The 144,179-nt window shown below is 33.8% G+C and overlaps 8 protein-coding genes across 8 annotated transcripts; 3 read left to right on the forward strand and 5 right to left on the reverse strand.

Moving 5' to 3' along the window:
- Nucleotides 1-3,591: 3,591 nt before the first annotated feature.
- Nucleotides 3,592-52,354, forward strand: LOC133197666 (polyamine-transporting ATPase 13A3-like). The gene is made up of 31 exons (XM_061333795.1): nt 3,592-3,686; nt 4,719-4,886; nt 5,165-5,232; nt 6,181-6,265; nt 7,769-7,825; nt 11,332-11,417; nt 11,726-11,800; nt 12,245-12,314; nt 12,634-12,768; nt 14,370-14,433; nt 14,563-14,694; nt 15,243-15,419; nt 15,793-15,938; nt 16,136-16,336; nt 16,538-16,599; nt 16,819-16,969; nt 17,304-17,384; nt 17,658-17,690; nt 18,775-18,931; nt 19,015-19,135; nt 19,273-19,397; nt 19,575-19,744; nt 20,602-20,715; nt 21,115-21,194; nt 21,336-21,488; nt 23,550-23,646; nt 47,469-47,541; nt 47,809-47,959; nt 48,297-48,442; nt 48,546-48,718; nt 48,940-52,354. Exons 1-31 carry the CDS (start codon nt 3,639-3,641, stop codon nt 49,384-49,386), a joined length of 3,846 nt encoding a protein of 1,281 aa, XP_061189779.1. The 5' UTR covers nt 3,592-3,638; the 3' UTR covers nt 49,387-52,354.
- A 3,721-nt stretch (nt 52,355-56,075) lies between these two features.
- On the reverse strand, nt 56,076-61,609 carry LOC133197667 (eukaryotic translation initiation factor 5A-1-like). The gene is given in 7 exon segments (XM_061333796.1): nt 56,076-56,568; nt 57,471-57,533; nt 57,770-57,904; nt 59,022-59,126; nt 60,083-60,263; nt 61,547-61,578; nt 61,580-61,609. Coding segments are annotated over 6 exon segments (540 nt in total). The 5' UTR covers nt 61,604-61,609; the 3' UTR covers nt 56,076-56,568.
- A 12,644-nt stretch (nt 61,610-74,253) lies between these two features.
- LOC133197668 (Y-box factor homolog) lies at nt 74,254-80,320 on the forward strand. The gene is made up of 8 exons (XM_061333797.1): nt 74,254-74,414; nt 74,726-74,789; nt 75,222-75,255; nt 75,431-75,520; nt 75,612-75,746; nt 76,616-76,855; nt 78,093-78,203; nt 79,649-80,320. Exons 1-8 carry the CDS (start codon nt 74,357-74,359, stop codon nt 79,739-79,741), a joined length of 825 nt encoding a protein of 274 aa, XP_061189781.1. The 5' UTR covers nt 74,254-74,356; the 3' UTR covers nt 79,742-80,320.
- Nucleotides 80,321-84,447: 4,127 nt separating this feature from the next.
- Nucleotides 84,448-89,904, reverse strand: LOC133196684 (uncharacterized). Its single transcript, XM_061332542.1, has 6 exons — nt 89,844-89,904; nt 89,655-89,758; nt 88,422-88,564; nt 87,970-88,109; nt 86,347-86,413; nt 84,448-85,164 (listed from the first exon to the last, which is right to left on the reverse strand). Exons 2-6 carry the CDS (start codon nt 89,726-89,728, stop codon nt 85,034-85,036), a joined length of 555 nt encoding a protein of 184 aa, XP_061188526.1. The 5' UTR covers nt 89,729-89,758; nt 89,844-89,904; the 3' UTR covers nt 84,448-85,033.
- An 8,805-nt stretch (nt 89,905-98,709) lies between these two features.
- LOC133197013 (uncharacterized) lies at nt 98,710-101,515 on the forward strand. Its single transcript, XM_061332854.1, has 6 exons — nt 98,710-98,801; nt 98,960-99,057; nt 99,291-99,430; nt 100,807-100,919; nt 101,004-101,164; nt 101,316-101,515. Exons 1-6 carry the CDS (start codon nt 98,710-98,712, stop codon nt 101,513-101,515), a joined length of 804 nt encoding a protein of 267 aa, XP_061188838.1.
- A 7,995-nt stretch (nt 101,516-109,510) lies between these two features.
- LOC133197015 (3-galactosyl-N-acetylglucosaminide 4-alpha-L-fucosyltransferase FUT3-like) lies at nt 109,511-110,539 on the reverse strand. Its single transcript, XM_061332855.1, has one exon. The coding sequence runs from the start codon at nt 110,537-110,539 to the stop codon at nt 109,511-109,513; it is 1,029 nt and encodes a 342-aa protein (XP_061188839.1).
- Nucleotides 110,540-110,739: 200 nt separating this feature from the next.
- Nucleotides 110,740-111,861, reverse strand: LOC133197016 (alpha-(1,3)-fucosyltransferase C-like). The gene has a single exon (XM_061332856.1). It carries the CDS (start codon nt 111,847-111,849, stop codon nt 110,740-110,742), a length of 1,110 nt encoding a protein of 369 aa, XP_061188840.1. The 5' UTR covers nt 111,850-111,861.
- Nucleotides 111,862-112,818: 957 nt separating this feature from the next.
- Nucleotides 112,819-113,832, reverse strand: LOC133196685 (glycoprotein 3-alpha-L-fucosyltransferase A-like). Its single transcript, XM_061332543.1, has one exon. It carries the CDS (start codon nt 113,824-113,826, stop codon nt 112,819-112,821), a length of 1,008 nt encoding a protein of 335 aa, XP_061188527.1. The 5' UTR covers nt 113,827-113,832.
- Nucleotides 113,833-144,179: the final 30,347 nt, after the last annotated feature.

Below are 144,179 nucleotides of genomic sequence, written 5' to 3' on the forward strand. Positions count from 1 at the left end.
ATTTGGTACCCACGACATGAGATAGCCAGCACACATTATGACATCATATTATGACGTCCTTGTTCTTTACTACGCAAGATTATAATGGATATCAACAAAAATGTTTCGGCGCAAGGGCATGCTCTATTTTATTTAACTGAAACAAGGTATATTTAGAAGCAAAATATTCCAAAGTTTGCTGGTATTGCTGCACAAATATCAACAGCTTAGCTGTATAATTTCTATTTGTAAAGTTTTAAGTTGAATAAGGGTAAAAATGTACAGTCTGGTATAAGTTTCCTCAAATTCCGATCAAATGAGAAAATGCCTAGGATTTGTGCAGTATTTTTATTAATCTATAGAATATTCTTCTTAGCATTATACAATTTTTATGTAAAAATAAATAGGATAATCCCTTGCGCCGAAGCTGTTTTGTTGATGTTTTTCATAACCTCCAGTAGGTAAGATCAGTGATGTCATAATATGACGTCATAATGTGCTCTGGCTATAGCATATCCTGCGTACTAAGTATGCATAAGAAAATAAATCAACACTTTCTCTGAATAATAAATATACCTCTTATGCGTTTTTATTAGCTCATTTGCTTAGAAACGCCTATACCTAGCCTTAACTCACATGCATTTCCATTCTGTATTGCTAATACAGAACAGCAAACTTCAAAGAAAAACAACACAATCGTGTGACAGTAGAACAATAATTTGTTTATAGCATGTAGTGACCCTTATTGATACTGCTTAAATAGTTCGATCTACTACAGATATAAAAGATAAAGACTTATAAATGACAAAGATGACTGTCCAAGAACTGGGCTACTTCAGGGTAGATCCAGGATTTGTAGTTAAGGGGGCTCTAGCTGATTAGACAGGGTCCCCGGTGGGTCCAGGACAGAATCCTGGTGGGGACCCAGGGAATGAAATCTCTGGAAGCTCATGGATTCTTGAGGTTTCATTAGTAGGGCAAACATCAAGGTGAAGTTAAATTTCTTTGTAGACATTTTTTACTATTTCTTTTCAACATGCTGATAAAACAACAAATATTTTGATGTCTGTAGAAACAAAGCCAAGGAATCAAGCCCTTAGAGAAGCTCTGACAAGGTAGAAATAAAGCCTTTAATTTTTACCCCTTTATCCAACACTTCATTTCTTTTTAAATATGAAAATATGATTTATCTTGAATTTGACAATTTTAGGGGGTTGGGGCATGCTGGGTGTGCCCACCCCCCCTCCCCTAAACGTGCCGATGGGTAGTACTGAGTTACATTTTAAAAACTGACTTTTCTGATGTATCCATTGACGAGTCAAAGAAACTCGGGACTGGATCCTTTTAACTGAACTTGGCTTATCTCTGTGCATGCACATCAATCTGTTTTAATGTTCACACTTGATAGCTTCGAATGAATGTCTGCGAAGTCACAAAACTTGATATTCAATGTATTTGTTCTTAGTTTGCTGGTCAAAGGACTGTGCATGTACCAGTAGTTGTTATTCTTTCAACTAAAACAAAAAAATGCAGATTACCTAAGGGCATTATATAGTAGAACTTTAGTATCTTGAACATTAATATCTCAAATACTATTGATATGTTAAAGTTAACAGGAAGTTCCAACCATGCACTTCTTCTTTATATACTGTACGTGTACATAAATTGGCATATTCAAAATTTAGCGCAGTCACTGGGTATGGAGTTGTTGGCGAAATCATGAATTAGCGCTTTACATGTCTGTGCCGTATATTGTATTTATAAACGATTTCTTAGGGGTATTCATGAATTAGCGCATCGTTGTCTGCACCAAAGCCGCTAAAATATGAAGCCCACTTTTTTAAGTACACATACAGTATGTAAACCTTGAAATCTGGAATTCTCAGATATCTTGAGGTTTTTCTCAGCCCCATCAAGTTTGAGATAATGAGGTTTAACAGTATGTGGTATATAGGTATATCTTGCCTCCGCAATATCCAATTTTGAAAATCTCTTAGAGATCTACACATTGCAGAAAAAAGTTGTCATGGATTGTACGTAACTGACCTCACAAACTATTTTGATTTAGAATGTTAAAGTATGCTTTCAGTTGAAATCGGAGGCTTGTAGTCTTTATTGAAAATGATGATACATGTACATATAGAAGTTAAGTAGAACTATTTATAGCTGATGAATTTTGCTCACCTCTGGTGAGCATTGTTGTTGATGGACCTTGTGCCTTTTTCCTGAAATTTTGCATGCATTTTAAATGACTGCCACAAACAGATCATATGTTCATAAATTTTTAAGAACTGAACAAATATGGGATTAGCATAAATGATATTTTGAGGAATAGTGTGAAAATACAATCAAGATCAGAAATGGAATGAACTACTAGTATAAAGTACATTTAGTGAGAATGCTGGCTAATAATTAATGCTTGGCCAGACTTGAACTAAGCATGTAACTATAGCCATTTAAATTTGCTATTATAGCTAAAGTAATGTTTCTCGTATTTATTTGTTGAAATGTTTGTAAAAATTACCATTTTTGGTAATGTAATACATACAGCCCGTATTTTTGGCATGTAGACATACATTTGGCTGAATGTGCTCACTCATGCAGTACCATACAGTAAATACATGGATCCTTAGATTCTGTCATTTGATATGGACATAGTCACGGGAAGGTAAATTAAAGTTTAAGGTGAACCAAATGTTGTGGGAATGACAAAACAAAGTAAGTTTTCACATATTAGTTAAAAAATCAGCATTTATAGTTTTGTTTTTGGTGAAAATTAGATTTAAAAGGAAGTAATGGGGTCCATTCACTGTGAAGACATTTCCTAACTAAAAGGATTCTTACTGACAGTGTTAATGGGATAATAATTATTAGAATGTACATCAATTGAGCAACTTGTATTGGTCGTCTGTAAAATTCTTATCTCTTGCTGTCAAAAAAAAAAAAAAGAAAAAATCTGTCAGATAAATTATTTCTTAAAAGCACCAATTTTTAAATATATTGGAAGTATGTAACTTTGCAATTGTGTAACTATCACTTTAAAACTCACTGAATTTATTTGCATTGGTCAAGATCATGCAGCTGCTTAAATTTAAAAGACATATCATCTCAGAATTTTACATGTCACCAAAGATGGAAACAAATTATTAATGCAAAAGTGATCTTTATATTAACATTATTTTGTTGAAGTCTCTCAGAATGTAAGGATGCTTGTTAATGGAAAGCACTACCTACAAATGTGTAATTTTGTAATTTAATTTAAATGCAGTTTATTTTTTTTTTGACTGTTATAATTCTGAGAATATTATAGTTTTATTCTTGGTGATTGAGAATGAACACTTAAACAAGACATGATGACTAAAAACCTTGAAATTGGATCATTTTTAATGTCAGTAATTAATCTTAATACCTTAAAGGCACACAATGAAGCATGTCAATATTTGATCATATTCCAAGTAGAAATCAAACACAAACAATAATGAAGGCATACTTTATGTGTTCTTTCACCCCCTCCCCCCTTCCCCCCCTTAAGTAGGGGGACATGATTTTACTGAATTAGCTTGTTATATAGATACAATTTCCATTGATTTAATGATAAACTTGACATTTTTTTATCAGAGGAGGTGAAGGTGAAAGTGGGCCTGTCAGGCCCCCCACCTATGAAAAGTGGCTACCAATATGTCAACCCAGGACAGGAGGATCAAATGGTAAATATAATATGTTCCCAATTAGATATATATTGTCAAAGTAAAAGCCATTTGTGGATGTGATCAAAAGTTTTCTTTTGACTGTATTTCAGCAAAGCAAATTTACCAGTGAGTGTCGATCTTTCCAGTCAAACTTGCCTCACCTTATATGAGAGATGTGTATTCCCTAATTGTGACTAAGTTCCCTTTAAGAGTGGCTTGATGAAGTTTTGACTTTATTTATTAATTTTAATAAATTTAAAAAAAAACGTACATGAGAAATCCTTGTTTTTGTATCACTGAACTTTACCGACTTCAAAAGGCCAGCAATGAGAAATTTAGAGTACAAATAGAAAGGAACCATAAAATAAACATTGGTAAATTGCAAATTCTCATTCAACTTTTCACCTTTTCTTTGCTTCTTTAAAAGACTCACTGAACCATTTTTTCCAAACTTTTGTATGAGCTCCTATTGAAAGAGTAAAGGGTTTTAAATGTATTTTTGTGTAAGAGTCACATCATTATAAAAAAGGTAATGTAGAATTATTGTTCATTTTTCATGAAACACTCATCAAAAAAGACAATATTAATGCTTGGAAAAGGGTTCATTGTATATGATTTTGCATGTAGATTCAAGTTTGTACATACCCTATAGGATTCATACTGTCCATCTCTCTTTCTGTGTAATAGTGTCAATGGGCCATAATTCTGTAATGGAAAAGCATTGGATTAGCTCATACTTGACACAAAGATTGCTAATATGACTTGAGGGGGTTTTATGGCCTTAATCCAACACCACAGACAAGTTCAAGGTCACTGTCAGAAAAAAAAATAATTATAACTCTGTCTTGGTCACAATTTTGAATTTGGAAAATGGAAGCTTATTAGTACATGTATACAAAACATTGTTTTTGATATGGATGTTTCCTGTGCTTGGTCTTGAACATTGTAACAGACAATAGAGTTTATACAGAAGGCTGGGGAGTATGAATTGACCAATGGAGAATTTCCCTGGCAGTTTCTGTAGTGTCATTGAGACTGATTTATTTACAGGAAATCAGTGGTTACCATCCCAGTCTGCTGAAGAAGGTGATTGTCTGGTTCTTCATCCTCATCACGGCTTGTCTTCTTCGCCTCTTCTTTTACTGGTTTCCTCATCTCTTCATCAAGTGTACCCATTCAAAGTGCTCATTAGCTGAAGCCAAAGTAGTCATACTTAGGGTAAGAAGTCTATTATACAATATATCTGTACAGGTATAGTAGAAACAATTTATATTGAACCAGGTTATAGTGACTGGTTCTAGGTTCTAGTTATAAAAAAAGGCAAATTTACTGATTCATAATGAACATAGGGGAATTCTTATCAATTGTACACAAGAACACAATTATGGTACAGACAGATGGTTAGTTGTCTAAAAGCATTATTTATGTAAAGGTAGAAGCAGACATGTATACATATAGATGTTTAAGATCAGTATAGTGCATGTTATTTCCCACAGGACCAGTATCTTCAGTGGTTTGTGTCCAGAGTCAAAGTCACCAGTAAAAATGGACAACTTCCAAACAGGTAAATCAACAATTGTTCTAAGTCATTCCTATTTACATTTAGCATTAAGCTTATTTACAAAGAATCCCACAAGGCTTCATACATCAATACATACTGATAAGGTCAAATAAAGTGTTTATAATAAACATCTTCTGACCTTGACCTTCCCAATGACTTGACCTTATTTTTCCCGAGTTTACATTTGATTCACTTTAAGAGGGATGTCTTCAGACAACTTTATATTCAGATATATCTTAGTTAGAGCATTCAAGTTAAGCATAGTTTTGTGGTCTTGCTGTTTCCTGTGACCTTGACCTCAATTCTCACAATCTGTTACTTGCACTTATTTTTCAAGTGTTCTGTGGGATTACTACAAACATTTTACCATCATACACAAATACATTGTGGTAAAAGCATTACAACTGTGCCATAGTCTTTTGACCTTGACTTGCCAGATGACATTGTTTGCTCATTACATGTACCTTATTCATTAAGTGCATTTATCTAGAAACGCATCATGAATTTAACTAAACAGATACATTCAATGAGAGAATTCTAATTATTTAGAACTTTATGAAAGTGACCTTTTCAATGACAATGATCTAATCTTTGAATTGATCTTACATTAACCATTCATATCATGTTGAGCTCAATAGTTGTGTGATCTACCAACATAATTCTTTAAAAATAAGTTTTATTAAAGGCATGTTTACGATACCCAAACAATGTGACCTAGACATATTTATGATTTAATTTCATTTACAATTGTAGCTTGGTGAGGTCTTTATTGTATCCTGTGGATTTTTTTTTCTAGACAATGAGTTACAGATGTAGCAACCATGCACTACTCAGTTCATTCTCCATACACTAAAATGCTTTTATTACATGTATTAGGTAACCTCACTTATTTTCATGTATGAGTGTCCTTAATTTGACTTTGAAGAACTTGACATTGACTGTACATTGTAGTGCTGTAAAGGAAGGTGTGACAGGAATAGCCTTCAGTAAGAATACCTACGACAGCAACACACCTCTCAGAATGGGAGACACAAAGGTAGAGTTTACAATAATAAAATACAGCACAAGAATGTAAGCTTTCTTTTTTTTACCCCCCCCCCCTCCCCCCACAATTAATGGAGAGTGAGTGTAACATCAATTTCTTGCATTAAATATTTAAATTTTTATTTGAAACATAAAAATGATTCATTTTATATTGCTCTTTTCCACTTTTCAAAAGATAAGTTTTCTAAGTTGGTTCCCTAGATATACCCTAAAAAGTCATAGATCATTATCAAACACAGAAACTGCCATATAAATTCAACATACTCTTGACTAGACTGGTACATTAACCCACAAAATCTGGTCTTTTTATGGAGTATACTGTGGAATTGTCATTGTTCTAGGGGGACCTATTTCATGGATCACCCTTACCCATGAATTTACATCCCAATGAAAGATAGTTTTGTAAGTGTATCAGCTAGTTCATTGAATCTTCTGAATAAACATTAGTTATCCACAAAATTATATGTCTAGTAATATTGTGGTTGTCCATGAACAATTTTTTTTTTACTCATGAAATTATTCAAGTGATTTCAAAGTATTAATCTGAAACTTGATCAAAACAAACCACATCATCTCAAACAACTTTGAGATATACCAGATAGAGATTTTAAAGATGAGGTTCATAATCATGATGAGATCAAAACCAAACTCCTGTTGACATATACCAAAATTCTGACATGCCAAGGTATCAGGATATCAAGTTTTAATTGTATTTGTGCCTTTAATTAATAACTTGTTTATCATATGATTGAGAATTTATATAACTTACAGATATTTTGAAAGGAAAATGAAACAAGAATCACTCTTTTTGAGATTCTTTGCATGGTTGTGCTCTGACAACAACAAATGTTTTAAAACCTGAATTTCATTAACATATTACAATGTAATGTACTTAAAAATCCCCCCTTTCCTCTCTCTCTCATAGTTAACAAACTAACTGAACATTAAATTAACAAATGCTAAATTAAGCTCTAAGCTAATTCAGAATTATAAAATTGTAATAGAACGGAAGAGCACATTCTCAAAATTCTTGTCAAATGAAAACGCTTGGATGCATGCATGCTTTTTGATTTTTGATATGTTTAAGGTAAAGAAAAAAAAAGCAGAAAGTCTAAAATCTTGTCTGATATTTATATGCATGATCCAACAAAGTCTAAAATTCTAGCACAAGGCTTAAAGTTAAAATCACTTCTTCCTCACTTAACCACACTGAAAATTAATTGCACTTCATATATATTAATTCATAAATCTGGTGAAATATCAAAGCTTACATAATGGCTTACATTTCCTAAGAAAATAAGCCCTAATTAGCTAATTAATGTGCTGAAAGTCCCAAATTTGGAAAGAAAAGTTCAGGAATGGGTCAACCTCATGGTGCTAATTGTGTAGTCATCAAACTTTTTCATCCGTTTTCTCTATGTGTGATTTATTTCATATGCATAATTCCTTTTGGTTGTGCATGAGATGTGACTTTTTATTTTTCCTTATTTCATAGAAATCCACAGATCATGAGTCAGAGGGACAACTGTCAGCGTTTGACCGAGTTTTAGAAGTAATTGATACTTTATTGTGTCGGTAGCTTTCTGCTTGTAATTTTCTTATTCAGTGCTCTGCATGATGTCTTTGAATGCATTAGTTGACTTAAACATTATCCAGAAAAATGGTTTGAAAAAGTCTAGCTGTGTGCTTATATATATATATATATATATATATATATATATATATATATATATATATATATATATATATATATATATATATATGGAGAGAGAGAGTAAACCAAATATTATTTGCATATATGTAAGACTCCAAAGTCCGATGGTGACGCCAAAGTCCGATGGTCTCGCAAAACCCCGATGGTCTGCGCCAAACCCCATTGGATTGATGGAGGTATGGACGCCAAAGTTCTGTGGTCATGCCAGAGCCCAATGGCTTGTTTCCTATGAGACGAGCTGTGATAAAATGTGATGGTCTGATACGCCAAAGTCCAATGTTAAATGAGAAACTAACAACGTTTATGACGTCATAATATTCCGACGTCAATCCTTGACGCCGTTGTCCTGCATTCAAAAGCCATCAATTTGGTATTTGTCCTGGCATACAATTTCACTGGTTTTACTCATTGCTTGCACCCACCAGAGATATATTAGGGTTAGTCCTCGCTTACCACTCGACTGATAAGGGTTAGTCCTCGCACACTATTGGACTGGTTATAGGAGAGCACCAACCTGAGAGATTTAGGATTAGTCCTCACAACTCTTCGACTGATTAGGGTTAGTCTTTCACCTGCCGAAGATAGCTAGGTTTTACTTTTGACCAATTAGGGCTAGTCTCGCACCTATCCAAGAGATTAGAGTTTGTCCTTGCATTTTAATTGTATTTATTTAAAGTCATTGGACCTTGGCATTGCATGGCATCACAATTTGGCACAGTAGTACTATGACTATTTGTTACAGTGTTAAGATATGCAAAAGGCAGTCCAAGAAATCTGCATAATTTACCCATGGATCTAACAGAAATTATAAAAATTATGAAAAAAAAAAACTGTCTCTTGAGTGAAAGAAATTGCTTATTCAATTCTCTGCCATTTTTTAACATAGTATCATAGGTTGTGACATCATCAGAGCGATTGTGGGACATGGCTAAGCAATTGTGAGAATGGAAATTGTAAACATGGATTTTAACAATTTAGAGAAATTTTGGCTGTTTTAGTCCATGTCAGAGTGGTTTATTTGCTCTCACTATTTTATAACAGGCTAGGGAGTATTTTTTATAACATTATTTGTGAAAGAAAATTGAGAGTTTTGCCACACTTCTGATATTTTTTCACAGTGTGAAAAAATATCACTTTTATATTCCATTGATAAATTTCAGTACAGTCAAACCTTGTTATCTTGAACTTGACAGGACTAAGAAAAAACTTTCAGATATTTGAGGGTTCAAGATACTTAGGATAAATTATGTCAAAAAAGAACGTTGTTGGGACTTTAAGATCACTTCGACATATCCATGGTATTCTATATATTGGAGTTCAAGATAGCAAAGTTCAACTGTATTTCGCTGTTGAAAATGTTATAATACTGATATCTTATACTAATTTACGTACACATATATAGAGGATATAATATTACTTTGTTTTCATCACTTTTCTTGCAATTGACTGCCATGATTAATCAACTATATATATAAACACCTATTTCTGGTTATGGTAAATATACATGTATGTTGATTTTGATGGGTAACCATTCAAGCAAGTGTCATGTCTATTGACAATTAAAAAGATTAGGAACTCAAGTTGGAGAAAAACCAGTAACTAAGTGGCCCAAATTATGGAACCTATATGTCTGTCTGTTATTATGTGTATCTGAATGTTAATATCCATGAAAACTTTTGTTTTGACATATCCTAAATGTATGGTTCAAGGAAATGTTTCCATATTTTTGTACAGAAGTACTTAACTACATGTATGAGAAGAGGACACAGTGACCTTTACTTTTTAGGGTCATATTCCTTTCTCTGTCTATATATGTGTCTGAATCTATATCCGTGAACACTTTGACATGATAATGCATGCCAAACAGTTCATTGTAACATTCCCAAATATTGTACAGAAGTATTTAGTATAAGAGGATTACACTTATAAATTTTGGAGTCATATCACTTTGTTTATCTGTCTTTATATATGTATATATCTGAATGTATATTGGTCATGATTTCTCAGTCTTTAATACAACTAATTCAAATTTTATACAGAAGGCATTAATCATGTGAGAAAGACCTTCATTTTGTGGTTTCTCCACCTCTTTCTCTGTCTGTCAATACTTTTGTATTGATGTGATAACTCAGATAATAGTTATAAACATATACAGTCAAATCTTGTTATCTCGAACTCTATGGAACCGAGAAAAAACTCCGAGTATTCCAGAACTTAAAGAATTGAGACTTCCAATTAATTCACTTTGACATATCCATGGTATTCGAGATATCAGTGTTTGAGATACTGAAGTTTAACTGTATCAGTGATTTTTCCATGTCATCTTCCTTATGTTGTATATTGTGTTCTAAAAATTAATAAATGAATTAAATTGTCACTTTCCTATGACAGCCCTATTAGTTGGGCCCTTTCTGACTGTGCCAATTTTTTAGCTCACCTGAGTTGAAAGCTCAAGTGAGCTTTTCTGATCACCTGTTGTCCGTCCGTCCGTCCCTCTGTCCGTCCATCCGTCTGTAAACTTTTAACATTTTCAACTTCTTCTCAAGAACCACTGGGCCAATTTTAACCAAACTTGGCACAAAGTATCCTTGGGCAAAGAGGAGTTTAAATTGTTAAAATAAAGGGCCAAGTCCCCTTACAAGGGGAGATAATCAAGAAAAGACAAAAATAGGGTGGGGTCATTAAAAAATCTTCTTCTCAAGAACCACTGGGCCAGAAAAGCTGAAACTTATGTGCAAGCATTCTGGGATAGTGTAGATTCTAAATCTTTAAAATCATGACCCCAGGGGGTAGGGCGGGCCACAATAGGGAATCCAAGTTTTACATTGAAATATGTAAGAAAAATCTTTAAAAATCTTGTTCTCAAGAACCACTGGGCCAGAAAAGCTGAAACTTATGTGGAAGCATCCTCGGATAGTGTAGATTCTACATTGTTCAAATCATGACCCCGGGGATAGGGCGGGGCCACAATAGGGAACCCAAGTTTTACATTAAAATATATAGGAAAAATCTTTAAAAATCTTCTTCTCAAGAACCACTGGGCCAGAAAATCTGAAACTTACGTGGAAGCATCCTCATGTAGTGTAGATTCTAAATTGTCAAAATCATGACTCCCGGGTGTAGGGCGGGGCCACAATAGGTATTACAAGGGGGGAAATCTGGTAAAGAACAGCATGGCCAAAGTTACTCAGGTGAGCAATGTGGCCCATGGGCCTCTTGTTAGTTAAATACAGTGACTGCAGAATTTCAAGTCCCAAACCTTACAGTGTTGTCAAGGTGATTTTTTTTTCAATAAAAAAGTATTTAATTCATTTTGCTAATTGATACAATTTGATTTGTTTTAGTTAAATCGGGGTCTGATCCGCTATTTCATCACAAAAAAAGTCAAGTACATCTGGAACAGTGATTCTCAAACATTTAAAAAATTAGAGTGAGTATTTCAAACCAGTAGGACTATTTCTAGCTTATTCATTCAACTTTAAATTGTTTTCTTAATCTACAGAAAATCATTAGAGAATTAGTGCATCATTGGTATTGTAGCTGACAACAGTAATTCAGTTTTTCTTAAAAAAAAAAAGGTTGTCAAACCAAGAGTCAAGGGCAAGTTTTCATGTAGCTTTTGAATGGGACTTTAAAAACTTAGTTACTTATAATTAAAATTGTCAAATTATACTTTAAAAAAAATTACTAGTAACATTTTCACCAGAACAAAAATCAAACTGTCTTAACCTGTTGTAGAGGTTTAGATAAAAACACAAAGTGTTCATATTTCCATGGATGCAAAGGACTGAATTATGCTCAACAACAAGAAAGGTCTGTTATTTTTAACTTTTTAGTTTTTTTATATGGTTCATAATTTTGCATATTTTAAAAAATGTGATACGCATAAAAATATGTCTCAGGGTAGTTAAAATTATCTTTTCAAGAAAATTATCGCTAATTTCGAAGTGTTAAACAAGATAAATGTATTAAATGAATTAAGTGAACATCTTGATTAAAAAAAAAAATTCATGAATATTTATTACTGAAAGTCCTTGAATATGATCCATGTCACACCAATGAAAAGCTAAATCTTCCTGGACAGTGATCCTGAAGCCTGATTGTAATCCTATTCATATCTGAAGGAATTCTGTGTTGCTCACATGCTCATGCATACATTATTTGTTTCTTTTGCTTGCCTCCTTCGAAAATTTTGCCACATTTGAAGAGAAAATGTTGCTGACTGTTATGATAGTATGTAATTTCTATCTTTTTCAGAATGACAATGTTTGGTTCAAATTCCATTCAGATTCATGTCACCCCAATTATCAGACTCCTTTTTAAAGAGGTATATGAGATCTAATGAAATCTTTCTTTTGTAATTGGTGTAGAAAAATCTAGCTGCGGAAAAAATCTTTATACATGTAGTTGTTCCTCTGGGTAATTTATTTTCCTACAAAGTTTGAGTGTGAAAGAAATATTTAGGTCCTTTAATTGTCATCTTATAATTTTCTTTAATGGCAGATAATAATTTTACATTATGTAGCCATGAGAGAAAGAAACAGAATCATTTTCTATATCAGGCCTAACTTGGAGTAATTTTACCTTGTTTCATGAGCTTTTTGGAATGAAAACAACTTAGGTGATGGTTGTTTGTTGTTTTACAGGTGTTGTCACCTTTCTACATCTTCCAGTTGTTCAGCTGTGGGATTTGGTTTGCAGATGAATATTACTACTATGCCAGTTGTATTGTTGTCATTTCTGTTGTCTCCATCACTGCCACTATTTACCAGACCAGAAAGGTTCTCTGCTTCTTATATTTTTTTCTACATTACAATCAAAAGATAATATCTTTTCCCTGTCATTGGCAAAATACTCTAGATTCCTTATTTTTCGCGAGTGCTTATTATCACGAAATGGCTCTTGAGCGTCAAATGGTGAGAACAATAATTTGCGAGTAGACAGTTCATCAAGAGATTTTACATTGACTTCAACACCATAAAAATAAAAATGAGTAATTTTATTTAGCGAGTGGTTCTTCTCGCGAAATTACGCGATAATTAATTCCTCGCGTATATTTAGTAGGGATGGCAACGAATATTCGAACATTCGAATATTCATTCGATGAGTTGATATTCGAATATGAATTTAAGATTCGAATATTCGGTGTTTTCAGATTTCAGAAAAAGAAGTACTGTGATTAATAAATTTTGGAATTATCCCTGTTTAATTTACTATAGCGATCAATTTCGATCGCCTGATTTCTTTCACTACTTTCTTATCTTATAGATCTACTAAATTACATGTATTTTCTTTTGAGTAAGGTGTTAATGAATTGTACAAGAATGCCATATGTACTTTCATAGTTTTCTTAAGTTAAATACGATCGGATCTAGAAAAGAGAACAACAAAATGAAAACCTTCTTCGAAGGTCTAAAAAGTGAAGAGTATAAATACTTATCTAAATAAATTTAATTGATCATTAAATGAATGTCCGATATAGAATTAGTCTGTAATTAATATTGTAAAGGGCTCAATTTCAGAATAAATGTGTAAATTACTTGATTATCTCGGGTTGTACAAAATCCTGAGTTTTATATTCATTATCGGTAAATTAGTTAATTACCTGGGAAAATTGTCTATGGAAATATTTAATTATATTTTAAAAACAAGTATTGAAATCTGATCAGTATACCGTTACGACTATATCTTGCCTTTGGTAAGATGACTGGTTCCTCAGTTGGAACTACAAAATATACAAAAATTATACCATTCTACATTTAAATCAATTATTTATTTCAAACATTGACAAATATCAAATGTAATTTTATTGTACACCTACAAAAGTCTTCATACAATTTTACTTCCAAGATAAGTATACCTACGCTAAACCTTTCATGAAAGTAGGATGATGCATATTTAAAATACAACAGATTTTATTCATTTTATCGAATATTCAAATATATTCGAATACTTTCATTGAATATTCGAATATGAATTATTGACAAAATTGACATCCCTAATATTTAGGAATCTACAGTAGATAGCTCATTTCAACCATAAGTACAAAATTTACATGATTGATGATATGAACCATAATGTGCTCTGGTACACATATGACCAGGGCAGATTTAGTTTTTATGTCAGTGTTTCTGGCCCAGCCCTTAGCTATCTGTCCTGGACCTGTCCACTCATCATGCCATTTTGTGTTTAGCTTTGTCACAGCATTGCATGAAGTCATTTTTGAAGAAGCTATAATTGATGTTATTTTGATTAAGCTTCAAACATGTATGTACATATGTGACTTTTTAACTAGACTTCACATTTCCTGACTTTTTATTTCAATATTTTAGTTTAAATCCTATATAGTTCACTGATAAAATTCCTACTATCTATGTTGTAGATGCAAAGGGCTTTAAGAAACACTATAGAATCATCCACCATTGTGACTAAACTGACTGGAGATAGTAAGATTATTAACACTTCATTAAAGCATCTGAATTTAAAATGCATCTACACTATTATTTTTTTTAACCTTATTTCTGCTGTGCAGAGTAAAACACCAGTACATTTACCTCTATATATATTTTTTATAGCATACCAGGACATTTGCTCTGATGATCTTGTTCCTGGGGACATCATCTCCATCCCACGAAATGGCTGTATCATGCAGTGTGATGCAGTACTTCTGACTGGAAATTGTATAGTTAATGAGAGTATGCTCACAGGTAACTAATGTGAATTGGTTATTTATTTACTTTCAGACTGGAGAAAAAAACTAGATAAACAGGGCTCACTGTGTGTCACCTGTAGGTGAAACAAAATGTCATATCAACGAATGTTCATTAAGTACCAATAGATGTATATAAGCTAATTTCATCAATACAGTGTTTAAGTTACACATCTGACAATAACAGCATCCAAGGTAGTTATGTGCTTTTCTGGATGCTTGTGGAAGGTTCAGTCTAGGTAGAGATTATACTTACCCGTGGAGGTGGTCCTACTCTAAAATCTTTTACCATTACTTAGCCACTCATCTGAAAAATATAGGTCAGAGTCACAGCATTGGAAGAATGAATGATAGTTAGCATCCATAGGTGCACCACCCTTTGTTACAGAATTAGCTCCCCCTAATCTTTATTGATATGACTGTAGAGTTTTTGGAAAAATCCAGAAAAACTGAAAAGAGGTATTATAGTGTATATGAATTTGTGTCTTCATGATTTTAAAAGGTTTCATTATGTTACTTCATCTAATTAATAATTTTAATTTGCAGGAGAAAGTGTACCCGTAACTAAAACTCCACTTCCTAACCCTAAACTGTCAAAGTCTCAGGAGGATATCCTATTTAATCTGAAGGACCACTCAAAGCATGTTCTTTTCTGTGGTACACACATATTACAGACCAGGTTTTACGGTTCCCAGCAGGTCAGGGCCGTAGTCCTGAGGACAGGTAAATATCACAAATATCGACCTACCCATCAATTTTAAAGATACTTTCAGTAAATTTAAAAAATACATAATAACCTATAATAATTAGGTATTACATATTTTTATTTACTGAAAATACCTTTAAAATTTTGGATACACCGACTCCTGTAGTATTAAACAAGTTGTCTTCCTTATTTCAACTGCTTCTCTTCAAATTATACCAAACTTTTTCAATTGCAAAGAAATATTTGATCTTTAACAGTAATTTTACTTTTGTATAGCAGTGCTTTATTTCTTGTGTATAAGCTAATGATATTCGGGGTTTTTTTTGTAAAATTCCTGTGTATATTTATTGTGCTGATCTGATGAAGAGGTCCTTTGTATTTTGATATCAGGTTTTTCAACAGCCAAAGGAGAATTGGTGCGCTCCATCTTATATCCCAAACCTGTGGATTTTAAATTCAACAGAGACACATACATATTTGTGGCCATACTAGCAGGAATTGCTGGAATTGGATTTATTTACACAGTGGTGTTGATGGTACAGTATTATTATCAGGGCTAGAATAAAAAAATAATTGGGAATGAAGAAAATCAAATTAAGATGTATAATAGATGGTTGGATCCATATTTTAGACATTTTCAAAGGGTATTTATGTTTCACTCACTAGAGGAAATTTTTTTTTCAGAAAGTCATTAAAAGTTCAATTTGAAAATTGATTTTAATTAATGTTCCAGGTGCAAGAATCTGAACTCTTTGAAGATATCTTCCTTCGTTCTATGGATTTGATCACCATTGCTGTGCCTCCAGCCCTGCCAGCAGCCCTTACTATTGGGATTGTGTTTGCTCAGAGTCGCCTTAAGAAAAGTCAGATTTACTGCATCAGTCCACATAGTATCAACATCAGTGGAACCATCAATGTTGTATGCTTTGATAAGGTTTGATAATTTAAATTCTGCCACTCATTACTAATTTATAGGAGAGCAATCAAAAGCATGAATCTATCAAGAGTATATCCTTTCTCTGCAGATTCTTAGAGATGTTTGAGCTCAGAATAATTTAAGTAATTTACATGAGTATGTTTATTTCCAAAGAATATTAAAGATTTTCTTTGTTTAATTTTATTGTCATGATTACAGACAGGCACGCTGACAGAGGATGGACTAAACATGCAGAGTGTTGTCCCTGTACAAGATGGCGGGTAGGACAAATGTCAGAGTCAGAATTTTTTATTATCCATAGATATATGAAGTACTTTTTAGCAAGACCCAATTGGATTATCTGAACTCATTTAATAATAACTATAACTCACAAATCCTTTGATAAAGTCCATATTGTTATACTGGTATAATAATAGAATTTACAATTTGATTGAACCTTGAACTGTACATTTTGAGATCAAGCTGTAAATATCGCACAGTTTTACTGAGGAGGTTCATGATATAAAGCTCCTCCCAGCTAAACAGAGCCTTCTTCTGAATGCCATGGCAACCTGTCATTCTCTGACGATGATTGATGGGATCCTCAGTGGGGACCCATTGGACCTCATCATGTTTGAGGCCACCAACTGGGTATGTGATTAAAAAATAAGAAATCAATGAAAAGAAATTAAAAATGACAGTGTATTTCCTCAAGTATTTCTGCACTTTCTGAATTAGTGTTACCAACCATATACAGCTTTGCTTCAATTTTATACATATTTTAAGAATTAGCTATTTCCAGCCATATATAGGTGTAGCTTTGCTATTACTCTTAAAAGTATCTCAAGAATAAATTACATTTTTCCAAGTCAATTCTATGAAGAAAAGTTTATGGTGATTCTTCATTTTTTTGAGGAATATTTTATCTATTATGTGAATAGAGAAAAAAAAAGGTCATGACCTAAATTTTTAATTGACTAAAAAGGATCTAGAGGAGCCAGGAGAGGAGGAAGCGAGCAGATATGATATGATTGTCCCCACCATAGTCAGACCAAAGGGAGTTAATGTCAAGGACAACAAGGAACTCTTTGATGAACAGTTCAAGGTAAGATCTAATAGATGCTTCCCACCATAGTCAGACCAAAGGGAGTTAATGTCAAGGACAACAAGGAACTCTTTGATGAACAGTTCAAGGTAAGATCTAATAGATGCTCCCCATCATAGTCAGACCAAAGGGGGTTAATGTCAAGGACAACAAGGAACTTTTTGATGAACAGTTCAAGGTAAGATCTAATAGATGCTCCCCACCATAGTCAGACCAAAGGGAGTTAATGTCAAGGACAACAAGGAACTCTTTGATGAACAGTTCAAGGTAAGATCTAATAGATGCTCCCCATCATAGTCAGACCAAAGGGAGTTAATGTCAAGGACAACAAGGAACTCTTTGATGAACAGTTCAAGGTTAGATCTAATAGATGCTCCCCATCATAGTCAGACCAAAGGGAGTTAATGTCAAGGACGACAAGGAACTCTTTGATGAACAGTTCAAGGTAAGATCTAATAGATGCTCCCCACCATAGTCAGACCAAAGGGAGTTAATGTCAAGGACGACAAGGAACTCTTTGATGAACAGTTCAAGGTAAGATCTAATAGATGCTCCCCATTATAGTTAGACCAAAGGGAGTTAATTTTGGGGACAATAAAAAGCTTTTTGATGAATATTTCAAGGTACAATGATCCTATAGATGCTCCCCACTATAGTCTGTCTAAAGGGAGTTAACTCCTGGAACAACAAGAAGTTCTTTGATGAACAGTTCATGTAAGATCTTGTGGATTCTTATGCAACATAGACCAAAGGGAGTTAATTTTGAGGACAATAAAGAGCTCTTTATTGAACAATTCATGGCAAGTTTTCGTGTAGATTCTCCACACCATAGTCAATCAAAGTAAGATAATTCAAGGGAAAGCAAGAAAATTTTTAATGAATAGGTCACATTAAGTTTCTTACAGATTTTTCTCACCAGAGTCAGACCAAAGGGAGCTAAATCTGTAAATGACACCAAGATATTCAATGTACAGTATAAAGCAAGCTAGATTAAACAGGATATAGGATCTTACTACTGTGACAGAAGTCATAAAGGAGTTAAATCCAGAGACTGTTTGATGAACAGTTAAATTTATAATCTGATTAGAACAGTCATGGCCATGTTCACCTTGCTTAATCAGGCTACAAAGAATTGCTTTCCTTGAACATTAATTCTTTCAGAGTGAGGTCTTATATGAAGGCTTCAGGGGAATATTAGACTAAGCACAAAAGTTTATACAGGATTAATAGTTTAATAACATGCAAAATTAACTATATAAAGTAAAGTCATCTGACTTACTCTAAAAATGGATGCAATTTTTGAAAAATAAAAATAATGATAAAAATAAGTTTAAAATTTCATTTTTTTTAGCCAAAGTATGAAGAGATAGCCATCATGAGGCAGTTCACTTTTGCCTCCAGTCTGCAGAGAATGTCCGTCATAACACGTAAACTAGGAGCCCCAAACTTTGAACTCTATACAAAGGGGGCCCCCGAGATGATTGCCTCCCTATCTAAATCTGAGACAGGTAAAAATAAAATGTTGGATTGAAGGATGTTTCTTTGTCCTATCAGGCAGAACATTTAATTTACATCACAATTTTATTTTCAGTACCAAGCAATTTTCACAAGGTCTTAATCAATTACACAAAACATGGTTACAGAGTTCTTGCCCTTGCATACAGATCTCTTCCAACAAAATTGAAGTATGCAAAATTACAGAGAATTCAGAGGTATGTACTCCAACAGATGTCAGCAAAACATTCTTAGACTTAAAATCCTTATTCTTTTATAGCTATTTTATGTTAATATATATACTGAGGCTTTTATTCACTTGGTTAATTATTGTTTTGTGATTGCAAAATCTCAGAGAGCAAGTGGAGAGAAACCTGACTTTCCTGGGATTCTTGGTGCTTGAGAACCGACTGAAGCCAGAAACAACCCCTATAATACACAAACTTCTAGATGCAGACATTAGGACCGTCATGGTCACAGGTACCTAGCACCAAGAATTCTCCTCAAACTAAAAGCAGAAATTTGTGTGTGTTTTTTTAATATCATTGTACTAAAAGAACCTTTCTTGTTTTTTAGTTATTTGCAAAATTAAATGATGAATCGTAAGTAATTTTTATACTACTAATATGAATCAAAGTTTATTTTTGCCTTTTTCAGGTGACAACATGTTGACAGCCTTGAGTGTGGCCCGAGAATGTGGAATGGTCAATGAAAATCAGAAAATCATCTTGGTCCAAGCATTTCCTGGGACGCCAGGTAAAAATGACCCCTGGCTGGAGTACATGTACACTGAAGATCCAGAGGATCGTGTACATGAAAAGTCTACCGTGAGTGCTTTGTTACTTTTACTTTTGTAAAATCACCTGTATAGTGTGCCTCTTATAGTACAAACAATGTATAGCTCATCCCTGAAAGTTTCTTGAAAAATGTCCAGAAAAAAAAAATTCTCTATGTGTTGCAAATACCCAAATTTATTTTCAGAAAAATCTGCAGATCTGTTTTTCAGTTAAATTCTCTATAGTATTACAAAGTTGGAAAATGAGTGATGTGGCCCTGGTCATCTTACTTAAATAGCCTGTTGTAGACTGAAGTAATGTACATGTACTTATTTTAGGTAGATGTATTTCAATTTTCGCACTTATGTTTGGGGTGTAATTTGAGTGCATTCGTCAGATATTGGATGAAATCAAAACTGTTTACATGTCAGATATAGTGGATATCACTATACTGTGATCTACATTTTACATTTGTGCCTTACTCTCATGATTATAGGGCTATCATGTGTTTATTACACACTAAAAGTATACAAAACAAAGAAAAACTGGAAACCAACACCTGAAGCTTGAAAATGCTTGGGAGATTCCCACATGCGGATACTGAACAATATTTAACAGTGTCTGTATCCAAAGTTGTGAACTTAAAGACATAAAACCGATCACCAACACTGTGGCAGAATGGAGCAGTAGATTTTTTTTTTGTCTACTGCTGCATTGTCACCAAATGTTAGTGATCTGTTTTATGTCTTTAAGTTTACAACACTAGAGTATATCAGTTGATGATTTTGTTTGAATAATTAAGCAGTGACTGAAAGAAGCTCCACTTTAGAAATCTTCTGGAATATAGGTTGTACTGTATGTAATAAATGTATAAAAATGCAGGTGCTCAAGGTTTTCTTTACCAACAGGAGACAAGATTGGCCATGCCTGATGGGGATTTCACCGATTCTTACTTTCACTTTGCTATGGATGGAAAATCATGGGCTATTGTCAGAAATCACTTTCCATTACTACTGCAAAAAGTAAGTCATCCATTGATTTGTCTCCATATTGATTTCTTTTTTTTTTCTAGCATGCCGTAAAACTTGTTTAGTACTAATAGGAATTAAGCAAATTTTCAATACTTCCCTGAACATATACAGTAGTCATTATAAATTATATTAATTACTTGAAGAAAAACAAGTCTATTGCAAATTTGCTATATATTTTAACGAATTAATAATATGGATATAATGAAGTGGATAAAGCAAAGTAAATTCACAGGTCCCTTGGACTGAGTTTTATTGTATTTCTGTTCAAGAAAGTTTTCTAGGGACATATTAATTTTGATAACTATATTCCAGCAACTTTTTCTTAAATAAATTCAAATGACAATAACCATGTATATGTATGTTGAATGCTTGAGAATGTGCCTTAATTAGATCTGCACTAGAGGTACAGTGTTTGCCAGAATGTCACCTGACCAGAAATCCCAGCTTATTGAAGTACTCCAGGAACTAGGGTAGCTTTTCTTTTTTGATTCACAGAGTTTTAAAAATAAATCATTTGACATTATGAATGCTATAAAATACTTGATATTGTGCTCATTGTCAACTCATTGCTAACTTTTCTTCCATGCTTCTCTCTTGGTGTGTATGGACAGGTACTTTGTGGGTATGTGTGGAGACGGGGCTAATGACTGTGGAGCCCTGAAGACAGCTCATGCTGGTATCTCACTCTCAGAAGCAGAGGCATCTGTAGCTTCTCCATTCACATCTAAACAACCTAATATTGAATGTGTCCCCACACTCATCAGGTAAGCTCAGGAAAAACCAACCAAACACTGCCCTAAATAATGATCACATCCAAACAGCCTAATATTGAATGTGTCCCCACACTCATCAGGTAAGCTCAGGAAAACCAGCCAAACACTGCTCTAAATAATGATCAAATCTAAACAGCCTAATATTGAATGTGTCCCCACACTCATTACGTAAGCTCAGGAAAACCAGCCAAACACTGCCCTAAATAATGATAACATCCAAACAACCTGATATTGAATGTGTCCCTACACTCATCAGGTAAGCTCAGGAAAACCAGCTAAACACTATCCTAAATAATGATCACATCTAAACAGCCTAATATTGAATGTGTCCCCACACTCATCAGGTAAGCTCAGGAAAACCAACCAAACACTGTCCTTAATATTGATCACATCTGAACAGCCTAATATTGAATGTGTCCCCACACTCATTAGGTAAGCTCAACAAAACCAACCAAACACTGTCCTAAATAATGATCATATCTAAACAGCCTTATATTGATTGTGTGGGCACCTTCAACTTGTAAGCACAAGAAAATCAACCTAACATTGTCCTTAATAATGAGCACATCTAAACAGCCTAATATTGAATGTGTCCCCACACTCATCAGGTAAGCTCAGGAAAACCAACCAAACACTGCCCTTAATATTGATCAAATCTAAACAGCCTAATATTGAATGTGTCCCCACACTCATCAGGAAAGCTCAAGGAAACCAACCAAACACTGTCTTAAATAATGATCATATCTAAACAGCCTTATATTGAATGTGTGGGCACCTTCATCTTGTAAGCACAAGAAAATCAACCAAACACTCTCCTAAATGATGAAAAGTAAAAAAAAAAAAACTTAATATTGGATGTTTCCTAACACTCATTTGGTAAGCTCAAGAAAACCAACCAAACACTCTCCTAAATGATGACATATCTAAATGCCTGATATTGGATGTGTCCCAACACTCTTAGGGTAAGCTCAAGAAAATCTGCCAAACACTGTCCTTAATAATGATCATATCCAAACAGCGTAATACTGAATGCATCCCCAAACTCATCAAATAAGTAAAAACAAAAACAAAAAAACAACCAAATGTTGTCCTAAATATTGTTCATATTTAAGTAGTCTAATATTGGATGCATCCAAAAACTCAACAGGAAAGCTCAAGAAAACAAACAAACACACCTAAATATTGATCATATCTAAACAACTTAATACTGAATGTGTTAACACCCATTGATTAATATAAAGAAAACCAGCCAAACACAGTCCTTAACAATGATCATATCTAAACAACCTAATACTGAATGGTCTATATATAGACTCATCTGGTTATCTCAAGAAAACCATGCAAGCAACATCATATCTAAATGCTGTATGATATTCATCTGCAAGCCAAAGAAAAGGTAGGATAAAGCTTAAATCAGAACTTATGAATTGGGATACGTGTGTCTCTTAATTTTCAAAGCATTCTGTGCAGAGCTCAAGGTCATATATAATGTTAGTTAAGATAGATGATATGTCTTTCAGTTCTTAAAGTGATATGTGATAACTTGAATACTTGCCTACCTATCATTTCATATTCACTACTGAAGTGAAGCATGGTTGAAGAAAGTGTTGCATTTATGAACTTTAGGATTACTGCCAGGAAAATAGGTTGAAAATGAGATATTCATATGCTCTTTCATAGTTTTAAATGATGCAAGAATTCAGCCACTTTTTATCCAACATTTCAGTTTATTATGACAAGATGTATGGGGAAGGTTAAAAAAACTAATTCTTTAAATTTTTCTGTCACTTTTTCAAAGATTAAGATTTAAGCATTAATATATTGCAGAACCTCGCAGGACATCACCATTAATTTTTCCTTAGCTCTTTCTTACACAGCCATTATACATTTTTAAATTCTTTGAATTTTTCAATAGCCACATTGCATGTTTAATTTTCTAAGCACAAAACATCACTCATAACTGGTCAGCAATATAAATCTACCATTCTCACAATTTTATGTCTTAAAGTTTTTTGAAAAATATTTGTTGCTGATGTTATGTTTCTCTTTTAGACAGGGAAGAGGAGCCCTGGTGACATCGTTTGGGATTTTTAAGTATATGGCCTGTTACAGTTTGACCCAGTTTGTCTCTGTGTTAATTCTCTATTGGGTGAGTTTGCTTTATATGACTATATATCATGTCAATGGCTCAAAGAAATGTAACTATGTTTTACTCATTACTCATCAGTGTATGTTTACTGATCTGAACATATTTGATACCTAATGAAACAAAATTAACAAGGGTACTGCAAAGGAGAGCATCCCCTTGCAAAAGAGCACACTGATCTCAATATAAATTACAACTTGCGTAACTTCCTTTATGCACAAACCCACTCACCCACACATTAACATTACTATATCCCCTCCAACTTCATTGTGAGTAGATAAAAAAAGAGCGTACTTATAACTTGCAAAATTTTGCTCTCCTAGACAAAGTTTTGGAGAGTTTACGTTAAATCCCCAGCATTGACATCACAAATTCAAGTTTTTGAAGCAGATCTATTTCATGGTATTTCTTAGCTACCCTGTCCCGCCTGGACCAATAATGCAGGGATGATGCACTAACAATTATGTTTCTAGTTTTGCATCTTGCCTAAAGCATTAAGAAGTTATTTGAAAATTACAAGGCATCTGCTATTTCCCAATTTAACTAAACTTTCTGGATCAAATTAAAATGAATAACCAATGCAACTAAGTTATAGGAATCTTGGTTCAGGTGCTTTATTTATGTAGATCTGTCTGAAGACATTTTTGATAAATTGAACTACATGTACCATCCTAAACTTCTATATCACTATTAACATACATTTTAAAATTTATACATATATATGTTTTACTGCAAGGAAATTCATTACTGGAAATATTTAAGGTCTTCCGTTCCAACGGAAGACCTTCTACTGATTCTGATGGTTAAGATTATTAGGGTCTTCCGAGCTTCCTTCGGAAGACCCTACTGTTATTCTACTGTTTCTTATTATTATTTTATTTTTTTTTTCCCGCCGATTTTCAGCAGGCGATTTCTCGGAGACCTTTTGTCCGATTGCTATGAAATTTTCAGGGTAGATACAATGTATTATTGCCTAAAAACGGTTTTTTCAAATTTTTGATATATACCCCCGTTCATGAGTTATTGCCCTTCAATCGATATTTGGAGGGTCTCTTGTCCAGTAGAATTCTCAACAACGACACATGATATTTGCATGAAAACTGGAGAACTTGTAACTAATACATTGCAGATGCGCAGAACATTAAAATTGTAGGCTAATTTTTTTAAGTTCGGAAGCTATGTGACGGCAAGTTTTAAGAATTATTTTTCCATGAAATTTTGCTGCTTTTTGTTTAATAACTTTTAAACTGATAAAAATTTGGTAAGACATATAGAATAAAAGTTGTGTGTAATTACGAGAGCTTTCAGATAACATCAAGAAAAAGGGGCTAGCCCCTATATTCAGGGGACAGCAGGTCATAAAAGTATTTTTTGGATAGCTAAAAATATTAAAATATTATGAAAAAGTTTGAATGACATAATTTCTAACATATTAAATCTTGTCATGTGGTATAAAGAGAAACAAGCTCCGTGCTATATTTTATTCTATTTTATATAATAATTATTCGAGAATCGTACAGGAACAAGTTGTCTACAAACCAGCCACGCCTTTTAGGGCAACGTAACACATGCTTGTACGGTTTTAGATAGTTGTTGTGTTTTAAATAAATTGTTTTGATTCGATTTCTCTGTTTTCTGTTATTTAAATCGTTTATAAATGCAAGTTATTTACACAAGTAAAGGTAAATCAACATTTACAAATGCATCCGTATAGAAAGAGTCTTAATCGGGGCCTCTCGTTTGTAACCTGGATGTAAACAATCACGAGCGGCATTGTGGGAAGAAGACACTAAAGACCCGATATACGAAAAACGTGATTTGATCTGATGCTTTGTTGGCAAATATTTAAAAAAAAAAGTGTAGTTTAGTATAGCATAATGCTTCATAATCAAAAATTTTTAAAAATAAATCATGTCTAACACTCAATCTGATTATTTTATTTTTTGAAAAAATCATCAGGTCGAATATCAGGTCTTTAGTATATCAAGTCTTTAGTACGTCCCCGGAAGTAGCCATGCAAGTCGGAATTGCACACAGAAAATGAGAAGAAAATATGTGAAGTTGACAGTTGCACATTTTCTTAACGTACCAGCCGTATGTAGACATGCAGGTTTAATCCAGATCTTCGAAGCATATAAAATCCTTGGTTGCGTACAGGGAGCATTAGTTTTAAAGGGATATATATATTCTTGCGCAAATTGTTTACGAGGAAATTCTGACGATCACATTAACAGCGATGAACAGTCTTGTGTCGGAGTTTTCTGTGATAAATGTAGCGAGTGATGAAAGAGTTCACGGTGACATTTTAATATATGATTGGCGTGCACCATGGAAATGAAGGTTAGAATTTTTCTTATCTAAAATTTAACAGCTGCTTACAGCACTGATGTTTACATGTATATGCCAGCAAATGTATAAATGTACGCACAAACACTGATGTATGTTATCTATTTTATGGTTCAGTCTCTGTCTGTTATCCCTGACATGACATTGTCAAATCCCCATTGCTTTACCTTATATTTAAATGCACGAGAGCATGTAATTTCACCAAGACTTATTTTTTTTTAATTGAAACAAAAAAATGCAAAAATTCAACAATACACTATCTAACATACTACATGTATAAACATGATAATTATTGTTATATATATTCTTCAACAAGTATGAATAGCTGTTATAACTAGGGCCTTAATTAATATTATAATTTGTTATACCTTTAAAAATTTGTTCTTATATAAATCTATACCAGTGTACACTCAAAATGTCTAACATTTCCAAGGTTTTATGAGCAATCATAAAAAAATCTATGTTGAACCGCAAAGTGAGATATTGAACCTGTCGATGAGATCATTGGACTGCTTACATATTACAGTATGCGCGGGATTAGTTAAATCTCATTTGCATTCGTTGGTGTTCGAAAGTTACGGAATTGATAGAGTTTTACCTCAGTGCTGGTAAAGGAAATTTACATCATGGAAGCCACTACAAAATACATGTATGTCAAACAAAAAAAGAAAGTAAAAGATATAACAAAACATTTATTGACCATGTTCTCGGGGTAAAATGCAATTTGCTGACCCCTTGAACCAAACTGTTTCCCTTCGGCCTAATGGCATCAGGCAAACAGTTTGGTTCTTGGGTCCGACAAAACACATGTTGCCCTCGAACCCAGTTAGTAAATGTGTATTATTATTGGAAAATCTCAAAAATGTCACTCAGTTAAATTGCAAAAGAAATTTGGAAATATATTTATACGTAAAAGTTTGAATTATTTCTGTGATAAGACTGCAGGATTGATTTGTGTTTTGTTTATTGCCCCTTCAAATTTCTTTTAGTCATATTTATTATGCCACCACTTGCTGGTGGAGGCCTGCAAATATAGACCTGTACTTGACACTTATGGCCTTTGGGAAGTGAGGGATCTTTTTCATGCCAGCACCTTCTGTGACACAGAACCTCGATTCATACGGTTCCATCTGAGGAACCTATCTCCACATCCAGCTGTGGGATTTGAACCTGCGACGTAAGGATCAGCTTCTTACTGACACTTTGATTGATTGTATGTTGTTTTACACCTTACTTGAGAATTTTTCTCTCGTATAGAGACATTACCACATACTGGTGAAGGGCTTCAAACATAGACCTTAATACTTGGCACTAAGGCCCATTGAGTAGTGAGGGTTCTTTATTGTCCCAACATCTACTGTGAGGTTTTTAAGGTCTCATCTGAAAAACCTTTGACTTTCATTCTAATGCTTGGCGCTTGGTGAAGGAACCTTCATTACCTGTATGTTTATGTCTTAGGTTTGACACAGCAAATGAGAATCAAGTCCAGGCCTCCTGATTACAAAATGAATACCCTACAACTAGGCTACCATTACAGATAATGAACTAGATTAATTACCATGTAAAACATTGTTTAGTAAAAAATTAGTTCTTGAAATTAGAATATAGAATTTTTTATGATTTGGGTATGTAAACTTAGAGTGGTATTTGGGTTATACAGTAAAACCCGCTTACTGCGAACAGACTTAAATAAGGAATTGAAGCATATAGTGAAGTGATTTTCATTCCCTGTGGTTTTAAAACATACTGAAAACTAAACTGAAAAATGAATACATTTATAATGAATCAAAATTATTTGTCCCTGGCACTTATAAGCATGTTTTACTGTAATGACAAAATAATGGGGATTTGTTTTCACAGTGGCTGTATATTGTGAATAATTTAATAAGTCGATAGCAACTTTTCAGTTTTAAACTAATCTCGTTCAAGCAGATGCTCGTCTGTCTCCGTAAACTCCAACGAGCAGGAGTTTATGGAGACAGTCGAGCATCTGCTTGAATGAGACTAGTTTTACACATGCTATCTACATGATCTTAGTGGTAATTTTTAAAAAAAAAAATATGTATACTGGTATATTATTTAAAAAGTACATATTATACAAAAAATACCGACTAACTGGTTATGAAAATCATAACCCGTCATCCCATACTAAACCGGTTACTATATTTCTGACTGATTAGATGGTTACCCAGTTGACCATTGCCATCCCTAATAAATTTTCTACATGTATAAGTTATGTGCATTTCCTTTGTGAAATCATGAAAAAAAAACTCCTAATTAATATCCCTATTTATAATATATTTTGTAATTACATCCTCAAAATTGACTGCATGTAAACATCTATTTAATAGAGTACTTTTTACAAATAATACACGGAAAATGTGACAGTATCTTTGAACACTGTTTGATGGTTTCATTAGGGGTGTCAATGAATATTCGAGTATTCGACTATCATTCAATCATATTGACTATCGACTAAAATTTGTTAAGTCGGTTGTGAGTTTAAAATTTGCTACTCTTAAATTCAATGTAAAACAAGAGGCCCATGGGCCACATCGCTCACCTGAGCACATTGGCTAGGAAAAAAAAGCAAAAATCAGTACAGTATTTAAAAGTTTACAAGGAGGGGGGTGTTGAATTTTAAACTACTTGATGATGCTTTCATATCAATATAACAAATGGCTTTGTTGTTCTTGAGCAGCAGATTTTTTTCCCATATATTCATTTGTAAAAATTTGATCCCCCATTGTGGCCCCACCCTACCCCCAGGGGTCCTCAATTGAACAAATTTCAATCTACACTACCCAAAGATGCCTCCATATCAATTTGACTAATCATGGCTTTTCTGTTCTTGAGAAAAAGACTTATATATTCCTCTGTAAACTTTGATCACCTATTGTGGACCCAACCTATCCCCGGGGTAATGATTTGAACAAGCTTGAAGAAGATTTTTAAAGATATTTTCCTATATATTTCTATGTAAAACTTGGATCCCCCATTGTGACTCCACCCTACCCCTGGGGGTCATGATTTGAACAAACTTGAATCTACACTACCCGAGGATGCTTCCATAAAAATATGAACAATCATGGCTTTGCTGTTCTTAAGAAGAAGATTTTTAAAGATATTTTCCTAAATATTTCTATGTAAAACTTGGATCCCCCATTGTGGCCCCACACTACCCCCGGGGGTCAGGATTTGAACAAACTTGAATCTACACTACCTGAGGATGCTTCCATATACCGTAAGTCTTGGGGTATATGTCGATGGGGTATATAGGTCGAAAGGCTCATTTTCAGCCGTAATTTTTTAAAAATCCTTAGATAGGACGATTTGGAAGATAGGACGAGGCTTTGTTTATCGACTTTCTAGAGATTCTTACTTAGAAACTACGTATCACAACATGTAAAGGTCTTTTAAATTAACTTAACCCGTGATATTAACGTATGAAGAAAATAAACTGGTATTTTTATGAGTAGAGCATTTTAATAGACAAGTGTTTTATACAAACATAGTTAAAACTTCCTTGAATTGTGATATAACGCATTTTCTCCAACTTGCCTGTTCAACGCCATCGTTGTTTAACTCTGTCGTTAAACACATAAATACGGTAGTATACAACAGCTATAATTAGGGAAATACCCGAAATCAAACAATAATCATTTCCATTTTAGAACATCGTGGACACATTCTTTTATTCCGACATTATTTACCGGGGTACAATATTAAGTGCGATGACCGCCATTTTTATAGTTCTTGTCCAGGGATTTGCTAAAACACGCAAATGACTATTATATGTAACAGTGAGCAATTGAAATTAATCATATTAACATGCTATAATTTCGCTTGAGATATTGTTGTAAAAAATAAATTAATTGAGAGTACATTCGCAATTTAACAGTCATCAGAAATTTCACAGTTTTGTTTGTTCAATGATGTATAGCACTAATACCCCTTTAACGGCACGTGGATTTGTTAATCATGCCCCGCAGGTGTTTAAACCAACAGGTGTTAACACCTTTGTGTACACAGTGTATATCCCTCTATCTGTCAGACAATTAGAATTCTATTAGAAGCCAATCTTCGTATAATTCGGTGTACCCCTTGGGATATAAAACAAAATAGTTATGACTAGCGGTATATTTGGTAAATAATTTAAGGGATTTACTGGCAACAATTTATTTCACACATTTTACATTTAAATAAATATCACAAGACAATGAAAAAATATTTAGGTATACTATTTCAATTAATCGTTACAAATAAATGGTAAAAAAAATACAATTGCGATTGTGAAAACTCCTCCATATTTTAAACTTTGATACGGTTGCGGTTTTATTATTAGTAAACGATTGCGACTTCCAACTTCACAAGATGGACACGGCATGTTGTAAATATACTTTGAGACATTATTGATCATAAATAAGTTTTTTTGTACATCGACGGATATTTAATGGAACTTATTTTGTAAGAAATCAATGGAATAAATATTTAATTCTTTACTGTTTATTATTTTTTCCTCGGTAAATAATTTTAAAAAATACGAAAATAGCACACATTTGCTTTAAAATTGACGTAAATTTTACTGATTTTGGGGCATTTTTCGTAAACTTGGGCCTTAGATAGGTCGATTCGTTAAATAGGACGACCCCAGCGGTTCTGAGGAAAAAAGTATCGTCCTATCTTCCAAAACTTACGGTAAATATGACCAATCTTGGCTTTACTGTTCTTAAGAAGAAGATTTTTAAAGATATTTTCCTATATATATCTATGTAAAACTTGGATCCCCCATTGTGGCCCCACCCTACCTCCGGGGGTCATGATTTGAACAAACTTGAATCTACACTACCTGAGGATGTTTCCACATAAGTTTCATCTTTCCTGGCCCAGTGGTTCTTGAGAAGAAGATTTTTAAATGATGCCATTATTTTTTCACTGAAAGAGGGCGTGGCCCTTCATTTGAAAAAACTTGAATCCCCTTTACCCAAGGATGCTTTGTGGCAAGTTTGGTTGAATTTGGCCCAGTGGTTCTTGAGAAGAAGATGAAAATGTGAAAAGTTTACAACAACAACAATGACAATGACAACAACGACGACAGACAACGGACAAATTTTGATCAGAAAAGCTCACTTGAGCCTATGGCTCAGGTGAGCTAAAAAAATGGATCTACTCAGTTCATTTATTAATGTATCAGTGTTCAAACTCAGGGAAAGGCTTAACCAGTCATTGTTAATTGTTCAAAGGAATTTTGTTGTTCAACAAACATGCATTGTCATACTTTAAAAGATGTCGGATCCAAATTGTAAAGTTTCAACCTTCAATTTCGTAAGATCTCAGATCTCATATAATGGAACTACCAATTAATGAAGAATAATAAAACTTTATAAATACATGTAAACTGGGGAATGGTTATGAGCATAATTCAAAGGTGTTTCTTTCTGATATTAATATCAATCATTTTTAAATTGTACTGATTGAATGCAAAAAATCTCATAATTAAAATTTTGTTTTTATAAGTGTTACACTTTAATTGTTTAACAATCACGGGTCACTGACAAGACACATTCAAATGGCTTCAGGTAAGAAATCAATAACGGGTACATGTACTAGCAGCAGGAAAAGAAAGGATAAATATGAGCATTTGATGTTCTGTATATAGATAAAACGTGCAGTCAGTGATTTTTTTAGAACTGACTTGGGGCCGAAATTCGGCCCCAGTCCCAATTGAAAATATGCCTGTATTTTCCCAAAATGTAATGAAAGTGTGATCAAATTTAGTTTGTTTATTGCATGTTTTTCAACCAGGTTTTGTTGTTCAGGTGGCAGGGGATAGTTTCGTACTAAAGACCCGGTCAAATTTCTTAAAGAATGAGATATACCCTGTTTGATGTGATATTTTATGTAGAAAAATGATTAGAATAATTATGGGACACATTTGCAGTGTAGCAAAGTGCTTGCTGAAATAAATGATGTGCAACATGTAGGTGTCACTATGACGCTTATATACAGAGTTGTAAATGCGAACCTTAGACACATGGTCAGTTGCAGAGGAAATTCAGCTGAAAAGCAGTAGGCCTTAGAAGAAGGTGTGTATCTCAGAGGGAACGTGAATGGCCCCATATCAATTGGTGAATTTTCATTAGGGCATGCATTGATTTACAGACCACTGGGTGTTTTATCCTGCTCGCTCGGGCCTGGGGGTGGGTTGTATGGGTACGACTGAGGCCCAAATCTTGGAAAAACAAGCCAAAATTTGGGGAGACCCCAGGTGTATTTTTGGTACATGTGCACTCTACTAGGCAGATTACATGTAATTTGTTGACATAATTTGTGAGCCATGGGCATATGAAGTGTAATTAATTAGCCCCTGGAAAACTGTCCCCATGTACATGTTTTTATGGATCGCATGTATATGTTTACCCCCTCGGCACATGTTTGGCATTTAAAAAAAACTATCTGAAAACACCAATTTCAGAAATATGTAATTTAGTCTAATTCTTCTCTAAATAAGTTTATTGATATATTCCATTTTCAAAACTCACCATATTTCTTTTATTTGACTCTTATTCATTTAGGTAGAGAGACCTAAACACAAGGGGGGTAAACCTTTCCCAGTACACATTTTCAAAGAGTTCGAAGCATCAGCATAACAAATCTTAACAGAGTAAGGCAATTTTTGTCTGAGAAAAATTTATTTGTTTGAAAATAATAGTTTGGGCACAGTCACATATATTTTATCAAATTTTGATGCAATCACTTAGTATTAATTAAAATTAAAGGGGCTCAGTTATTGCGATATCACTGAAATTACAAATTATAAACTTACTCTTTTTTACATGTATTTTCACTAAATATCATTATTTTGAGAAAAGAATGAGTCAGTATGCAAATATATCAGTTCACAGAACCACATTTATTCAAAGAGTTGCTGTGCTTTAATTTTTTTTCAAATTAGACCCATCTTACTATTGATAATTACATAAAAAAAATACCCCCCTCCCCTTCATTTTCCCCCTCATTTGTCTTCTATAATGTGATAGAACTTAAACTTTTTATTATTTTCATATAGATTATATATTTTTCTTTAAATTATAACAAAACAGATGGTCTTTTTGCATATTTAATGAACAAAATATCAGAAATATGTACATTTTCATGAAATTATTGGATTCTACTAAACACCTGAAATTTACTCACAGATGCCAAGTAAGGACAGGATGATCACTTTAATTATTCAGGGGAATCAAATCCATGTATTTGATCACTCAGATACATTGAAATTGAATGGAAATATACTCAGAAAAAGGACAGTCAGTAAAATCAGATTTCCACAGTATATTTTCTATAGAATCAGGTAATGGTTGGAGGGGTAGGGTAGATAATAGCTGCAATAATGTAGCCCTCTCCCTTTTTTTAGCTCACCTAAGCCGAAGGCTCAAGTGAGCTTTTCTGATCAAAATTTGTCCGTTGTCTGTCATCGGCGTCGTTGTTCACATTTTCATCTTCTTCTCCAGAACTACTGGGCCAATTTCAATCAAACTTGGCACAAAGTATCCTTGGGTGAAGGGGTTTCAAGTTTGTTCAAATGAAGGGCCACGCCCTCCTCCAAGGGTAGATAATTACGAAATAGCAAAAAATTAACGGCATTATTGAAAAATCTTCTTCTCAAGAACCAGTGGGCCAGGAAAGATGAAACTCATGTGGAATTATTGTCAGGTAGTGTAGATTCAAGTTTGTTCAAATCATGACCCCCGGGGATAGGGTGGGGCCACAATGGACAATCAAAGTTTTACATAGGAATATATAGGAAAAATCTTAAAAAATCTTCTTCTAAAGAACGGCAAAGCTATGATTGGTCATATTTATTTGGAAGCATCCTCAGGTGGTGTAGATTCAAGTTTGTACAAATCATGACCCCCGGGGGTAGGGTGGGGCCACATTGGACAATCAAAGTTTTACATAGGAATATATAGGAAAAATCTTCAAAAATCTTCTTCTCAAGAACAGCAAAGCTATGATTGGTCATATTTATGTGGAAGCATCCTCAGGTGGTGTAGATTCAAGTTTGTTCAAATCATGACCCCCAGGGGTAGGGTGGGGCCAAAATGGACGATCAATGTTTAACATGGGTGTACATAGGAAAAATCTTCAAAAATCATCTTCTCAAGAACAGCAAAGCTATGATTGGTCATATTTATGTGGAAGCATCCTCAGGTGGTGTAGATTCAAGTTTGTTCAAATCATGACCCCCGGGGGTAGGGTGGGCCCACATTGGACGATCAAAGTTTTACATAGGAATATATAGGAAAAATCTTCAAAAATCTTCTTCTCAAGAACAGCAAAGCTATGATTGGTCATATTTATATGGAAGCATCCTCAGGTGGTGTAGATTCAAGTTTGTTCAAATCACGACCCCCAGGGGTAGGGTTGGGCCAAAATGGACGATCAATGTTTAACATGCGTGTACATAGGAAAATTTTTAAAAAATCTCTCAAGAACAGCAAAGCTATGATTGGTCATATTTATGTGGAAGCATCCTCAGGTGGTGTAGATTCAAGTTTGTTCAAATCATGACCCCGGGGGTAGGGTGGGCCCACATTGGACGATCAAAGTTTTATATAGGAATATATAGGAAAAATCTTCAAAAATCTTCTTCTCAAGAACAGCAAAGCTATGATTGGTCATATTTATGTGGAAGCATCCTCAGGTGGTGTAGATTCAAGTTTGTTCAAATCATGACCCCCAGGGGTAGGGTGGGGCCAAAATGGACGATCAATGTTTAACATGGGTGTACATAGGAAAAATCTTCAAAAATCATCTTCTCAAGAACAGCAAAGCTATGATTGGTCATATTTATGTGGAAGCATCCTCAGGTGGTGTAGATTCAAGTTTGTTCAAATTATGACCCCCGGGGGTAGGGTGGGGCCACAATGGACGATCAAAGTTTTACATAGGAATATATAGGAAAAATCTTCAAAAATCTTCTTCTCAAGAACAGCAAAGCTATGATTGGTCATATTTATGTGGAAGCATCCTCAGTTGGTGTAGATTCAAGTTGTTCAAATCATGACCCCGGGGGGTAGGGTGGGGCCACAACGAACAATCAAAGTTTTACATAGGAATATATAGGAAAAATCTTTAAAAATCTCAAGAACAGCAAAGCCACGGTTTGTCATATTTATACGGAAGCATCCTCAGATAGTGTAGATTCAAGTTTGTTCAAATCATGACCCCCCCCCCCCCCCTTTCCCTTTTTAGGGGTAGGTTGGGACCACTTATGCATTTAAGCTTTTCAGTACTAAACTGATTTTTCCTTTTTTCCTAGCCACAGTGCTCAGGTGAGCGATGTGGCCCTTGGGCATCTTGTTTTTTTGGGGGGGGGGGGGGGGGGGGGAGAGGGCTACAACTCCTTAGGATCTCCGTAATGGTGCAAGTGCGGGAGTGATTCACTCCCGCACGGATTTCGGATTGAATTATCAGTAAATGGCTATTTAATTAACATTTCTTACCTGAACTCCAAAAATGTAGTTATGCAAAACATAAATCAATCCAAACATACACAGAACAATCCATATATCGGTTATTTTTCGTGTATGTCAACATCACAACTTGAATTTATCCGCCATGTTTACTGACCTTGATCGATTTTATTTTGGGACAGCCAATGAGACTAGAGATCTCTAGGGAGCGGATCTCTGTAGGAATTACCTTATTTTAGGCATAAATATCGCTGTTTACGAAAAAAATGTCACATGGAATAGTTTTATTTATCAATATTTAGTGATGCCATACAGCACAATCATTTAGTAACCCCGAAAATCTACTTTACAAAGTAATTTATAATTTTCAAGTGCAAGTCTCAGAGCATCACGCGAGAACTGTCATGGCTTCGGATGAGAGCGACTGGTAAACAAGCATATTTATTTTATCTGGTTTTCGCGTTTAACGGGCTATGTTGTTGACAGTGAATAAAAATTTCGCCTTTTTAGAAGTAAGTTGAATGTAAAAACATTTTATTTTGCCTGCAGTCGCCCGTATTTAAAAAAGATATTTGCACCATTACAGACATGCTGTGGAATTGTAGCCCTCTCCAGAAAATATCAGATAAAAAAAAAAAAAATCAGAGAGGGCTACATTATTGCAGCTAGGTAGATAACTGCAATTTTCAGGACACTTCTTCTTGAACCTTTAATGCAAGAGGGGTTTTTGTATATTACAATAAATATCCTGAAAAAAAGATTAGGTTTTCTTTTTGCAAACAAGCTATAGATATATAAATTCAAGCAATTAAGAGGTAAAATGGGATTTCTCAAAACATCAAAAATAGGAGAGTATGTGTTTCATGTGAGTACATTTCATGAAGGCATGCAATTCTTATTGAATTTTTTATATGTAGCTGCATTTGAAATTGATCAAAGTTACCATTAAACACTGTTTTGATAAGAAATAGATTCTTTTGGATTGTAGGAGTTGGTCATTTTTGAAGTAACACAAAGAATATGGGGTTAAGGTGGTTGACCGACAATTGGTGGGGTCACTTATTTGCCTCTAACTTTTTTATTTTTCATTGAAATAAGACATATTTATTATATTTTTACTCAGAATTGATTGCACTTTCTAAATATGGAAAGTTATTTTAATTAAAAAGCAAACTTTGAAAGTTAAAGGTGGAAGGGGATAGTTTCGTACTAAAGACCCGGTCAAATTTCTTAAAAAATTGAGATATCCCCTGTTTGATGTGATATTTTATGTAGAAAAATGATTAGAATAATTATGGGACACATTTGCAGTGTAGCAAAGTGCTTGCTGAAAAAAATGATGTGCAACTTGTAGGTGTCACTATGACGCTTATCATATACAGAGTTGTAAATGCGAACCTAAGACACGTGGTCAGTTGCAGAGAAAATTCAGCTGAAAAGCAGTAGGCCTTAGAAGAAGGTGTGTATCTCAGAGGGAAGATGAATGGCCCCATATCAATTGGTGAATTTTCATTAGGGCATGCATTGATTTACAGACTACTGGGTGTTTTATCCTGCTCGCTCGGGCCTGGGGATGGGTTGTATGGGTACGACTGAGGCCCAAATCTTGGAAAAACAAGCCAAAATTTGGGGAGACCCCAGGTGCATTTTTGGTACATGTGCACTCTACTAGGCAGATTACATGTAATTTGTTGACATAATTTGTGAGCCATGGGCATATGAAGTGTAATTAATTAGCCCCTGGAAAACTGTCCCCATGTACATGTTTTTATGGATCACATATTGTATATGTGTACCCCCTCGGCACATGTTTGGCATTAAAAAAAACTATCCTCTGCCACCTCAGCCAAGTTGGATTTCTTCATTATTAGATAATTCATACCACTATTGTTCTTGATGCAAGTAATTAGATAATCCATACCAAGAATAGTCTTGATTAGTTATAACAATTGTTTGTTAAAGTAATACAAAGACAAAAACAAAGCTTTTTGACAATGCTTTTTAAGTGATTGGGCTTTCTGGGAGATTCCCAATTTAGCCTACTTGATGCTGAAATTCCCAATTCTGAGGGCCCCAGCCCCCAGTCCCAAAGTACTGAAAAAAAAACACTGGCAGTAAATATTATATTTGAAATCAAATACATTTGTTATTTATTACTACGAAAATGTTAATGATTCAATAATTTGTTGTATAATGGTTATAATGTAGTTTAAATATTGTACAGGCTAGCAGTCTCTTAAAGACAAAAAGGAAAATGACATGAAAAATTAATTTAAATTTCAACGAGTACTCGACTTTCATTTGACTAAAGCCTCTGACTGTGCGACTTAGCTGTCCGAGTAAAATTAACGTCGCTATTTATCATTTATAAGTTGTACAGTTTTTTTTTTTTAATTTTAAATGAGAAATTTCAATTTCTTTTGGATAGGTGTGACTGCCATCTGATAACTGAAATTTGATACCAAGCATGACCATATTTGCCAGAAGAGCATCTGTTTGGAGATGACGAAGAATAAGCAGCATAGTGAAATTTAAACAGTCACACAAGGATAAAAGTCCTTCCATCTAGGATTATGGACACATCAGGCCTTAATACATTAAGAACTTGTAATATTTGTATTTTTACAAAAACATTTAGAGAGAACTGCTATTTTGGCATATACAGCAACAAATGTTAACATATGTGCATATTTCAAATGACTTCAGTGCTAAGGACATGTACATGAACGAGGATTGTTAGAAAAGTTTGCGGACACATTGATTTAAGGAAAATTTACTGTGCACTTTGAAAAATTACCTGTCTGAAGAAATAATTTTTTCATAGCTCGGTGCTCTCCAAGACTTTCAATGACATTGCAATTCTCAACTTTGTGTTTTCGCATTGATCATCTATAATTAGTGATGAAACAGTCATAACCCCTCTAATTTAATTCAAAATTTTGCGACACACCCTCTTTGAATATTGTAGCGACATGTAAAATATCATTAATTTTTTTGCACTACAACAGTGCAATTTTTTATTTCAAGAAATTGGTCTGATTTCAATATAGCTTTGATTACAAATAGACAACTCTAAGATACATAATTCTTTTTATCTTTTTAGCTCTTGTGAGCCAAAGGCTCAAAGAGCTAATGCTATGGCCATTTGTGCAGTGTATGTAAACTTTTTAGCTCACCTGAGCTGAAAGCTTAAGTGAGATTTTCTGATCACCAGTTGTCTGTCGTCTGTCCGTCTGTCTGTCTGTCCGTCTGTAAACTTTTCATATTTTTGTCTTCTTCTCAAGAACCACTTAGCCAAATTTAACCAAAGCTGGTACACAGCATCCTTGGGTGAAGGGGAGTTTGTTAAAATGAAGGACCAACCCCCTTTACAAGGGGAGATAATCAAGAGAAGACAAAAATAGGGTGGGGTCATTAAAAAATCTTCTCAAGAACCACAGGGCCAGAAAAGCTGAAAGTTATGTGGAAGCATCCTGGGGTAGTGTAGATTCTAAATTCTTCAAATCATGGCCCCCAGGGGTAGGGTGGGGCCACAATAGGGAATCGAAGTTTTACATTGAAATATATAGGCAAAATCTTTAAAAATCTTCTTCTCAAGAATCAGTGGGCCAGAAAAACTGAAACATATGTGGAATCATCCTGGGGTAGTGTAGATTCTAATTTTTCAAATCATGGCCCCCGGGGGTAGGGTGGGGCCGCAATAAGTATTACAAGGGAGGGCGGGTCTGGTGAAGAACAGCAGGGCCAAAGTAACTCAGGTGAGCATTGTGGCCCATGGGCCTCTTGTTAGAATATGGGCCATAACTCAAGAACCCCTTGGCCAATTATTGTCAAATTTGTCACAGTGTATCTATGGCCCAAGGGCTCCCGTTTATAGTAAACTTAGGGTTGTGACCCTTAAACAAGGGGAGATAATTAGGTAAATAAAACCAAAAGTACTGGTTGCTAAAAAATCGTCTTCTCAAGAACCACTGGGCAGATTATCACCAAACTTTCACAAAAGGATGAGGATATATTGTAGATTAAAATTTGCACAGGGAATCACTCTGGGACAAAGGGCTTGGTCTCAAGGTCACTTCAAAAATTGACCAAAAATTACATTTATTAAAATGTTGATATTTTGCTTACTATAAGGACTAGGATCATCAAATCTTGTCAGTTGATGCATCTAAGGACCTCGTATCATGTTGACTCAAAAGCAGTTCATGGTTACCTACTTTTTAAATTTTGCAGCCATTCATTTTCAAAATGATTTAGAGGCATATTTTGAACAGTTTCAGGCCTATTATCATCAAACTTTTTCAGTTGACAAATGACAGAATGAGACCACTATTCTTTAAATTTGCTTGTTGTGTCTTAGGCTCATAATTCACATTATATCTACTGCAATCAACTTCAATGGATTCAAATATTTTTAATGAATTCTTATTTAAAAAATTTACTTGAATATATGTGTAATATACATGTACATGTAAAAGATTATTTTAACATGTTATGAAAATTTAAATATATGTGTCTTTTTCCCCCCTTGTAAAACATTTGAATAAATGAACCCAAGAAGTACAGTAAAACCATTTTTTCTCAATTTCAACTGGACCAAGATTAAACATCAAGATATCCAATGACTCCAGATAACCATGCAGGCAGGGTTAGAAACTCCCTAAAATTACAACTTGCAAATAATTGCGAGTACCAAGAAAGTGAACTCGCAATTTTATAAGACTACTCGCAATTTTCATATTAAATTTATATAAATTAAATACATGTAACTTAAGGAAAAAGTAACTACTGTACAATACACAAAATACAACTACAGTGTGACTTTTATTTAAATTACTGATTTAAATCAAAAGCATTGTGTTCTGTCATATTATATAATTTTGCAACAGTTTCAATGCAAAAAAAATCAACTCGCAAGTTTTTGCGAGTTACCTAATTTTTAACTCGCAATTTGGGAATTCTAACTCGCGTTTTGCGAGTTGTATATAGTGAATTTCGAACCCTGGCAGGGTAAAAAACTTAAAGAATAAGGGGTTGGGAGTACCAACTCACTTCACCATATAAATGGTACATGTATTTAGATATCGGTTTTTGAGATAATGAAGTTTAACTTTTAAGTTAAAGGCTAAAAAAGATGTTATGTTAAAATTTTCCACAAGTGACACCGTGTCTTACTGAAATCATCCCTGTGCATTTCTTGTAAGAGTATTTTTCTACTTACTGATTGTCAAAGAATGGATATCCTCAATCAGTAACACATTTGGATTACTTACTATGTAGTTATGCTATGTAAATGTTTTGTCAAGCAATTATTATGACAGTGATGTAGCAAAACACTGATGATTCTGTAGTATGACACGTGTTACTAACATGATTGCATCAAAGATGATAGATGAATAGAAAAGTCTAGAAATTAAAAATCAAAAGTCAAAGTTCAAGAAATGAGGGTCTTGGAGTATCAGTGTTTTGGATACAATTTCAGGAGTACTGTTGGAGAGAGTACAGTTGAATTATATATCCTCATGCTCACTCCAGATTCAGAGTTCCGGAGATGAGGTCTCTTGATATTTGGGTCAAAGAAGAAAGAGAATGTTAGCAAAGTTGACAATCTAAACAGAAACATGTAACCTTTAGGTGGAAATTAAACAAATATTTATCCTTTTATTACGACGTCAACTTACAAGCTAAGAAGGAAGACCCACTCGTTGCTTTGCAACGAGCTTTGCTCTAGTTATTCTTTTTTTTTCTTCTCCTTTCTAGACGCCAACTTTGAGACCTCATATCTCGCTCATTTCTCAACGGATTTTGCTCAAATTTGCAGAGTTTATAGACGTTACAAAACTCTATCAGAATGCTGTCAAACAGTTCAAAAAGTCACTTCCGCTTTTGAGTTATTGCCCTTTAAATGAAAATTTATTAGGCTTCATTTCCAGACAAAGGCTCCGAGACTACAAAAGCTGGAGCAGAAATTCTACCGAATTTAGATAATAGAAGGATTGAAGTTGTGCACATCGGTTTTTGTTTTTCGATTTCTGTATTCAAAATGGCGCTAATTAGGGGTCAAAATTTAGAACGCCTAAAAGAGCGAAAATTTAGACATATTTTCCTTTGTATCTTTAAAACTAAACATATTTTGATAAGACATGTAGAATAAAAGTTGTGCACAATTGCAAGGCCTTTCATTTGACATCACTAAAAAGGGGCTGGCCCCTCAAATTAGGGATCTGGAGCCCTTTAAAGTTTTTGCTTTATAACTCAAAAACGGTAAATATTTCGAAATGGCTGTCGTTGAAAAAGTTGTTCTTTAACATCTTATTGATTTCATGAAAACGTTATTTTGTTCGAGTCTTGTGTTTTAAATGCGCCAGAAGCTTGACCCATATACAGGTAACTGTTTTCATTCAGCAAGTAAACGAGAGCTCTTCATGCGTGTAACTAAAATAAACTTACTATAAATAATAAATCTGGCTACATTAGATGCTAATATTCTTTAGAATAAGGTTCTTGAAGTGTTTTGTGCTTTATTTTCAAGTTATTTTTTGACAACTTTTCGTTTTATTTCATTTTTTTCAAAGTCGAATAAACCAGTCTACTAAAAAAAGGGGAAAAAAGATAACCTTTTCTTCTTATCATATAAAAACAAACAATATACTGAGAAAATAAAACATAACTTTGAAGCATAGACTATTTACAGCCATTAAGTGTGCGCCTTTTACATTCACCTTGTATGTTTACAATTATGTAACACCTCCCTCGATAGCGCGTGGCAAAGGAGGTCACCGGGGATCAATCGGCGTGTGTGATCCAGCGACCTAGTCATACACAAAACAAATCATAGAATGGCCATTCCAAATTCATTTTGTAAACTAAGTCATGAGTGGATAAATATCTTTGATTAAATCGCTAGTGTATTTTATTTAATATTTTATTCGCTGAATTACAGAAAAGTTGCATAGTTATTTTTATAAACAATTTATTTCTCGATATCGAGTTAATTGTCTGTTTTATTCATAATAAAATTCAAAATATGTAACCTTAATTAATTCCTACTAGTAATGGATCTTTTGAAACTTAAATGTACATGTATGTAATCTAATATACGTTCTTTTGTCGACGCCCTTAAAATGTACAACTGTATATATACAAAGCGCCCCAAATATATGCATATCGAGCGTATGGAAATACAAAATCCCACATTCACACGCGCCTCCAAAATATGTAGAATGAGACATACATGCGTAACTGTATTTGAATATTACAAATTTATTAGACACCTAACCTTGAACAAATTATTTTTTTCTACTAAACTTATTATTGTATGCGAACAAAATGATAAACATGTAATTATTTATAGGTTCCCATTATTTTTTTTTGAAAATCAGAACACATTTATCAGCTCTCTTAAGGTTTTACAGATACATACAATGTACACGCATGCAAGTACAGAACATGCACGTTTTATAAGTGCATATGCAAGAGCACCCCAAATATAAGCATATCAAGCGTTTGAAATTCAGAAAAATTCTAAATCCCAAGTCTTTTTTTCCCATTATCTTTGCAATAAAATATCGGTTAAACTGAAATGATTTTATTGATTTACAGCATATATTAAAGTCAATTATAGGTCCGCTGAGTTGATCATGAGTTGTTTTCATAACGGGTAGTCCTCCTGGCCAGTCATCGTCACGGTTTGTAACATCGTAATTACACAGGTAAATACTAAGATGTCAATCCATATATCTTCCATAAGAAATGAATTACCGGGAGATGTCTCGTTTTCTCTGATCATATATTAATTGACAGCGTTTATGAACAGCTGTTAAAACACAGGCCTTTGTAAACCGGTAAATCACAAAAAAGAAAAATCCGAGACAAAAAACAGAAAATATAAATGTCTCTGGAAATAACATTGCTTTTAGAAAACTAAATTAAATTAATGTCCGCCGATTTTTGAATTAATCTGAACATTCATTGATGTGTACCTGTACAAGCAGTGTGTATATTTTTATGAAGCCTTCGTCCAAATGAACAATATAATAATCTTGAATGAATTAACTAACCCATCAGTACACACACATTCGCCTACACCTGAAATCTAATCAAAATCAGATCTTTTTTACGGCCCGAAATTCTGATAGTCGCTGTATTTCTAATCTGATTGACTATACATGTACAGTACAGGCAACGCGGATCCCGTATTTCCCGCGCCCCGTCGCGGTATAAACACAACGCGGGATTTGGCCAGGTGAGACAAGTAAACCGCGTTCCCTCCGCGGGAAATTCATCACCTACCTGTCCCCGCCGCGGTTAAATCATCGATCACCTAGTATCGTAAACAAACGGGAGTTATCTCCCCGAACAGGAATTTTGCGAAATTCCCTCTTTAAAAAAAAACAAATTAAAATCCCGCAGTGTATGTATATTTATGAAAGTATTTTCTTTTATTTCGCAAAAGGTGAAAATAATGAATGAACACAAAAAAAAATTGTAAAGCAGAATATATTTAATCGTTTTTTTTTTTTATTTTATTTATTATTATTATTTTTGTTAAGTTATATATCAATACTAAAGCGACATCTTTTTTTAAATAGTATCAAGAAAACTATTTATAAGCTGAGTCATTTGAGAGTTTAACGTGACAAATTTTAATGTCGGAAATATAAGTTCTAATAACTTCTCTTTTCAAATTATATGCGAACTGCAATGTTACATACACGTGCTAAACAATAGTCAATGCGAGTTCCGATTAACAGTTTTCAGCATTCCTATGAGGAAAAAAATATATCTATATACTGTTTTTTTTTTGTTTTTTTTTTTTTTACCAAATTTAAAACAATATAATTCATTTGAATAATTTCACTTTACTGTATTAATGTGCAAGCATTTCCCTGAAATTGTCGAATGACCGGAAAGCTGTAATATTCGATGGTGAACGTTATAAAAGATATCAATAAAATATAACAATTTTTTCCCCTCGATATTTACTTCTTTTGTAAACAGTGGTTTGTTTTTAATTTAAACATTTCTCCAATTACAGAAGATGGAATGTGCATGGTGATGAACTTCACAAAACAATTAAAACGGGGGGGGGGGGGGGTATATCACCAAAACTTATTATTCTCAATAATACTCAAGAAAAAAATCAATGCCAAGTTTACTTGAATATATTCTGTTTCTTTGTGCATTAAGTATTAGTCGCGATCATTTCCTGTGTATAGGGATTAGCAGAGCAAGAGCAGGAAACGGCATGCCCTAGGGGTTTCACACCTGTCCTAGAGTACCTGTGGTAAATTTCTCTGCATGTGCAAGGCATTGTCTAGCCATACAACACACCTGTCCCTTCAACGTTTCATTATTTCTTCATTTTCAAATGTAACTACAACCATGAAAGTTACGCGAGTCAATATATACTTTTTTATCACCAAAACTTATTATTCTCAATAATACTCAAGAAAAAAATCAATGCCAAGTTTACTTGAATATATTCTGTTTCTTTGTGCATTAAGTATTAGTCGCGATCATTTCCTGTGTATAGGGATTAGCAGAGCAAGAGCAGGAAACGGCATGCCCTAGGGGTTTCACACCTGTCCTAGAGTACCTGTGGTAAATTTCTCTGCATGTGCAAGGCATTGTCTAGCCATACAACACACCTGTCCCTTCAACGTTTCATTATTTCTTCATTTTCAAATGTAACTACAACCATGAAAGTTACGCGAGTCAATATATACTTTTTTTTTACCCTGAGTGTATATTAAAAGGAAAAAGATCAATCATACTTTTAAAATAAATTAATAGAGTTTAAATGAAATAAAATAGATCAAATCAAATTATGTTTTATTACTTTTTTTTAAATGCCGACGGGCTTGGTATTTATGTTTCTGTTTAATATATGTGCATGTATTATGCAAGTAGAATGTAAAATTTAAAAAAAACGTACAGAATGTTACGGCACGTGCAACGTTTTTCCTTCGGTCAGTTTATTGATTTATCGAGTCCATCGATTAAAACAAAATATTCATGATAGAATTTCAATGAAATGAATTGCTTCTGGATTATTTTTTTTCCAGTTTCAATATGTCGTTTCTGTGAACAGATAATATACCGTAGCCGATTTATCAGTTTATTATCCAGTTGTGGACTTTGACTAATTCTACGATCAAGTTTCTGAAAAACACCGAAATAGTGACAGCCACAGACACTATTTAAGGTCTTCCGTTTAAATAGTACATGTACGATTAAAGACAAAAATATCTACCGAAACAAGATCATCGTCGCAAGCCACGGTTTTTGTGTCCATTCTATTTCCACAAACCCGTGGCTGCCTCCTACCAAATTCTCTCGTTCTCGCGACTGAATCATTGAAGATTTACCCTGACCAATGAAATCACTCTGTAGCAATTTTTGGTACGCTTAAATGGCGGCGCCCATAATGAAATCATGTTTGCTATGCGTGGCAGATTTATTGAAAAAAATACGATAGATCCTGAAGAACAGATGTGAGTAACGTATATTCTAAAATACTTACAAGGTTTTACATTAAAATACAGGGTTTCAAATGTAGAGGTTGTGTGAGAACGCTGAATAGCGTTACTCGTTAAGAAAGGAAATTCGAACCGAAGTTGATGTACAGCTCGTGGTTATGGTTACATCCAAATACAAGATAGACATCATTTTCATTGGTTCTGACTTGAAGCGTCAAATGTTATTCAATTGGTTGAATTATGTTATTAATATTCATGAGAACGAGAGAAATTTGAAGGAGGCAGCCACGGGTTTGTGGAAATAGAATGGACACAAAACCCGTGGCTTGCGACGATGAAACAAGATATAATAACATATTTTGGTGACATGTGGTAGGTACATGTATATGATATTTTAGGCCCGATATCCAAGAGGGGTCCAGTGTTAACAAATGGAAGTGACTTACCTTCTCTATTTCATAATACCGCGGGTATGATTTTTTAATAAAACGTTAATTCTATGTTATTTTTATGGATTTTTCATATGGAATACATTGTAAATGTGTATTAGAAGATTAATTTATGGAAAAAGACGAATAAAAATATTCTTGGACCCCGGGGTGTATATTGGGGGGGGGGGGGGGGGGGTCCTGTCCACAAGCACCGGTCTCTTCCAAAGGATCGATCTCCACGTTTTACTACTTATCCAAACTGGGCATAAAACATTCTCAATGAATTTTTTAATCATTATGCTGAACCTAACAAATTATTCCGACTCGCTGTATGATCTGAAAAAAACATGGCTGAACTTATCCGTTCAGAAACTCACAGACTGGTATTGCTTTTAACCAGTGTGTGTTATGGCCTTGATGCAAGGTCATTTGGTCGAGTCTAGGTCACTGACAGAGAAACTGTAATTTCGCTACCGTATTTGTACTAGTGAAACATTGCTGGTATCATGCAGAGTGTGACATGGCCTTGACTCAAGTTCAAGGTCACTAAGGATAAGATGTTTTGACTGTATGTATGGACTAAAAGAACATGACGTGTCACTGTGAACTTTTCAAGTCGGTAACATACAGATTGGGTTTTATGACGAGAGTGTGTCATGGTTTGATGCAAGGCATTTGGAATGTTCAAGGTCACGTACATTCCTTTACAGTTTTTCCTAGCGAAATATTGTAAGTTGCTTCCCCTTACAAGATTGCTTACATGTATAACTTTAGAATGTGGCATGACCTTGACTCAAGGTCACTTCTTCCTTCCGCAGCTCCAATGGAAGACCTATTCGTTGCTTTGCAACGAGCTCGCTCTAGTTTTCAATTAATTTTTTAGATAATTAATTGTCTCATACTAAATTTAATCCTTTGAGAATTACTTCCAATTATTATAGTTTGCCAATTATGAAATTTGAAGTGGCCAATTCTGATTATTGAAATGGTGATAAATCATCTCCTGCTGCCTATTATTGAAAATCTCTGTACTGGTATGAGAATCATTTATGAATTGATTTTTTTTAAAATCTTCTTTTTTTTGACAGATATTTGCCAACCTTACAGACTTTGAGTTCCTTTATATAGATTTGTTCCTGCTTACCTCACTCAGTGTTACCTGTAAGTCGTTTATACAGAAGTAATACTAACATTAAAAATCCAGTCAATTTTGATATTCAATTGACAGCTTATTTTCTTCTGTATGTTAAGTTCATCAGAATTAAATTTCAGAATGTAATAAATGTAATTCAAAAATGCCCAGTTAAGGGAAATACAATTTTGCTAGAAATTAACTCACTTTTTCCTGGATTAATTTGTAGGTAAACCTGTTTTTTTTATTATTAAGCCATAAAACCCTTGTAACATGATACTACATTGTAATTACAGTTGGATATACTAATGCCTATGACAAGCTGTCTAAGGACCCACCCCTGGTCAGCCTTTTTAGTGTCTCCCCTGTTTTGTCCATTATTCTACATATGGTGGTCCAAACTGCTGCTCAAGTTTTCTGCTATTTTCATGTAATGGAACAGCCATGGTATGTTCAAATATGTAACTGCAGCTCTTGAAAAATTGATACATCAAATATTTAAAAATTACATCTTTCTTTATGCATGTATTACTGTTTTCATATTAATAAAACTTTGAGTAAAAGTAAAGGAAAGAATTCTTTCCATCACAGCTTCCAACACAATAATTGTTGTCCAACAAACATTTGTAAATTTTGGTATACTCTGTCCACAAGTTGGGCAAAACTAGTGTTCTGGAGTCTAACTGCAGTGATAATTATGTAGTCTGTTTTGGACTTGTTGATCCCCCCTTTTTGTACATGATGTATTTATCTTTTCCAATGTGTTTGTTACATTTGATGACAGGTTTGTCAAATACCATCAAAATGAGGATGATGATTACACAAGCTATGAGAACATGGCTGTTTTTGTCGTGTCCATGTATCAGTACATCACGCTGGCAGTTGTGTTCTCTAAGGGAAAACCTTATCGAAAAACCGTATTCTCAAACTGTAAGTCTGAAAAATATATGATTTGTAAAACAATATTAATGATTCAAAACCATCAAGAATATACTAGTTGTAAAGATGACAAATGACTGAATTATTTTTTCAGATTTTTTTTTGGCCAATCTGGCCATATGCATCGGTATGTCTTTGTGGCTGACTATCTATCCGACTGATGATGTAGCTGAATTCTTTGAACTGAAGCCAGCTCCTTCAATTCCATACAGATGTATCTACCTAGGAATTGCAGCCATCAACTTTTTCTTGGATTATCTTGTAGAGGTAATTGTATTTCTACAAGTAGGATCAATTTGTCCAAGTAGACCCAGGTTTATTTAATAGCCTTATGTATGTAGTAAAATGCATTTTTTCCTGTAAATTGGAACAAATAATCATGTCCAAGTGCATGATGTAAATTACTTATTTTGAATCCGCATAAATCATTTTCTTTTCATTTGTGTTAAAAAATATTATTTAAATTTTCATTTCATTTATTGTTGCAGACATTCATCATTGAAAGCTATTTTGTGCAAGAGCGTTTGCAGTGCTGGATCGAGGACATTTTCTCCACCTCCAAGTATCAGTACGAAATTTTGGAGGAGGAAATCACCAGAGACAAGTCCTGGCCCAACATATCCTCAGCAGAATCACTGGCCCAGGCCTTCGAGCGACTAGACAGTCAGCAAGCTCGTGACTTTGATCAGAGCAGTCTCCTTAGTAGCTTACTGGACTCAGCTAGCGAGACTCAGAGTATCCGATCACTACGATCATTGGAGGTAGACACTTCTCATAACGATCCTGTGTTTCAGCGAGAGACCTCCAATGTCAGTGATGGTTTCTATATGGACATTGATGATGAATCACAGTTAATTAAGCAAGACCCTTCTCAAGGGGTGGATAATCCTGCACTAGATATCGAAGGTGAAGTGTCCAATACAGGTGGATTATAACCATAACCACCCATCACACACACAAAACTAGTGCAATGTGATGCAATTACAACATAATTAGTGACCATTCATTAGTACACCGATAATAAAGTTCAGCATGATGCTCAGTTTATGACCATCCATCAAATACAAATAAAAGTGCAGCATATCAGTGATCACACAGTCATACTTATTTTTGTATTTTTAATAATTCAGTACTTTTGTATTATCTCTCTCTTTTTTGGCATGTTTTTGCTATAAACAGGAAAGTTGAATATTATGAATTTGGTACAAATTATAACATATCCCATGACTGTATCAAGCATTCTCGTACCTACATGTAATTTGGGTCATCTGTTCTCCATTATGGTTCTCCATTCATTTTCAGTTATTTTTTTCAAAACTGGATAATCCAATTTTATCTATTTTCAAAATACTCATCTTCCGAAGGGCGGTATGGAATTTCCAATCCCTCTGTTTGCTTTTCCTTGTCCTGAGGTCATATCTTTGACATTATGAAGTGTAAAGAACCATTAAACATTGTCAGTTGAACATTGCATCTTGGGGAGAAGTCGTGTGTCTCAATTAACTATAACATTGGTCATGAAGGCTTCATTTGGAATTTTATGGCTATAAATAGTCAAATCTTAGTATGACTTGGATCATATCTTTCACAATGTGAAGCCTAGGACCATCAAACTTCTTCAGTTTCTGCATCATGGGGGAAGGTTTGTGGCAACTGAAAAGTAGATCAGAGTTCCCTCATTTTAGAATCTTATGGCTCTGCATATTCAAATAGTGCCTTGCACATTTCTTGCATACTGCATGGCCCAGGACTATCAAGGGAAGTTGTGTTGTAACCCACAAGTATGGCATTTTGTCTGGCATAGGACAATCAAATTTGGTCAGTTATGCATGGGGGAGGGGGAGATGTTCTATTGCAACACAAAAAGTAGAGATGAGCAGTTAGTCTTCTTCAAAAATTGTGAAATTCGGGTCCCATGGGTTGAGGATTCAGTTCTCAGGGTGAGGCTAAGTTTGTTTTTTAGCTCTACTGGTCAGAGACCAGAAGAGCTTATGCGATAGTAAGGTGTCCGTCGTCCGTCCGTCTGTCTGTCTGTCTGTCTGTAAACAATTATTCAAAACGCTACTCCTCCTACAGTTTTGGTCCGATTTCAATATAACTTGGCACACAAGTAGACTACACTAAGATACATAATTTAGTGCATCGGTTTTTGATTTCGATGGACGGTGTTGCCATGGTTACTAAAAATAGAAATTTCTGTGAAATTCATTTAAAACGCTACTCCTCCTACAGTTTTGGTCTGATTTCAATATAACTTGGCACACAAGTAGACTACACTAAGATACATAATTTAGTTCATCGGTTTTTGATTTCGATGGACGGTGTTGCCATGGTTACTAAAAATAGAAATTTCTGTGAAATTCCTTTAAAACGCTACTCCTCCTACAGTTTTGGTCCGATTTCAATATAACTTGGCACACAAGTAGACTACACTAAGATACATAATGTAGTTCATCGGTTTTTGATTTTGATGGACGGTGTTGCCATGGTTACTAAAAATAGAAATTTCTGTGAAATTCCTTTAAAACGCTACTCCTCCTACAGTTTTGGTCCAATTTCAATATAACTTGGCACACAAGTAGACTACACTAAGATACATAATTTAGTGCATCGGTTTTTTGATTTCAATGGACGGTGTTGCCATGGTTACTAAAAATAGAAATTTCTGTGAAATTCCTTTAAAACGCTACTTCTCCTACAGTTTTGGTCCGATTTTAATATAACTTGGCTTACAAGTAGATTACACTAAGATACATAATTTATTGCATCGGTTTTTGAATTCAATGGACGGTGTTGCCATAGTTACTAAAAATAGAAATTTCTGTGAAATTCCTTTAAAACACTACTCCTGCTACAGTTTTAGTCTGCTTTTAATATAATTAGGCATACAAGAAGACTATACTAAGATACATAATTTATTGCATTGGTTTTTGAATTCGATGAACAGTGTTTCCATGGTTACTTAAAATAGAAATTTTTGTGAAATTCCCATTAAACGTTACTCCTCCTACAATTTTGGTCTGATTTCAATCTAATTTGGCACACAGTTAGAATACACTACGATACATAATATGTATTTCTGTTTTTTTTATTTGGGTGAATGGTGTTGTCATGGTTACTAAAAATAGAAATTTCCCTGAAATACTTTCAAAACGCTACTCCTCCTACAGTTTTCATTTGATTTCAGTATAACTTGGCACAGAAGTAGACTACATTAAGATACATAATTCTATTTATTGTTGCCTGTTGCAATGTTTCAAATCCAAGTGCTACTTTTCTTTTGTTATACAAACAGACCAGTAGAGCTACAGTCTCATCAGAGACTTCTGGTTTGCATATACAGTTGAACTTCGGTATCTCGAACACAGATATCTCGAATACCATGGATATGTTGAAGTTATTAAGAAGTCCTAACCACGTATTTCTTAAGGATTTTACCCTCGATATCTCGAACCCTCAGATATCTCAAAGTTTTATCTCGGTCCCATCGAGTTCGAGATAACGAGGTTTGACTGTATTCATTTTAACTTTAAAAACCTTCATCTAGCAGACATTTTTAAGGCATTTCAATACATGTACATCTATAATGGATGGTTTCTAGACTCCTTATTTTAAAAATCAATTACTCCTGAAAAAAATCTTTTTTCATTATACTTCTGAAAATGTAGAATGTGAACTGTTTAAACTGTCATGTCAAATAGAGGCCACTGATGAAGTGGAGTTTGTTTTAAGCTTGTGAAACTTAAGTATGTGATACTCAGGTGACCTAATGGGTGTCTTGTTAATTATTTATTCCTTAAACTCTTATTTTAACCAAACCAAAAATATGATAACTAGTGGTATATATCTAACTTAATGAAATATTCACTATTGTATTGACAATAAATTCTTTGTTTTACATGACTTTGCAGTCCTTGTTTTTAAGAACAATAGGTTTTCAACTATCTGACAGGTAGATATAAGAAATAAATATTTTATTTGTTCAACTAGATGTGTGATACATATGCATCCACCTACATTCATTTTTAATTATTGAAAGTCCAAGTAAGTGACAATAACTATTATGTGTGTGTGGAACAAAAATAAAATATTGCTGCTTTTGTTTTTGTTCTACAACCACTTTAAAAATAAAAGTCTGGAAAAACAGTTAATTAGATAAAAAAAAAAATCAAAGTCCTTGTGCAAGCCCTATTTTTTCTCCTCCAAAAATTATTACCATTGTTAACATTTTTGAAACAAGATGTGTTTGTGAAATACTGATGCCCCCTATGGCAACTTATAGCAAAGGTTAAACTTTCTCAAATGCAAATCAAATATGCTGGTACCCAAAGTAAGGACTTGTCTCAAGGAATATACCTGTGAAATATGAAAGCCCTAGCAGCAACCATTGAATAGATATGTAGAAGGTTAAAGTTTTTCAAAAGTAAGTCAAACATTAAGGTCAAGGTCAAATGGTCAAAATTAATGGTGCCCAAGGAAAGGCAGTTGTCTCTGCATTTTTGCAAAAGTGATGGACAACAATTGTAGCCTTGTTGTTCTTTTTGTCCCCTGCTTTTGCTAAAGTGAGGGGACATTGAATCTCACTTGTCAGTCTGTTTGTCACAAAAACTTTAACCTTGGTCATAACTTTTGAATGAGAAGAGATAGGGCTTTCATATTTCACATGTACTTTACCTGTGACAAGATCTTTCCAAATATACTATGATTTTTAACCCCGTGACCTTGAAGTTTGACCTACTTTTCAAATATTTTGACTTTAAATTGGTCATAACTTTTGAGTGAGAAAAAGATAGGACTTTCATATTGCACATGTATATTACCTCTGACAAGACCTTTCCAAATTGACTATGATTTTTGACCCGTGACTTTGACCTTGAAGTTTTACCTACTTTTCAAAAATTTTATCTTTGTTTATAACTATTGACTGAGAAGAGGTGGGTCTTTCATATTTGACATGTACATTACCTGTGACAAGTCCTTTCCAAATATAATATGATTTTTCACCCCGTGACCTTGAAGTTTGACCTTTTCAAATATTTTGACATTACTTTAAATTGGTCATAAAATTTGAATGAGAAAAGATAGGAATTTCATATTATATATGTATATATAATCATAGGACCATAATCAAATTCGAACTTGACCTGTATTTTCTGGTAAAATACCTGAATATGCAATTTTAATCTTATACTTACATCCGTACAAAAGTTAGAGAGAGGAAACTGAAAATTTCTTATTTTTTTTCTAAGTTCAAGAGGGATAACTCTATCAAAAACCATCGGACCATAATCAAATTCGAACTTGACCTGTATTTTCTGGTAAAATACCTGAATATGCCATTTCAACCTTATACATACATCCCTACAAAAGTTAGAGAGCAGAAACTGAAAATTTATTATTTTTTCCTAAGTGCAAGAGGGATATCTCTGTCAAAAATCATTGGACCATGACCAAATTCGAACTTGACCTGCATATTTCTAAGACGTATCCATATGTCAAATTTGAGTTGAATGTGTGCAACTGTTGCAAAGATAATGAACGAAAGGTGAATGATGATGGAACAAGGTAACACTATATGCCCCGGCCATTTCATGGCGGGGGCATAAAAAATAACTTTGGTGATTACTTTTGAATGACATACGATAGGGAGTTCATATTTGACAAGTGCATTACATGTGTCAAAATGTTTCTGAATGTGCTATGATATTTGACCCAGTGACCTTGACCTTCAGGATTGACCTAATTTTCAAACATTTTATCAGTGTTGCTAACTTTTGAAGGAGCGAATATAGGGCATTCATATTTGACACGTGCACTACCTGTGACAACCATTTTAAATGCACTATGATTTTTTTACCCCATGACTTTAAACTTCAAGTTTCACCTAATTTTCATAAATTAGCTCATGAAATATGATGGCGTAAAGCATCGTAGTTCATGTCCTTATGAATTCTCAAAAATTAAATTCATCTCTAAAAGTTTTGCACATCATCAAAACCTGATCACAGAATGAACTATTGCATGGCTGAACTGATCCATTATGACGTCATAACTAATTTCCCATACTTTACAGCTATAATATTGAATTACGTATAAATAGAAGCATTTTTATGGCATTCAATTTGAAATTATCATTTGAAGAGTAATCCCGATACCCGTATTAAATATATATTCAACTTAATATCGCTTCAAAGAAGATGCCAAGAACACTTTTTCTGAGGGTAATTTGGGAAAATTGTAGGCCCCTTTCACTCACTGTAGAGTTTTGCCTTAAATGTCTGACTCAGCATGCTATATTCAAACCTTCAAGTCATCATTATGTTGTTTACTAAACAATATATGTATACATAAATTTATTAGTGCATGATAATACCATCCCCATTTATTTTTCTGATTTTACACCAATCGGTGCAAGAATTTGGTTTGTATTCATCTTGTTTAGTTTGGTTTCAAGAAATAATACAAACTTTTGTCAATGTATTTTAAAATCCATTGAATAGATTATTATGTCCATATCATTACTTTAAGAAATTATATAGTAGATTAGGTAATAAAACACTTATTTCATGACAACTCTGGAAACTGTCAAACTGTTGTCCCTCGATAATGGGGAAGACCTGGGAGACTGTTGCCCTCAGCCTTCAACAACAGTTTCCCAGGTCTTCCCCATTACCTCGGAACAGTTTGACTGTTCCCCTTGTAGTCATGAAACAAGTGTTTACTACATGTATCATACATTTCATGGTTGATGATGGGTAACATACATTGTGCAGCTATTGTATGCTACATTGCTTATGACCTTAAATGCTTGCCTTTTTAACCAAAATATTATCGTCAGTTCAAATTGCTTGTGGTACACTGTAAACAACTGAATATGTTCTAGTCAGACCTATGTATGAAAATCCAAGACAGCATTTCTTGAATCCTCGTGTTTGATTTACATACTGATATCTTGTTAAAAGGCATTCTGAACTTATGCAGATAATGTATCCATATAATGCTTCTACAAGATTTCAAATAGGAACAATATTCTCACATCCATAGTGGGTTTTTTCATTTTAATGTTTCTTTTTCAATCTCCTACAAGACATTTTTTCCATATCATATAGTCAAGCATGGGAACTGTCTTTTTGTACATCAATTGTAAATTATCAAGGAAAATGATTAATACAAGTTTCACACTTGTTTCCAAATCCCAGCTTTTTGTATATTATTTTTTACTATATTTAGACGCTTTTGTTCTAATAAAACATGATTTCCATGGCAAGTTTTCTTACAAAATATTTAGTATTGATTTCTCAACCAAGAATTGTGAATTGTTAACTACCCAGTAAGTGACCTATAATATGAGGGGAAAAAAACATTTTCATTGTTAGAAATTTATTACAATGAACAGTTCTTTAAATTTCAGATAGAGGTAAAAGTTTTAACATAATACATTTCTCTCAGTTTTCATTCAAATAGAATCCTACAGATCTGATGGTAGTTCATACAGAAACTAATTCTGATAGGTAACAGATTTTAAATTGTATACATAACAATGAAGTTTTCTATATAAATTTTCATAAAATGTCTTGTAGTGGACATTCATGGCATATAAAGGAAAAATAAAGAATAACAAAAACAAAGAGCACTTTTATGTATTGATGGCTAGATACTCACACACATGTTCACAAAAAGAAAAAGTAGTTTATGAACACTTTGAAAATACTTGGTCAATTCTGTCTGGATGCAACTTTTTATTTCCCATTTTGATGTGTTGAATAAACTTGTATAATTTCAATTTTTTCACATGATTTTCTTCTTTCTTGAAATACTCATTAGAGTAGCCTTTAATTGATCATACAGCATCCTCACTGATCATCTCACTCGAAGAAAAAAAAATGCCAAAGAAGCAAAAAAAAGCATGTCTTAGTGCATGGTCGTAAGTCAATGCTGTTCCATGGAGGTTTAAAAAGAGAACGCACAACCCATATATGTGAATCACCCCCAACATCCATATTTCATTCCTCCGACCTCCGTGAAGATGGGTACCTAGCCACTGTGTCAAAGTTAAATACCGGTAAATGTCTGTTGTTTAATATTTCTAGTCTCTGTTATTTCTTCATATTAGGAACCTGAAATTTGAGAAGTTGTGTTTATATAAAAGATTTATATTGAAAGATTAATAATAAATGACTTTCTTCAAATTATGTGTTTCTATTTTGCTTTCTCCATTTCTACATAATTTAAGCAAGGAAACAATCAAAACTAGTGTCCAACTGACATGAACTTTTGATGCTTTTAAGTTTTCCAGCCACTCGTTGAAACACTAATTACAAATTGCATTGATGTTTTCTTTTGCAATGATTACAAAATCCATTGAAACCTTATATGTGCATGTGGTGCAGGGCTGGGGTCAATTACTTTGAAATGTAATTAAATACTTTCAAATACATTTTTGTCAATTATCTGCAATTACAATTACATTGATTTTAAAAAATGTAATTAATTACTCTCAATTACTCTGAAGAATGTAATTAAATACCTATCAATTACTATAGTTTTATTTCCAAAAATTTTGAAGAAAAATACATGAATAAATACCTATCAATTACTATAGTTTTATTTCCAAAAAATGTTGAAGTACAAATACATGAATATTTTTTTAATATGTAACTTGAAAAATAAAGTATTTGAATGTAATTGAAATGTAATTGAAAAATACATGACATTTTTTTAATGTATTTAAATACATTCAATTACTTGTAATTGAAAGCAAGCTCAATTACAAATACTTTCAATTACTTTGGAAAAATGTATTTAAATACAGTAAATTATAATTACTCAATTCAATTACCCCATCCCTGATGTGGCGCCTATGTATGTCCCAATTACAGTGTCAAATGAAAAAGTGCATTTGTATATCTCATTACATTTATATTTTTACAAAAATAGTGCAGTAACGCATACTCTTAGCTACTGCCAAAAAATCTTCAATGCATTCATGATTTGGAAATGTACCACTGCAACTACACACCTATTTAGTATCCACCTTTATTCCAGTAATGTGTTCTTCACCCATAGCAGATGTCACTGTCAGCTAGGTAAACAAAAAATAAAATGAGCATCTTAACTTAAAATCAAAATGACTGGATGTGTTTGGTTGTCATACAGAATGTAAATCACAGCAAGGATGAATTCAATGGAAACCTTGTCTTGAGATTCATAGAAAAAGAATTTAACATATTTGTAGATCTTTATTTGTTACATATACATCCCCTTTTGCAATAATGAAGTAATTGACTGGAAGTGATGATGTATGTTATATATACTTACAAGAAGGGATTCTTGGTTCTCCCAGCGTTTTTTAATTTCGTCACCTAATTCATCTTTTGGTAGATTCATATCGTCTTTTAAGGAGCCATTTTCCTCCATAAGGGATGGGGTACCATCATCACCAATGTCTATAAGCTTAAAATAAACAACAACAAACAAACCTTAAGTATTACATTCCCTAATGATAAAACATCAAGGTTTAACTTGAAGAGTCTGGTGCCCTGTTCACATGGAGAGTTTAATTCGAATAAAACGCAAGTTACTGCGAATTAAATTTGATCCGCGTTCACACGGAGAATTTAATGCGAATTAGTTTAATTCGAATTAGTTTACTGCGCATTAAATTACTTCGCATTAGCTCCGTGTGAATGCTAAGCGAAGCTAATTCGAATTAAATTCTGACGCATGTGTAAGGGCAGAATTAAGTCACATGCCACATGTCGCTGGTCAAATATAGGTATTTGTGCTATTTTTGAGTGGAAAACAAAGGAAAACTATGTTAATCACTTAAAACTGTACAGACACTATGAAATATTATGTCAAATGTATATCTGCTCTGCAAAGTGTGTCGTGATTTGCAAATGACGTCATAATAGCCCTACTGAATAGCCTTATAGTAGAAATAAAATTTTAATTCGCATTAGTTTACTTCGCATTAGCTGTCGTGTGAACGCAATTTAATTCGCATAATTTTACTTCGCATTAATTTACTGCGAATTAAACTCTCCGTGTGAACAGGGCATGGGTTGTTACATTACTCCAAAACTTGAATATGTAAAATAAATAGATATTTAATGTTCCGTGTGGGGCAGGATTTTTTATTTAATATTTTCACGAGTGTGAAGCACAAGTGAAAATATTTTTTAAAAATCCTGTCTCAAAAGTGAAATAAATTCCAAATCCAACTAAAAAATATTGAATTTTCTGTTTATTTTATTTTAGTTTTATAGTCTGTCAAGTCATAGTTGAGCGGTTGAGATGTCACGGCTTAACAGTTGTGAGATTAAAAACATTGTAACATGGATTTCAGCAAAATATTTGGGAAGAAATTGGCAGTTTTTGTATCTATCAAAACAGTTTAGTTACTATCTTATGACATGACAGAAATTATTTTTACTTACTTTGATATCCTTTTACAGTATGAGAGAATATCACTTTGGTATCCTTTCACACTGTGAGAGATTATCACTTTTATTCAATAAATTAATCACAGTATTTCACTGTTGAAAATGTAATGATAGCTTTTATTTACCTGGTAGTCTTGGCGTTTAACAAGAGGGACATTCATGTTGTGAGTAGAAGGGCATATGTCTTCATATTTCTTCTGAGTGAAAATGTCAATTCCCACCAAGTGAACCTGTATAATAAATTGTTACTCTATAACATCTTAAGCTCATGCTGAAAACCTTATTTGTGAAGTTAACCGATTAGATTATAAAAAGTAACAAACAATAGAGCTAACAACAATAACGTAACAAAATAGTTGATATAGAGGGATACAGATACATATCATCAATTTGCCGATTTTGCTTTACAACCTAGCTGCTTAATGCCTTGGTTCAACTTCACATACATGAAAAGCAAGATAGATTGTTCCATCCTTAAAATGAAATTGTCCTATGGATCCTGTTTAACAATAGTTCTGCGTGTTTTCAATATAGAAAAATAAACAGATAACTCTTCTCTACATATTTACTACAAATATGCAGAGAGTTCCCAATGTCAACTCGGCGTGTAAATTCAAAGTGAAAAAAAAATTCGAGAAAATGAGTTGAATTTTTGTCTTTATAATAATGTATTTTTTTAGGGTAGAAGACATAAATAAACTCAGAAAGGTTTTTTCAAGATTAATGAGGGAGTTTTTTGGTACACACAGGGGTTGAAATATACAGTAGCCCGAGGTCTGGGGCTAATCATTTACCAGAAAAAAAATTCTCGTTAGTTTATTTTTGTTTTCTATGTAATCTGGTTTCTTTCGACTGAGAACTAGTTTAATTTGTTTTTGTCACCAAAAGCATTTGAAACTTTAATTTGTTATGTTTCATTTTGCATAAAAATTGTTGGGCTAGTTAGTTTGAGGTTTGGGCTGGTAATTTTTTACTGATCAGTAGTCCCTGGACTAGTGAGATTTACACGAAAATTTCACCCTCTGTGCACTTTTGTATTCAGAGCAGATTCGTTCTGATTTGCTACTACATGAGACGTATTCAGACGGTATTCTAACTGTGGTGAGGGCTTGTCCAGAGACACAGTTAGATTATTCTAACTAATGATTTATCAGCCAAAAACTGGATGCAGAATTGCTTCTTGTACCTTGGCATGGCCGTGCTTTCCAGTCTTAGATGTGGACATTTCTACGATTTTGCATGGTCGATCCTTAATGACAACATGTCCATTTTTGCGAAGAGAAGAACACTGAGCGGGATAAGTCTTGGATGCTCCAGAATCTGCTCCACCAAAATCATCATCTGCGTGATCTCCCATCTTGATTTTTCTGCAAATATTAATGTATACGAGTATATTTCTAAGCTCACAAATGTTTAATCTTAAAAAGAAATTGTTGAGATGGTGACCATCTCATATGGCCCCTGCTTATAGCAAAAGACCTTAAGATGAAAGACCCTTTATCAAATGGTACACTTAATTTGGGTGAAGTTTGAGTCAGCTAGAACCAATGGGTGAGAAAAAGTGCTCAAGGAAAGAATTTGTACAATCCCAACTGGAAGGACCATGGGGAGAGAAAATATACTCTGGACAGGTGTTTTGACCTTGACCTCAGATCTAGAAAATTGGTTAAAGGTCACTGCACACCCTCTACCATAGGCAATCTATGGTTGTAGTGAACCCAAGTGGGCCAAGGGGAGAGAAAATATGCTCCGATCAAACAAAATCAGATGGGCAAAACAGACAGATTACAATAAGGCACCAAGAGAGCAGTTCCCTAAAAAAGAATTTAATATAGGTATAAATCTTTTCAGCGTTTAGAATACATTATTATGCATATATTTTATTCAGTTCTGAATCTTATAGGTGAACCTTGAAAAAGAAGGCACTTGGTGAACAATGGCAAAAACCATTAATTAAACATACTGATGACATAATGTACTTAAAATCTTGAAAGAAACAAATTATTCAATTTCGAACAAAAATATATACAGCACTGATTGAAATAATATTGTACAGTTTCAGATAGAAATATAGAAATCAATGAAGATTTATTGTGATCTCTTTATAATGGTTGATTTGTACATCGTTTCAGTTCTTTTGTGATGAAAACTAAACTTATTATAACTGTAATGATAAAACATCTAAAATTATCATTTAATTGAATAACTCGTACTTTCTGGTTTCTCATTTTTTTTTCTCCTTAGTTTAGGTGTTTGCCGGTAAGTGTTGACCACATGTTCAGTTGAAATTATCATAAAATCAAGTGTACGTTCGGTCAATGTGGTTTAATATTGGTATTCATAAAGCATAAAGATGTAACTCCCTACTAACTTCCCAAAAAAATCGGAATGGTCATCCAGTATGTCTTTAAAGGCTCTAAATGTCCGCATGAGATCATGCAAAATGGCGGTGTGCTCTTTTTTTTTTTTTTGCTATGTAAATGCGTGCCAACCATAATCTTTCATTAAAATACCAGTCATTTAATTTAAGAAATCTACCTTAAATGAAAAAAGTGAAAACTTAAGGATCTGCCCGGATTATTTTTAGGGGAAAAGAAAATAATTTCTGTCCAAATTACTTATTTACAACTAATGAATTCCTTTACCGTACTTGTCACGTGTTGACTCCTCGTCGGTATCCCCCAAAAAGAGTGTCCATTGTACGCATGCGTACCACGTTCTGATTTTAGGACTGTGTAAAACTAGGTCTGTAATTGCTGTGTAATTTCCATATCCAGTTGGGCTTTAATTAAGGTATCCATTTTGCATTGAGAGTAGACCAATCAGCGAATGAAAAGCCCTTGTGACAAAATTTATTTTCACATATGTAGAATATGTATTTTTATCATATTCACTTACTTACATCTTATTTGCACATATGAGGGCGGATCCAGGAATTGTTCCTCCAAAAATTTCACGTCAAAAAAATTCCTCGACAAGCAATTTTATGTTTTTAATACAGATTAACATTTTCCTAAGAGTACCAAAAATACAGAGGAGAAAAGATATATCACATCTGACAGAAATTTATTAAAGCCAGGTGCGAATCCAAGGGGGTGGGGGGCACCCTTAGAAATTAACTCATATATGAACTAAAATTATGAATTTCCATAGACGGACCCAGTGCGGGGGTAGGGGTGGCCTCAAATGGACGAGAATCATATATAATCAGAAGAATGGCTTTCTATTCATTATAAGCAATTAATCTTCATGTTGTACAATGCAACTTATATATACAACTGGTGGATTATCAATCTAACATGAAATTTAAAAAATGCAAATACAGGGTGTTTCAACAAACACGTCCCGACTTCAGATTTTATATTTTTGCACAATAATAAAATATTTACAAAATTATAACTGTATTTTATAATACACTTTTCGGCAATATAATTGTGATATAAACAATATAAAATAATGTCAATAATTGTTTTCTTTGAAGATTTGATTACATCTTCAAAGTCAGGTTTTTTTCTCCAAAAATGGATCGCTATGGATATTTTTGAACTAAACTATGCAAACAGAAAATTACCAAAATCACCATACCAATATTAGTGCACAAGATTTTGAAAAAGAAGTATACTTATTAGAACCATCTTTATAATATATTTAAACTTTTCAAATGATGTCCATATTTAAGCAACACAGGACTTAAGAGACAAAATAACGTTGTTGACTAAGAAATATTGCGGCCATTTTGAACACATAAAAAATGACCTAAATTGAAAACTGCTGCTGATGTCCAAACTTTAAAAATACTTGTCTAAAACATAGATGATTCAGAAATACTTCAACTTTTTACTGATAAAATTGTTTGGTTATGTGTTTTACATTTTTTGCAAAATTTGCTTTCAAAAATACTGTCCAACTTTTTTATTGAAACCGCAAAGTCTGGGCATGTTTGCTGAAACATCCTGTACGAACATTGAATTGTAAATTTTGGACGTTCAATGTGTCATAATAGGACGGATGTGCAGACTTTTCATAACGTGCCATGTGGCAACGCACTTCGAAAATTTTGTTCAAAGTGCGTTAAAATCGGGACAAAATTAACGCACTTTGAATTTTTTTTTTTTTTTTTTTTTTTTTTTTGTTTTGAACATATTTTATTGAATTAATCAAAAGGATTGGAAACAAGTTCTTGCAACTTACTGGTTCCTCTCCTTAAATATATCAATATGTCATGCAATTAATACATTAAAATATAATATTTTCAAGTGATGTATATAAGTGAATAAGACGTCAATTTAAAATCTACATGTTTCATCAATAAATTTATGGACAGCAGCAAATATTGTTATTAGTAAGTACAGACAAATCTTTATCACCCCATAATAACAGGTTTGTGTCAATAGTAACCAATTCATCAAGCAAAAACAGGTGGATGAAAAGATTGTTCCTAGCATTTGCATAATTTCTACAAGCAAAAAAATAATGATAAGCATCTTCATACTTTCCGCATGAACAAGAGGGACTGTTGATGATATCATAATTAAGTAAACAGTTGTGTCTTAGTTTAGTATGAATTATGTTTGTGTAGCGTTTGCCAAATTAAAAGGCGGGTTGCAGATTTTTGTACAAGCTCTTAAGTTTTTACTGGATGAATTAATTGAAATGGCTTCTCTTGTTTCTAATTTTGATAATTTTTTTTAAGTGCGTTAAGAGTGTACATCAATATTTTTCCCATGGAGACACTTAACGCACTTCGAAAAAATATGTATAAAACAAAATTCTGGACTTAGATTTTAGTAATAGACGGCATTATTTTGTTTTATTTCTTTCGAAAAACTGATGAACTGATCTACAGTGGAGAATCCAGGAATTTCATAAAGAAAAGAGGGGGCACAGTAGAAGGCAGGGGGTCTGGGCGATGCATCAAAACCCCCCAATGGGTCCAGGGTAAAGTCCTGGTGGGGGTCCGGGAACGAAGCCCACGGAGGCTGACGAATTCCTACAAATAAGAGGTGTTTTTTACATGTAAAAAATAATTTCAAACGGGGGGGGGGGGGGCGGTGCGCCGACGCTGGATCAGCCTTTGATCTACCATCATCGAGAACGAAGAGAAGACAGGTAGAAGGTCCCTCAGCCCAACTACCCAAATACATGTATTTACATAACTGGTATGACATTGATACACTTTCTCTCCAAAATTTGAGTTAACGCAAAATAGATGAAAAAATTGAGATAAGCTTTCCTAAAAAAAACCTATTATATTAAAGAAGAGGCTCATTTTCAATGGGAAAATTATAACTGCTCCCTTTTCCCTAAGAAAAATGCGATGCTAAAGTCACAAATCGACCTTACATCTACCGAACTTATAACAGAATGGATAAAAAAAAGGAAACGAAATTGTGCTATTAAACAATCATTCCCCCATTATTCCCAAAAGACCCATTTCCTTTTTATAACATTTACGAGAACCTTGGGGAACAAGGAAACCCCTAAAAATATGTAAAACGTCTATATCTCAGATCCTGAAGTGACATCATCACCGAAAAGTTAATATCCAAACAGATTAAGATAATTATTTATCATACCTAAAATTTGCAAGAATATTGACCAAGCCGTGCACATTTATATTTTCAAAATGCGTTAATATGGTCGATATTAACGCACTTTGAAAAAATTTGTGCACATCAGATCAATGCTTACAAGAGGAGTGTACAAAAATTCATAATTCACCAAAACTAAAATTTTACCAAATTGTTTTTGATAATTTTAAACGCTGTGGATACACTGATATTATATAAATACTGCATGTAGTTGACTGTAACATTGAAAATTTCCACCCCAAGAAAACCATTGTCAACCGAGGCGCAGCCGAGGTTGACAATGGTTTTCGAGAGATGAAAATTTTCAATGTTACACTCAACTACATGCAGCATTTATTATATTATACTGAATGTTTTATACAATTATATATTACAGTGAATCTTGCTCCCGTAAATTCTCAATATTTTCAATATTTTTTGGAATATCACCCGTCGTCAAACAATTTCAACTGTTAAGCTGGAGGGCGTGGCTTTACTATTCAGCGGGAAATAGTGTTTTTTAACAAATGTTTCTCGACGAATCAGATTCACTTAATTTATATGAAAGTTTAATATATTAAAAAAGAGAACAGAGAGATCAGTTATTAGCAGGTTGAGACTTAGTGCACATAACCTTGCCATAGAAAAAAGGAGATATTTGTCTATACCCACAGATAAAAGATTTTGTAATATTTGCAACACAGGAGAGATTGAAGATAAATTTCATTTTATATTCAGCTGCCATAAATACAATAATCATAGGTTAACTTTTGAAAGGAACTTTATGATTTTTTTTTCCAGGAAAAATATCAGATATGTCTTGTACTAAAGAAAGGTTAAGCTTTGCGTTAATAGCCAATGTCCAGAAATACTGAAAATAACACACTCGTTTATTTAAAAATGTCATATATCTAGAAATGATTGTATTACATAATTATTGTACAAATGATTGTATGATTTATGCATATCCAAAAATTCAATGTATGAACAATTAATTATTCTAATACATGTATGTTGTGCCTTTGTGTTTTTGAATGCACACAAAAAGAAATTAAAGAGGCTAGGTTAAAATATATTTCAAATTATCTCATATGCAGATCAAATATAGAGAAATTTAAACAACTTTTTTCAACAACAAACTGTTCAGTGTTGAAAAAATTATGCAAATTTTTGTCGATTGTTAAACAAATTATAGATGGAAATAATTGATTTGAATCTTAACATGATATTTTGTACTGTTTAGTATAAATGTATTATATTTTTTTTCAATGTGTTTGTATCTTTTCCTACCTCCTCTCTACAATGTATGTGCTTGTACATTTATGAGAATAAAATCATTGTCATTGCCAATTATTGTAATTGTGTTTGCGCCAATAAAATATTTGTATTTGTATTGCTTATAAATTACGTTATGGAAAAATTGAGTCTTCTTGTTTTTATAATCTAGTATCATGTTGTAAGTCTTGAATTTATATTCGGAGAGGAGCTAAGTGCAAAATTGACAACATGATAATCCGCATATAACTGCTTCAGAGAATTTTCTTTTTTTTTTATTTGTACATCATTTGTTAAAATTCGTGATTGATACTATATATATATATATATATATATATATATATATATATATATATATATATATATATATATATATATATATATATATATATATATATATATATATCTATCTATCATATCATATATGCACCTCATTAAAATTATTAATCCACTGATTACTGTGGCTATATATTATTTCATTTTAAACTGTGACCCATACATGTATTTGTAAATATGCAGGCTCGTAGAATCCGGGGGGGGGGGGGTATTCGGCTTCCCCACTTTTTTCTGAGAGAGTAATTTTTTACGCTGGTTGCCCCCTCCCCCATTTTTTTGGTTGCTGTAAGGTCGAGCTCTGGCAAATTTCAGGATTGAAAATTAAGGAGGTTTTTGTCATATTATTTTGGGAAGCCCCTTTTTTTAAACAGGTTAGTTTTTTTTCTTTCTGTTTTTATTTTTGTTTGTTGGTTTGTTTGTTTGTTTTTTGGTTTTGTTTTTTGTTTGTTTGTTTGTTTTTTGGTTGGTTGGTTTGTTTGTTTGTCTGAGTGTGTGTTTCCCATCCAATTTATAAAAGTTTAATTATAGAAAATAAAATAGGTTCAATCCAAAGTACGTGTTTTGCTTTAATAAGTCACAAATATTCCCTTTTATCATTTATAATTTAGTTAGCTACCAATTTAGGTGTCAATTTTTTATTTATTTTTTATTTTATTTAATTTATATTTTATCTACATTTAACCGTATTTATTTTTTATCATTTTATTTATTTATTTATCTTTCTTTTACCATTATTATTTTTATTTCACAGTTTTAATGAATAAATGTTGTTAAACTTCATGTACAATTGAGATTGTTTCTTTGTATATGTTGCAAACAATTTATAATTAAATACATTTTACCTGACTGTCCGAAAAAATAAAAATAAAAACTTACTTTTGTTGTCTACCCTCAGTCGGCAAAATCTTGGACCTCGTCATAATTTTAAATGTATCTGGTCAAGGATTGAACAGCGCAGCGGTTATATATACAGTGGCGCCGCGTTTATCCGGACGCCATTTATCCGGACGCTTCACCTTCCGGACGATATTTTTTGGGAACCGATTTTTTCCACGTTATTTTGTCTCATTAAACCGGAAATTCGCGTTCCGTATCCGGACGGTCGATTTCTACTACAAAACGTAATAGTTCATTGAAAAATGACTCGTTTATCCGGACGGTAATTTTTCAAGAAACGGCTTTTTCTCACTCATCTTGCAGTAGTGATAATTGTTGTAAAAACGTTGGCCATGCAGTCAGTTTGAAGGTGGTTACCCGTGACCTATAAACAATAGCGTCTATAATTAGCGTGTGTACCCCAATTAAATAACACGTCTATTTTGAAGCTCGAAGAATTTCGCTTACACTGTGCATTAATTAAATAATAATCCCTTCAAAATCATATTGCTAACCGTATATACATAGGTAAATTCATGAGAATTTTGGAGAGTTTTAAATAAAATGAACTATAAATTAGGAGTGATTTCGTAATGGTGTTGATCATGTTGATTACGTTAGTTTAAACTATGATTTTCCATTTCTAAAAACGTAATTTATGCATTTGAAAAGCTTTTTTCCTCATTAGACAGAAAAGAAATATATTTCCTTTTAATGTACTACCGTCTATAAACGTACATTACTTTAGAGAAGAAATATAAAACTGGCGTTACGTGTAGAAGTTTGATTACGTTTTTCAAGGTATTTTTTGTGATCGAAATTCAAACGAAGAGTCTTTAGGAAAAATAATTGATAATCATTAAGATTGCTTGTGTTTACGTTGAATGTTTACAATACTTCACTGATTGTGTGTGTTTGAGTTAGCTTGCAGTGTACAGTTACTATAGTAGACCTGTGTAAAGAATATACGGGAATGTACGGGGTTAGTTTATATTTGAACATTTTCAATGATGATGCTGAACAGTTCTGTCATATCATATGAGCTTCAATAATTATAAAATATGGCAAAATAAAACAACAGTAGATCAAAATTTGCTCAGCCCATGAAGTCACATGCCAAAGAGAAAGCGAATAAAATTCACTGTGTTAAAAAAGGAGGTCTCAGCATAAAATTGCCTATCAATTGTTTTATCGTGTAAATTACATTTTAATATATTTTTTTCTTTACTTAATTATTTCTTTTAAAGCTAAAAAAATAAAAACTTCAAACCAAAATATCAAAGTTTTTTTTCCTTTGCCTTCACATTTGATACCACTATGTGCACATACACATGCTTGGAGAAGGTTTTTTTTTTTTTTTTTTTTTTTTTTTTTTTTTTTTTTTTTTTACAAGCGATTCACTTATCCGGACGTTTCATTTATCCGGACGTTTTCGTTGGGAACGGAGACGTCCGGATAAATGAGGCACCACTGTATACGCTATCCGGTATTGCATCATCGATATGCAATTACACTGTAGAGAATAATTAATGCTTGGGAAAAGGGGGGGGGGGAGTTGAAAGCTTGGATTTTCTATCATATTTTTAGTTTATTTTTTATGATGAACCCAAAATATGCATTTTCTGTATTTGTTTTTTTTTTTATCATATCCAGATATTGTTAAAGCGAAACGTTACGAGAAAAAATGATTCTAAATGAACTAAACTACTAATAAGTATCCAATTATTGCACCACTTCAGTGCAATAACCAATATTGCTCTCCGTTGTGAAATGTAAGATTTTGTTTAAGATGCATGGGGGGGGGGGGGGGGGGATATATGTATTATTTCGGTAGATATGTTAATGAAATAAGGATAAATAGATTATGTAAAATGTGCTCTTTGAATGTTATCGAAGACGAATTTCATTTTATTCTACAGTGTCCTTTTTATCATGACCTTAGATTGAAGTATTTGAAAAGTATTATTATAAGAAATCCAGTGTTTGGAAATTAATTCTACTTTTAAGTGTAAAAAATATAAAGGAACTTTGCAATCTTGGAAATATTTATATCAAGCTTCCATTAGAAGAATGAATTAATTGTAATTTTTGAATGTTTCCTAATTAAAATTGCCTGTTAAAACACATCCTACATACTTGCTATTTATTATCTATTGCTATTTATCCCATGTTTACCCCTTTATCCCGTGGATATGACTCATTGAATAAATTTTTCATAATCCACAGTTGTGACGTCACAATGGTTTTTGCGTTAGCGCGATGAAGTAAAATAAAGTGGAGTCCTATATAAAACAGTGTAAAACATTGGTTGTGAAGTATTAAACATGGGATAAAAAGAATCTCCCATGATTTGTAGTTGGATATGACTTTTATCCAACTCGTTGTGTGTTTTTATCCCCCCGCCAAGGCTCGGGGATAAAAAACACACAACTAGTTGGATAAAAATCATATCCAACTACAAATCATGGGAGATCCTATATTTATTATCTATTGCTATTTATTATCTATTGCTATTTATTATACTGACTCTCATATTGTTATATCTTATAATACTGTATATATGTTTAGTTATTACTATATGTAATCTGATGTGTCGTATGACGCAAAGAAATAAAGAACTTGAAACGAGAACTCCAGGCTCGCCTGAAACAAAGAACTTTAAATTGAATTTCAACTTCAAATTTATTTTGCCTTTTAATTGTATGTTGTTTTTCTTTTGCTTGCTTGTTCATTTTTGTCGATGTTTTTAATTGTTTTATTTTGTTTTAGCAGTTTCAGTGCATTTTTTTAACACTTTTTTTTTCATGAGTAAAGACTTTAACTAATTTCACATGGCACATGGGTGGAGGAAAACAAACTTGAATTTTAAATCTTCAAGGTATTAAAAAGTGCTAATTATTTTTGATATGATTATAATTCCTCTACAGGGGAAGCCGAGGGTCACACTGTATGTGCTATATGTGTACCTCTGTCCATCTACTCTTCTGTCAAATGGTCTAGACTAGTTCTTTGTTCGTCTGTATACCTGTCGATCCGTCCTTTTTGTTTTCACACAGGGTGTGTGTGTGTGTGTGGGGGGGGGGGGGGTAATATATGATTGTGATTGGATCCCCCCCCCCCGAAATTTTACGGATCGCAATCGAATTAAGATATATAGCAGTATTAAAAAGTCAGGTCGTTTTGATCGATGCAATAATTACTCCTTGCGAATTATATTCAAGTTGTGTGTTATATAATAAATGTATCCTAAAGAACATTTGATCTTCTGGTTATTATGTTTTTCTGTGTTCATTCATTTTAAACTGTGACCCATATGTGTAAATATATTCGATATAATTCACATGTAGGGAAAAGGCGTAATAAGTTTATAGAACTTTTGCTCGATCCCAATTGTAAAATTTTGAAAACAATAAAATATGTTCAAACCAGTACTTAACAGTCCTTAATAACTCCAAATTAATAAAGTTTTGATTTTACAGAAGTTGGATTTATTGAATTGAGAACTGGTACTCTACCGACCTTTTAACCTAAAAATCAATAAGGGTCTTAATATATAGGGAGTTATAAAATAAAACTTCATTGAAAAGTTCAAGGCTTAAGGTTTTTTGAGACATCGTCCGGAAAGGAAAGCATTACACAGACAGAATGACAGCTAGACGGACGGACAGATCCAAATTAATATCCTCTACTTTCAGTGAAAGCGGGCGACAAAAAGTACTTTCACAGTTTTCAATATAATCAGGTAGACTTGTAAATAAATGATGAATTACCGGTATACACATTAAATATCATTCAAAGACCAAGAGAGGTCAAAAACCCTTTGTACTCTCGTTGAATACTGTGGTGTATCCCGCTATCACTGAAAGTGAGGATATTAATTTAGTTGAGTCCGTCTGTCTGTCATTCTGTCTGTTTGGAATACTTTCATTTCCGTACGTTATTTGTAGAAGTCCTTGAACTTTTGCAATGAAATGTTATACCACAACTCCCTATGACCTAAAGAAGACGTCTTGAGTTTTTGCAATGAAATTTAATATCACAAATCCCTATGGCCTATTGATTTTGAAGTCCAAAGGTCGAGGTCATAAATTCATACATTGTTAATAACAGTTTCCAGATGATATTTTTTAGTTTTCTTTGAGCTTTTCTCAATGAAATTTAATATCACAACTCCTTGTGGCCTAAAAGAGACCACTGTTGATTTTAGGTGAAAAGGTCAAAGGTCGAGGTCAAAAATTCATACATTCTATCTGTGTACAACACTTTCGTTTCAGATCGATGTCTTATAAAACCTTTGAGATTTTGCAGTAAAATGTTATATCACTCCCTATGGCCTAAAGAAGAGACCTACTGATTTTGAGGTCAAAAGATTAAAGGTCAAGGTAAAAAAAAATAATGAAATATGGAGATAAGGAACAGTATTCAAGCTCAAAGTCCATTAAAACAATACAAATTGGGAGCAGAGCAAACACGGACCTCTAAAAACATCAGAGGTGGGATCAGGTGGAGGAGTGCATGAGCATCCCCTGAAGACCATTCACACCCGCCGTGTGCTCGAGCTTCTTGTCATGATCTGGAAATAATGGACAAATCCATCGACATGTCAGTGTGTAAATAATGGCCAAACAATTAGTATGAAAGACGTCAGTCAGCATATGACTTAATGATAGATTGTATTTGCTGACAAGGTCATTTTGTCGACCATAGAACTTTCGAAGTGGTGACTTTAAACGAGACTGTTGATATTCTTGTTTCATCAACTTGTTTGTCAATAACTTACCTCGTTTTAGAAATTGTCCATACGTAGAGCATGATCTTGCGTATCGAATCAACTAAGAGATATACACCTCATATGCAGGTGATAAGATTATATTGCTGCATAAGTAAGGGAAGCTGCATGACGATTGAAAAGTTAAAGTCATCACGTTTATCATAGAGATTGGTTGTTAGATTACCATTAATTAACGTCTTTTTCTAGTAAAATATCCAAATATGAAACAGATGTGTCAGACTCTGTGGTATCTTTTTTTTAAATAAATAGAGGATATTCAATGTTTTGTAGATGAATATGGAATTTATTTCACTCGTGAGACAGGATTTTTTGATATTTTCACTCGTGCTTCGCACTCGTGAAAATATAAAAAAATCCGGTCCCACTCGTGAAATAAATTCCATATTCATCTACAAAACATTTAATTTTCTGTTTATTACATTTTCTTTGATTTTCCCTTTGTCTCTGTCTTTTCTTAACACAAGTGTCATAGCTTGGCTTGACGTCATAGTTGAGCGGTTGAGACGTCATAGCTTACCAGTTGTGAGATTGAAAACATTACATAGCATGGATTTTAACAACATATTTGGGAAGAAAATTGCAGTTTTAGCTCGATGTCTCAAGATGTTTAGTTACTATCTCTGTCTAATGACAGGCAGAAATTATTTTTTACTTACTTTGATATCCTTTCACACTGAGAGAATATCATTTTGGTATTCTTTCACACTGTGAGAGAATATCACTTTTATTCAAAAAATAAATCACAGTATTTAACTGTTGAAAATGTAATAAATCACAGTATTTCACTGCTGAAAATGTAATAAATGCATTTTCACTATAATTATTATCAATAGAGCCCACCCTCGCACTGGAACCCCTGATCCTAGGGCCATGAATTTCACAAATTCGGCCAGGACAATCATGCCGCCAGTTTGACTTCTTGATGTCCAGGACCGGAGTAAGAAGAAGATTTTTATTTAAAGATAACATTAATTTTGATGGATTAAGCCCCACCCCTCAGGTCCCGGGGGATGGACCATGAAATCTACAATTTTTGTTCCCCTTCACTTCTAGCTACTTTATGCTAAAATTGTCAAAACTGGGCAATTTAGAGAAGAAGCTAAAAAATGTTCAAATGATAACTCACTACGGATGAAAACGGATAGCAATCGGTCACCTGAGTGACTCAGGTGACCTAAAAAAACTACAAAGTCCACTTAAAAAGTGGCATGAAATGAAGGTCAAACTGGACAGGGGAATCTTGTATACAAAGTTAAAATTTCTTGTCACATTTCTTTCAATATTCGTGGTGGCGAAAATGAATATGGTGTAGATTGATAATCTGTCGCGATTGAAAATTGCTTTTGGGGTAAGAAAAAAGAGAAAATTAGTAGAAAAATTAAAATTGTTGTCAAGGTTTATGACTTGTCTATAAGGCATGGGCGTGAGTTTTCCTTTATGAGGGACTATTGAGCTTGTTCTACGAATATTCTCTTGTTCTCTCTTGCATTGACTATAATTAATGTCTCCAACATGCAGCAGAGATACTTATTAATCGCAGCTTCTCCAGCGATAATTAGATTATGCCAAGGTATACCTGAATATGTCCTTTAAATATATCGTACGTGGCCCACAGGGGCTGGAGGCCTGCACCCCCCCCCCCTTCCGAGAATAGTTATTTGCAGTTAATACATGTAAGTGTGAAAATGAAAAAAAAAATCGGATAAAGGGATTTAAATATAAAAAGACTTTATTTTTTAGATGATTCTTGCATAGCAGTATGTTCTAGAGGCTAAATTGTCTCTAATTAGGCTTTGATACCGAAAACCTTAAAATGTTAGTGATTTTATTAATTCTCATCATTAGGCTAATAATGACGACATATTTAAACATGTATACTCGTTTAGCAATGAACAGCTGGTAAAAGTTTCTAATTAAACTTCGTTTTGCTCTACAAAATTTGCTGAATACAGGCGGAGCTTTCCGGCCGGTCTGGGCGCTATATATGGCCTGACCCTCTCCCAAACACTGACTTCCAATCCTGCGGGGGAGGAATTCAACCCCTGATCCCCACCACCACCATCACACACAATATTGAAGACGGTTTGGAGAGATTTTGGTTTCTTGTTCGAACTGATAGATTTTTAGTACGGTTTACGTCACAAATATATCATATAAAATGAATGATTTTTAATAAAAAAAAAAAAAAAAAAAAAATCGAGGTTTAACATCAGGAAGGAAAAAGGGGGAGCTAGGGGGTCTCGTAGGAGGGTCGGGTTCCATCTTGGTTGCTCGATCTTTCCGGGAATCCCTAACGCTGTGCCTATGTTGGAAATGCTTGCAAATTGGAGATAACTAGCAATAAATAGCCATATTTAGTTAATATGCATTCATATTTGCCGGTCTCAATAAATTAACACATTTATGGGTTCGTAAATCTATATTCCCTATACTAATATGTAACAACCAATGAAAACGCAAGAAATGTAAAATCAACCAATCAAGTCGCTACAAAGCGGCGTTAGGCTCGCCTTGGGGGAGGCCATCTTTGCAGAGAGCGAACAAAGGGAAAACAGAGTGGAAGTCCAGCCACCACCGGACGCTTTTTAACACCTTTTTACCATCAGAGGCCATGTCCGACTCCGAAGACCAACCGGAGAAAGAGGCCGAGGTTGAAAAGAAGATCATAGGTACCGACCTTTTTGTTTTAAACTCACAAAAAAGCCATTTTAGCCGATGAGTTTTTCGTATTATGTAGGTCACCTCGTGTAGCGTGATTTCCGAAATTTTATTCAAAACTAGCTGAAAAAGTACAAGGGGAATAAAAACAAAAATATAATCGTGAAATATATAATATAATGTAATCATTATACCGGGTAGATGATCGTAAAAGCAAGAAACTAAAAAGAAGATCCCTTTCTTTCCCAGAACACTGGTTTGTCCTACACGTGGTTTGACTTCCTTTATAGTTTATTGATTATTTGTTTGTGTCCATTTTCAGCCAACAAAATCACTGGAACCGTAAAATGGTTTAACGTTAAAAGCGGATATGGCTTCATTAACAGGTAGTTGATCTACAAATACACTTTGCTATTAATTTTATACACGTGCATTCTATGCAAGCAAGAACTTGCAGTCACGCCTCGTTGACTCTGTGATATGTACTGCAGTTATATTTATATAACTCTAATCTTTGGTTTTTCTAATTACAATTGATATGAATTGCAGTTATATTTGTATAACTCTAATCTTTGGTTTTTCTAATTACAATTGATATGAGTCAAAATACTTTGAATTAATTTAATTAAAGAAAAAACTAATTGTAAGAAAATTTGCATTCTTCCAATGGCAAATAAAAATGTAATTACACATTGAGACATTCATCTCATTCTAGAAAGTTTAACTTTAAAAGCTTTTAAAGTTGTTTCTGTTGTATGCATATATAGTCTTATTTTAAGTATAATTTACTTACTTCTGTTCTATCTCTGTTCTTACAGGGATGATACAAAGGAAGATGTGTTTGTCCATCAGGTTTGTATTTTACATAAGTTTGAACAGGTTATCAAGAGTAATACATCATAAAAAGTAAGGTAATTTGATTGTAAACGAAATTTTGTTTGTACTGGCATGGCAATGATTTATCCACCACAGAGAGCTTCAAAATTAAGATGATTAAAATAAAACCTTGCGATTGTTGTGATTGCAGACTGCCATCATCAAAAATAATCCCAAGAAGTACCTAAGGAGTGTTGGAGATGGAGAGGCTGTTGAATTTGATGTTGTGGAAGGCGAAAAGGTAGGTAGAAATTTGTGAGATAAAAAAAATTACTATGAGAAATCATATGAAATATCCATCTTTTAGATTGTCATTGTGGGATTTGTTGTAGGGCAATGAGGCTGCCAATGTAACAGGACCTGATGGTACCCATGTACAAGGCAGTAAATATGCCGCTGATCGTCGTCGTTTTAGACGTTACTTCCCACGTCGACGTGGAGGTGGACCAGGCCGTCCAAGACATGAGGTGAGGGGAGATTTGTATAACTAAGGGCGAAACGATTACACGTGTAAACGGCGACGTTTCGATTAAATGCTCTAAACATTTACGAATTGTGTAAACGTTTACACGAAGGTCATTATCAATGTCTATCAGAAGTAAAGATAAATACAAACAAGTTGTTTAATTTCATATTTACCAAAGAAGATAATTGTTTTCTGTTTAAATCGATACGGGAAACATGTTATTAAACTAAACTATCTAAAACCCAATTGCGTCTAACATGTTTGATTCCGATTTCCGAGTATCGAATACTAACGATTTATTATGATTTTATTTTTCCAAGTATAAAACTTGACTTACGTTGATTAAATAAATATAATACGTTTTCCCCAGTCTTTGAAAAGTGTTTCAACACAGTCAGCAAATCGCGGTATACTTAATTCAGGATTAAAAGAGCCATCTTTGCAAGTTTAATTTGACAATGCTTTTTCTACGTTCGGTATGTACGTCCGGTATGTAGCCAAACAAACTATTAATGCAGTGTAAAAAGTGAATGAGTTTTATGCGCTTCATATTCTTTCGTCATAAAAACCAACAAATAAATAGTTATAACAACTCATACTTACATTATAGTGAAAGAATAGAGTATTAATTAGTGTTTAATGAGTAAGTAACCATAAAAATTCAACACAAAATATTCTGCCGTTTAAACGGTGACGTTTCTTTTACTGCTGTTCGTTTAAACGTTTACAAAATTCAGTAAACGTTTCACCCTTATGTATAACCTTTTTATTGTTGTAAATTTAATACAAAGTGAAAAATATGGTTAAGTATAGAATGATGCACTTCTAAATCAGTGACATACTCACATGTAGTGTTGTATATTTCCTCAGGGTGATGAGGGAGAGGAAGGAGAAGAAGAAGATGACCAGGGAAGGAGACCTCCTCCTCGTCGTCCCTACTACAGAGGGGGGAGAGGCTTCTACAGGGGTTTCTACCAGGGTAGTGGTGGTGGTGGCGGTGGTCCTCGTAGACCACCTCGCTATCAAAACGCCATGATGGATGGTCCAGGTCGTCAGCCTCAGTTTAGGAGACCATACTGGAGGAGGGGATACAGAAGATACTATGGCCAGGTTGTCAAATTTTACACGTCTTAAGTTCATAATTCCTCTCAATGCAGAGAAATTTATGTTGTATGAATGATGAAGAAATGGTTTATTGCAAACATAAATGAACAAGGAAAATGCTTTTACATTAACTAACTTAAATTTACATCCACTGAAGATTTTCTATTTTATTATGCCCCCCTTCAAAGAAGGGAGGGCATATTGCTTTGCTGCTGTTGGTCGGTAGGTCCACCAACAGTTTTGTTCATTTTCTTTGCAGAGGTTGCACGTACTGAAATGAAATTTGGTATACAGATTTATCATAAGAATATCTAGGTTAACTTTTGTTTTGGGTATGATCGAGCAATTTTTGACAGAGTTACGCCCCTTGGACTAAACAAAATTCCAATAAATTGCAGTTTCCGTTCATTTTCTTCGCAGAGGTTGCACATACTGAAATGAAATTTGGTATACAGATTTATCATAAGAATATTTAGATCAAGTTCTGTTTTGGGTACGATCGAGCAATTTTTGACAGAGATATGCCCCTTGGACTTAGAAAAATTCCAATTATGGGGGGGGGGGATACAAGGTGTTTCACAAACTTCTCTTCTTTCTTCTGAAATCCACTACTATCATGCATCAGTAAACACAGGTTTTCAAGCCACCTGTATAAATTTCTTATACTGTGTGCTTTTCCATCAATAAAACATACAAAGACATATATTATTATCAATAATACAAATGAATATTTCATGTACTTAAACCAACTTAACTTCATTATTTGTACAGATATAAATGTAAACAATAAAAAGTTTTCTTTGTTGTTAGAATGGGAAATATTGGTTGCAACTACTGCAAGAAACAATTAGGTAACCCGCTGAAATGGGTTATGTATTTTTTCTGCAACATCTGCAACGTGAATTCCCAAAAACAAAGAAAGCATTTTATTGTCTAAGAAAACTCACTTTGACCACCAGCTTTTGAATTCCTAGACAGTAAAACTACTGTCTAGTAGTAAAAATGTTAAGATCTAAAGAAGTCTTTAATCTGAATTTATGAAGAAAAGCACCAGAATTAAATTTTTATGTCCCTGCCTTAAAATGGCGGGGGGGGGGGGGGGGGGGGGGGCATATAGGGTTGAATAACAGTAACAATTTATACTAACATTTTAATACTGATTATTATGAATTCTTGTTTCAGGAGTTTTCATTCTTTTCTGAGGTATGTGCATCACTGATAAATTGGGTTATATATTTAACAGAATGATGGATATGATGGCCCTCCACAGTATGGTTACCGTGGCGGCAGGGGGCGTGGGAGAGGTCGCGGTAGAGGTCGTGGCCGTGGAAGAGGAGGGTATTACAGAAAGAGGGTGAGTGAATTGGTGATGATGTAATTATATTTCAAAATCCCTGTAATGGTAAAGGTAATTTATTTGAAGGTATTGGGCAAGTAATTGTAATTTAATTAATCACTTTCCTATGTTATTGACCCCATCCCTGATCTAAAGAGCCATCACCCAGCAATGATGATAATCCTAAGCCTCTTAGTCTCAAAGATATAAAGATTTGAAAAAATCACAAAGTAGGTCACTGTGACCTACTTTTGGGTAAACATATTTTGAGGTCTTTAGATGATCAACTATCACAGTTTGATGATCTTAAGTCTAATACTATTAAAAATATAAAGATATGATAATGAAAAATAAAATTTAAAACATAGGTTATTGTGACCTACATTTAGGTCAGCATATCCTGAGTTCCCAAGATACATTAACTGACAAGGTTTGATGATCCAAGGCCTCTTAGTATCAAAGATTTAAAGATTAACAATGAATCGTGATAAAATGCAAAAAGGTCAAGGTGACTAGTTCTGGATCAGTGTATCCTGAGGTTCTAAGATGCATCTGATCAATTGACTTAGGCCTCAATGTTTCAAAATCATAAAGATTTGATATTGGATAAAATTAAAATGCAAAAAGAAGGTCACTGTGACCTATTCATGAGTAGATAATTTTGAGATCTAAATATGCATTAACTTAAAAGATATTATAATTGTAGACATCTTAGTATCACAAAATTATGAAGATTTGACAGTGAATAATGATGAATAGAAAAAGTATGTCACAGTTTCCTGCAGTCCTACTTTTGGGATAAAATATCCTGAGGTCCCAAGATACATCTAATGATTCTAGACCTCTGATCAAAGATATAAAGATTGGCATCAATAATGATAAAATTCCAAAAAGTTGGTCACTGTGACATACTATTGAATGAACACATCTCAGGCTCTAAGAATGTATCAACTTGTAAGGTTTGTTGACTTTGCAAGTCTTGGTGTTCAAAATATAGAGTCCAAAAGATTCAAAATGATTTGCCATAAATTCTGAAAGCAAGTTTTGGTGAAGCAATCCTTACATTAATTATTGATGGATAAAATCAAATTGAAAGTGAATAGTAGAAGGTACTTCAATTGACTCATTTTATGTTATGTTTTCACAGCTTTTGTTTGTTCACTATGTTAAGTGTGACAGCAGTACATTTATTAGGCTCCACTACTAAGATTTTGATTTTTGACTGCAATATTTAATTCACAAGCCCAAACACTATACATTTTGAAATTTCTTATTATGAAAGATTCCATTTAAGCCTTCTTCTGATTTAATCAATTTTCAAATAGTGATCTTCATTTGGTGGTAATTCTTTACTTTTATAAATGGTACATGTACCTTCATTTATATCTGTAAAAGTAACCTACCATAAGAAGCCAATAATATGTGACATGGAATTTTAGAATAGTGTGCCTGGTTCTTTGCAGGGTGAAGGAGAGAATGATAGAGAATATGAAGGAGGCCATTCTCCTGAACCAACACAGGAACAGACAGAAGAGAAGACCGAGCAACAGGAATAATTCTTAATGCGTGTCAACACCTGGTTTGTTGAAACAACAGCCAACTTTTGTGTATTACCAACCAGTTATTAATGCATTTATGTAGTCCTTTTTTCTTGATAAGAGCTTTAGATTGTACCAGCACATGCTATCGAAAAAGTTGTGGTCCTATTGAACTGAAAGATTTCCTCTGACTGACGACAGACAAAACACTCAAAAAACCTCGGATTTAATTTATTGTTTGGAAGAGAGCATACCGTATTTGAGATCTATGCAAATCTAATTTGTAATAAAGACAATGAAAATATCAGATATTTTAGTGCTATCAAATTTGAACAAATTTGTTTTCATATTTTATATAATAAAGTTTAAACAAGGAAAGCCGACAGTCTCTCATAGAGTTGGCTGGAGCATTTCTTATGTTTATGAAACATGAATTATTTATACAAAGTGGTTACAACTTTTTTGCTATCTTTTTTAAATTGTATTTTTCTTCTTTCTTTTTTTTCCTTTTTTTTTTTTTGTATTTTGATTAGGATAAAATGTTAAAGTGAAGTTCAACATCAATATCTGCATGAATAAAAACAGCAAGTGCATTAATTTATTGTTTGTTGTTTTTATTTCAAGGTATTTCCATTAATTGCACCTCATTTGTTATGTTTTGGAAAAAGATTAAACCATTTAACAGAGGCAGTAGGAGAGTATTTTAAAAGTAGTGTTACAAACAGGTTTTCATAGTAATTCCGTCTTTCGTTTAAAAGATTTCGTATTATCTTTCAGAAAATTCTCAAAGCTACAAGTGTGTGAAATTTTATGCAGAATAAAGTCATTTTGTTAAAAGTTAATGAAATCAGGGGTACTCATAAGCACATGATTTTTCATTATGTTTTACATGAAAGAAGGGGGAAAATTAAGCAATTCAATTCTATATTAAAGGGCATGTTGCTCTAGATATCACTCCAGGAGAAAGTTACAAAGAACTTTGCTATGGGGATTCTTTGGCAGGACTTTTGATAATAGGAGGTGATTTTTCACTGATCAGAATTCGCTGCTTCAAATTTCACAATTGGTAAAAAAAAATCTATTGGAAAAAATTCTAAAACAGCCTCTTCAATGAATAAATTCACCTATTTACTTCAAAATCATTGAAATCCCTGCTTTAATATCATTAATGACAATTTGGAGATGGATGAAGAAGTGCACAGTTGGGGATATAGCTAGTTGACTTAAGATAACAGAAGAGTCATAGTTTTGAAAGAAAATTTAGGACTTTGATAGATTTGTGCATGATGGATACTTCATTTGCTGACAGATGAAGAGAATGTCTGAATGCCCAAAGAAACCCCCCAAAAATTGTTTTTGCAAGTTTTTCTAATTTTTTTTCTAATTTGTTGATAGATGAGACTTGGGTGTACATGTTTGAGGTCTGGCACCAAACAATGGAAAAACTCAATACAAAAATGTTATTTGCAAATGCCAGTGGAGGGCAAAGATTAAAGTTGTATACAATATTTTTCAATTATTGTATAATATCATCTAAGTCACTCACAACTGGAAACACTTATGAGAATGTTGATTTACATTTTTTTTTTTAAATCTTGAAAACAAAACTACCAAGCTCTGGTTTTAGATGTATTAAGATACAAATTAGCCCCATCTCTGGTTTACATGATTGACACCAACAAGAGAACACCTAAGCTGAAAGACAGGAAGACATTGGACAGCAGTGAATTATGTTTGGATGACGCAGAATGTTCACAATGAAAAATGGTTGTTGATTGTAATTAAGCAAACGCTGATTGATCAATTTAAACAAAACTGGAATTCAGACTGTAATACATCTGGTAAAGGCAAAATTTACAATTTGTTCACTAATAGTATTTTTACAACTAGAAACTATTTAAACATGAATGTGTCAATGAATATTATAACTACATTAGCAAGATTTAGAACTAGTAATCATAAATTACCAATCGAGACAGGCCGATGGAGCAATATACCCTCAAATGAAAGATTTTGTACTTTATGTAATAATGATATTGGAGACGAATACCATTATATTATGTCATGTCCTGCTTTTAATGATTGTAGAAAATTGTATTTACCTTCAACATATATAAGTCGACCAAGCGCTTTTAAGTTTTTAAATTTATTTTCATGTAAAAAGGTATCTGTCATCAATAACCTTTGTAAATTTATCAATATAATTAATAAGAGAGTTACCCTTCCAGGTTAATGTAAACTGTACACTCTTGCATCATGTATTTTGTTTGATATCGTTGTTCTATTTTCTCTATGTTGTTTTATACAATGTGAGAATAAACTGAATTGAATTGAATTGGAAATGAGTTTTATGCACTTCCTAATTTGTACATACTGGGCTGAAGCTGTATTGAAGTTTGTGCTTGTTTCTCCTTGTGACAAAACTTAACCTAGATTTCCTTATATCTTAAAACAATTGGCAACTAGATTTCAACATTGTTTTTGGTTTGTATTGTGTGGCTGTGGTAAGAATTTGTTCCTTTCTGTATTGTATTTTGGTCAGGGTTAGCTGATTTTCAGTCTTTAAAGCAGCTGACCTACCTTATTACCAACCCTTATAACAATTCTTCAACCTCTGCATGGCGTATAAATGTGCCTATAAAGTGACAAATGAAGAAAAGGGTGTAAATTTTACAAACAAGACTAAAAATATTACAGATGTTCTAGAAACTCATTAATTTTACAATACTTGCAAAAAAATATTGTAACTGAACATTCTTCTTATTCACATCAAAATCCCAATTTTATTTGTTCAAAGAATAAATTCCAGAAGAATTTGGTCCAAGTCACAAGTTCTTTTGTACAGTAAAACTTTGCCTTGTTGTTCATGAGATTTTTTCAGTTCATATTCCCATGTACATGTAAAACTTTGATCTACTGTGGCCCAAACCTATCTCAGGGGTCATAATTTAACTAAACCTGAATCTACACTATTTCAGAAAGCTCTCAAATATTCTTAGAAAGTGATTAAGATTTTTAATTATTTCCCCTTAAAGTGGGCACCTATTGCCACTTAACCCAGGTTACATAATTTTTCTGCAATGTGTCATGAAGAACAGGCAAAAAAAGTGTTTTATTGCATTAAAAATAAAGGTACTGACCATATATATGAAACACAGGTAATCAGAGATTACAGAGCTCATCTCAACGAATGTTGTCTTTAAGTAAGGCAAAGTCCCACAATAAACTAATAATCAAGTAGTGTGCATCCCTAGATGCAACATTTATGCAATTTTGATCTGATAGGGCATGCAGTTCCTTGGGAATGGACTTATCTTAAAACTTTAAACTAGTTACTCATCCAGAAAATGTAAGTCAAATCCAGCATCTGAAGCAAGTTTAAGAGTGTTCATTTCTTAATGCAGCATCCATGCAAGCTTGGTTCAGATAGGCCTTATAGTTTCTTGGGAATGGACCTGCTCCAAAAACTTTAACCTGGTCACTCATCTGGAAAATGTAGGTCAGATCCTGCATACAAAGCAAGTGCAGTAGATGTATCATCCATGGAAGTTTGGTCAGTATAGGCTTATATTTACTTAGAAATTAGATCTGTTCCAAAAACTTTAACCTGGTCACTCATCCAGAAAATATAGGTCAGATCCAGCATCTGAAGCAAGTCCAGCAGTGTGCATCCTTAGATGTACCATGCATGCAAGTTTGTTCAACATAGGACATATAGTTACTTGGAAATGAGATCTGCTCCAAAATCTCTAACCTGCACACTCATCCGGAAAATGTAGGTCAGATCCAGCATCCAAAGCAAGCTTGGTAGTGTGCATCCTTAGATGTATCATCCATGGAAGTTTGGTCAACATAGGACTTATAGTTACTTGGAAACGAGATCTGCTCCAAAATCTTTAACCTGGTCACTCATCTGGAAAATGTAGGTCAGATCCAGCATCCAAAGCAAGTCTAGTAGTGTGCATCCTTAGGTGTATCATCCATGCAAGTTTGGTCAACATAGGGCATATAGTTACTTGGAAACGAGATCTGCTCCAAAATCTTTAACTTGGTCACTCATCTGGAAAATGTAGGTCAGATCCAGCATCCAAAGCAAGTCTAGTAGTGTACATCCTTAGGTGTATCATCCATGCAAGTTTGGTCAACATAGGGCATATAGTTACTTGGAAATGAGACCTGGTCCAAAAACATTAACCTGGTCATTCTTTAGCTGAAATTGCAGCATCTGAAACCTTGACATGGTACAATGAAACACACTAGAAGCATCCCCCATGCATCTCTGACTAATATAGGGCATAGAAGTACTTGAAAAGAAATCTGCTCCAAAAACTTTAACCTTGGATGCCAACGCCACGAGTATTACATAAGCTCCCCAAACTTTGTTGAGGTGAGCTAATAAAAAGGAACAAAAAAGCTTTCTGAGTTTATTATAGCTACCCTGAACAGTTTTCAAAAGAAAATCTATCTTATTTTTTTTATATATTTATTCTTTGAACAAATTATAATACATACTTTTATCATATGTCCTGTATATATAAATGATTACTGGTTTTTTGTATATATATGAAAATATTAACAATATGTAACTATAAAATTATTAACATATGTTATTTAGATAATAGGAATTTTTAAAAAAAAAAAGAAAAAAAAAAAAAAAAGAAAAAAAAAAAAGAAAGAAAACAACAAATATAAAGATAAGAATATTTTTACATAATCATGCTTGGGTGATAATATATCATTTGAAAAGTAAATGTCAATATATTGGACTTTATTTGTGTGTGCCAGACCAGCTGACATACAGTGATAGATGATACAAATTCATGTAAAACTCATGTCAATTAATCAAGTTAAATATATGTACAAATGTATATATGTAAAAGTGTAAAAAGCCATGACATACGAAAAAAAAAAGATCAAAATGGTATAGATTATCTTTCACAATTACTTTATGCTCATTGTATGTGGTAAAATTCAAAATCATTGAAAGTCCACATTAATGTCTATAATGTTTTCATGTAACCTCTTCTGCTTGCAAAAAATCGTTTGTTTGTTTTCTTGTTGCTGTTTTTTTTCCCTGAAGACCAAGTTTAGAGGTTCACAGACCAAGATATAAACATTTGTCCTTCAATATTCTTTGAAACTTGCTAGTACTCTGCAAAATGAGCTACAATATTTTTTTTGTATTTGGTCCTGACAGTCATAAATCTCCAAAATATACATGTATACTGTACAGTTTTATAATATATATACAATCAGGAATAAGTCATACAAAATCTTAAATATTATCAAAGGGAAATACAGGACAGTTTCTTAGATGTGCCACATGCAGGAGCAGCATTTTACTGGTTCATAACACAATCCCTCTCTGGTCCTCATGTCCAGCACACAACCACGTTTTACTGAATTGATCACCCAGAAAGGTATCATCAGGCAGAAGAAAACTGAAATAAACAGCAGATGTGAGCAGTTGTTTAGAGATTCCTAAAATACAAATACATTTACGGATTTCTCCACTCTGGAATTTCCTCTTTGAAATTCTTCATTTATAACTCATGGACATGCATCTAGCAGATGTGTTGTTTGCATGATCATAATGAACAGCTATTGCCCTCTTAAAAAACGAGATAAAAAGCACACCCCATGTCCCCCTATATTCAGAGTCAGGTCTCCTAATGGAGTTAAATTGGTCCTATATTGAAATACTGTATACTAGTATTATACAGTTGTTTCTATATCTTCTAGGAGACAAGGTGCATGAATAATTGATAATGATTAAAGAGTCCTCACCAAACTGTAAAATTTTTGTTAATGAGACCTGGATTTTAGTTCCAGGCAGGACTTAACTAGTCATGGAGTGATATGCAGGTGACTGTCAAGATCCATGGGGCTCTTGTATAAATATGCATCTCATGATCTGAGTCATGCGCAGATCTATAGAGGGGTCGGGGGGTCCAGACCTCCCCTGGAATTTGCAGAGTTATTAGAAGTATATACTGAAGCAAATAAGAAATGACTTTGGACCCTCCTAGAAAATGTGGACCCCAACATTACCACTACAAAATAGGTGTTTTTTCACGTTTGGGAAATGGATTTTAGGGGGGGGGGGTTTAGTTTTTTTTTTCAAGAAATTTGTTGGGTTTTACATTTGGGAAGGGAATTTATTTATTTATTTTTTTTTTTTTTTTTTTTGCTTGTCAAGAAATTTTTGGGTTAAAATTTTTTTTTTTGGACTGGGATGGACCCCCCTGGAAAAAATTCCTTGATCTGCGCCTGTGAGTGTAGTTTGATGACTATAAGTTTGTAGTTTGATGACTATATTATGATGCAAAAATAATGTCTAGCTTCTGGTCAGAAAATATTTAAACTGTTAAATATATAGTAACTACAGAGTATTATTCCTCCTTGAAAAAGGGGGGCATATGGTTTTCAACTTCCTGTGGGTAGATCAAGAGAGAAAGAGAGAGAAAATGACCCCCCCCCCCCCCCTAAGCTTTTTTTACAGTAATTGATATTGATATTGGAGTCAGTGGTCTACTTCGAAATATGACAGAGGTTGCTGGCTAATACAGCAGTCAGATTATTTGCTGTTGCTGTATTCTTCCTAGAGAATTACTGCAACTTACTGAGACTTGCAGCACCAACCCAGGCGAATGCGTAGGAGAGGTAATAGAGTGGAGCTGCAGAGGATTTCTGGAAACAAAAGCAAAAGGTTAATCAGATTTTGCATGCTTCTACAAAATTATGCAAGTGCCATACATGTACATACAAACAGTACTGTGATTGGTGAATAAAAGTCTTCATCTTATATTTACCATACCGTAAATCACTTTTAATTTACAAGAACTTTATTTTGGTGTAATTATGCAAGACCATCTACTCACGAAAATTTCATTCTCATGTATATATATATCATTGAACAATATATACAACGATAACAAGAATTCGTAAAAAATTTATTTTGCTTATAAATACCACGTACATGCCTTTCTCGCAAAAAAAACTAGTGCTAATTGTAACGGGAACCGTTACAGATGTTCCCCAAACGGCTCCCCAATCCCTTATGATGCCCCATTCCCTACAAGCTTCAATAAATTAGACAATACTTTTGTAATATAGATGGACACTTTATTTTTAAGGGTATTTCATTGGAAAACTACTCCAATATAGCCATATGGGTATTAGCCAATCAAATTTCAGCGCATATGCTTGCACATGTTTTCTACATTTTTTACATTAATTTTCTTATAGTGTCTCACAATACATACATTTGTGTTAAATATTAAAGAATCTCATTGAAAAATAAGAGAGATGTAACCCTTTAAGTATTATCCAATCAGAATTCAGCATACGCGCATGCATGGCCTTGCATTCAATTTTGATAGTATCATAATGTAGGAGCTCTATGTGCCTATCCATGTAGTAAATTTCATCCTGTTTTGTTGAAAACCAAGGGAGTTATACACATTTAAAGTTTCAACCAATCAGATTGCAGCACACCTGCATGCGCGTGTTTTCAAGAAATTTCCTATACAACATGTTGTAGCACCTTGTAATATATACTTATATTCTAAATTTCAAAGTATTTTGTCACAAAACAAGGAAATTATTGAGATTTTTGTATCAGCCAATCAGAGAAGAGCGCACGTGCATGCGCGTGAGTTCACGCTAATTTGACTATGTTATCTTGTCCAGACTCCTAATATATCTTTATATTTTCAGTTTCAAAGCAATTCATCAAGAAATAAAAAAGTTACGGCTTCATCAAGTATATCAGTCATTTCACTCATTGCACGCGCGCGCACGTGCATGCATGTGCGCGCAAAATGACCTTCGTTCCGAACACCTACACAACATGCCTATTAACCCTAAAAAGGTTTCATGTCAATCGGATGAGTGGTTCTATGAGAACACTCCCGGACAAAAAAGTACCGGAGAAGAAAGTAGAAAAAAAGAAAAATAATAATAAGAAGAAGAAGAAACAGAGTAAAAACAATATGTTCCCAAACTTCGTTTGGGGAACATAATAAGGCATCATGAAAATTTGGTGATCTACAGTATAAGAATCCTCAAAGTGCCAACATAAATGTTGGTCTCATATTTGAATATACTTGTCTAGAATGAACTGAAATGCTGTCTAGAATGCAGGAACTTTAGTACATGAACCACTTAAATGACCATCACTTTAATATGTGCCTTTCTTGTTTCCTTGTTTGCTTTTTAAATGGACATCATGACATTTTACTTACACAATCTTCTGTTGCTGACCGGCTAGTTGCATAGGCAATGTGGACTAGAGTTTCCACAAAACAGATGATACCAAACACATGAAATGCAACCTTGACAGCTCTTGGTACAGGGTTCATAATCATAAATAAAAGACAAAATCCTGCAAAATACAAAGTATTGTGGATTTCAAAATGGTCTCTGCACCAATCTAATTAAAATTACTGTAACAAAATACAGGAACATAAAGGATCTAATTTTAATTAGATTGGTCTCTGCACCATACTCAGTAATTTGATATAATGTACTTTACTTTGTGAAATTGTCTGTATTTCTGAATTATTTAAAAAAAAATTGTCCCTAGATCTAGTAAAAGTTTAACACATTATATTTCCCAAAATCACAGATTATGATAATTGAATACCATTAGACACAGTATGAAGTACTTGTAAAATATTTGTACTGCAACTTTTACCTTGACAGATGAATGTGAAAATTATGGATACAATAAGTAATTCAAACAGATGTGCAGGACACCATCTTGTAGAGTGTTTATGCTGCAGGACAATAAACTGTGGTACCAGCAACCCAAGTGAAAAAACAGCTAGAACAACATTTCTACAATAAAAACAATGCTGATAAATTTTTATGAACAACAGATCACATGTGATCCTGAAAATGCCTTAGTTTTATCAAATAACCTGAAGTCACATTACACATGGACTAGTTAACTTGGATATATATCTTTCTTCTTATTTTATATGAAAAAAGGATTTTTTTTTCTCTATACAAGTCTGGTCAACTCAAGAGTGAAAGAGGCATGTTTAATTCAGTTCAGGAATTCTGTCCTATGTATAAGGAGCATCTGAGAAGGTGGTATTGTTAAAAGAGGATAAAAATTAAAATTCAAAAGAGTAAAGTGATGAAAAACAGTTAGTGTGATTTTGTCGGCAAAAAAAATGTTCAGAGAAAAACAATAGATTTAAATACATAAAAGCATATAAATAAAATTGTAAAAATGGATAAATCCCAGAGGACAGGAAATTTATAAATTTATTCTGTGCTTCAGAAAAACTGGAAAAGAAATTAGATAGTAACAAAAGGTTTTTTATTTGATTTTATAGCACCAAATAAAAATTATGCGCATCATTATACATGTTAGTTGGAAATATCTGACATTTTCCTGGCTTTTTTAACAATTTGATATTTTACGTGCCAGGAAAACGTCAGAACCGGCACCATTACAAAAACTGGGAATTCGCCGCCTCCAACCGGAGGTGCCATTCTCAGGTTGATTTTCGATACTTGCGAACCGAATTAAATGTCAAACTCACAACTTATCAATAGTACAATACTTTTATTGCTCACCAACATCGTTTTTATGGTTTGTTTATAAAATATACAATCCGATGAAAACATTTTATCTGACTGTCAAGATTTGTTTTTCACTTCGTACATTCTAAAATCGTGCAAGTATCGAAAATCAACTCCGGTTGAAGAAGGCGAAATTTCCAGTTTTCTTAATCTGACGTTTTCCGGGGACGTAAAATATCAAAATCGTGAAAAAAGCCTGGAAAACGTCAGATATTTCGGACTATATACATGTAAATGCATATTTACTTCCATTCTATACACCCTCGGACTGGTAGTTAATTTTTTTTAAAAAAATCTTTCATGTATTAGGTCTACTGCTATTCCGTATACATACATCTTTCTTCTGTTGTCTCGTGGGAACCACCTTACAAGATGGTAGGTGAAGTGAGCCCACCAGTAGTGCCACATTATCTCTACAAACGAGAAGCTTCTCTTTCACTGAAAATAAATAAATGCTATTGTCGTTATATTTCTGTTACTCTTGCAAAAACAAAACAATGATGAAAAAGTTGAGAAAACTTACAATCGCCTGAATCGGTACATGAAGTGCAATCAAACGGTTGACAAGTTATTTGTTTATACGATTGCACTAAATGCCGAAAAAATAGGAAGTGATTTGGTGATTACGGTTTATGTACACCGAGTCCGATCATTATTAGTCATTTACCCTGTAATACCTTATGGAGTAGCTATATCATCTTTTGATGTGGGTGATGGTTATGTTATCAGGGTTATTTAAAAAAATGTTCACTTGTTTGTCTTTAATCAGAAAATGTGAAAAGTAAACATTAGACAGGCCCGCAGAACGCGGGGGGGGGGGGGGGCTCCACACTTTTTCCTGAGTATAGTTTTTGCTATATTTAAATTTTCCTTTAGATGCTGGCTGCCCCAACCCCCACTTCTTGATAATGTTAGGTCAAGCATAAGCAAATTCCAGGATTTGGACAGTAGATTAATTTTTTTTTTTTTTGCTAGTTAGATATTTTTTTTTTGAAGTTGCCCCCCTCCCCCGCAAATTTTTGGTCAATGAAGGGTTTTTTTTTTTGGTTTTGTTTTTTGTTGGGTTTTTTTCGCTTGTCGGATTTTTTTGGCCCCCCACTTTTGAAACCGTTGCTACGGGCATGTTAGGTTCCCTTGTAGTATTAATTGTTCATGATCAATTATACTGCTTACAAGTTATATTTACGTCAATCACCTCCCTTGATTTTTATATTTAAATATTGTATGCATTCTCATTAAAAATCAACAGATAAGCCCTATCAACATTATCAGAAATTTATAACACGCTAACTTAAATGATGAGAAAAAATATTACCCTGTGTACGTCTACGAAAGCCTATTAGGATCAATCTATGAAGAAGAAAAAAATAAAAGGCGTTATAACGCCTTTTCGAAAGGCGTTATTACGCCTTTCTAAAAGTCGTTAATTTACGCCTTTTCAAAAGGCGTTATTACGCCTTTCCAAAAGGCGCTACTACTCCTTTCCAAAAGGCGTTATTATGCCTTTTGAAGAACCATTATTATGCCTTTGACAGGCCCGTGCTTTGAAGGGGGGGGGGGGAGCTCCCCAAAAATTGACAAGCAAACAAAAAACAAGGAACAACCCACCCACCCCCCGAATTATAACTACTAAACTGCCTAAACTCGAGGGGATCTTTTTATAACTTTTCGGTAAAACTTTTTTTAAATGCAACGATTTGCTAGAGTTTGACCATACTGCAACAACAAGTTCAGGGACCAAGCAGCCAATAAATGAATTTTTATATTTAAACTATAGCAAGACTATTCTCCCAAAAAGTGGGGTGGGGAGCTCTCCCCCCCCCCCCCCCCTTTGCAAAATACTTGAAAGATTGAATCAAAACCATCTTTATTTATGCAATGTTTAAAAGTATTTTCTATATTCCTGCACATCTCGCAGACAAAGTTCTGTTTGCATGCGTATTAAGAGAAGTCAACACTCTACTTGTGGAAATCAAGGATACAGGCAGATGCAGCTTGGGGCTTTGCTTGCCATGTATTGAAAATTCATGTCAATTTTGAAAATACTCTCTCCTCTTGGAAAAAAAGTAGGAAAACTATTTGCATGGGTATAGTGAGCCTTCAACCGCATTTGTGAAATCCATGACCCTTGGTAGAGGTGTCCGGCATCAGAGAAGGACTAAGTTGGTTTAACATTGAAAATATATTACACATTTAAAAATCTTCTATTCCTGCAAATCTAATTACAATATGTTTAAATTTATTTTTGAAGAAATAAGCCCTATAGTTATTTGTTAAATTCATGTCCCGAGGGTAAGATTTTAGCCCCGGAGTGGGCTAAGTTAGTCATGTATTGAAAATAAAAGGCGTAATTACGCCTTTTGAAAAGGCGTAATAACGCCTTTTGAAAAAGTGTAATAACGCCTTTTTGAAAGACGTAATAACGCCTTTTAGAAAGGCGTAATAACGCCTTTTGAAAAGGCGTATTGACGCCTTTTTTGAAAGACGTAGTAACGCCTTTTAGAAAGGAGTAATAACGCCTTTTAGAAAGGCGTAATTACCCTTTTAGAAAGGCGTAATAACGCTTTTGAAAAGGCGTAATAATGCCTTTTGAAAAAGCGTAATTACGCCTTTTGAAAGGGCGTAATAACGCCTACGCATTTTCAAAAGGCGTTATTACGCCTTTTCAAAAGGCGTTATTACGCCTTTTCGAAAGGCGTTATAACGCCTTTTAAATTTTTGATCCTAATAGGCTTTCGTATAGATCTGTACAAATTCTTAAGAATGCTTTTATAGAATAATTATATAATGTTGTTTTATGTATGTCTCCAACTCCATACTTATCACTTGCAATAAACATCCAGGAGGTCACATGTCTTACCAGTTCATGTCTTTCCTATAAGATTTCCAAAAATAAAAAACTAAATAAATAAATAAAATAAAATAAAAGCTATCATCCTTTTACTGGACCTATGAACTATTCTCATGACCTTCAACGTTTCTCTCAAGTTTATGAGCGACATGTTTTTAAAGTGAACAAGCATTCTGATAGTATTGCATTAGCAATACTAGTCCCCTACCGGCAAGTGTAATCTGGTTCCCCTTAAAAATTGAAAATGCCATTATTCCGTCAAAAATCATTGAAGCCGAAATAAATGCAAACTTGATTTATAACTAATCAAGGTAAAGTCACATACCAAAAATCAGCTCAATATCTGCAAGCGTTTAGAAAAATATGGCGGAAAACCCTAAAAAATTGAAAAGGTCGTAATTCCGTCAAAAATCATTGAAGCGGGACGAAATGCAAACTTGGTCTGCAACTCATCAAGATACACTCGCATACCAAAAATCAGCTCAATATCCGCAAGCGTTTAGCGAAAAAAGTGTGGAAAACCAAGTGGGACAGACTGACAGACGGACAGACAGCTAGACAGATAAACAGACGGACGGACAGACTCAGAGGAAACCTATAGTCCCCTCCGGTTTCACCGGTAGGGGACTAATAAAAATAGGTCCTATCTGTTACCTTCATAATAATGAAAAACTCTTTTAGACACCAACCCAGGCTCTTCCCTGGCATGTCTTTCACCTGTCACATCTAGGGCATGGTCACCAGCTAGGTAGCACCAAATGTAACAGGAAAAGAGAAAATCCGACAGACCAGACCAATATTCGAACCCGGGCCCCGCCGGTGAATCACTAGTCAGGTGCTCTATCAACTGAGGATCGAATGCCACATTTTTAAAAAACCTTGCACCAATCTTTGTACTACGCAAACAACTGATGTTTGGCTTGGGGGGGGGGGGGGGTTCAAAACAAAATGTACAAGATCTATGGAATCCAGATAGTATGGAATCCGGATAGGGCCATGCAGTTCACTATCGCATCATCGCACCATCGAGGTTTGAGTCGATAGTGCGATGACGCGATAATGCGATGACGATGAAGCGATGGTGCGATAACGATGAAGCGATGGTGCGATGGCGCGATGACGATGATGCGATGGCACGACAATGCGATGACGATGATGCGATGGTACGATGAAGCGATAGCGCGATGACGTGATGGCATGGCACGATGAAGCGATAGTACGACGACACGATGGTACGATGACGATGAAGCTATCTTCACTATCGCTCCATCGTGCTATCGCACCATCGTCATCGCATTGTCGCTCCATCGCATCATCGTCATCGCATGCATTATCGACCCTTTAGTCGATGCTCGATGGTGCAATAGAGAACTACTGGCCCCATTCGGATTCCTATGGAATCCGGATAGGGCCATGCAGTTCACTATCGCATCATCGCACCATCGAGGTTTGAGTCGATAGTGCGATGACGCGATAATGCGATGACGATGAAGCGATGGTGCGATAACGATGAAGCGATGGTGCGATAGCGCGATGACGATGATGCGATGGCACGACAATGCGATGACGATGATGCGATGGCACGATGGCGCGATAGCGATGATGCGATGGCGCGATAGTGATGACGCGATGCTATATCGTGTCATCGTTATTGCTTTATCGCACTATCGTCATCGTGTCATCGCACCATCGCTCTATCGACTAGTACTTTCTATAACCGGATAACATTCCTAGCAGTCATTGCACAACATGGCGTTTGTTGACGAAAAGATTCAAGAATATTTCTTTAACGGATACGATAATAAAAAAATCATATTCCTTCTTTGGAGTAATTATGGTGTGAAAATAATAAGGTAGGTGTTATTAATTGTCATAAGTTATGATAATATAAGTACCTGTATAGGCTAATATTTTCTCTAAGAGTAATAAAGTTCCTATACATTAGATTTATAGTCTCATTCAAAGATTGTTTATATGCGTGTTCTACTTGTATGTATATATTTGTTATTTAAGAAATAGTGAAATAGTGATTGAAGTTAAAATCTCCCATTTTAAGATATATTTTATGCATTATTTTTTAAAATAATTAAGCTGTAGACATTTGAAAAGACGCATGACCAGACTTAATTTGAGAAGAAGGAGATCATACAATGTGGATATGGCAATAAGGGCTATTCAGGTAATATTGCTTGTGTTTTATTTCATCTTTCTTTTTTGATAGATTGATATGGCACGCCGATTGCTTCAAAATTATTTTCTGCACAACGATCACGATTTTATACACGAGCTTGATGAAAAATATACACGAGTAAAATAAAAATGCACGTATCGGTAAAAATTGCACATAGTTTGAAAGATTTCAACACAAACATAACGAAAAATACACGAATCCGAATTTTTTTACACGATTAATGGGTATAAAATGCACAAACGTAAAATCAAAAACTGCACGAGCAGAGGAAACTAAAAATTACACAAACAATTTTACTGCGCATACAGCTGCGCATATCATTATTATGCACATAGAATATTCATTGTGTTCTTGGTTTTCTGTACTCTTATCTCTTCTTGAATGCTGGATGTAATCGAGAGAAAATGGCGTTGATGATGATATACATGTTTGTTTGCTTCTTTATTTCTTTGCTAAAACTCGATCCGATTTCTAGCTAATGCCAATCAAACGAATGAAGTGTTTTCTTGTGAACTGTGTGAAAAGAATTAAAAAGTTGTTCGGAGATATTATATTTTTCTTATATTGACCGAGATCCTAGCCAAAATATGGAGGTATTATATGATGTCGGACATAAATTGTGACAAGAAAGAAAATGCATGTCTGTGTTATAATGCGGGGGAAAAAGTACCATTGCATATAATGCACTCGACTCTGCACTAAAAGTAATACACAGCAAACTCTAAATTCCTAACGATAAACAGATCTTGCTTAAAAAAAAATGATAGAATTATTTATTTTTTTTTTTAAATATACGCTCTATGGCCTTTTAAAATTATCTAACTTATAGATATAACTTTAACGGAAATTACTTGTATAAAATAAAAATAAGTTAAATAACACATGCATAATAAAACGATTAATAAAGTGGATTCTTCATGAAAATGATGGCAGAATTATTGCTGATTATAATTATTAAATTGTAGAATTTATTTCGGTACTTCTCATTTGTACTAATTATGATTTCATTTGAACAGATTTTTTTTTTTATTTGGGAGTTAGCTGGATATATTTTTTATTTTCAAAAAGATTAAAAAGTGGGGATTACCTGACCTTAGATATACATAGTATGTTTTAAAGTCAAACATAAAAAAATATTTCTAATTATACATGTATCTTTACTTATAAAATATGAGGATATTAATTTTGGTTGGATATCTGTAGCCTACACTGTTATGAATTCCTTCCATGATATCGCATATTTTCAGTCAAAAATTGCTCAATAAAAAACAAGACACCTACGGGAAAGCGTTACCCTCATTCGTAATGGCGATTACTTGATAAATATTTTCACTTTTAATAAAAAGGACCAGATAAAGGAAAAATATATTCTCTATGTGCTTTATATACATGCGGTTTTGTGTTTTATTACTTGAAATTTGTCCAAATGAAATAACAAAACTCTACTCAAATGATCCTTGCACCGGTAAAACTAATGACATCAGTGGCGGATCTGGTTCGTGGATTGATCGAGTCGCAACATCTGAATCTATGTATTTATTAAAGTTTCAAATAGTGAATTACTAAATACATCTACGTACAATGTTACAAATAAGAAAATGGGAATGGATATTATAATAAATAGAAAGAACATAGAACGTGTTTTATCGCTCTTGAAAAATACAAATAAATCATGTTCTTTATGGAGCTCGGGGTTTGACAAAGATTTTCCAAGATAACAAATTTTCTTTACATTTCGAATTTGTATGCATAAAATTTTAATTATTATCCGAACACTTGTTTTTTGTAATAACACTTTTTTACCCAAAGATAGAGTCATTATAAAAAGAACATGACTGTATAATTATAAAATGAAAATAATCTTCAATAACATTCAAGGAACATATTTGATACAAGCTCCACTTTTTAAAAGATTATTCATGTGCATATCTAACATTTTTGAAAATTCAGATTATGAGTTAAAAAGCCTAATCTATGCAATATGAATTTTGTACGTATATATGTACAAGTAATTAAAAAGTTTGCTTTGTAGCAATATTGTACATGTGTTTCAATGGCATCAACCAGGTCTCGTTTTTACTTCGACCATGACTACGAATAAATATAAGAAAACATATGATGAATATAAACTTCAAGAAATTTTTGTTTTATTACCATGTGCAAATTTATTATTGTCAAAATCTGCATTGAAAATAAATATGCATGTGCATGTAGCCAAGTCCCTTAATTAAAGTTCATCTTGTACATCTTCTTGAATTTGGTCTTACAATATGGTTACAAATCAGCTAAATTGCAATCCTGATTTCGATAGACTATTATATGTACCCTTAAATTCTTAGAAAATATTTCAGGCACGTAGCATCAGTAGGAGCCTGCCTCCCCCTTTTTTTCCAAACATAACCTACCTCTATTGTAAATGTCCACTGAAAAGCTGGTTGCCCCCCCCCCCCTGTTGTAGGATAGTTTAAATCAAAGTAATTTGGTATTATAATGTGTTTCGAAAACAAAGTGGAAGTGGACCCCCCCCCCCCCCCCCAACGAAATAGGATTTTCGAGTTTGGACACTTTACCTTTTTGTTGCTTGTCAAGGTTTTTTTCAGGTAGGTTGTCAAAAAAAATCTGGCTGCCCCCCCCCCTATCAAAAACGATACTACGTACCTGTATTTTATAATTTTAAATTTTCTTCATTCCTTTATATGCATTTTAACTATTCAAAATAGACTACCGCCGGTACATTAAAAACAACATAAAATTAAGCTTTAATTCACATAAGTAAAACGACAGTATAATTTTTCTACAGTTTCATGGTTTATGAAGTTTTATGAAATCACCACACTTTGCTCAAAAGTTAAGACTACATGTAAGACTACATGTACTACTTTGTTACATACATATATCAAAAAGTGAGATATGCGTTTCAATATTAAAATTTCAGTTGCGCAATTATTTACTCGATTTTCTTTACTGTTGACTTCCAAAAAGTTTTCGTTCAAATTCCACAACCCAGATGATCGCAACATTGCTTAAAAATCTTTGTATGAATTGCCAGTAATCTTTAATCAAAAGGTATTATTGGTGTGTGAAATAGCTATATTTCGATTAGCGTACAGGTGTCTTTCGTTCCAGAACCAGCAGGGAGGGATCTCTGTATGTAAAGGTCATGCATGCACATCCTTGATTATTACCAAAAGTACACTCAGTGGGTGGTGGAGGAGAAGAGCTTGATTTGTTGTTAACTCTCCTGTATTATATCACATGTTGTTTTTATTTATTTTAATTTAGGCCTATATGTCATAGTTTTTAACTTTCAAAAGAAATTGCTATATAGAGGAATGACCTACTAAAAAAAATCCAACAATTAAACACAACTGTAATATGCACCCCCCCTTTTTTTTTACGTTATCTATACATGTATTCTTAGTAGAATGTTTTTCATATACTACAAGTTTAAGATTGTGTGCCTGTCAATTTATCTACATGTATAATATACGATGTACATATTCTTGAGAGTCTAACGGAATTTTAAATGAATCTTAAATAAAAAGATTACTAACACTTTACTCCTCCTTTTGTATTTATAATATGTTTCAAGCATCCAAGCCACATTGACCTGTTCTCTAATGAATATTAATGAAATGTGCGCAATGAGGATGCGTTGCGTATTATGTCGATGTTGTATTCTCACTCGTGCAGTTTTCGATTTTACGTTTGTGTAATTTTCTCACTATATCGTGTAAATATTTTATTGATTGTGCAGTTTTTCTATAGTTTGTGTATATTTCAATAACTTCGTGTATATTTTCCCCACTTTGTGTAAGTTTTTACTTACTCGTGTAATTTTTGTTTAAGGTCGTGCAGAAAATAATTTTGAAGCAATCGGCGTGCCATAGATTGATCAAATCTAGAAAAATCGTCAGTAACCTCTACATTTTGATGATAGCTCATTATTTTTAGTGAACTCATACAAATGTTAAAAATTTCATATGATTTACATATATTCTACTCCAAGGAAGAAATGATGTTCAGTGGACAGACTCTTGGGTGTCGTTCGATGAAACGAAGACTTCTTCAGAAACATGGCATCTTTATAGGAAGGTATATTATCTTATTATGATTAATAAACAGAATTCAAACGATGTGCCTATTGCTTATAATGAGTTTTATATAAATAAGATATTTAGAATAATTTCATTGAATTCATTTTTTTGTTAAAATGTAATGGTTAGATTTAAAATCGTTGATGATTAATTATATATATACTGTTCCAGGGATAAAATGTTGTGTTTATTGAGAATAATCGATCTTGATGGAGTTGACCTAAGAGCAAGTCACTGCTTGACAAGAAGAATGAATCTAAACAATGGACCAAATTATCTTGCACATGTTGATGGGTACAAGTTGAAGCCATTTGGCTTCGCTATACATGGTGCAATGTGTGGGTAAGTTAAGGTGCATCAGTTTTTAGTGTTCATTGAGTCATGTAAGATTACAAGAATTTATGAAGTTATAGAATTTATGATTGTTATATACTGTTGTAGCTACATATCAGAAAACAATATTAACTATTAATCTAAATGATCAAATTCCTATTCTTCAGATTTTCAAGACGAATACTATGGCTTAAAGTTGCAAGAACAAACAATAACTTCTTTGTTGTAGCATCATATTTCTTGAAATACCTGGAGGAAATAAATAGTTGAGTATATTTATATAATTTTTACAAATCATTGATAAATATATTCCTGAAACTGTTAATGCAGTTTAATTTTCACAAGTTAATTTTCTACTAAGTAACATTCTAAATACATTATTTTGTATTGATACAGAATAAATACACATAAAATGCATTATTTTGTAAAATATATTTACTTGAACAAAGAAACCATATTTGTCTCAGTTCATGGTAGTATGAGTTTCCCAATACATAGGTGCTCCAAGGTGTGTGAGACTTGATGCTGGAACTGAGAATATATACATTGAGGACATTCAAAAATCCTTCCGTTGGTACGATAATGATGACAAGTGTGGAGAAAAGAGTGTAATCAAAGGAAGATCAATGTCTAACCAGGTATGAATATGAAGTTTTTTTTAAATAACAATATGATTCAGTAACTTATGTTGTATAAACAAATCAGATGAGTTTAATAACCTTCTAAAATCTGCAACCTAGGATTGAGTTCCAATTCCAGATAACACTCCTGCAGTAGAAGTTAGAGTAATTTGCCCTTTGATTTGAAAATTGGGGGGGGGGGGGGGACTTGATCAAATCTGAATGGTCTACTACTCCAATAACAGTCAATTCAGTTAGTCCCAACTTAATATAAGATCAAATAACTGAAGTAATTGAATACTTTAAAAATTTGTATGTGTAATCCTCATTTAAGTTTCTTTTCAAACTCTCTACTTTTCTGAACATTTTTCCTGAGGGAAAATTGTTATCTTATGTTTAAAAGGAAACAGATCAACTGATTATTTTCACTATTACTTTTCAAAGACCAAAAAAAAATTCTTCATATTATTATCTTTCATAGGCGTCATTGTGTAATCTGATACCACAGATAATTTTGAAAATAATAAGTTTTGCAAACTTCATACTTTCATTATTTGCATCAGTTTCATTTAATAGAGTTCAAGGTGACACAGTTCTTTTTATATTATTAGTTATACTACAGATCCATCAAGGGGGGGGGGGCAAGGATGCAATTGCAACCCCTGAAAACACCAATATTTTGTTTAAAGTTTTGCTATTTATTTGTTTATTTCATATTTGAAAAAAAAATGACCCCCAGAATGCAACAGACTTGTATGCATTTTTATTATAAATTTTCTGACCTAGGGGAAGGATAACCCTCCCATACCCCTCTCTATACCCCTTTCAAGAAACCTGTTGTCAAATATTTGAAAATGAAGTCAGTTTAATGATTTAAAATATCTCTGCACATAATTTGATATACAAATTCTTGTTTCTGTATCATTATGAAATTAATATATGACATATTTATGTGATTGTTTTATGCCCCTATGATTAAAGATTCGGGGGCTTTATCCACATAGCTTTGGGTCTGTCTGTATTTTTACCTGCAAAGACTTTAATGCACCAACATTTTTTGACCTAATGACCTTGACCTTAGGGTTCGACCTACATGTGAAAAAACTTTAATTTTGGACACAACTTCTGAATGGTTGATGTTAGAGATTTCATATTTCTCAAGTGTATTTCTTGTAAAATAAATCTGTCTTTGAGTACCAACATTATAATAATTGACTTTGGAGTTTAACCTACTTTTGTAAAACTTTGACCTTGGCCATAACTTTGAACGGTTGATCCTAGAGAAGTTGTGTATTCCTTGTGACAGTACCAACATTTGTACTCAATAACCTTGAAGTTTGACCTACTTTTGAAAAATCAGCCTTCAGTTTTTCACAAACTTATTTTGATTTAAGAGAATTGAACGCTGGTGGAGAACACTGAGAGAGATGGGCATCTCCTTCTGGATACACTTGTTCAAAGACATGGAAGACCAAGGGATGTTCTCATCAGCAAATAACGAGCACATGTAAGAAGAGAAATAAATTCTTTATTTATACTTTAAGAATTTATGCGTTTATAACCTATTATGATATTTCTGCATGCAATTTAGAGAATGCCTTCGCTTCTGTTTTATGAAAATCATCCAACAAGAACTTGATCAAATAAAAACAGAATGGAATAACCATTACATCAGAGGACAAGGACGCTATGATGATGATGGAAGTCTCCCAGGAAAACCAGAAATGATGTTTTTCCACCCTGAAATTTTTGGTATTTTTCCTAGCAAAGATTTGTTTAATCACTAACTTTAATTTGAATATTTTTTCTGTGTTTACCTTTCTCCTTCGATACCTTGGTTGTTTTTCAGTGCTCAAATTTAAAACAGTATCAACACATTATGACTTCATTTTTTTATGTACAGGTGAAGTAGATTATAAATTTCCAGTGGATATTCATGACGTGCTAGAGTTTCAAAGATTATTTCCTAGTCCAAGCTCGACAGGATGTTGTGAGGACAATGCAGCATTCTTTGATCATTTGCTTTTGGAGGGTGGGAGAACTGTTCCAAACACCACTGAGAAGGCCATGGAGGCTTTGAAGTACTTGGTTGAAAAGTTGTAAAATCCAAATTAAGATTAGAGAATAAATCATCACCTGATGTTTCACTTGACTTTTTTCAATTTTCATGAAAAATGTTGTACACTAATCATCTAAGTGTATGAATTAAAAGTCACAAACAGAAATTATTACTATGTTTATTGGATCACCATACATGCCATATTCATTAGAACAACTATTAATGAAAATTGCAAAATGAGGATATAAGGAAAGCAAACTGCTCTGAGAAAAACTTTTTTGGCATACAGATGCAACAATCTAGAATTTAAAATTCAAAAGCATGCTTACTACCACAAATACACCAAATATCAATTAATATTCCCATACAAAAATCAATGTCTTTTTGTATTATCTTTCCCTGAAGAAATGCTCCTCATCATATGATTATCAATGTCCTTTAGTATTATCTTTCCCTTAAGAAATACTCTTATTCCTTAATATGACTATCACTGACATTATTGAGTTTAAAAATTGATTGAATAAAACTTTCAAAACATAGATATAGCATTGAATACATAAAGTTATTTTCTTAAGCAAGATGGAATTCCCCCCCCCCCCCCAAAAAAAAAAAGTTAATGCCAACTACATTTTTCTGTGAAATTCCTCAGGGGTTTCTCCCCTAGATATTTCCAATAAAAGATCGCAGGTATGTGCAACTGGCAAACAGGCAGGGTCTTCCACAAATTTAAGTTCAAGCTTTTTGTGAAATCCTAGTGGAGGGATTGTGTCAGCTCTAGTCCAAAACGCCAAGAGCATGTTTAGATTAATTTCAGATGTACCTTCTGAAAAAAAAGGAAAATAAAGAGATAAGTTAGAAATACATGTCAAGTAGTATAGAAGTCGCAAATTGTGACTAAGAAAAAGCATTATTGCCTCTTAAGGTCATATGCAACTTGCATTTACATGTACCTTACATACTATTTTCCAGGATATTCCTAATTTGAAATTATAGAATCTCATCAGGTGTTTTAAGACAAAAAAAAAAACAGCATACATTACCAGGAGTTTTCAAAAGATGTCAAATGATAAAACTCATTGTATTTTCTCAAAGAAAAAAAAACAAAAATATAGTTTTAGCTGGTATTTCCTCAACATTTGCTTCAGAGGAGGTAACGGCATTTACAGGCATCATTAAATTGTACAAAGGTTTTTCAATTATTGAACTCTTAATTAAATCAACAAGGGAATAAGAAAATTAAAATTCCAACACTATGTTGTGTATGTCCTTAAGCTCATAAAAGTAATGTCAGCAAATATTCTGTATAATTGGCATTCTGCTGAATTAAAGAAATAAAATTAATACTTTGAACAAGAAATCTTAATTCTGTTTATTAATCATAATAAGATAATATACCTTCCTATAAAGATGCCATGTTTCTGAAGAAGTCTTCGTTTCATCGAACGACACCCAAGAGTCTGTCCACTGAACATCATTTCTTCCTTGGAGTAGAATATATGTAAATCATATGAAATTTTTAACATTTGTATGAGTTCACTAAAAATAATGAGCTATCATCAAAATGTAGATGTTACTGACGATTTTTCTAGATTTGATCAATCTATCAAAAAAGAAAGATGAAATAAAACACAAGCAATATTACCTGAATAGCCCTTATTGCCATATCCACATTGTATGATCTCCTTCTTCTCAAATTAAGTCTGGTCATGCGTCTTTTCAAATGTCTACAGCTTAATTATTTTAAAAAATAATGCATAAAATATATCTTAAAATGGGAGATTTTAACTTCAATCACTATTTCTTAAATAACAAATATATACATACAAGTAGAACACGCATATAAACAATCTTTGAATGAGACTATAAATCTAATGTATAGGAACTTTATTACTCTTAGAGAAAATATTAGCCTATACAGGTACTTATATTATCATAACTTATGACAATTAATAATACCTACCTTATTATTTTCACACCATAATTACTCCAAAGAAGGAATATGATTTCTTTATTATCGTATCCGTTAAAGAAATATTCTTGAATCTTTTCGTCAACAAACGCCATGTTGTGCAATGACTGCTGGGAATGTTATCCGGTTATAGAAAGTACCAGTCGATAGAGCGATGGTGCGATGACACGATGACGATAGTGCGATAAAGCAATAACGATGACACGATATAGCATCGCGTCATCACTATCGCGCCATCGCATCATCGCTATCGTGCCATCGCGTCATCGCGCTATTGCTTCATCGTACCATCGCATCATCGTCATCTCATTGTCGTGCCATCGCATCATCGTTATCGCACCATCGCTTCATCGTTATCGCATCATCGCTTCATCGTCATTGCATTATCGCGTCATCGCACTATCGACTCAAACCTCGATGGTGCGATGATGCGATAGTGAACTGCATGGCCCTATCCGGATTCCATAGATTCCATACCATGTAGTTCACTATCTCTCCATCGAGCATCGAGTAAAAAGTCGATGGTGATGAAGCGATGGCCCGATGACGCGACGGTGCGATAGTGCCATGACGATGAAGCGATTGCGCGACAATGCGATGACGATGGTGCGATTGCACGATTGTGATAGTGAAAAATCGTTTCATCGTCATTGTACCATCGCGCCATCGTCAACGCACCTATCGCATTATCGCACTATCGACCCAATCTTGATGATGCGATAGTGATCTGCATGGCCCTATCCGGATTCCATACTTAAAGGTGGTGTTTTAATATGTATCGAGGTAATTTTCGAGGAATAAATGAGTGATTTACAATAAAGAGACTCGACCAGAGACGTCTGAAAGGAATTATTTGACAAGAAAAAAGTCTCTTGAAGCGAACGATATGATTTTAAAGTAGGTTAATGATTGATATATGAACAAAATACGAGCTTGAAGCGTGGGTGCCTGAAATTGAGTTAGGTACCTTGTGGTAAAAATAAGTAGGGGTGCCCCGTACAAAGCGACCATCAGAATTTCGGAGCGTAACAAAGATCTGATTTTAATCAGATTGCCCCTATACGAAACAAGTACCTGTGGTTCCTCTGTTAAGACAACCTCTGTCGGAACCTCTGTTACCTCTGTAAGAAAATCCTTCATCTATTGAAGCTCTGTTGTAGTTTGATGCTGGTCTGCATATCCCGTGGGCTGTTATGATTCTCTGTTAAAGTGATGTGTTTGCTATGATACCTCGGCTGTAGTTGGTAGTACCTCTTGTATTCTGAAATCGATCTTGATTACTTCCTCCTCTGATAGAATTATCTCCTCTTTGCTGCATTTCACATAATGTATTTTCAAAGGCATTTTTTCAATGTTTTTGTTTTTCTATGATATTAGAAGGGTAACAGAGAGTCTGATCAGAATTCTAAATATATATTTAATTTTTTTAATTCATTGATCTATAGTCTACATAATTATTTCAATTTTTATATTGAAATGTTGGAGTATAGTGGTTAGCGTGTTGGATTTTCAAGAGGGCAACCAGGGTTCAGTCCTCATATAGACTGATTTTTTTAAAATCTTTTTTTCAGTTTAAATGTAAGTTTTTATATTTAATACGATCTCTGCTATTTTTTACCTTCGAATTTCCTGTTTTACTTTATGAAATGATGAGTTACAGGAATTGCACAACGGTAATGCATATTGTGTTACAATAAAAAGGTTTTCAAAAAGCTTGCCTAACTAAAGCAATCAATGTTTATTGTACGTACTATAATTGACAAACGTTTCTCTCGAATGCAGGGCTCGTATACTCGTGTCATATTAAATGAATAGAAAAGGAAGAAAAAAGAATTCTTTTCCTTTCTTTGAAAAATTGTTTAATGAAGTAGATATTTAAATTCTATGAATTCTAAAACTTTAATGTAACAGATAGAAATATATTTTATAGATGCAAGTAACTATACATAAATGGTATCAGATTCCTTTACTGATTAAGGCAAGACATGTTTTGGTGCGAAAGTTTCAGACTTTCAGAGTCCCTGCCTTTGTATATAAAATGTTTCGTTACCGTACATTTTGAGGGGTGATGACAATTAAAACATTATGACTCTTTTGAAATATAGCTTGTCCCCGACTCATCAGAAGAATGGAAAGTGAACTAAATTAGTCGTTTGTTATCGGCCTCTGGAGCAGCCGATCTCTGTGGTTTTGTTAGAATATGCACATGGAGAAATGTATGGAATCCTTATTTTTTCATTGCTTCGATGGAATAATTCCAAATTGATAACATACATTAAAGTTATGAATGAATTTTTTTATTTAAAATTTGCTTAATACTAAGTCTAAGTTCTTGTTATTATGTTTCAATCTATTTTTCATTTCTCTTTTAAAAGGTATATATTAATTTGTGATTGCTAGCGCTCTCAAGCGCTAGCAACTACGGTAGTTTTTTTTTTCTGGAATGCGCATGCTCGACTTCACGGTGGGGTCTTCTGGGAATACAACTGTAGATAAACTACACCATGTCAATTTCGTTTAATCATCTGAAAATGCACATGATTTGAAGTTTCGTGTTTTGTTGTCTAACCTGTACATCAATGTACAAAGTGTAACAGTGACTTAGAATTTATAATGCCAAGACTGTAGAGATCAGTTATTTCTAAAATTGTAATAAATACCTAGCTTTTCTTATCAATCTTTCTGGATCTTTTCGGCAAACTCGGAAAAACGACCTCAGATATTTTCCGAGCTGAGCTTGCCGGAAATACCCCAGAAGATGCAACTGCTCAAAACAATACCATATTAGATTATTTTAAACTAGGTGCTCATCGGTTCCACTGATCTCTTATTTTTCACCTCAAAATTAAAATCACAGTAAACTTCACACCTTTTAGACATTTGGTGCGATTAATTTATTAATTGTATTCCCTATTCATATAAGACATATGGACTGTTCCTGTCATATACGGACATGTATGTGTATCATATGGAAAAAAAGTTGCATGCATAAAGATAAAAAGAAAGTAAACACATCAATACTTTGCATCAGACAAGAAATTTCCTACTTTCCTGCAGTACCAACAATTTTGACTTTCTGACCTTAACCTTTGAGTTTGACTTACTTTTGAAAAAAATTAACCTTGGCCATAACTTGAACGGTTGGTGCCAGGGCAGCCCGGCTTTCATATTTTACAGGTACTAGTATATTCCTTGCAACAAAACCTTCCCTTTTGACCCTTTGACCTTGGAGTTTCACCTACTTTCGAAAAAAAATTAATTAATTAATTTCAAGACATAAATCATATAATTTTTAAAAGAAACACTCACTGAATACGAAGAAATGTTTCAGGATTACAAATATATGTCAAAGGGTTCCCGACAGGTGTTTAAGAAAAACCAGTTTAGCACATTAAGAGGCTGGCTTACTGTCACGTTATAGTGTAACTTTTTGCATATTTTACAAAGAGCTTCTTCATACGTCTGCCAAGAGTGTTTTGATGTATACTTGTCTTTATATGGAACGCCGCAGCTGCCTTATGTGGAGAACATTCATTATATGCTGATACTTTAACATTATATCCTGATACTTCAACATTATATGCTGATACTTTGTCATTATATGATGATACTTTGTCATTATATACTGATACTTCAACATTATATGCTGATACTTCAACACTATATGCTGATACTTTGACATTATATGCTGATACTTCAACATTATATACTGGTACTTCAACATTATATGATGATACTTTGTCATTATATGATGATACTTTGTCATTATATACTGATACTTCAACATTATGTGCTGATACTTCAACATTATATGCTGATACTTCAACATTATATGCTGATACTTCAACATTATATTCTGATACCTTTCAATATGGTGCTTTGAAAAATAGGTTAAATATCGGGATCGTCATACTAAAATTCTTTGACAAGAGAAAAAATCCAAAAAAAAATTGTTTTCAATTGCATAGTTTTAGTATATATACATGTACATGTATTGGTGTATATATATGTACATGTATTGGCAAATTGATGGGACGAAAGGGGGAAGGGGCACGTGTAAGCAGTTTTGAATATACTGGTGTATTTGGAAAGGGATAGAGAGTAAATATAATTTATCATATAAATAGTGAAGTAAACAAAGATAGCTTTACAAAAAGCGCGTGTACTGCGCAAAAATTTTAAGATATTTTGGAAGTTCAGGAACTCTTCATGGTAATAAAACTTGGCCTTATTTTGAAATCAATGATGGTACAGGACATCAAAGCTGAATAATACAATATAGGGGACACACCTGATTCGTTTGTGGGTGCAATTTTTTTTCGAGTCGGATTATTTATTTTCATGTCACTACGTAAATGATAGATTATTCATTTTCTAGATGACCAGGTACAGATTATTTATTTTCAGATACACTGAACGAAAAAGTCTATCCAAACTCGAAAACTGCATTTCTTTGGGGAGAGGGGTGGGGCTACCATCACGCCAAAGACATACCAGTGGAGGACATACTGATTTATTTTCAGGGACAGATTAATAATTTCCATAATATGAGAGCCCCCCCCCCCCACATATATATATATATTGCATGGTCGTTCCGGCCTCAGAACCACGCTTCATCACTTAAGTTTTTGATAGCTCTGCACTTTTATATGTATTTTTCAAATCGGTAGGAAGGGGTTGTTGTTCAGGGATTTCATTGTTATGACATCTACATAGTAATTTAGGCTACTAATGACTCAAAACCTTTTCCAGAATCTAGACGCCATTGCATTTTTAATTGGACTATTTAAGCTGATCTTACATCCAATGCCATGCATGCGATCATTCTGGAAAACTGTAAAATCACCGAGACTGAGCTTATGAAGTTAGTTTGAACTGAGTGAATATTTACGCAGTTGTAATCTTGCCAACGCCCCCAACCCCCCCCCCCCTCCAAAAAAAAAAAATAATAAAATAGAAAATAAAAATAATAAAGTTATAAACTCAAAAAAAAAATATTTTAAACATCCAAACAACTAATATAGCCGGTATTTCACTAAAAATTCTTAAATTTCAATTTAATACCTCATGCAGTATAAATTCATCTAAGAAATCATATTAAAATACATGTATTTACTTTATTTATTTTTCGCAATAATACATATAATCATGTAACTTGTAAGCTATAGTAAACACATTCCAGAGGCGTATACAGGATTTCAAGATTTCGGGGGGGGGGGGGGGTATTAATGACAACATAAACTCAAAATACTTATAGTAAAAATGAATATATAATAGCAAAGGTTTTCTCAAAATTCAAGTTTTCTTTATTGAATATCAAGAACATAAAAGTTTTCTAAAATTTTTCTTTCTTTTTTTCTTCTTTTTTTTTTTGGGGGGGGGGGGGACCTCTTTCACACATATATCTGCTACTGTCCTTTAGACTGCTTAAAATTACCAATTTTTTTAAATAGACAAACTTTATACTTTTATTTATAACATTAAGTTCAAGGATCTGCTAAACTTTTATTAAAAGAATTAATACAAATGCATTTTGAAGCATCCTATAAAGATTTTCGCATTACACATATATATTTTTAGACACAATGTTAAATTTCCGTGAAATGATGAATGTGAACAACAATCAAAATGTCTTTATCCACTTGAACGTTTAAAATGCGGCCAAAACGACCTGTTTAGCCGAGAAAAGGCACAGCCTGCAATATTCCACCTGATTTGATGTAATTTCTTACACACGTTCTGTTACATGCGTTTTGGACGATTTTGGTATGACGATCCCTATGTTTAACCTATTTTTAACGCACCATATAGTGAAGTATCATTATACAATGTCAAAGTATCAGCATATAATTTTGAAGTATCAATATATAATGTTCAAGTATCAGCATATAATGACAAAGTATCAGCATATAATGATGAAGTATCAGCATATAATGTTAAAGTATCAGCATATAATGTTGAAGTATCAGCATATAATGATGAAGTATCAGCATATAATGTCAAAGTATCAGCATATAATGATGAAGTATTAGCATATATTGTTAAAGTATCAGCATATAATGATGAAGTATCAGCATATAATGAATGTTCTCCACATAAGGCAGCTGAGGCGTTCCATATCTTTAGCTCTCAGCATGTTTATATATTGTGTTTTATTATTTCCAATCTTCTTTAGGGTTTCTGCTAAGTCTCTCGGTGTTTTGAAGTCCAGTGTATCTATATACGTCTTTACTGGAATGTACTGTTTGCCTGTCATGGTTCCTCTAACAACAGGAATAATTGGAAAGTCCAACAGATAGATATGATACAGTTTCTCTGATGTGTAATCAATACACAACGAGTTCTCGAACGAAAGATAAAATTTGTAGTCTCGTGAGATCGTTCTGTGACAGGAATCGTTTCCTAAGAGTTGATACGGCTCACATTTGGCACCACATTTTCCAAACACATCTACATTCACATATTTCTGTAGTTCTTCTACGTATTTTTCTCTTTTGCTTCGTGTTCTGCAGTTACTTACAATCCAAGCCACATCACCCACCTTTTGAGAGAACACCAAGTCATAGTCTCTTACCAAGGGGGAAATCCGAGGAATGATTTGTCCATATCCAAAATAAGCATCTGAATCTCTCCTATAGGATAACGACCAATCAAAAGCACCATCCCAGGCGGGCAGTAACACAGTCCTGTCTGTATGATAAGGACTCTCAGACGAAGTAAATATCCAAATTTGTCTGGGAAATTTTAACGGTGGTTTTTCAGGCAGTGGGCGATGCTGAAAAATCACAGCTTTACAGTTCTTGAGCTGTGACTTGTCCGTAGTAACGGAACAGTCTTTATACGGACAATCACGGAAATTCACGATGTCTGGACCTTTTTTCCAGTCCTTTGGCGGATTGTAGTAAAGGATATTGAAGCTGATATTCCTCTTTATATATGTGTGTTCCCAGTCGATTCCTTTTTTTAACCTTTTTGAGACGGGGAATATATGCTCCTGGACCAGGTAAGGAAGGCAAAATTGGTGTACAAGAATAAGGAAAAGAACAATGCTACAGAAAAACAGGTATTTTTTTATACAACGACTGGAAGGAATAAGCATTCTGATTTATGCAGGAAATTTCAACACATGGTATTATCCAAAGCGTTAGTTGTGTAAAGTAATGACTGAATTTCAAGGAGCCAGACTGTTTAAAATACAATTCTAGAACAATATGCGAAATAATGCAGCAGTAACCATTCAATCTTGTAGAACTCCATTGTATCTTTAGATAAAATAAACAATATAAAATTGATACCGGTTCAATTAAGAAAATTTAAATCAGTTGGACTTTTGCACTGATCTTTAAAGAACCATTGTTTTATGTCGTATGGGCTCGAAGTGAGATTGTCAAAATGGAGTCTCTCACATAGGTTACACAGTGCAGATTGGAAAATGTCATTCAAACTTTTAGATATAAAGTCATCCCTTCTTTTAAGTAAACCGACATACTCTGAAACATTACCTCCAATACGTTTTAAATATTCTGCTAAATGTTTTGGAGATTCAAAGTCATTTGTGTCGATGAATGTGCCTTGAGGAAGATAAGATTTTCCATTAGTAGCCCCACGAACTACGGGAATTATTGGTGTGTCGTATAAATAAATGAAATAAAATTTTTCGGAGGTATAATCTCTACAAAGAGAATTTTCGAATGACAGATAAAATTTATAATGGTGGGAGACCAGATGGTGACAAGAGTCATTTTCATTTCCGGTTTTTGGCCCACAGAATAAATCTCCACATTTACCGAAAATATCTACTTGAATGTATTTTGCCATTTCTTTCACATACTCCTCTCGTCTGCTTTGGGTTTTACAATGACTAACTATCCAAGAAACATCAAACTTTTTGAGCGAATATATAGCAGAGTAATTCCTACCCGAGGGAACTTTACGACGCATGAGTTCGCCATATCCATGATAAAAATCGCCATCTAATCTGTACGTCATCACCCAATCAAATGTCTTGTACCATCCTGGAAGAGCACTTGTGTTGTGTGTATTTACTGGACTCTCGCTGGACGCAAAGATCCACTTCTGGCCTGAGGTCTTCGGTGGTGGAGAATCCGGCATAAGGAATTGATAGAAAATCACAGCTTTACTGGACTTAAGTTGATTTCTGTCGGTTGTAGCTCTGCAGTTAGATATTCGACAAGAAGAAAAACTCCATGTCTCTGGTGATATATGCGAAGGAGGGTTAAAATACAGAATTGAATGCACAGTTGGTTTATTTTGTTGATTTTGTTTTTTGTTCATTTTAGCGTTCTCAATGGTGAAGCACTGGAAGATGATCATAATGATTCCTATACATACAATCACCGAGAAGTACTTCCTTTGGTTTGTCAAGGAAACTGTGTGAAACTGAAACATATCACGAGAGACGAAGTCAGTATAGTTTATTTATTATGGATCATAAACACCATGTCTAAATCAAGAAGACGAATTAATTAAACCATCAAACGCCAGAACTCAAAGTAAAGCTACCGTTATTAAAGAATTTGAGATTAAAGGTATAGATAAATTATCATCCCAGATCGCAGACTAGACCTTTATAGTTTTGTTTTACGGGCCAGTACAGGGTATTTAAACAAAACAGCAGTCTGTACACCGGTATGATATTGAAAATTAATGAAAAATGTATGTGAATAACGAAATATATTTTTTTTTAAATCTATTTAATCATTTTATGCATATTTGTAATTGGTGTGATCAAACACAAGATGGATTACAACAAATCTGTATATGGATTATGTCAAAAATCCATAAACTGTTATTTACTATAAATATAAATCGATTACAAGTAAATATGAAGGGTTTTGATTCTCGTGTTTGTTCCTGTTCCATAATGCGTTAGAGGTTTTATTATCTCTGTTTTATTTTCTTTCATCCGACATCAGTTGAAAACAAAGGTGTTTCCCTTCCCTCTTTTGTCTTATGGACATCGATAAAACAAACTGTGCAACATATCTATTTATATACATGTATATTAAGGAGAAGAATATCAGTCTTTCATTTTTCTGAACTTTTAGAAAAAAAAATTTTAAGCAATACAGACTTTAGTAACTAATAATATGCTTTTTGGCAACTCTTGCACTTCTAGATATTTATCTGGTAGACTTCATCTTAAATCCTCAGATTTCAGAAAGAGACATATATCACTGTAGAATTAAATGCTTCTTTTGAAATACCCCAAATTCTAATTTTATGTTGTTTGAATTGGCTACCTACTGTTTGAATGTGCTTCGCTAGATTTTCTATTGATTTGATTGGTGGGATAAGTGACTTTCATTCTTTGACCCTGAAGTAATAATGTTACTCCGTAAAGTAAGCGGATTCGCTTCACACTCTATTTAAGTACTTCTGGGCCATTTTTCTGTTGATTGTTTCTGTTTTGGAAGCGATGCCAATTTGATCAGGGGAATGACAAAGTTGTTCCTTGAAGAACCACTCGGCGATATCCAGATCTAGACGCCCCGGTCTTCCTAGAGTAAGACTCTCGCACATCTTACACATTGCACTCGTGAATGTCTGGTTTGAAGTCAAAGACGTAAATCTATCCTTCTTTTTTAAAAGATCTATATAATATTCTCTATTGTTTCCTAGGGCTAACAGACGTCTTGTAAGATGTAGCGGAGTGCGGAACTTATGTACATCAATGTATACAGCTCCTTGTGAGTAGTTTCCTAAGGTAAAGGATCCTAAAACGACGGGAATGATTGGTTTATCGTATTCATACGCGTAGTAAAATTTCTCGCTTGTATAGTCTCTACACAGCGAGTTTTCAAAGGCCAGAATGAATTTGTAATCTCTGGCTACAAGGTCATGACATGAGTCATTTTCATTTCCTTTGAATTTTTCACACTTATAGCTCCCACAGCTCCCAAACACATCGACTTTCGCTATTTTTGACATCTCTTCCACATATTCTTCTCTCTTACTCTGTGTAAAACAGTGGCTGACTATCCAGGCGACCAGTTTCTTTTTCTGTTCATAAATTTTTTCGTAATTTTTCCTTTTCATCTCCTTTTTAGGAACAATGTCTCCATATCCAAAGAAAAAGTCGGAATCTCGTCTGTATGACATGATCCAGTCGAATTTATAACGCCATTGTGGGGTAGTGCAAGTTTTGACTCCATAGTGGGCACTCTCAGAACAAGTAAATATCCATTTTTGTCGATGCCTTTTGAGAGGTGGATACGACGGAAGACTAGCATGGTTGAATATAACTGCATCGTTGTCACAAAAGTCCGTTTTGTTTGTAGACATTACACAATCTTTGTAAACACAGTTACTGAAATCAAATCCACTGAACCAGGATGGCGGGTTAAAGAACAGAATTTTGATCATGGTAACATTAGGATGGGACCTAAGTGATTGACCTTTGCCGGGATTATTTGGCTTTAATATCTGGAAACCATGGAAAACTCCGAAGATTGTGCACAAAAAGGATACTATTCCAATAAGACACAAAAAGATCATCTTACATTTTCTTATTCTAACAAACATGGTTACTACATGTACATGTATCTTCAAGCGAAGATAAAATATTCTGTTGCATGTTGTTAATAAAGCAATCGATGTGCTAGTGAACATGCCTTCTATTAATAAGAAAATGGTAAATGCTTATGAACTTTTAAGACTTAATTTTGTTTTCTGTTATTGTGAATAAAGAAATCGACAGCTGTACAAGCTATTGTTACATATTGATTCTAATTAGTCTCGACAAAAGGCGACTGCTGAAGTACACACGAAAGGCGTTCGACCGTAGAAAATCTACAAAAACAAATATCTGATTCAGAAATCTATTATATTAACTTAAGCATTTTGTCATATATATAATTGGAAGACCTGGTCTCCAAAAACTTCATATATAATGTTAATCAGTAACTCAAACATCTTTTTTATATAAACCTCGGATACTTATGTATAGCATCAGAATGTGTTTTTAATTAAATAAGTCTGCAGTTGACCATTGACAATGTATGCAAATTTACAATCCAATTTCCAATTTTACTAAAGAAGCAGTTGTCTATAATGTCAAAAGGTCTGGTCTTTAATTTGTAGTGCGGAATGATTGAATAAGTGTTGAAAAGTCGTGAGTTTTGATGTTATTGACTTTGAAAAAAATCTATGATTTCAAATTTTCTAAAAGTTCCCTGGAGTTTTTAAGTATCCACATCTGATCAACACCACTTCTCGAATATATTGTATGGTACTCCCAAAGTTTCTCATTCACTGCTGTTAATATTTTTGTGAGGAGTAAAGCAAGAGATTCGTAAAACATTTACTAGACTTTGTTTGTAAGGATTTTTATTAAGTTTAAGAGCCCAGTATAGGCATGGTAATTCAAATTCAATCTGGTTGTTGAGAATATAAAAAAATTTAAAACTGACATATGATTTTGAAGAATTGCCTCCTTAGAAAGGGGATCTTAAAGGTAAATATCAATTATAGATAATGCAATGTTTTCATCATATTACAAATCTTCAGGTAATAATGTAATAAACAATGATCAATATGAATTCAACCTTTTATTTGTAATGTCCGTGAAATTAACTGCTTTAATATGTTGATTCTATGTCAAGAATATCAGTTATAATGAATCCAGTCTTTTATTTGTAATGTCCGTGAAATTAACCGCTTTAAGATCTTGATTCTATGTCAAGAATATCAGTTATAATGAATCCAGTCTTTTATTTGTAATGTCCGTAATTAACTGCTTTAATATGTTGATTCTATGTCAAGAATATCAGTTATAATGAATCCAGTCTTTTATTTGTAACGTCCGTGAAAATTAACCGCTTTAAGATCTTGATTCTATGTCAAGAATATCAGTTATAATGAATCCAGTCTTTTATTTGTAATGTCCGTAATTAACTGCTTTAATATGTTGATTCTATGTCAAGAATATCAGTTATAATGAATCCAGTCTTTTATTTGTAACGTCCGTGAAAATTAACCGCTTTAAGATCTTGATTGTAATGTCCGTAATTAACTGCTTTAATATGTTGATTCTATGTCAAGAATATCAGTTATAATGAATCCAGTCTTTTATTTGTAATGTCCGTAATTAACTGCTTTAATATGTTGATTCTATGTCAAGAATATCAGTTATAATGAATCCAGTCTTTTATTTGTAACGTCCGTGAAAATTAACCGCTTTAAGATCTTGATTCTATGTCAAGAATATCAGTTATAATGAATCCAGTCTTTTATTTATAATGTCCGTAAAATTAACCGCTTTAAGATCTTGATTCTATGTCAAGAATATCAGTTATAATGAATCCAGTCTTTTATTTGTAATGTCCGTAAAATTAATCGCTTTAAGATCTTGATTCTATGTCAAGAATATCAGTTATAACTAGTAGACTAATTGTTCTCGAACAATTAGAGGTCTTTCCACCTTATTCAAATTTCATATATTCTTTATATTTAACTCTCTACTGTTTATTTTTATACAAAAGAAACCAGAAATGGCTTGAGATATGGAAAAAATGAAATTAAAAAAAAATTGAATGACCTTGACCTTTGACCTTGAACAATTATATTAGTTCATAAGTCAAGGGTCACATTGCACTTGACCCCATGTTTTTACGACTTTTGGTTTTAAAGTTATAAGGTTTAATAGTAAGAGCAAAGATGTTAAAGGGCGATAACTCATATAAGGGGTCATCGGATCCTTTCGCACTGAAAAGACTGAAGTTGTGTCGAAAGGCCCTAAGAACATTAGTGAAGGTTTCGTGTCTCTGTGGTTTACGGTTTCGGAGGAGTAGCGATAACAAGGTTTTCAGTGAAAGGGGCAATAACTTTTAAAAGGGTAAATCTTAGGGGACAAGTATGAAATCTTTGAAATAGTTTTAAGAGGACATATTAAAGATGCAAAGAAATTTAGTATATAATGAAAGACAAAAGAGATATAAAAAGAGCTTAATTTATCAAATTTTGAATGACCTTGACCTTTGACCTTGAAAAAAATTTCAAGATCTGAGGTCAAAGAATATAATGCAGTTGGTTCCATGTTTGTACGACTTATCGTTTTGAAAATTTTTCATTATTTGTAAACTTCATAAACTTTCAGGGGCAATAACTCATTGAAGGGGTCGACAAATCATTTCGCAATGAATAGATTGAAAAGTCCTCTCAATTAGTCAAAGACATTGGTGAAGGTTCTGTATCTCTACGATTTACGGTTTCGAAGGAGTAGCGATAACAAGCTATTCTTGCGAAAGGGGCAATAACTTTGTAAGAGGTCATAGGTCAAACACGTTGGGTCGTTTTTCGGAATAACTTTTAATATCCAGTATCATGAACTATAAAGTTTTTTGATAAGTCTTGCGGTTTCAAAAGTCCGGGAAGAAAAAGAATAATAATAATAATAATAATAATAACTAGGAGACTAATTGTTCTCGAACAATTAGAGGTCTTTCCACCTTCTTTAAATTTCTTTAATTTTTATATTTTACTCTCTAAAGTAAATTTTTATACAAAAAGAATCCATAAATGGCTTGAAAGATAGAAAAAATGAAAAAATTTGAAATGACCTTGACCTTTGACCTTAAAAAATATTCAAGGTCAAAGGTCAAGGGTCACATTGCACTTGACCCCATACTTCTACGACTTTTACTTTCAAAGTTATAAGATTTAATAGTAAGTGCAAAGACGTTAAAGGGCAATAACTCATATAAGGGGTCATCGGATACTTTCGCACTAAATAGATTGAAGTTGTGTCTAAAGACCCTGAAGACATTAGTGAAGGTTTTGTGTCTCCACAGTTTACGGTTTCGGAGGAGTAGCGATGACAAGTTTTTCAGTAAAAGGGGCAATAACTTTTAAAGGGGTAAATTTCCGGGGACTAGTATGAAATCTTTGAAATAGTTTTAAGAGGACATATTAATGATGCAAAGATATTTAATATATATTGAAAGACAAAAAAGATATAAAAAGAGCCTAATTTCTCATATTTTCAATGACCTTGACCTTTGACCTTTGCATATATTTTAAGGTCAAAGGTCAATGAATCTTATGCAGTTGGTCCCATGTCTCTACGACTTATCGTTTTGAAAATTTTTAATTATTTGTAAACATCAAAACCTTTCAGGGGCAATAACTCATAAAAGGGGTGGACGAATACTTTCGCAATGAAAGGATTGAAGAGTCCCCTCAATAAGTCGAAGACATTGATGAAGGTTTCGTACCTCTACGGTTTACGGTTTCGAAGGAGTAGCGATAACAAGGTTTTTCGTACAAGGGGCAAGAACTCTGAAAGGGGTCATAGGTCATACTCGTTGGGTAGTTTTTCGAAATAACTTTTGATGTCGAGTATCATGAACTATAAAACTTTTTGATAAGTCTTTCGGTTCAAAAGGCGGTAGCGGAAAAATAATAATAATAATAATAATAAACAGAAGCATTTCAAGAGGTCTTTCCACAGAAAGGTGGAAAGACCTAATAAACATAAGCATTTCAAGAGGTCTTTCCACAGAAAGGTGGAAAGACCTAATGAATCCAGTCTTTTATTTGTAACGTCCGTGAAATTAACTGCTTTAAGATCTTGATTCAATGACACATCAATAAAGCCATATAATATACAAATTGGAAAGCGAAGGAGGGGAAACCTCGGTATTTGTAAAAATAAAAATAAAAGAAAGCTCTTTGATATCTAACAAATGATGATTAATACTAGTCAGACTGTCTGCCTTTGATTTCTGGTATGAGGCCCCTAATTTGGACTCCGTTTCACTGCTATCTGGCTACTGCTGGGTAGTAAGCCAGCCATTGACATCATAAGATGGTATCTAACTGTAACTGGATGTATCGACCCTTAAAAATATGACATCCTACAGTTGGTGGGTTCACAGCGGCGATCTTCTCACTGCGTGTCATACAGCTTCCACTTCTTTGTGTTTCTTAGGTGCCAAATCCAGCATGAGGCCTTCTACCCTTCCTTACATAAGTTTTTGACAACTCTTTTCCTATTTTTGGCATGTACTGATACTAAAGGCTCTAGCCATTCTCCATACAGTGTAACTTCACAGAGTGTGGGTAAGGAATCTCTGAAATCCAACTTCTAGCCATGTCTTCCACCCTCTCTGCTCATATTGTTCTTTCCAAATTCTTGGCAGTCTTCCTCTCATGGGCTAGCTGGTAATCTCCTTCCCATTCCACTGTTAGCTCGAGGACGATGATCCTCTTGTCTGCCGGCCACAAAATTAGGTCCGGTCGATGTGCTGTCTGGACCACATCAGAGTTTCCGCCCTAAATCAATCTGCATCTGCCATGCTGATCGATCTAACGGGATGTTATTCCTTACTGCCGTTGGATGGAATGTTTCCCTTGCACGAACAAACTGAATCTCTATTGGTACCGGCTTTAAAATGCCCCGTCTGCTGTTCTTTCTCTCTTTCTTTAAAGTGCCTGTCAAGACTCGTCGAACCACGTCTCCACCTGTATCTTCCCTGCTGAACTGCCATCTTGCATCGGGATGTGGGCAAGTGTTGTTCTTTCTTCAAAAAGCTTGCAGTCTGTTGATTCTGTTGGGCCCCATCTCAGCAAGTTAGTAGATGATGGACGTACAGCTTTAAGGTGGCCTCAGGAGGAAAGAAATCAGCGAGGGTTCTAACCTCCAGATCTGACCAGGTAATCCTCATCTACTTGTTCATGAATTTAGAGGAACAGGACATTTTCAACGCTCACAATGACTTCCACTCATGAGATATGACCATGGATCAAGATTGCAATAAACCAAGCATGCAGGAATAAGAATTGTGTGAAGTACATGCATGTCATTTTCGTTTATGGCTTGTCCAGGATAATTCTTCAATCAATAGCATATGATAATCAAGAAAATGAGTCAGTATACCATATGAGAAACAACAATAAAGTAGACAGTATTAAGTTATTCTCTTCTTTGGCTTTCAAAATAAAACACAAATAAAATCCACAGGGGCTATATTTCATGACGCTAAAGACACACGATATCACAGGAAAATTGTCAGAAATTGGGAAAAAAGAAAATGAATTTTACATTATTGTCAAACTAGTCACAATAAGAAAGATTCTAATATTTAGGAAAGAAAATATTATTCGATATCTGAGATTCGGTATATGGCTAGGGATTGGATATACCTTTGATACACCTGTGAATATTGAACCATTTTATCTACAAGTGACATTGTTCATGATGAGAGTGTTCCGCATTGTATTGAACTAATGATTTCTTTCGGACTAGGTGAGATTTTACTCAACCTATATAGAATTCAAGGTGTCTAAAAAAATCCTTTAGGGCGAATAATTAACACCAGATAAACCGTAATATGCATGATATTCGATAAGTTATCAAAGTTTTGATATGATATAAAAGAGATTCCTGGTTTGAATACTATAGACCAAATCTGGACTTCGTAGCTTTTGACTGCTTGGACACATGACAGTAAAACTGCTTTTCGGCAAGCATGAAAATGGTAAGTTGTTATGATCTCCATACCGAAAGGGCTCATATGTGGTTATCATTTTAAAATTTGTCTGGTGTTTATCTGTAAATCTTTTCATGTTTACTATTCTAATTGATAAAACTGGGAGGTATTTAATGGGATAGCAGAGGAAGGCGACACAATCAAAGTGTTAAAAAAACAGGAAAGACAAGTCCAGAATAGCGTTTGGACTTTCATTTATTAGTATGCAATTGCGATGAAAACTTTCAATATCATTGAAAATGGACATTTCAGTTTTTAAAACAGATGGTATTATGTTACCAATTTTACGGGGCAGTATCTGATAAATAAAATCTATTTGCGTATGTTTACTTTGTCTCCTTTGTTCTTCCATACTATGCCAATATAGTCATTGTATAAAATAGCCAAAAGACGTTTAAAAATTCCTATGTATAACTGTTGTGACCCCACTCTACCCCCGGGGGCCATGATTTGAAGAACTTGAATCTATAAATGTAATGAAGGTTTCACATAAGTTTCAACTTCTCTGGCCCATTAGTTTTGAGAGGAATATTTTTAAAGATGCCATCAATTTCTCACTTATTCTTAAATATGTCTCCTTGGAAGTGGGCATGACCCTTCATTTGAACAAACTTGAATTCCCTTCACTCAAGGATACTTTGTGGCAAGTTTGGTTAAAATTAACCCATTAGATCTGGAGAAGAAGATGAAAATGTGAAAAATTAACGATAACAATAACGACAAGAAAAGCTCACAAGAGCCTTCGGCTCAGGTGAGCTAAAATGTTTCCCCGCTAAACACCAAACGAATAATGAAACATGTGAAAAATAAATCGATACATTCTATAATTAGAGAATATTTTTGTTGCTTTCCAAAACACCAATGAACGAATAAACTTCACTATTAATGATAGTCTCGTTCAAACAGACGCTCGGCTGTCTCCGTAAATCTCAGCTCGTCGGAGTTTACGGAAGCTGCATAGCGTCTGGTTGAACGAGATTATCTTAAAGCAATATGAGCTGCAACTTTGATGACAGAAATTTTTGTTGCAAAATTGTAATTAACTATTTCAATGACAGAAAAAAGAATGTTTATAAATTTCTGTTGTTCATATTTGCGATGGAAGAACTATTTATAAGCTTTGATTGAAGCAAAATTACATTATTGTCGTCCTGTACAATAATGATTTCTTATACAATACTATATACTAGGGATGGCAATTTCTAATCGGTTAACCGGTTACTCGGTCGGAACGATGGTAATCGGTTAGGAAATCTGTAATCGGTTAGTCGGAAAGAAATAAAATTTGTGTCAATTTGAACACAGTTTCCAAAAAATTCAATTAAAAAACCACAATATATCTGAGACTTTAGTTTTTTCACCTGTCTATTTAAGCTGATTGGGAGATAATTAATAATTAAGCCTCTCCGGATTGACATCACAGGGATAATTGGTCAGTTTTCGAGATGTTAATTGCTGTATAAACACATGTCATTACCCAGTCTGTCCTGTGTTTCTTTAATGATTTTAATAAATGATCGTTGAGTATCGTGAACTGATTTAAATGTGTTTTTACCTCTTCTTTCCTATGAAATTACCAATATAATTATATTATAAAACAAACATTGTAAATTAGTTCAGACTTAATAGTTAATTTTGAGTATTAAGACAATGCAGAATGAGCTTACAAGACATCTCTTCTTATTTTAATGAATCTGAGACTTCAAGCATGTTTCATGAGTATTTTAAAGCCACCTATGACGTATTTTTTGTTTTTCCTATTAAAATTGAAATAAAATATAAATAGTGTACTGATCAAATATAAACAGAATATTTCTACATGTAACATCTTTAAAGCTTTGTTTATTTGAATCTAGAGCTTACAAGGATGAAATATGTCGAGAATTTTAGATACGATTAACCGATTAATCGGTCGGAACGTCTTGCGGTTAACCGATTGGCAATTATGTATTCGATTGCCATCCCTACTATATACATGTATATTCCTTTATTCTGGAACGATTTGATACTTTATTACTGTCTAATTGATCAAAAAGGTTTAAATTACATATGTACATACAAATTAATCATAATAACACAATTTATCAGTAAAATAAAATTCTCAAAAATGCAGCTCATATGCTTTAATGGAAGTGTACTTCTGTATGGAATTCTTACGCGTATAAAGAAAAACTTAACTTTATTCTTCATTTAACTATAATTATACATGTTTGCACCTCAGGTAAATGCATTGAAATAATGCTCCTTAGTTCATAAAATGTTTTAAAAGATTTACATGAAGCTGTCAGTACATACATGTAGTGAACAAAGTAGTACAGGGCGTCAAGTGTGCGCAAATAACATTTGCCGGATGCCTCATATGGAATCAACTGTGATCGGCCGAAGCTGATCACAAAAAGACGTTAATGCAAAAAAATAGATAAATAAAAAAAAATAAACAACCCGAAAAAGACGCTTTTATTAGACAGTAATATCCGCACGTAATTGTTTCGTATCTGGATAACTAGTAAAGAAGTTAGTTATTTCTATGATTGACATAAATTTGCATGTGTAAAACTGAACATAAAATACTCAGGTACATGTAAGCATGTGGCCCAGGGGACTCATATTTATTAGTATTTCATTTCTTGAAATAAATTAATTACTAGTCTGAAATATAAGAATTCATTGAAGGATAAGATCTACATTGTATTTAAAAAGGAGTTTCGGAAAAGATTTTTGCAAACAAATAAAAAATTTTGAATACCTGTTAATTAAATTCGGCATACCAAAATCTACCTCCTGGATGAAAATGAAAAATCTAATTGCACATCTCCACCAATCGTATTCTTTAAGATGATTTGGCTACAGCGTAAAATGTTAAAGTTCTGGGAACTGATTTTTTAGATCACCGGATATACTCAGGTGACATATTGTACCTGTTTTCGTGCATCAATGTGTCGTATGCTAACATTTGAACATGTTCAGCTTCTTCTCTAGAACCACGGAATCAATTTTGGTACTTAGAATTTTGGGTGAAGGGGAACAAAAATTGTGAATTCATGATCCCTGCCCCTGGGGTAGGACTAAAACCATCAAAATTAAGGCAATCTTCAGAAATAATAGTTTTTACTCCTGGACATCAAGCAGTCAAACTGTTGGCATAATTGTAACAAGCATTCTGAGAGTATTGCATTAGCAATACTAGTCCCCTACCGGCAAGTGTAATCTGGTTCCCTTTAAAAATTAAAAAAACCGGAGAGAAACCGGAGGGGACTATAGGTTTCCTCTGAGTCTGTCCGTCCGTCTGTCTGTCTATTTGTCCATCTGTCTAGCTGTCCCTCTGTCTGTCAGTCTGTCCCACTTGGTTTTCCGCACTTTTTTTCAAAACGCTTGCAGATATTCAGCTGAGTTTTGGTACATGGGTGAATCTTGATGAGTTACAGATTTGCATTTCGTTCCGCTTCAATGATTTTTGACGGAATTACAACCTTTTCAATTTTTCAGAGTTTTCCGCAATTTTTTCTAAACGCTTGCAGAGAACTGAGTTTTGGTGTGTGACTTTACCTTGATGAGTTAGAGATCATTTCGTTCCGCTCATTGATTTTTGAAGGAATTATCTTAAAATTGTGAAATTTTTGGCCCCATGTTCAGGGGTTTGATTGGGGGGGGGGGTCAGTTAATTATATAGTAGAAATGCATTATTTCTTTGAAAATCTTCTTTTATCTCCTGCGAATTTACCGATAAACTAAGTGCATGGTTATGATGAGCAATGATGCTTTTTCAAAAACTGTGAGTTTTGTGGCACCAGGGTCAAGGTTCTGGTGGTGGGGGGGGGGGGGCTCTATTGATTATAGAATGAAAATTCATATCTTTGAAAATATTCATCTTTGCTCCTGTGTATTAAGCAAACAAACTAAATGCATTGTTATGAAGAGCATGGGTCCCTCCTCCATAATTGTGAATTTCATGGGTCATGGGTTCTGGTGTAAGGATGGGGTTTTATGGATTTTATATTGAACACGCATAATAATTCTTTGAAAATCTTCTCTACTCCTGGATATTTAAGAGAAAAACTGAATGCATGAATATGATGAACAATGGTGTTTCCTCCAAAATTGTGAAATTCATGGCCTCTGGACAAGGGTTTTGATGTTAGTGCGGTACTCTGTTGAATATATATATTGAAAATGCATTGTTTTTTTTAAATCTTCTGATCTGCTCTTAGATATTTAGCAAACATAATTATTGCATGGTTATGATGAGCAAGGGTGCCTGTTCCGAATTTGCGAATTTCTTGGCATCTGGGTTAGGGGGTTCTGCTGTTAAGGTGGGTCTCTATTGATCAAGTAGTTGAAATACAGTATTTCTTTAAAAATCTTCCTCTCTGCTCTTAGGTTTTAGCAAACAAACTAAATGCATTGTTATGATGGGCAAGGGGTACCTCTTGCAAAACTGAAAATAATGGACCAAGGGTCAGAGGTTCTGGTGTTAGGGTGGGGATCAGTTGTCTATGTAGTGAAAATGAAATATTTCTTTAAAAATCTTCAACTTAGTGCATTGTTATAATAAACAAGTGTGCCTTTACATAATTTGATTGTCATGACCCCTCGGTCATGGGTTCCAGTGTTAGGGTGGACTGTGTTGAATATATAGTGAAAATACATTATTTCTCTGAAATTTTTCTGTTATGCTCCTGTATATTTAGCAGATAAACTAAATGAATGGTTATGATGAGCAAGGGCTCCTTTTCAAAAATTGTGAAATTTGTGGCACCAGTGTCAGGGGTTTTGGTGTTTCGGGAGGGGCTCTATTGATTATAGAGTGACAATGCATCTTTTCTTTGAAATCTCCTTCTCTGGTCCTGGTTATTAAGCAAAAAAAAAAAAACAACAACACTAAATGCATTGTTATGATGAGCATATATGCCTCTTCCAAAACTTTTAATGTTCTCTGGATTAGGGGTTCTGGAGGTAGGGCGGTGTTCTCTGGACTATATATTGAAAATGCACTGATTCTTTGAAAATCTTCTCTGCTCCTGAGTATTTTAATTAATATTTAATCAGATTACACAATCGGAAAGGTCTTGAAACAGGTAATGCACGTGTCAAATGCAAATCCATATCTTCTCTCAATCAAAAGTTATCAGCAATGTTTAATTTTTGAAAATTAGGTCAAACTTAAAGATCAAGGTCACGTGGTTAAAAATCATAGTACATTTGGAAATGCTTGTCAGAAGTAATGCATGTGTCAAATATGAATGCCCTATCTTCGCTCCTTCAAAAACAATACTGATAAAATGTTTGAAAATTAGGTCAAACTGAAGGTCAAGGTCACTGGGTCAAATATCATAGCACAACTGGAAACATACAGTTAATGCACTTGGCAAATATGAACACTCTATCATATCTAATTCAAAAGCAATCACCAAAGTTAATTTTTTTTTTTTTGAAATGAGCATTTTTTTTGGCCATTAAAACTTTCTCAATAAGGGAGGAGGGGTGTAACTTATAAGCTCACCAGAGCTTAAAGCCCAAGTGAGCTTTTCTGATCACATTTTGTTTGGCGTCCGTCTGTAAACTTTTCACATTTTCAACTTCTCAAGAACCACTGGGCCATTTTCAACCAAACTTGCCAAAAAGCATCCTAGGGTGAAGGAGATTCAAGTTGTTCAAGTGAAGGACCAAGCCCTCTTTCAAGGAGATAATTAAGAATTTTTGAAAATTTGGTAGTGTAGATTCAAGTTTATTCAATTCATGACCCCCTGGCGTAGAGTGGGGCCACAATTAGGGATCAAAGTTTTACATAGGAATATACAAGGAAAATCTTTAAAAATCTTCTTCTCAAGAACTATAAAGCCATGATAAATCATATTGATATGAGGGTATCCTCAGATGTGTAGATTCAAGTTTTTCAAATCATGACCCCTGGGGGTAGGATGGTGCCAAAATGGGGGTCAAAGTTTTACATAGGAATATATAGGAAAAATATTTAAAAATCAAACAACAAAGACATTATTAGTCAAAATGATATAAACGCTTCCTCATGTGGTGTAGATTTAAATTTGTTCAAATCATGACCCATGGGGGTAGGGTGGGGCCACAATGGGGGGGGGGATCAAAGTTTTATAAAGAATATATATAGAAAAAAATCTGTAAAAATCTTTTTCTCAAGAACAACAAAGCCCATTTAATCATAGTGATATGGAAGCATCCTCAGGTAGTGTAGATTCAAATTTCTTCAAATCATGACCCCCAGGGATAGGTTGGGACCAAAATGGGGGATCAAAGTTTTACATAGGAATACAAGTATGGTGGAAAAAATCTTTAAAAATCTATTTTTTTAAAGAATATAAAAGTCATTACTAGTCATATTGATATGGAAGCATCCTCAGGTAGTGTAAGATTTAAATTTGTCCAAATCAAGACCCCCAGGGCTAGGATGTGGCCAAAATGGGGATCAAAACTTTACACATGAATATATATATATATATATATATATATATATATATATATATATATATATATATATATATATATATATATATGAAGCACTTTTTAAAAATCTTTTTCCTCAAGGATATCAAAACTTGTCACCGTAGTCTAGTGGTAGGGTGCTGGCTTCGTGACCGGGAGGCCAGGGTTCGGGTTAAACTTAAACACCCAGTTTTACGTTAACGCCCTCAAAATTTACCGAGTATTCGAGATCCAAAATATACCGCCTGTCAATCATTAAAATACAACTGATTTGATTGACAGGCCAGCTACCTGTGCTACCTGATAATCTGAGTTTGCATGTTTTGGAAATGATTATACCTGGCCACGCGTAAAAGCTTTCATGTACCGCATGAATAGTCGCTTTCCCTTTGTATGTATACACTCTGGTAAAAAAAATTCAAATCGCTATAATATTGTTTGGTAATTATATTCCAAAAAGTAATTGAGAGTAGATAATTAAACATTGACTTTATGATTTATTTTTTCTATCTTCATTGTTGTTTGGTACTTGTAAGCGATATGACGTCCAAGAAAACTCAACTGTAGAACTTTCCGAAGAAAAACAATAGCGATATTCGAGGTTTTGTTTAAAATTGCAATTTGTAAGTGTCGTTCTATTTTTAGCAAAAAATGTTACTCAATGCAAACAGATTATAAAATACAAATCAATCTACACTATTCGGTGGAAGAAATGTCACAATCATTGTTCGAATTTCCTCTAACGTATATATTCGTAATTGAAAAGGATGAAGATAATGATCAGTGATCGATCTTTAAAAAAAAAGTCTACAAACAATACAAATCTGTGAATAGGGCATAAAAACACGGACCTCAGAAATTGCAGTGGCGAATATTTTGGGCACGATTGTTGGCCAGAAAAATAAATAATATTTTGGCTATGGTACATGTCGGATTGTCCACACGATAAATGAAATATCTTTATTTCAATATTTGCACCTATTGAATGATTTCTATTACTGACGATAAAAAATTATTGATATGATTCCTTTGTACTTTTCACTGGTGAGTTTATTTTTATTTCACTTTAAAAAAAAAGAAAGAAAGAAAGAAGATATTTCTTTATTTTTTTTCTCCTTCAAAAGATATCGATGAAAACGTTAAGTTAACCAATTTTATATTAAAATATAAAAATTATTTACAATAGTTTCTCTCAAAATTGGACAAAAACGCGTAATATTGATCCTGATTACCAAAGACAGACTTCCTGTGTACTACAATGTGCACAGGGATTTTTGACATCTTGAGTATTGGGGCTCTCCAGGTACAACTTCGACCACTCCCTCTCCTCAGGTAACCTTACGGTAAATAAATTGGGTCTTTAAGAAGTACATGTAATAAAGGAAGTGACTGTTCCTTCACCAAGCGCTCAGCACTAGAAGTGAAAGTCATGGGTCTTTCGGATGAGACCTTAAAAACTAAGGTCCCCTGTCACGGTAGGCAATGGCATGATAAAGAACCCTCACTGCACAATGGCCATGAATGCCGAGTAAAGGTCTAACTTTGAAGCCCTTCACCGGCATCAAGTGACGTCTTTACATGAGTGAATAATTCTCAAATGAGACATTAAACAACATACAATCAAACATACAAACAAATCAAGAATAACAAAGCCATTACCAGTCATATTGATAAAGAAGTATCTTCAGGTAGTGTAAGATTCAAGTTTGTTCAAATCATGACCCCCTTGGAGAATGGTGGGGCCAATATAGGCAAAGTTTTACATAGGAATTCATAGGAAAAATCTTTAAAATTCTTCTTCTCAAGAACAGCAAAGTCATGATAAGTCATATTTGTATGGAAGCATCCTCAGGTAGTGTAGATTTAGGTTTGCTCAAATCCCCAGGGCTAGGGTGGGACCAAAATGATAGATCAAAGTTTTACATAGGAATAATTCAATATACATGTATATGAAAAAAATCTTTAATAATCTTTTTCTTAAGAATAGCAAATCCATTACATCAATTACATATTGATACAGAAGCATCCTCAGGTAATGTAAGATTCAAGTTTATTCAAATCATGTCCCCCAGGGTAGGATGACACACGTCTTTAAAAATCTTCTTCTTAAGAACAGCAAAGCCATGATTAGTCATATGAATATGGAAGAATCCTTAGCTAGTTTAGAATCAAGTTTGTCCAAAACAAGACACCTAAGGGTAAAGTGTGGCTAGAACAGGTGATTAAAGTTTTACATATGAATATAGGAGAAAAAATCTGCTGATGAAGAGCAACAAGGTCATATTGACTCAGGTGAGTATTGTGACCCATGGGCCTCTTGTTTCAATAAGGAGGCAGCATATAAAAAATTAAAAAAAAAACAATAAAAAAAACCAGACAACTTTTTGTCTTAAATGGTGTCATTATTTACAGATTTGTTCATCACTCCATATAGATTTGCTTGAAAACATATCAATCGATCTGCAAAGAAAATTTGCCCCCTCCCAAACCCAGCTAATTTTTTCCCAAATGGGAAGCCCAACATTCGATTTTAAGACCTGAAAAGCTTTGATATACTAATAGCAATGAAAAGTGCTCAAGTTTTATTGTTATGTTTAGTCTGCATGGTGATAGTGACAAATAGTGGTAAGTACAAGCAAGTAAATGATCTACTATTTGTTATGGATACTAATTATATTGTTGATGATCATCCTATTTCTCTTGCAATTGGGAAACAAAGCTTCATGTATCAATTCATTTTGTTTTATTTTATACTCCATGGATCCTTCTTAATGTTGCATCAAGATAAGAAATCAATTTTTCAAAGGACATTGAGGTGTTGAATTTATGACATAAGTTTTATATGAAGTCGATAATTTTGAACCGTCGATTATATTACCTGTATATTCTTGACATGAAATAAACCCTTATTTAGTTATATGTTTTTATTTTGAACCCAGCGATTCGGTGAACTTGTAAAAAAAATCTTCAAATTATTAGCAAGTGTGTGTGTGTGTGTGTGGGGGGGGGGGGGGGCTTATTTTTCATTCAGTAGATGCATTTCTTATATGACAATAACAATATCCCTTTGCATTGTGCACATGCAGATGTAGGATTCTGATCTAATATATATTTCATTTTTATTTCAGAATTCTTTTCTGAAAACATTATTGCATATATTTATCCCATTGGTAAAAGCAAGCCATTTATCTTTGATGCGGAACACAAAACTTTCAGTAGAGGACAAGGCATTGGTGGAAAACATGACCAACTGGATACAAAACGAAACTGTGAAGCTATACGTCTCCTCAAATCTGCTCCTGTGTCCTGAGCAGGACATGTGCTTTGGAGATCAATTTAGGAGGGATTACGCATTTCAACTGAAAGTCCGCAGCTGTTTTCACTGTAGCTGCAATGACGAATGTCTCCGAATGAAGAATTGTTGTCCCTGGAGAAATTACTTGCAGAGTCAAAACAACACCCCAAGCTTCATAAGATATAAGGGTCACAGAAATTCCAGGCCCTCACGCTATGATAATATTTCACTAGAATGTAGAAGAACAGTAGTTAAAGTAAGTTCGCTCATGGAGCAACAAAGACAAGGCTACTTCTTAATTTCTTCATGTCCAGATCATTTTACCAACTATGAAATTGTCGAAAGATGCCGAAGATCTCAGTTTTATCGTGATTATCGGAAAGCCCAACCTGTGATTTCTTTGAGCACAAATGAATCCTTCAAAAATTTGGACTGTGCTATATGTAATGGAGAACGTCCATCTCACCTTCTGGCATGGGTACCAAGGCTTATCTGTTATGAAGCACTTGAAATATTTCAAATTAATTCTTGGGAACAATTACAAACAAAGATGTCAACCAATCAATCCTCCTGTAGTTTAGATTTTGTACCACCGTCGTATCTTGACGATAGAGTTAGAAAATGTTCGATATTCCGGGAAGTCAGAAAAAGATGCAATATGACTTGGGAATGGAAGGAATATAACTTTGAAATAGAAAGAGGGTGTGACATGGATTACGTCAGTCCGTATACGTTTTGCCCTTCATCTGTTTTAACCCACTATACTTATAAAAACATATATTGTGCCATTTGTAATGTCAGGAATTGGACTGAAGACCTAATGACAGAATGTGCGAGTCCTCATTATCTAAATGAACAATTTTCATTTTCTGCTTTATTAGATTTTAGAGGAAGTTATTCAAAAGAAAATGACGTACCCAAGGAATGTCCCAGACAACAAATATATGATCCTTTTACGGTAAGAAGTGTCTGTTAAGAAACATTGGTCACTTAACAACACATGATAGAGGATTTGAAGAAGTTTTATGATAAGGTTTTGTGCAGTTAGATTTTTTTCTAATCTAAACACTTTCCACACCAGCGGGGCATGCTATCGAAGCCATCTTAGGACTAAGACATATCTTAAGAGAAATTTTAGTCCAACTGTACGTGAGGCCATCGAATCTGTCCTAACTTAAGATTTTTCCTAAAGTGAAAACATTGTAAGACACGTCCTAGCATGAACTTGAGAGGCTCCAAACTTTGTGCAGCCGTTAATTTCTTATCAGACACGTAGTATGGGTTCTAACTCCCCCCACCTCCACCCCCTCTCCCCAAAAAACTTATATCGAGTTTGGAAGTTTTCCTTTTTTCGTGCATCTCTGAGTTAATCAGGACCTTTTTATGCCCCCGTATCGAAGATTCGGGGGTATATAGTTTTTTGCCCTGTCCGTCTGTCTGTCCGCAAAAACTTTAACATTGCTCATAACTTTTGATTGGTTGAACCTATAACTTTTATATTTCACATGTATATTCCTTGTGACAAGGTCTTTCTTTGGGTACCATCATACTTGACCTTTTGACCTTGGAGTTTAACCCAGTTTTACAAAATTTTTCCCAACTTTAACCTTGACCATAACTTTTGAACGGTTAGTGCTAGGGCTTTCATTCTTCAGATGTATAATCCTTGTGACAAGACATTCCTTTGGATATCAACAACTTTTGACCTTGACCTTGGAATTTGACCTACTTTTGAAAAACATTAACAATGGCTATAACTTTTGAACGGTTAGTGCTAGGGTTTTCATACTTCACATGTGTAATCCTTGTGACAAGACCTTCCTTTGGATACCAACAACTTTGACCCTTTGACCTTGACCTTGGAGTTTGACCTAATTTTGAAAAAAAAAACTTTAACCTTGGCCATTTCTTTTGAACAGTTGCTTTTAGGGCTTTCGTACTCATATATGCAATCCTTGTGACAAGACCTTCCTTTGGATACCAACAATTTTGACCCTTTGACCGTGTCATTTGAGTTTGACCTACTTTTGAAAAACTTTAACCTTTTCCATATCTTTTCAATGGTTGCTGCTAGGGCTTTCATATTTCATTGGTATATTCCTCGGTACAAGACCTTTCTTTGGGTACCATCGTATTTGATTTGCATTTGAGAAAGTTTAACCTTCACTATAGGTTGCCATACAGGGGCATCAGTGTTTCACAAACACATTTTTTTTTTTTTTTTTTTTTTTTTTTTTTTTTTTTTTGTCGGTAATTATCTAGCTGTTCCCCCTCCAATTTTGAAAAACACTGATTGCATCGTACCTACCTTTGCTTAAATAATTGCCCAGTTGTAATATGTCACACTATCAGGAGGTTTACTCTTAGTAATTATGAATAACTAAACTGAATTTAATTAACCGACTTTTGGAATTATTGGTCACAACGTCCAGAAGTAAAAAGTTACATTTCTGAGAAGTGGTTTTCTTTGACGGCTCATTATATATACGTTGAAACCTATACCTATACTGGTTAAAATTCAGTCGAAGATCACGAGTGAATGAGGATAATATACAGCGCTATACGTTAACATGAAGCGGTCCCCCATCCAAGGGCTATTCATGCTGTAGTTAATATGAAATTGGGAGGGGGATTCTATACTGCGTCAGTAGATAAGCTAGCTTACACGCGAGGCAGTATTTCCCTTCCTTGACATTACTTGCCAAAGCTAAGTTTTTATAGTATATACACACTTTAATAACCCAACTTATTCAAAGTTTTCCGAAACAGAAGATATTCCGGTCACACTACTGTAACTAAAAAGCACTGAGAATCTAACAAAACCCCGAGGAAGTACTGAGTTGTACTGAGAAAACCCTGAGTGGTACTGAGCCTGGTACTTAGTAAACTGAGGTAGTCCTGAGTAGCACTGAGGTTTTCACTGTGGACACTGAGGACATACTGAGAGGCACTGAGGTTTACTCTTTTGGTACTGAGGGGGTACTGAGGGATACTGAGCTGATACTGAGTAGCCCTGAGGTTTAAAACTGTGGCTATTGAGGTAATCCCGAGTGACACTGAGGCTATTTGTTTCAAAAATTACTATTTTCTTTTGAGTTTTATTGTAATATAATGGTCAAATTTCTTTATTTTAAACTCTCCTCAAATCAAAATGTGTAGGTACAAGTATTTTGAAACCTAATGTCAACAATTAAACTGGAATTGTTTTTGCTTCTCATTCATTGAATTAAATAAATAATTTGCATTTGGAATTTTAAAGGGATATTTAATTAAGTGTTCTATGCATATATTTTTTGAAATATGATATCAGATTTATTTGTCTTTGATATCAACCAATTAGTTAATTATTTGTGAAATTTCTTCTTCTTTTTTTAAATTTATTTAACCAATATTAAACATCATGATAAATAGTTTGTATTATCCAATAATTCTCGATCCACACCTGAATGTTTAGAGTGAGTTACGATTCTTCTGTGGAAATACAGGAGTCCTTAATGTCAGGATAATGGTAATGTTTCAAACATATTCTATTGCACGGTACACATAAAAATTTTGATGAACATGTTGCAACCTTTCCTTGTAAAACATAATGTCAGTTAAAAGTTACAACGATTATCAAACATCTTTTACTTGAAAGTTGTTTGTTTCTGATGATCAATATCATAAAAATAAATAATAAATAGATAAAATATTATTCAATGAAGAAATAAATAATTCAAGCAAAAACTTTTTAGATGATCTTTAATTAATTAAAGCAGATATATATAGAGAAATAAAGCGGTGATGTGTCACAACTTAACTTAACAACTTATTAAATAAATTTTACTGTATATAAAAATTATATGAAATAGATGTATTTTGACTGATTTTCATAATTCATTGCATATTTTTAATGCTATTACTATTATCAATATTTAAGCTGTTGGTGCGACATCTTAAAAAGAAATATTTCGAATTTCAAAATCATATCCCATATCTCATTGCATTGTCATGTTGTAAATTTACCGGGTCGATAAGTAAAAGTAGCTGTCACTTTGTAAATTTTGTATTTACTGTCACTCGGTTAATTCAAAATTTTACAACATGCATGAAAACATTTGAAAAAAGTTTTTTTTACCTATCGCGAATTATGAAAATTATTTTGAAAATGAACATGGGGGATAACTGAAAGTTTTGTTATATGTGCTTGTTATTAATTAAAATGAACACCGACAGCAGTAAATAATACCGGTAGGTTTTGTTTTATGCTCAGGTGATATTTTGTAAGAAAAAGTTTGCCGATTGTTTCAGCACACACGCAAATGAAAGTAGAAGAAAGTAGTTAGAATCGTTAAAGGAATTAAGATATTCAAAGTTTAAAGTTTGGGATCTATATGTAAAACACATGGCGCTAAAATTGTAATAACATGTAGTTATATAATATCAAATCATGCAATCTTCGATGTTTGGAAAACAATTGATCTGTTAATCAGACTGATGGCAAGTATACTTAAATTATATAACCCTCGCTTGATTTACCAGGAACTTATCATTGTCATAGCTGCGTATACATGTTTCTTGGTGATAACGCAAAAATAAGACATTAAATACAGCAAATGAAAATAAATTATAACTCTGTTTAAAATCCATGTTTTGTTTTATTTTGACTGGTTCTAATTATCCTACAGTATTTTTTCAACTGTAATTAGGTCTTACTGCCCATCTGTTATAATACTGTACAGTACATATAATAGTCACGAATGATTCAGTAGACGTTCCAAGCTTTAGAATCTTGTATCCTTTCATTTTGAAAAATAACTAATACCTTTGGATTAAAAGAACTCAAGCCATATACTATGAACGTTATCAAAAATATAGCTTTATCGGAAACAATTGTTTAGTGTATAATTGTGTACAATTAACAGTGTTCCTTTAAAAGATGATTTTTATTTAACACAGCAGCGTATTCAAATACTATGAATATGGATATTGTACACAATCGGAAACGCATTGAAGTTCTACACAGACGCTGACAAACGGCAGCGCTGCTGTGAAGTACTACACAAACGGAAGCGCTGTGAATTACACAATGCGGTAGCGAGAAAATAAGACAATAGGTGTCACTGTTGTATATATACAGAAGAGCACTTGCCAGATATCACAAGCAGTCAGTTACGCAATGTTGACGTGACAGGTAGACTCAGAACAACCGCCTCTTTTTAAATTTTCCCTCACACATTACAGAAAATCATTTAAAACACAAAAAATCTAAATTAAATTTGCGATGCATTAATATTTTCTTTTTTCTTGATAATCCAAGTTGGGAGTTTCAAGATAAAATCTAAATTCTTCTTCTTCTTCTTCTTTTTTTTTTTTTTTTTTTTTTTTTTTTTTTTTTTGAACAACTGGTTTAGTTTTAGTTTTATCTCTACTAATCCGATCAGTTATAAACAAATATCTAAAATACAGTGTGCTTGATTGATTAGAAGTTTTCAGTAGGCGATACACATTATCCAACCTCTCAGGGTCCCCTTTCAGAATAAAGAAATCAACTGAAATAATCAGAAAGAAAGAAAAACTAAATACATGTATATCTGAAAATTCATTTTGATGAAAATGGAGAATATTTAATGTTTAACTTTGATTTCCATAAAGCAAGAAATAAGTACCAGTTTTCTTTGTCAGATAATATGTAAAATTCAATGTTTTCTGATCTGATCTGCAATAATTTCTATACAATATACTTTACACTTTTGTTAATATGACAGCCGCAATGTTTCCGTTTTCATAACAGAGCTTTCTAAATATCCTGTTATTGCAATAGTCATAATAATAAACATGTCACCATAAAGAAAAAAAGAAGAAGAAAAAAAAGAACACGAGGCTTGTATTGCTTAAAATTTCATGTTAAATCAAGTATACAGTATAATTAAGTGTTTGGAATTAATGTGTCGTATTTATGAATTTTTATTCAACATCGTTTACATGTACGATGTACTTAAAAAATACGGCAAAATTTTAGTAAATTTATTTTCTCTCCATTCAGGAAAGGTCGTGTGATTCGCTGTTCTATACGGTCGGATGTCTCCGTAAATTTCAGACATCGGGAAGGAGCATCAAAATAACTTTATTTTCAGCAATGGTTTTGTTTAGAATGTTAACAGGCGACAGTTAATGGCACATCAACTTTTTTTCTAAGTGGTTACTCTCACAGATAGTAGTACTTATTCTTGAACTAGTATTAGATATCAGTATATGGACAGTTTAATGGAAATAGAAAACCATGTAGTATAAGAATGACAAAACAATTAGAAAATACAAATTACATAGTAGTTTCATGCAGTCCTACATGTATAACCACCTGGGATTCACGACACTTTTCACTAAAAGACTGGAAAGGAAATAAGCATGTCACCGTAAAAGTAATTTTTTATGGTCAGGTTATTGACAAGCAAATATTGCTGCTTTTTAAAATAATATTTATTTATTTAGATAAAATGGTTCTCGAAAATAAAATAATAATAAGTGGTAATTTAAAATAAAAATGTCCCTGTACATCTGTATATTTCAGTTAGTAAGTAAACAAGCACCTAATTCCATGCTTGCGGACAACCACGTGTTAAACATGTTAAAGCCAGGTATGCATGTGACCTTGACATGTTCTAATTCATGCCGATGAAATAAGTAAAGAAAATCATGTACATGAATGTAAAGCATAAATGTATTGTTTTATTTTTGACAGTTCCCTATTATCTACACTGTAACTGGCCTTATTAACAGGTATCTAGAAACCACACTGTCATATTTGATTTCCGTATCACTTTCAATTTTTACTTTGTACAGAGTGATAGAAGGAAAATATTCAAATTCTGTGACATCTCTACAGAGTAACAAATGAATTACTAGTAATTGACCGTAAGAAGTAATGCGCATACATTTACCTGTAAGTTCTATATGCTGTTTATTATATCACATAAAACATAATAAAATGACTACCGGTATTGTACAGTGAACTGGGGGGGGGGGGGGGGCACTATAAAAAGGAATTTTAATAGAAGTATTTTTAAATCATTTGTATAATTTTATGCGGAAGAAACATTTAAATTTTACGCAAACTTCGAATGCAAATTATCAAGTAAATCAGATTTGTTGTAATTAGATAACTTACATCCCCCCTCCGAGGCCTTTTACTATATATTAATCTTACTGGAAAAGATTTTTTAAATTAAAACTTAACTGAAACATGATATTGGATGGTGTTAAACAATTTTCATGCTATAATTGTGATATGTAGATGCCATGTTATTACCATTCACATACCCAGCACTTTAGATATGTTGTAACACGTACTTGCCACTCAAAATAGAAGCCATGTTAAAATATTATTTTTTAAGTGTGCACAAAAGTGCATTAGTTTTTTGGTAGCTGCTTTCTTCTTTATTTCTTGACATTGAATCCCTTTTCACAATTTCAGATTTTATTTAAAATTTCATGATAATAATCCTCTACATTTTCTTGAATATTTGTTCGCTGCATTTTATTTCCGGGATTTTACACTGCTTTTACGGCAATTGTTATTTTCATTTCTGACAATTTGTACCTTTCCAGAAATTTATGTGGGAATAAACTTTAACAAAAAGTAAATATTACCTTTAAAAAAAAAATTTTACACTTATTTTAAACCATGTTTTCCGAATAAAAATATTACAATACACGGTATATAAATGCAGCCTAATTAAAGGTTTTGCTTGAGTTAAATAAACACGCGGTTTTCCCCAGCTTAACTCAATGTCAACCGAATAACATGTATATGTCAAAATTATATTGGATATTGATGATTTAGTCTATAAAGTCTTTTATTCTGCTTTTATTGCCAGGAAGGTACTTTATAATTAAAGTCGGAGAAATTAACTTTAAAATGTCGGAAATGAAACCATTAATATTTTAGAGGATTCATTCCATTTTTTCACTTTAAATATTCAGATACTACTGGCTCTTCTGAAGAATAGATATTCAAATCACATGTAATACAATTCCTCTATTTTTGATAAGCTCTACTTATTTCTGCATAGAAATACAAAACCTAGACATGGTTAGATCACTTGATTGTTAATAATTGATGTTTTTATTTAAGGAAATTATTATTTTCAATAGTCTACTTAAATCTAAATTGAAATAATACTACAACACAGTCTTATAAAAAAAACCTAAGACCTCAGAGTGTCTCAGGATTACCTCAGTAGCCACAGTATTAAACCTCAGGGCTACTCAGTATCAGCTCAGTGCCCTCAGAGCCACCTCAGTATCCCTCAGTACCCCCTCAGTACCAACAGAGTAAACCTCAGTGCCTCTCAGTATGTCCTCAGTGTCCACAGTGAAAACCTCAGTGCTACTCAGGACTACCTCAGTTTACTCAGTACCAGGCTCAGTACCACTCAGGGTTTTCTCAGTACAACTCAGTTCTTCCTCAGGGTTTTGTTAGATTCTCAGTGCTTTTTAGTTACAGTAGTGTCATGAAATATTTTATTAATAAATGCTGTAGTGTGCAATTTTTTCATACAAGTTATTAAGTTATCTGACACAAATTGGACTCTGATTGGTTAAAATAAATGAATTCCGATTAGTTAATGTAAATGAGCTCTAATTGGTTTAAATACGAGGGTTGAAAAGTTCGTGGAATTTCCTTATAATTTTTATTTATTTATTTATTAATGGAAGTGATTGAAAATTACACGTGAAAATATATACAGTTGTTGAATTTTATTGATAAAAGAATAATTTAAAAATTCATGATAGTAACACTTTGGCAGTTGCCATAGAAATGGATGTTTGAAAATGCGGGGGAGACATTTATTTGTTGATCATCATTTCAATTCTTAATACTCATTGTGAAAAAAAAACCGCGCTAAGTGAATATGAAATGAAAATGATGTCATTATAATTACGATTGCTTCAACTCTTCTAAACCTTTGTGTGAAAGTTTTATCAATTTTACTGGATATTTAGTTTTTCGATTGATGATTTGTTGTTCATCAATAACATCGTTAGACAACGTCGAAATTCGGTCAGTTAATAAGTTTTGCGAAAATCTCGGGAATACTCGACTCAGACGCATATGCTAATGATACAGGCGGGACTAAGGTGCAGTAAGGAACCGGTTTTCAGGTGGCGTAAAAAATTTAAGGAAAATAGAACTTCCGTGGAGGATGAAAGGTCTGGCCGCCTATTGAAAGGTCGTTCTCTCCTCGTAGACAAATTAAGAGCTTTAATGGACGTGGACAGCCGACGTACTGTTTGACATTGCTATTGAAATCGGAACATCATATAGAACGACATAGCACATTTTGAGAAATGATCGTAATATGAAGAAATTGGGTGCGAGATGGGTATCCAGGCTTTTCTCGAAGGCAGAAATGGAGAAAGGAATGCACTGTTCCGCAGAATTGTAAGTCGACTTGAACGTGCGGATGAGATGCCTGAACATGACGTGACATACCTAACTGTCTCCCACGGATTTTACAGTTGTCCATTTTAAGAAAGCTCATGTGGCCTAAATGGTAGTTGGAATGTGGTGAAATTTTCCAGTATTATTGCATAATGACTTTATTTTATAGATATATCTTTTGTTTGCTTTATTCACGTCACAATACAATTTTAGAAAGAAATTCCACGAACTTTTGGATCAACCCTCGTCGATACTACTTTTTCCTCCCTGAGCCTAGATCTGCATGGTCTAGTCACCAATCCTTGTGCAAGTATTCTTAAAGTTAGCCCCCTTTAAATTGTTCTGAAACTGAAAAGAATTAGTTTTTGGGAAATGTACATTAATAAAAGACACTTTTTACAAGTGTGGAATACCTGTAGTTACCAAATTGGCGGAAAATGTTTTTTTGTTAATTTTACTATCTTCCACAACCACTGACATATTTTCAATTGAATTTCAACGATTTTTGCAACAAAATATACATGTACGTTGGAGGAGAATACAGACTCAGTGGAAGGAGGTATTCAGAAACGGGAAAGGGGAGAATCCAGAAGGGAAATATCAAGAACCGAGGGAAGGGGGAATCCATACTTGTGGAGGGAAGTAAACAGGGGAAAGGAAGTATCCAGAACTGAGGGATGGGAGAATTCAGAAACGGGGGAAGGGAAAATCCAGACACGGGGGAGGGAGGAATCCAAAAAAACGGGATGGGATTTGGATCGGAGAATCCAGAATTTGGGAGGGAAGTCTCCAGAGAGGGGGCAGGGGAAGAATTCTGAACACGATCAAATCGTCAATGGGTCATGGGAATTCAAGTCATGCTCATTTTCTTTGGAGGTTACTTTACAAAACACGTATTTCCAAAGGGTCAAATTTTCGTGGTTTGGGGGGGAAAATATTGGTTCAAGGGGATTTGATTTCGTGGTTGAAGAAATGCTGCATTGATATGTATTCAACTTTTATAATCCGTGGAGGACATGAACTCTTTGGTCTCTTCACACCACGACAACAATGAATAGATAAGCAAAATAAATGAGAAACCAAAAGCATATAGCACTACAACTTATCAACTAAACCCTGTTAGTTTACAATTTTACATTTTTAATTTGAATGTTGAAAACCAATTAATATAAGATTTAAGACCGGTGTCTTATATCAAACTTCCCGCAAACCTTCTTCAAGGATATGTTGCTAAATAGTAAATTCTCCCCCGGGGAAAGTTCACTACATAGCAAACTTTCTACCATGCATAGAAAATCATCTTCCGGATATTTTGCTACATAGTAAATGTTCCCCTTTATTCGGATGATTATTCATAAATGGGAAATAAGTACATTCATTGTCTTAATTTAACACATGGGTGAACATTTATTATACATGGAGAAAGGTTTACTATAAGTCGTGTAGTAGATTTTCGGAGGATACTTCACTCTCTACCATCGGCTCATACATTCACCTCTGTCGTTGGCTCGCGTATATCACAGTGATAAGCACTAGAAATAGTGCGTTTCTTTTAATTCATTTTAATTAAATGTCTGAGCTAATGATATTCCTTAAGGATATATATTTACTAATTAGGTCTAAAACGATTAGTTTGATTTCAAATAATCCTTGATATGTTATGTTTTTTACTTTACGTCAAAAATCTTGACGCGAGCCGGGGAGCTCATGCATTGCAGAGGTGTATGAGAGAGGAACGAACGACAACTCTGCTTAGGGGATTGGGGATGCTTAAGTATGGGGAAAGGTTTACTATAACTCGTGTAGTAGAACTTCGGGGGATACCTAAGTATAGGGGAAGGTTTACTATATGATACCGGATCTCTGTGAAACACCTGGGTCTGTCTGGTGACGTGTACTCTGGTTAAGTGTGATTTCGTCCTTTCTCGAAATATGCTTAATTCTTAAGAAAATGCTTGAGTATCCTCTCTGTCTTGGAAATATCAGCAGAAGAAACAATAATTACCGTTCGACCGTTAAGACCAAGATATTTCGTGAACCGTTTTTCAATCTTGAAGGTTATATACAAGCACGCCCGTAGCAAGGTTTTTTTTAAAAAAAAAAAAAAAGGGGGGGGGCAACCTCCAAAAATTTGACAAGCCAAAAAACTAAACTGTCCAAACTCGAAAATCCTATTTTGTCAGGGGAATGTATAAGTACTTTTTTCCTAATGCAGGAATTTGCACTATGTTTGACCTTACAGCAACAAAAAAAGGGGAAGGGAAAGAACCAGCATCTAAATGAAAATTTACATATTAATTTAAAACTACAGCAGAAAACTATACTCAGTTTTACGGGACTGATAAGAGAATATGGCATTATTGGTTATTGATCATAACACAGGATGGACCTATCCACAGATAACTGGAGTGTTCCAAGGAATGCATTTGTCGCCTGCTTTGTAGCTTCATTAAAGATGTAAATAAATCTAAGAGTGATCAACTTTTTATTCACTATTAGCATGATAGTTCATGCATTTGCCTACAAAGAAAAATGGCATCCATGGATAGTACAAGACGATGGAATTTGACAATCAAAGTAAATATGGTTCCCTAACCCTCACATTAATAATTAAATTGAAATTAACTATTTATCGTTTTATTAATGCGTGTTTCCAACAATCCTGTCTTTACTGCGCAATTGTCAGTATACACGCTCCGTTGTGGAATACCGATCCCGATGTATTTTCTTAGTATTGTTAGAATTATAACTTTATGTTGTTACTGAATATTATACGGTTTCAATGTACAGTATCAGGAGCTCATAAATATGTATAAATGCTAATTATCAAAATTCTGCGTCTCAAGATTCAAAAGTCATTAGTTCAAGTAAGCTGCCCGGGGTATTTTTTGCAAAATAGGTCAAGGTCAAGTGGATTGTTACACTGGTATTTTTCATAATGTCTTATGACAAACAAAACACATTCTATATAGCATATACTTACCTTTTAAATGTCAAAAATATGCTGTATATCTGCACTATGAACTTTTTAAAAAGTAGGTCAAAAGTAAAGGGTCACAGGTCGGTAACCATGATAAATTACAAAAGCCATAGTGCCAAGCCATATGTGCAAAATATCAAATCCTTACCTCTTATAATTCTCGAGATATAGGGTGTGACAGACTGACAGAGAGACAGGCAGGCAGACGGTGGATAAAGTGATCCTTAAGTGTCGCTCTGCTCTGCAGGCGACATAAAAAGCAAAGAAATTCAGCCCTAATGGTACAAACTGATTGTCTTCAAGTAAAAGTATGTCCTTGGTTTCAGTAGAGACCCGGATTTATTTCTTAAATGGTTTTCAACATTCAAAATAAAATGTAAAATTGATAATACATAAGATTTAGTACTTTAATATTGTAATAATATTTACATTATACTTTTCTTGTATTATTAGAGAGGTTTAGCAAACCAACGTGTACGCGTATATCCAGCAGGGGATCCCCCCCCCCCCCCGAAATCTGTGCATTAAGTCATCTTTTTTGCTATCGACAAAATTATAATATCGTAATTCAAACTTGTTGCTTATTTTTCCTTATACGCTGTTGATTTCAATAAAAGTGTAATTTTCTAAAACCTGAAGATTTGATACAAATACTGATATAAAGAACTAAACGTCTATGAATGAAAAATACAATTATATAGAGTGTTAAATACACAACATCTAGATTTTAAAAACAGGCGTTGATGGATTAAAATTATAAGAGCTCTTTTCAATTTATTTCTTATAAATATATGCATATATTCATTAAAAATAATTATAGGCATAATAGATTCCATGTGCTTTCTAGAGATTTTTAATGATAAGGACTTCTACATTAAAACACTTATACGTACATATGTACATGTACACGTTATACATTGCTAAACAAGAAAAATAATGTAAACGTGTACTTGTAATTCTAACTTGTAGTTTACATGTACAAGTACACGTACAAGTGAGCTTGCTAAATCTCTTCAACATAAACGTGTACTTGTAAGTGTTTTAAATTAGAAGTCCTTATCATTGAAAAACAAAAGAAAACGCTTATATCTTACCGTTTTGAAATAGATTTATATGCGTATATCGCCAAGCACGCTAACTCCGTCACTTTCGGGTAACTCCGCGCTGTTTGTAAACGAATATGAAATCTTGTGGCGTCATTTTTTGCATGCTGAAAATCTACAATCAATTGCTGAGAAATTAAAGAATGCGTCAAACATAAATAACAATTACACTTAATCCACTGAATCTATCATATTTATGTGAAATCAGTAAGCACGCACCCTTTCCTTCATGCGCTATTCCATCGATATCTCACAGGTGCGTCAACATGCTCAGTTTTACATGTCAGCAATTTTTATGAAGATCTATGTCAGAGGTTTACCATTACATACCATAGTGAATACGGCTAAAAATATATTATTCTTCGTCTACATTTACCCAAATGCACTACACGTTGGAGGCAACGTTAGCGTGACGTTATTACATGATAAAATACGTTACATTTAACGTTATTTCTCTGTTTCCTTAAAATGCAAAACTTTTTATGTTGACAAGTTTAAGAAAAGGGACAAAATACTTATCTGGAAACAAATTTCTATTTAATACGTTGACTTACTGTAGAGTTAGGGTTTATTGGACGTAATGTACACACCTGTGATACACCTTCTATTCAATGATTTATATAAGCCCAGTATAACTGCAATTTTTTAAAACAGTAATAAAAACAGTGTTTAAGTTCATAACTATTAGATGTAGCAAGCAAGAAATAAATTTAAAAATAATTCAGAGAGTAACGCGGCGTGTTTTCCGCTTATGGTGACGGAGTTTGGGTAGTCGGGGATATATAAAATAAATAATTGAAAATTTGAAAAAGAGCTCTTATAATTTTAACCTGTGAGTGTCAAAGCACATTTTTGTTAAAATGTAATGTGACAGAAATCGGGCTCGGGATGTCTTTATAATTCATTACGTCAGCCCGGCTTTATCGTAGTGCTCCACGATAGCGGCCAAGGGTAGTCCGGGTATACATCA

Source organism: Saccostrea echinata, unplaced genomic scaffold (assembly GCF_033153115.1).
Source record: "Saccostrea echinata isolate AGI-Se365-2 ecotype Australia unplaced genomic scaffold, CSIRO_AGI_Sech_v1 ptg000030l, whole genome shotgun sequence".
Taxonomy (NCBI): Eukaryota; Metazoa; Mollusca; class Bivalvia; order Ostreida; family Ostreidae; genus Saccostrea; species Saccostrea echinata.

Bases quoted from the DNA above. Each gene is read 5' to 3' on its own strand.
- LOC133197666 (XM_061333795.1), top strand. From the start codon at position 3,639: ATGAAAAGTGGCTACCAATATGTCAACCCAGGACAGGAGGATCAAATG. The intron at 15,939-16,135 runs GTACAGTATTAT...TTAATGTTCCAG, and splicing joins TTTACACAGTGGTGTTGATG to GTGCAAGAATCTGAACTCTT. The intron at 48,719-48,939 runs GTAATTGTATTT...TTATTGTTGCAG, and splicing joins TCTTGGATTATCTTGTAGAG to ACATTCATCATTGAAAGCTA.
- LOC133197668 (XM_061333797.1), top strand. From the start codon at position 74,357: ATGTCCGACTCCGAAGACCAACCGGAGAAAGAGGCCGAGGTTGAAAAG. The intron at 75,256-75,430 runs GTTTGTATTTTA...TTGTGATTGCAG, and splicing joins AAGATGTGTTTGTCCATCAG to ACTGCCATCATCAAAAATAA. The intron at 75,747-76,615 runs GTGAGGGGAGAT...ATATTTCCTCAG, and splicing joins CAGGCCGTCCAAGACATGAG to GGTGATGAGGGAGAGGAAGG.
- LOC133196684 (XM_061332542.1), bottom strand. From the start codon at position 89,728: ATGTGGCACTACTGGTGGGCTCACTTCACCTACCATCTTGTAAGGTGG. The intron at 88,110-88,421 runs GTAAAAGTTGCA...TGTATTTTGCAG, and splicing joins TTTCACATTCATCTGTCAAG to GATTTTGTCTTTTATTTATG. The intron at 86,414-87,969 runs GTAAGTAAAATG...TTTTGTTTCCAG, and splicing joins GGTCAGCAACAGAAGATTGT to AAATCCTCTGCAGCTCCACT.
- LOC133197013 (XM_061332854.1), top strand. From the start codon at position 98,710: ATGAATCTAAACAATGGACCAAATTATCTTGCACATGTTGATGGGTAC. The intron at 100,920-101,003 runs GTAAGAAGAGAA...CATGCAATTTAG, and splicing joins TCAGCAAATAACGAGCACAT to AGAATGCCTTCGCTTCTGTT. The intron at 101,165-101,315 runs GTATTTTTCCTA...TTTTATGTACAG, and splicing joins TTTCCACCCTGAAATTTTTG to GTGAAGTAGATTATAAATTT.
- LOC133197015 (XM_061332855.1), bottom strand. From the start codon at position 110,539: ATGCTTATTCCTTCCAGTCGTTGTATAAAAAAATACCTGTTTTTCTGT.
- LOC133197016 (XM_061332856.1), bottom strand. From the start codon at position 111,849: ATGTTTCAGTTTCACACAGTTTCCTTGACAAACCAAAGGAAGTACTTC.
- LOC133196685 (XM_061332543.1), bottom strand. From the start codon at position 113,826: ATGATCAAAATTCTGTTCTTTAACCCGCCATCCTGGTTCAGTGGATTT.